At 45.2% G+C, this 121,421-nt stretch overlaps 3 protein-coding genes, 2 long non-coding RNA genes and 1 other non-coding gene across 26 annotated transcripts; 3 read left to right on the top strand and 3 right to left on the bottom strand.

The window, feature by feature from the left end:
• Positions 1 to 4,117: 4,117 nt before the first annotated feature.
• Positions 4,118 to 8,052, top strand: LOC118946497 (DNA-directed RNA polymerases I, II, and III subunit RPABC4). The gene is made up of 4 exons (XM_036971562.2): positions 4,118 to 5,284; positions 5,655 to 5,723; positions 6,678 to 6,770; positions 7,942 to 8,052. Exons 2-4 carry the CDS (start codon positions 5,663 to 5,665, stop codon positions 7,962 to 7,964), a joined length of 177 nt encoding a protein of 58 aa, XP_036827457.1. The 5' UTR covers positions 4,118 to 5,284; positions 5,655 to 5,662; the 3' UTR covers positions 7,965 to 8,052.
• Positions 8,053 to 15,944: 7,892 nt separating this feature from the next.
• Positions 15,945 to 20,600, top strand: LOC149970174 (uncharacterized). The gene is made up of 2 exons (XR_016493755.1): positions 15,945 to 18,385; positions 18,436 to 20,600. It is a non-coding gene; the product is annotated as an uncharacterized LOC149970174 (long non-coding RNA).
• Positions 17,713 to 74,394, bottom strand: rnf19a (ring finger protein 19A, RBR E3 ubiquitin protein ligase). 17 transcript variants are annotated; one of them, XR_016493752.1, is made up of 12 exons: positions 73,791 to 74,394; positions 48,454 to 49,260; positions 41,742 to 41,950; positions 41,465 to 41,609; positions 38,636 to 38,798; positions 33,626 to 33,740; positions 33,270 to 33,431; positions 25,000 to 25,213; positions 23,211 to 23,351; positions 21,336 to 23,010; positions 21,187 to 21,288; positions 17,713 to 21,127 (listed from the first exon to the last, which is right to left on the bottom strand). XR_016493752.1 is itself a non-coding variant. In XM_036971765.2 (10 exons), exons 2-10 carry the CDS (start codon positions 49,044 to 49,046, stop codon positions 22,245 to 22,247), a joined length of 2,508 nt encoding a protein of 835 aa, XP_036827660.2. In that variant the 5' UTR covers positions 49,047 to 49,260; positions 73,791 to 74,394; the 3' UTR covers positions 17,713 to 22,244. The 17 variants fall into 17 exon arrangements, 1 of the variants encoding a protein (XP_036827660.2); XR_016493753.1 differs by having other exon boundaries at positions 21,385 to 23,010; XR_016493750.1 differs by having other exon boundaries at positions 17,713 to 21,335; positions 21,385 to 21,486; positions 21,536 to 23,010.
• On the top strand, positions 38,695 to 44,023 carry LOC149970173 (uncharacterized). The gene is made up of 3 exons (XR_016493754.1): positions 38,695 to 38,783; positions 42,555 to 42,683; positions 43,826 to 44,023. It is a non-coding gene; the product is annotated as an uncharacterized LOC149970173 (long non-coding RNA).
• Positions 74,395 to 92,543: 18,149 nt separating the features above from the next.
• Positions 92,544 to 107,668, bottom strand: pabpc1b (poly A binding protein, cytoplasmic 1 b). Of its 5 annotated transcripts, none has more exons than XR_005041329.2 (15): positions 106,737 to 107,668; positions 105,598 to 105,791; positions 105,339 to 105,454; positions 104,529 to 104,677; positions 101,419 to 101,513; positions 101,176 to 101,313; positions 100,798 to 100,893; positions 96,191 to 96,463; positions 95,914 to 96,004; positions 95,694 to 95,804; positions 95,388 to 95,530; positions 95,040 to 95,124; positions 93,373 to 93,503; positions 93,015 to 93,182; positions 92,544 to 92,901 (listed from the first exon to the last, which is right to left on the bottom strand). XR_005041329.2 is itself a non-coding variant. In XM_036971329.2 (15 exons), exons 1-14 carry the CDS (start codon positions 106,927 to 106,929, stop codon positions 93,090 to 93,092), a joined length of 1,908 nt encoding a protein of 635 aa, XP_036827224.1. In that variant the 5' UTR covers positions 106,930 to 107,668; the 3' UTR covers positions 92,544 to 92,901; positions 93,084 to 93,089. The 5 variants fall into 5 exon arrangements, 4 of the variants coding, with proteins under 4 accessions (XP_036827224.1, XP_036827226.1, XP_090084634.1 ...); XM_036971329.2 differs by having other exon boundaries at positions 93,084 to 93,182; XM_036971331.2 differs by having other exon boundaries at positions 93,084 to 93,182; positions 106,772 to 107,419.
• Positions 101,001 to 101,133, bottom strand: LOC118946552 (small nucleolar RNA SNORA5). The gene has a single exon (XR_005041423.1). It is a non-coding gene; the product is annotated as a small nucleolar RNA SNORA5 (small nucleolar RNA).
• Positions 107,669 to 121,421: the final 13,753 nt, after the last annotated feature.

Here is a 121,421-nt window from a genome sequence, read left to right as displayed (position 1 = left end):
AGAGATACTATTTTCTCTATGTTTGTTAGGTCAGGGTGTGACTCGGGTGGGAAGTCTATGCTTTCTATTTCGTTGTTTTGGCCGGGTATGATTCTCAATCAGGGACAGCTGTCTATCGTTGTCTCTGATTGGGAATCATACTTAGGCAGTCCTTTTTCCCCTCTTTTATTTGTGGGATCTTATTTTTGTATTGGTTGTTATTTTTCCCTGCAGAACGTCACGTTCGTATTTGTTTTGTTTTTGTCGGTGTTCATTAATAAATAAATAGAATGAAGACGCTGCGCTTTGGTCCACTTCTTCCCATGACGATCGTGACAGTCACACCCTCTTTTAGTGAGCCTCAGGTTCACATTCCAGAGCAAGCATAAATTGTCTTTAAACATAACCTTAACTCCTACCCTAACCTTATTAGTAGTATTTATTGGGATCCCCAATTAGCCGCTGCCAAACAGGAAACAAAACACAACAAATATAATATATAATAACATAGCACTACATAATACTACATAACACTACATTATCTCCTGCCTCTGTCTCACACTTCAGAAACAGGAGATGACTCCTGCCCTATGAGCCATTCCAGCTCACACAAGCCAAGGCTCGTTCCGGCCAACCACCTACATTACAAAATATATCAAAATGGCCTTGTCTCTTCACAGTCCCTGTTGTGCCGTAGGGTGTTCTTTTATTTTTTTAACTGGTAGAATTGCTAGCTTGAGTTACCTGGGATGGCAGAGAATTACGTGTAGTCAAAGCTCTATTTAATACTGTGCATTTCCCAGCCTCTGTTCTGGACCTGGGGACTGTGAAGAGACCACTGGTTGCATGTCTTGTGTTGTACCGATGAGAGTCTGAACTGCGTGCCAACTGCTTGAACAGACAGTTCAGTACCTTCAACACATCAATACCTCATCAATACCTCAATAGTGATGCAGTCAGTCTCTCCTCAACTTTGAGCCAGGAGACACTGACATGCATGTTACTGACATTCACCCTCTGTGTACATCTAAGTTCAATACGTGCTGCTCTGTTCTGGACCAACTGCAATTCACCTATGTCCTTCTTCACTTTACATGACCACACAGCTGGGCAGTAGTCCAGGTGCAACAAAACTAGGGCCTGTATAGGACCTGTCTGGTCAACTGAGATGTCAAGAAGGCAGAGCAACGCCTTATCACGGACAGACCTCTTCCCATTTTAGCAACCATTGAGTCTATATGTTTTGGCCATGACAGCTTGCTATCTACGGTAACACCCAGCAGTTTAGTCTCCTCAGCTTGCTATCTTGGGTAACACCCAGCAGTTTAGTCTCCTCAGCTTGCTATCTACGGTAACACCCAGCAGTTTAGTCTCCTCAGCTTGCTATCTACGGTAACACCCAGCAGTTTAGTCTCCTCAGCTTGCTATCTACGGCAACACCCAGCAGTTTAGTCTCCTCAGCTTGCTATCTTGGGTAACACCCAGCAGTTTAGTCTCCTCAGCTTGCTATCTACGGTAACACCCAGCAGTTTAGTCTCCTCAGCTTGCTATCTTGGGTAACACCCAGCAGTTTAGTCTCCTCAGCTTGCTCAATTCCCACATTATTCAATAATATATCTAGATGAGGTTTAGGGTTGAGCAGTGATTTGTCATTAAAAAAAACTATGCTTTCAGTTTAAAAATATATATTTAGCACCACCAGCCTATTGCTAGTTACCCATTCTAAAACTGACTGGAGCTCTGTGTTAAGCCTATTGCTAGGTACCCATTCTAAAACTGACTGGAGCTCTGTGTTAAGCCTATTGCTAGTTACCCATTCTATAACTGACTGGAGCTCTGTGTTAACAGTATCATTTATTTATTTGACTGTTATAGCCAACGTATATACTGTCAAGTCATCAGGGTACACAGACACACAGGCTTTATTCAAGGTCAGTGGAAGGTCATTGGTAAAAACAGAAAACAATCATGGCACTAGCCAGCTGCCCTGCAGTACACCACACTCAATTGAATTTGCATTAGAGAGGCTTCCATTAAAGAAAAAACCTCTGTGTTCTCTTAGATAGGTAACTCTCAATCAGCAATAGGTTATGATCAATGATACCGAAAGCTGCACTGAAGTCTAACAAAACCGGCTCCCACTATCCTACTATCAATTTATTTCAGCCAATCATCAGTCATTTGTGTCAGTGCTAAGCATGTTGAGTGCCCTTCCCTATAAGCGTGCTTAAAGCCTGTTGTTTATTTGTTTTCTGTAAAATAACTTTGAATTTGGTAAAAAAAAAAATTAGCTCCAAAAGTTTGCGATGCACCAGCAACAGGCTGATTGGTCGGCTCTTTGAACCATTAAAGGCTGCTCTGCTATTCTTGGATAGCTGAATGACCTTTGACTCCCTCCATGTCTGAGGGCACACACCGTCTTCTAGCCTTAAATTGAAGATGTGGCAAACAGGAGTCATAATGTATTCCTCTACCAACCTCAGTAATTGACCATCCACGTTGCCGGTACTAGGTGGGTTGTCCTTATTTATAGACAGCAACAATGGTTTCACCTCTTCCACACCCACTTTGTGGAACTCAAAACTACAGTGCGTGTCTAGAATGATTTGGTCCGATATGCATAAATATAAAGGCTCAGCATTTGTTGTTTGTATGTCATACAAGTTTGCTAATCTCGTCAACAAAAAAGTTATTAAAGTGATTGGAAATATTTTGTTTTGTTTTGTTATTTTGTTATTAAAATAATAATAATTTAACTAGGCAAGTCAGTTAAGAACAAATTCTTATTTACATTGACGGCCAATATCCTGGGCCAATTGTGCCCCACGCTATGTGACTCCCAATCACAGCCGGATGTGATGCAGCCTGGATTCGAACCACAGTGACTTCTCTTGCATTGAAATGCAGTGTCTTAGACCACTGCACCACTCGGGCACCCCGTGTTATAAACAAGCCATCTGCCTCAATGCAGTGTCTTAGACCACTGCACCACTAGGGCACCCCGTGTTATAAACAAGACATCTGCCTCAATGCAGTGTCTTAGACCACTGCACCACTCGGGCACCTCGTGTTATAAACAAGCCATCTGCCTCAATGCAGTGTCTTAGACCACTGCACCACTAGGGCACCCCGTGTTATAAACAAGCCATCTGCCTCAATGAAGTGTCTTAGACCACTGCACCACTAGGGCACCCCGTGTTATAAACAAGCCATCTGCCTCAATGCAGTGTCTTAGACCACTGCACCACTCGGGCACCCCGTGTTATAAACAAGCCATCTGCCTCAATGCAGTGTCTTAGACCACTGCACCACTAGGGCACCCCGTGTTATAAACAAGCCATCTGCCTCAATGCAGTGTCTTAGACCACTGCACCACTCGGGCACCTCGTGTTATAAACAAGCCATCTGCCTCAATGAAGTGTCTTAGACCACTGCACCACTAGGGCACCCCGTGTTATAAACAAGCCATCTGCCTAAATGCAGTGTCTTAGACCACTGCACCACTAGGGCACCCCGTGTTATAAACAAGCCATCTGCCTCAATGAAGGAAAGAGACGAGTTTGCTTTTTATTATCGTTCTTTATATTTATCTTTGTTCCACAGTATAGTTTCTTCTTTTTTTTGTTTAGTTACGTGATTTCTCAATTGACTGCATGTTTGCCAGTCTGCTGTGTTGTCAGACTCATTTACTATTCTCTTAGCCTCATCCTTCTCAACCATACGGTTTTTCCATTCATCATCTATCCATGGGGATTTGGCCGTTCTAACAGTAGGTTTCTTGAATGCTTCAAGTGTGGAGTCAGGTTGTTCTTCGTTACATACATCAGACCAACGATTTTTTCCCCCCACATCTTTGACATAGGAATCATTGCAAAACCTTTTGTATGATGGCTTATACACAATTTTAGGTCCAGGCTTTGGAACTTTGGCTTTTCTAGATATGGCTATTATATACCTTAACCATAACCATAAACCTTACCTAACCCTTGCCTTAATTAACCATTTTCAATTTCAACTTCAGTGGAGTAGGGACGTCCCAAGGATTCCAGATAGCATCGACCCACAATGGACCAATTACAATGGAGGAGTAGGTAACCAATCACGGATCACAGTAGGATGGTGATAGAGAATCTGAACGCTGTGGCTAGCGAACAATCAGACTCGGTGTGGTGGCGGTTCGGCACGGCTGTGCTGTGATTGGTCAGAGATGGGGATGGAGAAGAAAGTGAAGCGAGTATGGAGCAGGAAAGAGAAAACGAAAGCGGGAGAGAAATTGAGTTTGGGATTTGAAGGGGAGCGAGAGGTCTATGGAGGTCAGAAAGGAAGTTTGAGGAGAGCAACAGTTTCCAACGCTAGCGGCAGTTCGGCGGTAGAGAGGGCCGAGGAAGGGCAAGGACGTGAGGAGGAGCATAAAGGGATTCTTGCCTATGTACATATTCTCATTCACCCCTTTAGATGTGTGTATTAAGTAGTTGTTGGTGAATTGTTTGATTACTTGGTAGATATTACTGCACGGTCGGAACTAGAAGCACAAACATTTTGCATTAACATCTGCTAACCATGTGTATGTGACCAATACATGTTGATTTGATTTAATTGGATGTTTAGGGAGGAAGAGGGAGTTGGGGGCGATGAGTCCGATAAGATTGACGGCTGTGGGAGGTGCTCATAGTGTGGGTGTGAGGAAATGAAGCAGGCAGTGGAGGTGGGGATACAGGGAATTCGTTTAAAGAGTATATTGAGTAGAACGTCATTAAATTATATATATTTTTAAACGCAACGGGGCTGGCCTACACTCCAGTGGGTGGCAATACATTTTTTTTAAATTTAACTAAGCAAGTCAGTTAAGAACACATTCTTATTTACAATGGCGGCCTAGGAACAGTGGTTTAACTGCCTCGTTCAGGGGCAGAATGACAGATGTTTACCTTGTCAGCTCTGGGGATTCGACAACACCAACCTTTAGGTTACTGTCCCAATTCTCCAACCACCTGCCGCCCCGTTATAATGCACCAAAACGTTGGTTAAACCCTAACCTAAGAAGAAGAATCACGTCCTTGATCAAGCAAAAGGGTTCGATCTTTTGGTGTCTAGGGCTCTATTTGACCTTCTCAGAGGAACAGGAATAATTAAATAATTGAATGTCGGTAGGCCGTGACTGGCTTAACACTTCAGTCCAGTAGGTGGCGATGATAAAGGTCGGTCCGCCAACCCAAACCCAGAGAAGAAGAATCACGTTGTTTCGACGCACGCTGGCATAAGAGAAACAAATACACATCTTTAGCAACTTTTTTTTTTTTAACCGGTGGGTTATCTATTTCATACTGAATTGGGTTTAAACATGCTATAATATTTCCCAGTTATTTTAAAGTGGTTATCTGTGGGTAGTTGTTCTGTTTGCTGCTCTTAGCTAACTTTAGCTAGGTAGTTTACGCTAGCCAGGAAACCATTCACATGTAGTTAGCAGCTAGCTAAGGCTAAATCACAGATGACAGGATTTAGATATCGTAATATTTGGCTAAATTGCTGAGATAATTATGCTTTTAGGTCACTTAGCAAACCAGTTATGTTAGATAGTCATAACATCATTTATAAGCCATGCAGTTTCGGGTGTTGCACATCAATTGGTTACACTGTCTCAAACGGTACTGAAAATGTTATCTGATTTTCTCCAGATTCAAGCATGGACACTCAAAAAGACGTGCAACCCCCCAAGCAACAGCCTATGATCTACATATGTGGGGGTAATGTCTTCTGTTCGGGAAGCTGTAATATTGTACATGGCACAGTGTGTTTGAGGTGCTATTTTACCATTGTTTCTAAAATCCATGCTTTGTCTTTGTACTGTAACTAAGACTGTTAGTGACTTTTAATAACATGCCCTTCAGTACCCTTGTTTTGTTCACCCATATCTACATATGTAGTTACATGATTGATGTACTACTGCAGCGCCTGCCTTACATGCTGACTAGACTGGGCACGTGTGTGTGCTTCCTTAGCGCCATCACAAACATGTTGATTTTGTCCATCCAAACCAGATGCGACCAGGACGTGCAGGTTGAAATATCAAAACAATCTCTTAACCAACTATTTTAATTTGGGGACAGGTCGATACACAATAAATATTCATGGCCATTTAGCTAGCTTGCTGTTGCTAGGTCATTTGTCCTGGGAAATAAACATTGGGTTGTTATTTTACCTGAAATGCACAAGGTCCTCTACTCCGACAAGTAATCCACAGATAAAAGGGTAAACAGAGTTTGTTTCTAAGCATTTTGTCCTCCAGGTTTCTAATTCTTTTTTCTTTGGACTTTAAATGGCGGTTGGCACCCAACTTTAAGGTGCATTACTACCAACTGGACTGTAGTGTGGACCTCATTTCAGCTTCCAATCACCCACGTAGGTATATGCTCCTAAAAACCAATGAGGAGATGTGAGAGGCGGGACTTGCAGCACATCAAGCCTAAAAAAAATAAAGAAAACAGTTCTATTTTATCGCCTGGCTACGCAAACGCTCGTCGATGCGCGCGAGCAGTTTGGATGAAGTGATTGAATAACGTGTCAATTTATTTTGCAACGCTCGCGGTGTGGTCAGCATGTTACAGAATGTTTGATGTACTACTGCAGCTCCTGCCTTACAGAATGATTACCAGTATGTCTGTGATGTAGTAGCTGCTGAAATGTTTTTCTCCTAACAGAATGCCACACTGAAAATGAAATTAAGGCCCGTGATCCAATCAGATGCAGAGAGTGTGGATACAGAATCATGTACAAGAAGAGAACAAAGAGATGTATCCTTTGAAATATATGAAGGTTTTAAATAGGTGCTGAAACCTCTAGGAATGAATCCAGGGTTTTATGGATCAAAAGGTGGGGGGGTTTGGCAATGGGCACGGTCGGCGCGGCTGAATTTTAGAGAATCTGAAGACCCTTATCTTTTGTTTGGTTGCATTTTTTAAAGCCAATTTCTTGCCATTCAAATTTCAATGGAGCCGAGATACATTTTTGCAGTTGTGAAGTTAACTTCCTGCTATTCTACACATTTTGCCAAGAAGCTGAGAGAAAATATTGCAGTTTTAAAGAGAATTTCCTGCAATTCTATGCAGTTTGCCATGGCTAATGCTGTGCTTTAGCTCAAACTTATCAAAATCAATACTTTTAAATGAATTAACAATTCTCCTGACTGTCTAGATTTGATTGATTGTTAGTTCTCAAAGATTATATTACAAAAAATATATAGGCCCCCCACCCTCATACAATCCTGCAGGTGGAGGTTCTGGGCTGGCGTGGTTACACATGGTCTGCTTTTGTGAGGCCTGTTGGACGTACTGCCGAATTCTCTAAAACGATGTTGGAGTAGAGAATCGAACATTACATTCTCTGGCGAAAGCTCTGGTTGACATTCCTGCAGTTAGCATGCCAATTGCACACTCAAAGCTAGAGACATCTGTGGCAGTGTGTTGTGAAAACAGTGCATTTTAAAGTGTTCTTTCATTGTCGCCAGCACAAGGTGCACGTGTGTAATGATCACACTGCTTAATCAGCTTCTTGATATGCCACACCTGTTAGGTGGATGGATTATCTTGGCAAAGGAGAAATGCTCACTACCAGAGATGTAAACACATTTTTGCACAAATGTCTGGGATTTTCTTCAGTTTATGATACATGGGACCAACACTTTACATGTTTTATATTTTTGTTCAGTGTGTATAAATACTTTTCTTACAGTTTGGACTTGGGCGGCCGAAGAAACGCTTAGGCGGCCAGCCCAATGGTTTCTTTGGCAGACAAATCCCTGGAATCATTAGTGTACATTATAGAAAAATGCCCTGAAATAGACTAGCGTCCTGTCTAGGGGCTCAAGCTGCCTCACGCAACATAAACAGGATGTAGGCTCCTGCTCCTATGAGCCGTTCCGATTCGAACACAAGCCAAAACTGCATTCCTTGACTCTGACTCCAGTGGTTGTGTTTGACGCTCGGTGAAGTTGACGACGACAACATTGGCTAGGCACATTTTTATTATGTTCGTTTTTAGGGTGTCACAGTGTAAATAAATTTGATTTACAAGTCACCAACTCTTTATTCTTTCTAAGAAATTCCACCTTTGACAGGCTTGGGAAGCTGTGGGATGAGAGGGCCAAGCCTATGGGTTCGTAGCTTCAACCCCACAGCACACACACACACCAACTGATTAATGGACTGCTGAATACATATTTTTCTCTTGCTTTGTTTGCTCTTTTCAGTATTATGTCTACCTCTGATAAGCTACCCAGGAAAGGGCTGAAAACAGCCCATATTAATATATGCAGCCTTAGAAATAAGGTTAATCAAATCAATAACTTGCTAACATCAGATAACATTCATATTAGTCATTTCTGAGACTCACTTAGATAATTCATTTGATGATACAGGAGCACTGGAGCTCAATTTCTAGTCCCATAGCAAAGGGTCTAAATACTTATGTAAATAAGGTATTTCTGTGTTATTTTTAATACATTTGCAAAAATGTCTAATCCCGTTTTCACTTTGTCATTATGGGGTATTGTGTATAGATTGAAGGAAAAGTATTTAATCATTTTTAGAATAAGGCTGTAACGTAAAAATGTGGCAAGTGAAGGGGTCTGAATACTTTCCGAATGCACTGTATGTCATAGCTTTAATATGAACCAAGAGGAAAGTGTTTGTCCTCAGGCCTGGAATGAAAGCCAAAGTAATTCTGCTACCCAAGAATGGTAAAGCAGCCTTCACTGGTTCTAACAGATGACCTATCAGCTCTTTGCAAACTTTTTGACCAAATACAACAGACTTTCAGAAGGCTTATAGAGAAGGGCACTCCACGTGTACTGCACTGACACTGACTAGTTGACAGAAATGGATAAAAAATATTCTAGGAGCTGTTAGATTTCAGTGCAGCCTTTGATATTATTGACCATAACCTGTTTTCAGAGGAATATATCTAATAGAACTGAGGATTTGTGTTACTGGAAGCTTCTCTGTCAAACATGAAGGGTGTGGTGTACCACAGGGCAGCTCTCTAGGCCCTCTACTCTTTTCTATTTTTACCAATGACCTGCCACTGGCATTAAACTAAGTAGGTGTGTCCATGTATGCTGATAATTCAACCATATACCCATCAGCAACCACAGCTAATGAAGTCACTGAAACCCTTAGAGTTGCAGTCTGTTTTGGAATGGGTGGCCAGTAATAAACTGGTCTTGGAACATTTCTAAAACTAAGAACATTGTATTTGGTACAGATCCTTCCTTAAGTTCTAGATCTCAGCTGAATCTGGAAATGAATGGTGTTGCTGTTGAACAAGTTGAGCAGACCAAATTACTTGGTGCTACCTTAGATTGTAAACTGTCATGGTCAAAACACACAGATTCAATGCTTGGACAGATGGGGAGAGGTCTGTCTGTAATAAAGAGCCTCTGCTTTTTTGACACCACACTCCAAAAAGCAAGTCCTGCAGACTCTAGTTTTATCTTGTGTAGGGCTGGGCGATATGGCCTTAATATATTTTTTTCAAACGATATCGAAACGTCCTCTGTCAACTGCGTTGATTTTCAGCAAACTTAACAAAAGATTCAACAACTGAACAAGTTTCACAGACATGTGACTAACAGAAATTGAATAAGTTGTCCCTGAACAAAGGGGGAAGGGTCAAAACTAACAGTATCTCCTCCTCATAGACTGCACCAGATTTGCCAGTTCTTGCTTTGAGATGTTACCCCACTCTTCCACCAAGGCACCTGCAAGTTCCCAGACATTTCTGGGGGGGAATGGCTCTAGTCCTCACCCTCCGATCCAACAGGTCCCAGACGTGCTCAATGGGATTGCGATCCGGGCTCTTCGCTGGCTATGGCAGAACACTAACATTGCTGTCTGGTGTCTTGCGAGGACCTACCTTACAACAGGCCTACAAGCCCTCAGTCCAGCCTCTCTCAGCCTATTGCGGACAGTCTGAACACTGATGGAGGGATTGTGCATTCCTTGTGTAACTCAGGCAGTTGTTGACATCCTGTACCTGTCCCGCAGGCGTGATGTTCGAATGTACCGATCCTGTGCAGGTGTTGTTACGTGAGGACTGTCCGTCCTGTCTCCCTGTAGCGCTGTCTTAGGCGTCTCACAGTACGGACATCGCAATTTATTGCCCTGGCCACATCTGTGGTCCTGATGCACCCCCCCTATTTATTTCTGCAGTGAGGAGTCACCCCCTTTAGAGAATCATTTGTAACTTATCAGCAGGGTCCAAACTTCTTCCATTTCAGAATGATGGAGGCCACTGTGTTCTTGAGGACCTTCAATGCTGCAGACATTTTTGGTACCCTTCCCCAGATCTGAGCCTGAGCTCCCTTCAACCTCATGGCTTGGTTTTTGCTCTGACATGCACTTTCAAACAATGTCAAATCAATTGAATATACCACAGGTGGACTCCTAGTTGTAGAAACATCTCAAGGATGATCAATGGGAACAGGAGGCACCTGAGTCTCATAGCAAAGGGTCTGAATAATTATGTAAATAAAGTATTACATTTAAAAAAAAACATTTCTAAAAACCTGTTTTCTCTGTCATTATGGGGTATTGTGTAGATTGAGGAGGACAATTCTTTATCTAATCCATTTTAGAATAAGGCTGTAACATAACAAAAGGTGGAATAGGTGAATGGGTCTGAATTCTTTCCGACTGCACTGTATCTACAGTTTAAAATATTACACTTCACAACACTTGGTGTTCCCTCAGACCACGACTATCACACATCTACAATACAGTACCCGTGTCTGTGTATGAGTCTGTGCCCGTGTGTCTCTTCACAGTCCCCCGCTGTTCCATAAGGTAATTAAAAAATCTGACTCTCCTGCATCAGTTACTTGATGTGGAATAGAGTTCCATAAACAGTTGGAGTCTGAAGTTTACATACTTAGGTTGGAGTCATTAAAACTCGTTTTTCAACCACTCCACAAATTTCTTGTTAACAAACTATAGTTTTGGCAAGTCGGTTAGGACATCTACTTTGTGCGTGACAAGTAATTTTTCCAACAATTGTTTACAGACAGATTATTTCACTTATAATTCACTGTATCACAATTCCAGTGGGTCAGAAGTTTACATACACTAAGTTGACTGTGCCTTTAAACAGCTTGGACAATTCCAGAAAATTATGTTGTGGCTTTAGAAGCTTCTGATAGGCTAATTGACATCATTTGAGTCAATTGGAGGTGTACCTGTGGATGTATTTCAAGGACTACCTTCAAACTCAGTGCCTCTTTGCTTGACATCATGGGAAAATCTAAAGAAATCAGCCAAGGGCTCAGAAAAAAAATGGTAGACCTCCACAAGTCTGGTTCATCCTTGGGAGCAATTTCAAAATGCCTGAAGGTACCACGTTCATGTGTACAAACAATAGTACGCAAATATAAACACCATGAGACATGGGGACAAAGATCATACTTTTTGGAGAAATGTCCTCTGGTCTGATGAAACAAAATTAGAACTGTTTGGCCATAATGACCATCATTATGTTTGGAGGATAAAGGGGATGCTTGCAAGCCGAATAACACCATCCCAACCGTGAAGCACTGGGGTGGCAGCAGCATGTTGTGGGGGTGCTTTACTGCAGGAGGGACTGGTGCACTTCACAAAATAGATGGAATCATGTGGCAGGACAATAGATATAAATATATTGAAGCAACATCTCAAGACATCAGTCAGGAAGTTAAATCCCAAGCATACTTCCAAAGTTGTGGCAAAATGGCTTAAGGACAACAAAGTCAAGGTATTGGAAAAATCACTTGTGGAAAGCTACCCAAAATGTTTGCCCCAAGTTAAACAATTTAAAGGCAATGCTACCAACTACTAATTGAGTGTATGTAAAATTCTGACACACTGGGACTGTGATGAAATAAATAAAAGCTGAAATAAATCACTCTACTATTATTCTGACAACTCACATTCTTAAAATAAAGTGGTGATCCTAACTGACCTAAGACAGGGAATTTTTACTAGAATTAAATGTCAGGAATTGTGAAAAACTGAGTTGAAATGTATTTCTCCCAAGGGGTTTGTAAACTTCTGACTTCAACTATATGTAATAACACGGGTCCTGTTTCAGTAATAATATCAGACCTTCTTGTTTTCTTGTTGCGTGTCCGATAATCTACCATTTATATAGGAGTGGTTAAAACGGTCCTCTGAGTATATCAAAACAAGTTGTGTAAACATCCGCTGGTATGCCATCCAGCCCTGCAGTTTTCCTTAAAGGCCCCAATTGCATCAAGAAGTTCCTCCTCTGTAATTTGGCCTTCACATGAGTCTTTCTGTACAGATATTAATTTTAAATTATTATTAGGAAAAAAATCCAGATAATTAGTTTCAGTTAGTGGAGATGGAGGAGACTGAAACGAAAACATATTCTTAAAGTACTTTACTTCCTCTTTCAAAATATAATTTGGTTGATTCATGCATGACTCCATTTGTAGCATTTCTATATTGAAGATCAAAACATAATTTGATGCATTTTTCCCCATATCCCATCCAGTTTGCTTTATTTGATAATATATTACACTGGATTTTTCTTGAATTAAGTTCCTCCATGTCTTTTTCCTCTCTTATTCTGTGCTACCAGCCTTAACACACTGCACAATTTATAGTCCAATATTTACAGGATGGGGGATCCTTCTGATATTATAATTAAGTTAAAATGTTTATTCTATTAAACTGAGCCATTTACTTTTTATGTTCTTCTTCTTATATTTTCTTATTGTAATTGAAGGAACCTGCTAGTAAGCATCTCGTTGGACAATGTATTTTCCCGATACGCATGGTATACTGAACAACTAATACAACTTCTAACTATTTTTACCAGGGAGATCAGATTGGCAACTCAAGTGCATTGTGTTGTGTGATTATTTACCTAGGCAAGTCCGTTAAGAACTAATTCTTATTTTCAATGACGTCCTAGGAACAGTGGGTTAACTGCCTTGTTCAGGGGTAGTACCTATAGCCTCTGTTTTTCTAATGACTGCCTTGCCTGGTTCACCAACTACTTTGCAGACAGAGTTCAGTGTGTCAAATTGGAGGGCATGTTGTTCGGTCCTCTGGCAGTCTATGGGGGTACCACAGGGTTCAATTCGCAGGCCAACTCTTTTCTCTGTATATATATATCAATGATGTTGCTGTTGCTGCGGGCGATTCCCTGATCCACCTCTACGCAGACGACACCATTCTGTATACTTCTGGCCCTTCCTTGGACACTGTGCTATCTAACGTCCAAACGAGCTTCAATGCCATACAACACTCCTTCCGTGGCCTCCAACTGCTCTTAAAATGCTAGTAAAACCAAATGCATGCTTTTCAACCGTTCGCTGCCTGCACCCCCACGCCCGACTAGCATCACCACCCTGGATGGTTCCGACCTAGAATATGTGGACATCTATAAGTACCTAGGTGTCTGGCTAGATTGTAAACTCTCCTTCCAGACTCATATCAAACATCTCCAATCCAAAATCAAATCTAGAGTCGGCTTTCTATTTCGCAACAAAGCCTCCTTCACTCACGCCGCCAAATTTACCCTAGTAAAACTGACTATCCTACCGATCCTCGACTTCGGCGATGTCATCTACAAAATAGCTTCCAATACTCTACTCAGCAAACTGGATGCAGTTTATCACAGTGCCATCCGTTTTGTTACTAAAGCACCTTATACCACACACCACTGCGACCTGTATGCTCTAGTCGGCTGGCCCTCGCTACATGTTTGCCGCCAGACCCACTGGCTCCAGGTCATCTACAAGTCTATGCTAGGTAAAGCTCCGCCTTATCTCAGTTCACTGGTCACGATGGCAACACCCACCCGTAGCACGCGCTCCAGCAGGTGTATCTCACTGGTCATCCCTAAAGCCAAAACCTCATTTGGCTGCCTTTCCTTCCAGTTCTCTGCTGCCTGCGACTGGAACGAATTGCAAAAATCGCTGAAGTTGGAGACTTTTATCTCCCTCACCAACTTCAAACATCAGCTATCTGAGCAGCTAACCGAGCGCTGCAGCTGTACATAGTCTATCGGTAAATAGCCCACCCTTTTACCTACCTTTTACCTACCTCATCCCCATACTGTTTTTATTTATTTACTTTTCTGCTCTTTTGCACACCAATATCTCTACCTGTACATGACCATCTGATCATTTATCACTCCAGTGTTAATCTGCTAAATTGTAATTATTCGCCTACCTCCTCATGCCTTTTGCACACAATGTATATAGATTATTTTTTTTCTACTGTGTTATTGACTTGTTTATTGTTAATTGTTTACTCCATGTGTAACTCTGTGTTGTCTGTTCACACTGCTATGCTTTATCTTGGCCAGGTCGCAGTTACAATTAAAACATTTTTACCTTTATTTAACTAGGCAAGTCAGTTAAGAACAAATTCTTATTTTCAATGACGGCATAGGAACAGTGGGTTAACTGCCTGTTCAGGGGCAGAACGACAGATTTGTACCTTGTCAGCTCCGGTTAATAGTCCAACACTAACCACTAGGCTACCCTGCCGCCCCTGGTTGCAAATGAGAACTTGTTCTCAACTAGCCTACCTGGTGAAGTAAAGGTGAAATAAATAAATGAAAAATCCCAACTGGTTGCATCACCGCCTGGTATGGCAACTGCTCGGCATCTCACCGTAAGGTGCTACAGAGGGTATTGCGAATAGCCCAGTACATCACTGGGGACAAGCTTCCTGCCATCCAGGACCTATATAATAGGCGGTGTCAGAGGAAAGCCCATAAAATTGTCAGAGACTCCAGTCACCCAAGTTATAGACTGTTTTCTCTGCTACCGCACAGCAAGTGGTACCGGAGCGCCAAGTCTAGGACCAAAAGGCTCCTTAACAGCTTCTACCCCCAAAGCCATAAGACTGCTGAACAATTGATCAAATGGCCACCCGGACTATTTACATTGACACACATCTCCCCTTTTGTTTGTACACTGCTGCTACTCCCTGTTTATTATCTATACATAGTCACTTCACCCTTTACCTTAACTAACCTGTACCCCCTGCACACCGACTCTGTACCGGTACCCCCTGTATATAGCCTCCACACTGACTCTGTACCGGTACCCCCTGTATATAGCCTCCACATTGACTCTGTACCAGTACCCCCTGTATATAGCCTCCACATTGACTCTGTACCAGTACCCCCTGTATATAGCCTCCACATTGACTCTGTACCAGTACCCCCTGTATATAGCCTCCACATTGACTCTGTACCAGTACCCCCTGTATATAACCTCCACATTGACTCTGTACCAGTACCCCCTGTATATAGCCTCCACATTGACTCTGTACCAGTACCCCCTGTATATAGCCTCCACAATGACTCTGTACCGTAACACCCTGTATATAGCCTCCACATTGACTCTGTACCGGTACCCCCTGTATATAGCCTCCACATTGACTCTGTACCAGTACCCCCTGTATATAGCCTCCACAATGACTCTGTACCGTAACACCCTGTATATAGCCTCCACATTGACTCTGTACCGTAACACCCTGTATATAGCCTCCACATTGACTCTGTACCAGTACCCCCTGTATATAGCCTCCACATTGACTCTGTACCGGTACCCCCTGTATATAGCCTCCACATTGACTCTGTACCAGTACCCCCTGTATATAGCCTCCACATTGACTCTGTACCAGTACCCCCTGTATATAGCCTCCACATTGACTCTGTACCGGTACCCCCTGTATATAGCCTCCACATTGACTCTGTACCAGTACCCCCTGTATATAGCCTCCACATTGACTCTGTAGCAGTACCCCCTGTATATAGCCTCCACATTGACTCTGTACCGGTACCCCCTGTATATATCCTCCACACTGACTCTGTACCGGTACCCCCTGTATATAGTCTCCACATTGACTCTGTACCGGTACCCCCTGTATATAGTCTCCACATTGACTCTGTACCAGTACCCCCTGTATATAACCTCGTTATTGTTATTCTTAGTGTTACTTTATTTTAGTCTACTTGGTAAATATTTTCTTCTTCTTGAACTGCACTGTTGGTTAAGGGCTTGTAAGTCAGCATTTCACGGTGAAGTCTACACTGTTGGTTAATGGCTTGTAAGTCAGCATTTCACGGTGAAGTCTACACTGTTTGTTAAGGGCTTGTAAGTCAACATTTCACGGTGAAGTCTACACTGTTGGTTAAGGGCTTGTAAGTCAGCATTTCACGGTGAAGTCTACACTGTTGGTTAAGGGCTTGTTAGTCAGCATTTCACGGTGAAGTCTACACTGTTGGTTAAGGGCTTGTAAGTCAGCATTTCACGGTGAAGTCTACACTGTTGGTTAAGGGCTTGTAAGTCAGCATTTCACGGTGAAGTCTACACTGTTGGTTAAGGGCTTGTAAGTCAGCATTTCACGGTGAAGTCTACACTGTTGGTTAAGGGCTTGTAAGTCAGCATTTCACGGTGAAGTCTACACTGTTGGTTAAGGGCTTGTAAGTCAGCATTTCACGGTGAAGTCTACACTGTTGGTTAAGGGCTTGTAAGTCAGCATTTCACGGTGAAGTCTACACTGTTGGTTAAGGGCTTGTAAGTCAGCATTTCACGGTAAGGTTGTATTCGCCGCATGTGACAAATAAAGTTTGATGTGATGTCATCCCTCTACCAGATTGATCCCAACCAACCAGTCAGAGATGAGAAGTCTACTCCACCTCAGGTTTGATGCCACAGAAGACTGTATAGGAAGGAGGCTTATGAAGACCTGGGAAGGCTGTTCAGGCCTCACAGAGTTGACATGAACTATGCTGGATGTTGGGCTCTGGCCGGTTCTGACGCCATCTGACTCCAAAGAGCATCAAAAGCATTGTGTGGACAACGGCGGAGCGTTCAGTAACACAGGGCAGGCAGCTGCTTCCTTCATTTCCATTCTGGAGACTCTAGATGCAATGCAGCTTCTTACACTTACATTTGACTCATCCAGAGCGACTTGGTTAGTTAATTCTGTACCTTGGCGTGCTCAGACTCCATGCAGCAACACACTGTAGAGAAAGGAGGTGGTCCATAGGGCTTTAATCAAATGTAGTGCACTATGTAAGAGATAGGGTGTGATTTGGGATGCATTCCCAAAATCTCAGAAGCTGCGAGTGACTAGATTTCTTGCCAAATTATTTGATTTGTTTCCACTAAACTGCAGAGAGGCTCTAGAAACACAATGTGGGAGATATGTGGTGTGCCTTATTGAGATTCAAGTTCAACCATATATTGGGGAATTGTGAACTGAACCTCAGAGAAATAACATCCTTGTGTGTATATATAACATACACTGCAGAGTATTTTACATGAGGACCTGTATTGAGTCATGTGAACCATTACTGGGCACTGTTGCCTACTTATTTTTATCACAACTCGGCACAAAACTCCAAACTGGTCACACTTGTAACGCAGCCAGTCTTTCATTCAAAATCTGTCATTGTGCATTCATTTTGGGTTGTAAACATCTCCCCACAGAACCATTAATGTGAAATGTAATGAACATGGGTTTAAATCACCAAAACATAATATATTTTCACTGTATTCGGTTTAACTATCAGTTAAACCAATAGCAAACAACGCAAGAGACGTGTTTCAAATCACCCTTAGAAGTCACGAGTTATGTTGCTGTAGATTACCCAGCTAAACTGACAGGAAACCTATGATTTCCATAAAATGTGTAATCAATGAAGACAGATAGATTTTTCAGATATAATTGTAACATAAGTGTACAGTTTTTTATTTAATTAGGCAAGTCAGTTATGAACAAATTCTTATTTACAATGACAGCCCACCCTGGCCAAACCCTAACCTGGACAACGCTGGGCCAATTCTGCACCACCCTATGGGACTCCCAATCACGGGCGGTTGTGATACAGCCTGGAATTGAACCAGGGTCTGTAGTGACGCCTCTAGCACTGAGATGCAGTGCCTTAGACCGCTGAACCAGGGTCTGTAGTGACGCCTCTAGCACTGAGATGCAGTGACCGCTGAACCAGGGTCTGTAGTGACGCCTCTAGCACTGAGATGCAGTGACCGCTGAACCAGGGTCTGTAGTGACGCCTCCAGCACTGAGATGCAGTGTCTTAGACCGCTGAACCAGGGTCTGAAGTGATGCCTCTAGCACTAGAAATAGCATAAACTCCTCTCTACATGAGGCCTGGCACTAGTCTTCAAAGTATCATACAGAATCATATTATCAATCCAGACTGATAGTTGCACAGCACCACAACAGTAGATAAATGAACAGTTTAGGGTCAACCTTTAGTTTAGAGAATTTAACTCTGGACTGACAATCAGGAACTGGTTTAGACCTGGGACGCCAGGTGGGTGATTCCCCTCTAGTCAGGGCCTGATTTAGACCTGGGACACCAGGTGGGTGGTTCCCCTCTAAATCAGGGACTGATTTAGACCTGGGACACCAGATGGGTGCAATTAATTATCAGATAGAACAGGAAACCAGCAGGCTACAGACCTCGTAGGGTAAGAGTTGAATATCCCTGGTTTAGAGCACACATCCATGCACTCTGAGAATCACAGGTACATGAACATAGCCTCAACCCTAACGCTTTCCGTGTTCAAAGATGAATCCTTTCGTTTGAACATGTACTAACACGGCAGAAAATACCCCCCCCCCCCCCCCGAAGACGTCTCATTCTTGATGAAACCATAGCCTGACGTTGAACCACTTGACTGTACCCAAGACTGTTGTCACAGTGTTGACTGTACCCAAGACTGTTGTCACAGTGTTGACTGTACCCAAGACTGTTGTCACAGTGTTGACTGTACCCAAGACAAGACCTTTGTTACAGTGAAGAAGTGGAAGGGAACTGTACAGCTGAAGCGTTTCCCCCCCAAATCCTTCAAATAAACACTAAGCTATAGGTGAATGTTACTCATTAAATCAGATCATGGACCGCTTGGCAGAAGGTTGGTCTTAAATGCTACACTATATAGGGAATAGGGCTCCATTGGACACCGACTCGGGCTGCTCTGCAGAGCAACACTACACCCCTCATCAGGGGTCCTCAGGAGTGAGGGTTCAACCACAGTAGCCTGTTCTGTCTTTGGTAGGCTAGGTGGTTACCAGATTGGTGTGTCCATTAGCATCTCTGGACTTGTTAAACACAATGATGATGGGATGGTTAGCATCTCTTGACTTGCTAAACACAATGATGACGGGATGGTTAGCATCTTGACTTGCTAAACACAATGATGATGGGATGGTTAGCATCTCTCGACTTGTTAAACACAATGTCGGGATGATTAGCATCTTGACTTGCTAAACACAATGACGGGATGGTTAGCATCTCTTGACTTGCTAAACACAATGACGGGATGGTTAGCATCTCTTGACTTGCTAAACACAATAACGGGATGGTTAGCATCTCTTGACTTGCTAAACACAATGATGACGGGATGGTTAGCATCTTGACTTGCTAAACACAATGATGATGGGATGGTTAGCATCTCTCGACTTGTTAAACACAATGACGGGATGATTAGCATCTTGACTTGCTAAACACAATGACGGGATGGTTAGCATCTTGACTTGCTAAACACAATGACGGGATGGTTAGCATCTCTTGACTTGCTAAACACAATAACGGGATGGTTAGCATCTCTTGACTTGCTAAACACAATGACGGGATGGTTAGATAGAATCTGTAGCGATAACAACACTTAGACATTCTGCTTTTCTCTACATTTCTTTGGTTGAGTCCCAGATGGCACCCTATTCTCTATATAGTGACCAGGGCCCATAGTAGTGCACTACACAGGGAATGGGACACAGTCCTGTATCTATTGAAGAGACAGGATGAGGTGCAAACAGACAGAAGCAGCTTTTTCAAAAAGGCAACATAGGTAGAAAAATCCTCATTTGCATGGTTCCAATGGAGAGGTGTTTGAAACGACCTGAATGCATCACCGTTAGCCTGGCTTGTCCCCTCCAACTGGTGATAATGGCCTACGAGTTGAAGACAGCACAGATCATGAACTCAGGCTTAAATCACCATAGCCTTTTAATTAGAAGTGATGTAGATCTATAACAGAATGAAAAGAGAGTCAACCTCTTATCGCTCCCTTTATACCAAACAACCGCTGTTGTCCTCCTACTGATGATGGGCCAGCTCAACTCTGAGGCCTGATTCTTTCTGGAATATTTACTTATATTCTAAATCCAATCCTGACAGTTAAAAGCTGTGTTGTTTAAGAAGACAAAGGGTTAAATTAGTTGACTCTTCCTTCCCTCTGCTCACCCCAACCCCCCCTGGCCTCCCCTAACACAGGATCTGACCCCACAGGGCTCAACATGGAAAATACTAAAACTACAGAACAATATTCATCAACATCTTAAAAGTAATATTCATTTTTTTTTTATAGAATCATGGAAAAAATAAAAATGACTTATTGACTGGTCCCTCTGAGGTCAGTTTGATCTTTTCTTTGACCGGTTCATATTAGAACTGAAGCTTGACAATCCTTTACGCTGCGGTGTGATGCGGCTGACTGACTGGCTGGCTGACTGGCTGGCTGACTGACTGACTGACTGACTGGCTGGCTGGCTGGCTGGCTGACTGGCTGACTGTTCACCACAGACATAGAAGTCTGTGTCTCAAATGGAACCGTACTCATCTAGTAACGCAATACATGGTGAATATGATGCCACCTGAGATGGGGTTCGTTTTGAGTCGGATCCATAGGAGCTTCCTGGATGGACAGTCGTGTGGCCTTCTGGAGAATCTGTCCCCCATGTGAAGGCTAGTATAGAACACTGCTACATCATCACCCCACTGATACACCGGCCATACACCTCGTCCTCTGTCCTCGTACATTTAACTGGAACTTTCCATGGGCCTTGGTCCATCTAAATGTTACCACCGACCAAAAACACTCCGGACATGAGATTTAATCAAGACTTCCCATCCAGACTGCCAACGTCTCTTCTATATGAATAAAACCCTTAAACCAGTAGGAGAGCTTTCTCCCTCCCTATACCTTATTCCTCCACCTGTATCACTACCCAGTCTACCTTATTCCTCCACCTGTATCACCACCCAGTCTACCTTATTCCTCCACCTGTATCACTACCCAGTCTACCTTGTTCCAGTCTACCTTATTCCTCCACATGTAAGACTACCTTATTCCTCCACCTGTATCACTACCCAGTCTACCTTATTCCTCCACCTGTATCACCACCCAGTCTACCTTATTCCTCCACCTGTATCACCACCCAGTCTACCTTATTCCTCCACCTGTATCACCACCCAGTCTACCTTGTTCCAGTCTCTTATTCCTCCACCTGTATCACCACCCAGACTACCTTATCCCTCCACCTGTATCACCACCCAGTCTACCTTGTTCCAGTCTACCTTATTCCTCCACCTGTATCACCACCCAGTCTACCTTATTCCTCCACCTGTATCACCACCCAGTCTACCTTATTCCTCCACCTGTATCACTACCCAGTCTACCTTGTCCCAGTCTACCTTATTCCTCCACCTGTATCACTACCCAGTCTACCTTATTCCTCCACCTGTATCACCACCCAGTCTACCTTATTCCTCCACCTGTATCACCACCCAGTCTACCTTATTCCTCCACCTGCATCACCACCCAGTCTACCTTATTCCTCCACCTGTATCACCACCCAGTCTACCTTATTCCTCCACATGTATCACCACCCAGTCTACCTTATTCCTCCACCTGTATCACCACCCAGTCTACCTTATTCCTCCACCTGCATCACCACCCAGTCTACCTTATTCCTCCACCTGTATCACCACCCAGTCTACCTTATTCCTCCACATGTATCACCACCCAGTCTACCTTATTCCTCCACCTGTATCACCACCCAGTCTACATTATTCCTCCACCTGTATCACCACCCAGTCTACCTTATTCCTCCACATGTATCACCACCCAGTCTACCTTATTCCTCCACCTGTATCACCACCCAGTCTACATTATTCCTCCACCTGTATCACCACCCAGTCTACCTTATTCCTCCACATGTATCACCACCCAGTCTACCTTATCCCTCCACATGTATCACCACCCAGTCTACCCTCAACCATCACATGATTTTATCTTCCATATTAGCAGACATGGATAAAACACCTTTCCTCCTCTGCTGTCCTGTCTTTCTCTCTACTCTTCCGTAAAACGAGCTTGCCCACTCAGTAAACAGCCAGCCAGTCAGTCAGTCAACCAGCCAGTCAGCCAGGAGAGTTTATATCTCAGTCTGAATGCAGCCACTCCTCACAGGGCTGGAAGGCTGCTGGGATACGACACCTCCGTCCAACATGTTGTTATTGGTCTCCTTCAGGACCTCCTCCACCGCGAGGGAGTCCAGCTCCTCCTGCGTCGTCCTCATCAGCCCTAAGCTCTCCTCGGCGATGTAGAGGAGCATACCTCCTCCTACCCCTCCTTCTGTGTAGACGGGGGCCGCGGAGGAAGGTGAGGAGGAGGAGGATGCAGCGGGACAGTTCTCCAGATGGTCGTTCTCCACCTCCGGCAGGGGGGTGACGGTGACCAGGTCTGTTCCCAGGGAGGTGAGGGGGCACTGGGGGTGGAGGTCAATGCAGCAGGGGGTGAGAGGAGGAGGTCTGGAGGTCTCCGGATCAGAGCAGCTGAACTCTGATAAGTGGCTGCAGTGGGAGTCTGCTACGGAGGGCAGGGAGCCGCTGAGGGAGTCGAACTCTGAGGAGTTAGTGCTGCGCTGCTCTAGGAGCTGAGCATCCATGTCCTCACGGGTCTCCTGGATCTTAGTTCCTCCGCTGGTCTTCTTAGTCCTCAGCTTGCCCTTGCTCTTCTTGCCCCCCGAGGAAGAGGGGTCCTTCACCCATTTGGAGGAGCGAGACTCATGGGGGCAGCCGGAGGGACACACTCCAACCCCTCTTCCCTCGCCGCTGGCGTCGTCCAGGCTGCTGCTGTTGCTATGGTGATGTAGTTTCTTCTCATGCTTCCCCTCCATGTCCACCTCCAGATTACCCTCTCTGTAACCATGACAACAAGACATGTTAACACCACCTCCAGACGGTTCTATGTAACCATGACAACAAGACATGCTAACAGGTTGGTGATTGGTGATCATATAGGGACAGTTGTATTTGGTGACTGTGCAAAATCATCTAGTGGTGAAGACGACAACAATGTCAACTACCAGAACTGAACCAGTGCTACCGAGGGTGCTGACCTGTCCAGAGGCATGTAGTTGAGAATGGATCCAGCCATTGCTTTGGTGCTAGTGTTGTCACTGATGGTCCCCAAACTGACATTGGCCGACTCCCCACTCAGACTACCCTGCTCCTTCTGAACGTCAGCCTGGACCTCCAACCTGGGTAGAGAAGGAGATAAACAGAGATAGTGTTGTGAGGAGGAAGGACAGAGATAGTGTTGTGAGGAGGAAGGACAGAGATAGTGTTGTGAGGAGGAAGGACAGAGATAGTGTTGTGAGGAGGAAGGACAGATAGATGGCACAACATTTGAATACGCATTACATTTATTTTACAAATAAAGATATGCAACACCAGCGCTCCTGTGTGAAAAAGTATTTGTCCCCTTACTCTCACTAACTGGTTGTGCCTCCTTTAGCTGCACTGACTCCAACCAAACACTTCCTGTAGTGTTGATCAGTCTCTCACATCATTGGAGGAATTATGGCCCACTCTTCCATGCAGAACTGCTGTAATTCAGCAACATGTTGGTTTTCGAGCATGAACTGCTCGTTTCAGGTCCTGCCACAACATCTCAAATCGGGTTTACATTTAAAAAAATCCAAGATGGCGCGGCAGTAGGACGTGTGTGTTTGTCTGTCTTATCCCGTGTAAATAGCCAGTCTTTCGCGTATATATCTTAATCTCACTTTCTATCTACGAACTAATTATACTTTCCTCACTCAATGTGGTACGGATCTGCTATTTTCATTCCTTATAACTGGAACTTCCATCAGGTGCTAGCCAGCTAACTAGAACCTAGTCTTTATTAGCCATGGCTAGCGGTCCTCTAGCCAGCTAACTAGTACCTAGTCTTTATTAGCCATGGCTAGCGGTCCTCTAGCCAGCTAACTAGCACCTAGTCTTTATTAGCCATGGCTAGCGGTCCTCTAGCCAGCTAACTAGCACCTAGTCTTTATTAGCCATGGCTAGCGGTCCTCTAGCCAGCTAACTAGCACCTAGTCTTTATTAGCCATGGCTAGCAGTCCTCTAGCCAGCTAACTAGCACCTAGTCTTTATTAGCCATGGCTAGCGGTCCTCTAGCCAGCTAACTAGCACCTAGTCTTTATTAGCCATGGCTAGCGGTCCTCTAGCCAGCTAACTAGCTAATAGTCTTTGTTAGCCATGGCTAGCGGTCCTCTAGCCAGCTAACTAGCTAATAGTCTTTGTTAGCCACGGCAAGCAGTCCTCTCCTTTTTACCCCGTCCTCAGCCAGCCTAAGCTTGGAAAACACCAGCCAGTCTGCACAGTGCGATATCAACCCAGAGCATATCAGACTGCTTCTCTCTACCACATCACCGGATTCCTGCCGCTCTGGATCATTATACCGGATCGCAGCTAGCTAGCTGCAAACGAGTGGCTACTGTTCACTAACGCTTCTGTCCCGAAGCAAGCACCAGTTAGCCTTGAGCGAGCCTCGAGCTAGGCCCATATACCAACTAATTTTTAGGGCTACAATACCTCCTTTGCCAATTGGCCTGGACCCTTTATTGTCGGCACGGAGCCCCGCCGATCCATCACGACTGGACTGCCGACATGATCGCCCGATGTGGTCTCAACAGGCTATTCTCTAACAATGTCGCCGAAGAACCATCTACTAGCCCCAGCCTGTTAGCTTTTCTGAACGCTGTGTCCCCTGCTTGCCTAGCGTAGTAATGACTACCGAACGGCACCCTGACTCACCTAGCGTAGTAATGACTACCAAACGGCACCCTGACTCACCTAGCGTAGTAATGACTACCGAACGGCTTCTCCACTCTAGTACCCTACCTGTTATAACAGTTGACCATGGCGCTGCCAGACAGAGATCCGGTGATGCTGGCCCCAGCCAGAGCCATGGTGGAGGCATTCTCACTCAGGTTGTCCCTCATGGCGCCCATCCGGTCCATGTGGCTCCCGCTGGCACTCAGACTGCCTGTCATGCCCCCCACACTGCCCTCTCCGATGCTGGGGTTGTGTCTAGTCTCTGCCACCGATGTGGCGTCTGAGGAGAATAATATAATACATGTCACTTCAGATGCCACAGAATACAGGGCCGTGTTCAGCAGGACACAACATTGTGGATAATGTTCAGATGGACGTTTGTTCTCAGTAACATATTCCTCTGACATGTAATAAGAGATTACGTCTGCTCTATTCATTATCAAAGATAGATTTTTCACCATCACCTGATCAGGTGATGAGGTGGTGGAGGAGGAAATGAGTGGTGATGAGGTGGTGATGAGGTAGTGGAGGAGATGAGTGGTGATGAGGTGGTGGATGAGATGAGTGGTGATGGTGGTGATGAGGTGGTGGATGAGATGAGTGGTGATGAGGTGGTGGATGAGATGAGTGGAGATGGTGGTGATGGAGGTGAGTGGTGGATGAGATGAGTGGAGATGGTGGTGATGGAGGTGAGTGGTGGATGAGATGAGTGGAGATGATGGTGAGTGTTGGAGGAGATGAGTGGTGGGTGGTGGTGGAGAAGATGAGTGGTAATGAGGTGGTGGAGGAGATGAGTGGTGGTGGAGAAGATGAGTGGTGAGTGGTGGTGGAGAAGATGAGTGGTGAGTGGTGGTGGAGAAGGTGAGAGGTGAGTGGCGATGGAGGTGAGTGGCGATGGAGGTGAGTGGCGATGGAGGTGAGTGGTGGTGAAGGTGGGTGGTGGAGGAGATAAGTGGTGGAGAAGGTGAGAGGTGGTGGAGGTGATGAGGTGGTGGTGGTGGGCTATACTCAGCCTTGTCTCAGGATGGTAAGTTGGTGGTTGAAGATATCCCTCTAGTGGTGTGGGGGCTGTGCTTTGGCAAAGTGGGTGGGGTTATATCCTTCCTGTTTGGCCCTGTCCGGGGGTGTCCTCGGATGGGGCCACAGTGTCTCCTGACCCCTCCTGTCTCAGCCTCCAGTATTTATGCTGCAGAAGTTTGTGTCTCGGGGGGCTAGGGTCAGTTTGTTATATCTCGAGTACTTCTCCTGTCTTATTCGGTGTCCTGTGTGAATTTAAGTATGCTCTCTCTAATTCTCTTTCTTTCTCTCTCTCGGAGGACATGAGCCCTAGGACCATGCCCCAGGACTACCTGACAGGATGACTCCTTGCTGTCCCCAGTCCACCTGGCCGTGCTGCTGCTCCAGTTTCAACTGTTCTGCCTTATTATTATTTGACCATGCTGGTCATTTATGAACATTTGAACATCTTGGCCATGTTCTGTTATAATCTCCACCCGGCACAGCCAGAAGAGGACTGGCCACCCCACACAGATGGGTTCCTCTCTAGGTTTCTTCCTAGGTTTTGGCCTTTCTAGGGAGTTTTTCCTAGCCACCGTGCTTCTACACCTGCATTGCTTGCTGTTTGGGATTTTAGGCTGGGTTTCTGTACAGCACTTTGAGATATCAGCTGATGTACGAAGGACTATATAAACACATTTCATTTGATTTTGGAGGAGATAAGTGGTGGAGAAGGTGAGAGGTGAGTGGTGGTGGTGGAGGGGAGTGGTGGTGGAGGTGAGTGGCGATGGAGATGAGGTGGTGGTGGAGGAGATGAGTGGTGATGAGGCGAGTGGTTGGTGGTGGAGGCGAGTGGTGGAGGCGAGTGGTGGAGGCGAGTGGTGAGGCGAGGGGTGGTGGTGGTGGAGGCGAGGGGTGGTGGTGGTGGAGGCGAGGGGTGGTGGTGGTGGAGGCGAGGGGTGGTGGTGGTGGAGGCGAGGGGTGGTGGTGGTGGAGGCGAGGGGTGGTGGTGGTGGAGGCGAGGGGTGGTGGTGGTGGAGGCGAGGGGTGGTGGTGGTGGAGGCGAGGGGTGGTGGTGGTGGAGGCGAGGGGTGGTGGTGGTGGAGGCGAGGGGTGGTGGTGGTGGTGGAGGCGAGGGGTGGTGGTGGAGGCGAGGGGTGGTGGTGGAGGCGAGGGGTGGTGGTGGAGGCGAGGGGTGGTGGTGGAGGCGAGGGGTGGTGGTGGAGGCGAGGGGTGGTGGTGGAGGCGAGGGGTGGTGGTGGAGGCGAGGGGTGGTGGTGGAGGCGAGGGGTGGTGGTGGAGGCGAGGGGTGGTGGCGGAGGCGAGGGGTGGTGGCGGAGGCGAGGGGTGGTGGCGGAGGCGAGGGGTGGTGGCGGAGGCGAGGGGTGGTGGCGGAGGCGAGTGGTGGTGGCGGAGGCGAGTGGTGGTGGCGAGTGGTGGTGGCGAGTGGTGGAGGCGAGTGGTGGAGGCGAGTGGTGGAGGCGAGTGGTGGTGGTGGAGGCGAGTGGTGGTGGTGGAGGCGAGTGGTGGTGGTGGAGGCGAGTGGTGGAGGTGGAGGCGAGTGGTGGAGGTGGAGGCGAGTGGAAACAAATGGAGACGGGTGGTGAGGGTGGAGGTGAGTGGTGGTGTTGGAGGTGAGTGGTGGTGGTGGAGGCGAGTGGAAACAAATGGAGACGGGTGGTGGTGGTGGCGATGATGAGTGGCGGTGGTGAAGGTGGATGGTGGTGGGTGAGTGGAGGTGGATGGTGGTGGGTGAGTGGTGGTGGGTGATGGTGGTGAGTGGTGGTGGGTGATGGTGGTGAGTGGTGGTGGGTGTGAGTGGTGATGAGTGGCGGGGGAGGTGAGTGGCGGGGGAGGTGAGTGGCGGTGGAGGTGAGTGGTGGTGAGTGGAGGTGAGTGGTGGTGGGTGGAGGTGAGTGGTGGTGGAGGTGAGTGGTGGTGGGTGGAGGTGAGTGGTGGTGGGTGGAGGTGAGTGGTGGTGGGTGGAGGTGAGTGGTGGTGGGTGGAGGTGAGTGGTGGTGGGTGGAGGTGAGTGGTGGTGGGTGGAGGTGAGTGGTGGTGGAGGTGAGTGGTGGTGGAGGTGAGTGGTGGTGGAGGTGAGTGGTGGTGGAGGTGAGTGGTGGTGGTGGTGGTGGTGAGTGGTGGTGGTGAGTGGTGGTGGTGAGTGGTGGTGGTGAGTGGTGGTGGTGAGTGGTGGTGGTGAGTGGTGGTGGAGGTGAGTGGTGGTGGAGGTGAGTGGTGGTGGAGGTGAGTGGTGGTGGAGGTGAGTGGTGGTGGTGGCGAGTGGTGGAGGCGAGTGGTGGTGGTGGAGGCGAGTGGTGGTGGTGGAGGCGAGTGGTGGTGGTGGAGGCGAGTGGTGGAGGTGGAGGCGAGTGGAAACAAATGGAGACGGGTGGTGAGGGTGGAGGTGAGTGGTGGTGTTGGAGGTGAGTGGTGGTGGTGGAGGCGAGTGGAAACAAATGGAGACGGGTGGTGGTGGTGGCGATGATGAGTGGCGGTGGTGAAGGTGGATGGTGGTGGGTGAGTGGAGGTGGATGGTGGTGGGTGAGTGGTGGTGGGTGATGGTGGTGAGTGGTGGTGGGTGATGGTGGTGAGTGGTGGTGGGTGTGAGTGGTGATGAGTGGCGGGGGAGGTGAGTGGCGGGGGAGGTGAGTGGCGGGGGAGGTGAGTGGCGGGGGAGGTGAGTGGCGGGGGAGGTGAGTGGCGGGGGAGGTGAGTGGCGGTGGAGGTGAGTGGCGGTGGAGGTGAGTGGTGGTGAGTGGTGGTGGGTGGAGATGAGTGGTGGTGGAGGTGAGTGGTGGTGGGTGGAGGTGAGTGGTGGTGGACTTGAGTGGTGGTGGGTGGAGGTGAGTGGTGGTGGAGGTGAGTGGTGGTGGAGGTGAGTGGTGGTGGAGGTGAGTGGTGGTGGAGGTGAGTGGTGGTGGTGGTGAGTGGTGGTGGTGAGTGGTGGTGGTGGTGGTGAGTGGTGGTGGAGGTGAGTGGTGGTGGAGGTGAGTGGTGGTGGAGGTGAGTGGTGGTGGAGGTGAGTGGTGGTGGAGATGAGTGGTGGTGGAGGTGAGTGGCGATGGAGATGAGGTGGTGGTGGAGGAGATGAGTGGTGATGAGGCGAGTGGTGGTTGGTGGTGGAGGCGAGTGGTGGTTGGTGGTGGAGGCGAGTGGTGGTTGGTGGTGGAGGCGAGTGGTGGTTGGTGGTGGAGGCGAGTGGTGGTTGGTGTTGGAGGCGAGTGGTGGTTGGTGGTGGAGGCGAGTGGTGGTTGGTGGTGGAGGCGAGTGGTGGCGGCGAGTGGTGGTGAGTGGTGGAGGCGAGTGGTGGTGAGTGGTGGAGGCGAGTGGTGGTGAGTGGTGGAGGCGAGTGGTGGTGAGTGGTGGAGGCGAGTGGTGGTGGTGAGTGGTGGAGGCGAGTGATGGAGGCGAGTGATGGAGGCGAGTGATGGAGGCGAGTGATGGAGGCGAGGGGTGGAGGCGAGGGGTGGAGGCGAGGGGTGGAGGCGAGGGGTGGTGGTGGAGGCGAGGGGTGGTGGTGGTGGAGGGGTGGTGGTGGTGGTGGAGGCGAGGGGTGGTGGTGGTGGTGGAGGCGAGGGGTGGTGGTGGTGGTGGAGGCGAGGGGTGGTGGTGGTGGTGGAGGCGAGGGGTGGTGGTGGTGGAGGCGAGGGGTGGTGGTGGTGGAGGCGAGGGGTGGTGGTGGTGGAGGCGAGGGGTGGTGGTGGTGGTGGAGGCGAGGGGTGGTGGTGGTGGAGGCGAGGGGTGGTGGTGGTGGAGGCGAGGGGTGGTGGTGGTGGTGGAGGCGAGGGGTGGTGGTGGTGGTGGAGGCGAGGGGTGGTGGTGGAGGCGAGGGGTGGTGGAGGCGAGTGGTGGTGGCGAGTGGTGGTGGCGAGTGGTGGTGGCGAGTGGTGGTGGCGAGTGGTGGTGGCGAGTGGTGGAGGTGGAGGCGAGTGGTGGAGGCGAGTGGTGGTGGTGGTGGTGGTGGTGAGTGGAAACAAATGGAGACGGGTGGTGAGGGTGGAGGTGAGTGGTGGTGGTGGAGGCGAGTGGAAACAAATGGAGACGGGTGGTGGTGGTGGCGATGATGAGTGGCGGTGGTGAAGGTGGATGGTGGTGGGTGAGTGGAGGTGGATGGTGGTGGGTGAGTGGTGGTGGGTGATAGTGGTGAGTGGTGGTGGGTGATGGTGGTGAGTGGTGGTGGGTGTGAGTGGCGGTGGAGGTGAGTGGCGGGGGAGGTGAGTGGCGGGGGAGGTGAGTGGCGGGGGAGGTGAGTGGCGGGGGAGGTGAGTGGCGGGGGAGGTGAGTGGCGGTGGAGGTGAGTGGCGGTGGAGGTGAGTGGCGGTGAGTGGTGGTGGGTGGAGATGAGTGGTGGTGGAGGTGAGTGGTGGTGGGTGGAGGTGAGTGGTGGTGGGTGGAGGTGAGTGGTGGTGGGTGGAGGTGAGTGGTGGTGGGTGGAGGTGAGTGGTGGTGGGTGGAGGTGAGTGGTGGTGGGTGGAGGTGAGTGGTGGTGGAGGTGAGTGGTGGTGGAGGTGAGTGGTTGTGGAGGTGAGTGGTGGTGGAGGTGAGTGGTGGTGGTGGTGGTGAGTGGTGGTGGGTGGAGATGAGTGGTGGTGGAGGTGAGTGGTGATGGAGGTGAGTGGTGGTGGAGGTGAGTGGTGGTGGAGGTGAGTGGTGGTGGAGGTGAGTGGTGGTGGAGGTGAGTGGTGGTGGAGGTGAGTGGTGGTTGAGGTGAGTGGTGGTTGAGGTGAGTGGTGGTTGAGGTGAGTGGTGGTGGAGGTGAGTGGTGGTGGAGGTGAGTGGTGGTGGAGGTGAGTGGTGGTGGAGGTGAGTGGTGGTGGAGGTGAGTGGTGGTGGAGGTGAGTGGTGGTGGAGGTGAGTGGTGGTGGAGGTGAGTGGTGGTGGGTGGTGAGTGGTGGTGGAGGTGGGTGGTGGAGGTGAGTGGTGGTGGAGGTGAGTGGTGGAGGTGAGTGGTGGTGGAGGTGAGTGGTGGTGGAGGTGAGTGGTGGTGGGTGGTGAGTGGTGGTGGGTGGTGAGTGGTGGTGGAGGTGAGTGGTGGTGGGAGGTGAGTGGTGGTGGAGGTGAGTGGTGGTGGAGGTGAGTGGTGATGGTGGTGAGTGGTGGTGGGTGTGAGTGGCGGTGGAGGTGAGTGGCGGGGGAGGTGAGTGGCGGGGGAGGTGAGTGGCGGGGGAGGTGAGTGGCGGGGGAGGTGAGTGGCGGGGGAGGTGAGTGGCGGTGGAGGTGAGTGGCGGTGGAGGTGAGTGGCGGTGAGTGGTGGTGGGTGGAGATGAGTGGTGGTGGAGGTGAGTGGTGGTGGGTGGAGGTGAGTGGTGGTGGGTGGAGGTGAGTGGTGGTGGGTGGAGGTGAGTGGTGGTGGGTGGAGGTGAGTGGTGGTGGGTGGAGGTGAGTGGTGGTGGAGGTGAGTGGTGGTGGAGGTGAGTGGTGGTGGAGGTGAGTGGTGGTGGAGGTGAGTGGTGGTGGTGGTGGTGAGTGGTGGTGGGTGGAGATGAGTGGTGGTGGAGGTGAGTGGTGATGGAGGTGAGTGGTGGTGGAGGTGAGTGGTGGTGGAGGTGAGTGGTGGTGGAGGTGAGTGGTGGTGGAGGTGAGTGGTGGTGGAGGTGAGTGGTGGTTGAGGTGAGTGGTGGTTGAGGTGAGTGGTGGTGGAGGTGAGTGGTGGTGGAGGTGAGTGGTGGTGGAGGTGAGTGGTGGTGGAGGTGAGTGGTGGTGGAGGTGAGTGGTGGTGGAGGTGAGTGGTGGTGGAGGTGAGTGGTGGTGGAGGTGAGTGGTGGTGGGTGGTGAGTGGTGGTGGAGGTGGGTGGTGGAGGTGAGTGGTGGTGGAGGTGAGTGGTGGAGGTGAGTGGTGGTGGAGGTGAGTGGTGGTGGAGGTGAGTGGTGGTGGGTGGTGAGTGGTGGTGGGTGGTGAGTGGTGGTGGAGGTGAGTGGTGGTGGGAGGTGAGTGGTGGTGGAGGTGAGTGGTGGTGGAGGTGAGTGGTGGTGGAGGTGAGTGGTGGTGGAGGTGAGTGGTGGTGGAGGTGAGTGGTGGTGGAGGTGAGTGGTGGTGAAGGTGAGTGGTGGTGGAGATGAGTGGTGGTGGAGGTGAGTGGTGGTGAAGGTGAGTGGTGGTGGAGGTGAGTGGTGGTGGAGGTGAGTGGTGGTGGAGGTGAGTGGTGGTGGAGGTGAGTGGTGGTGAAGGTGAGTGGTGGTGGAGATGAGTGGTGGTGGAGGTGAGTGGTGGTGGAGGTGAGTGGTGGTGGGTGGTGAGTGGTGGTGGAGGTGAGTGGTGGTGAGTGGTGGTGGAGGTGAGTGGTGGTGGAGGTGAGTGGTGGTGGAGGTGAGTGGTGGTGGAGGTGAGTGGTGGTGGGTGGTGAGTGGTGGTGGAGGTGAGTGGTGGTGGAGGTGAGTGGTGGTGGAGGTGAGTGGTGGTGGGTGGTGAGTGGTGGTGGGTGGTGAGTGGTGGTGGGTGGTGAGTGGTGGTGGAGGTGAGTGGTGGTGGAGGTGAGTGGTGGTGGGAGGTGAGTGGTGGTGGAGGTGAGTGGTGGTGGAGGTGAGTGGCGGTGGAGGTGAGTGGCGGTGAGTGGTGGTGGGTGGAGATGAGTGGTGGTGGAGGTGAGTGGTGGTGGAGGTGAGTGGTGGTGGGTGGAGGTGAGTGGTGGTGGGTGGAGGTGAGTGGTGGTGGAGTTGAGTGGTGGTGGTGGAGGTGAGTGGTGGTGAAGGTGAGTGGTGGTGAAGGTGAGTGGTGGTGAAGGTGAGTGGTGGTGAAGGTGAGTGGTGGTGGAGATGAGTGGTGGTGGAGGTGAGTGGTGGTGGAGGTGAGTGGTGGTGGAGGTGAGTGGTGGTGGGTGGTGAGTGGTGGTGGGTGGTGAGTGGTGGTGGAGGTCAGTGGTGGTGGAGGTGAGTGGTGGTGAGTGGTGGTGGAGGTGAGTGGTGGTGGAGGTGAGTGGTGGTGGGTGGTGAGTGGTGGTGGGTGGTGAGTGGTGGTGGAGGTGAGTGGTGGTGGAGGTGAGTGGTGAGTGGTGGTGAGTGGTGGTGGAGGTGAGTGGTGGTGGGTGGTGAGTGGTGGTGGAGGTGAGTGGTGGTGAGTGGTGGTGGAGATGAGTGGTGGTGGTGGTGAGTGGTGGTGGAGATGAGTGGTGGTGGTGGTGAGTGGTGGTGGTGGTGGTGGAGATGAGTGGTGGTGGTGGTGAGTGGTGGTGGAGATGAGTGGTGGTGGTGGTGAGTGGTGGTGGTGGAGATGAGTGGTGGTGGTGGTGAGTGGTGGTGGAGGTGAGTGGTGGTGGTGGTGGTGGTGGTGGAGGTGAGTGGTGGTGGTGGTGAGTGGTGGTGAGTGGTGGTGGAGGTGAGTGGTGATTATGATAACTCACCAGTTGCAGCCGCTGCACTTCCGACGTTCATCTCATTCTCGTCATCAAAATCGATGCGGACCCCTTTCCCGTTACCGGCGGAGACGCCACACCCACCGCTGCGACACAGAGAGATGGGCACCACCCCGTAGACGTATGCCAGCATGATGGGCACGCCGATACCTGGAGACAATCAGAAAACACAGAAGCTCCTGCTAATGGTGGATCTGAATGACATACTAAAGAAGAGTATCATACAACGTTCCCCTGGGAGTGACAGAGGATATTGAAGATGGCTTGTCTTGTATAGAGACCAGTTAACATTTTAACTAAACTAACCTCTAGATATGATAAGAGCACTAGGGAGAGGGACTTACCAACAGTAACTGCTGCCACCACGGGGGAGACAATGACAGATAAGGTCACGCCACCCGCTATCACCAAGTTCCTCTTATGTTTGGAGATGTCCTTCCCTTCATAGCGATTGTGAATCTGAGAGGAGATGGAGGAGGAAGACAAGAGGAGTTGGAGGAAGAGAGGAAGAAGAGAAAGTGGAGAGGTAGGAAGAAGAGGGATGAAGGAGGAGGAGAGGGATGAAGAGGAAGGAGATGGATGACGAGACAAGAGGAGGAGAGGGGGGAGGTGGTGAGGGTAAAGGAGGAGAGGAAAGAGAGGATATGTCAGTAACAGGGACGTCACAGACTTTAACACAGGGGGATTACGGACTGCAGCAGCCCCCAAACCCATCCAAACCAAACTAAAAGCCTCATTAAGGATGACCCTGATCTTAATGAACAACTAAGCTCCTACTTCCAACTAGAGCTCAGCTAAAGTTAGACAGTGGATCATTATTTTTGTAATCATATGTTGCCAACATGTTTGTTATAGGGTTCCGTTAACTGGTAAATGCTGTTTTTGACAATAAATACAATGGTTGCCAGCCAAATAGCAGTGGATGATATTCTTCATAGGATAAATCCTCAAGCTGCAGGTGTGTGTGCTTCTATTTTTACTCATGCAGAAGAGGTTAGGTGAGGTCCTCATAAAAGGACTTCAGCTAAGTGTACCCCTACTGGGTAAGATTGTGCTGATTATCCGTTTGCAGTGTGCCTCCCGAGGGGATTCTTCACCAAAACAGAGTAAAGACTGCCTCCAGATCACTCCTGGAGGACAATGTAGCGAGGCTGATGAGCATCAAGCTGCTCCAAGGAGTTTCCCGTTTTGACTTCCCGGACAACTTTGAGCAGACAAAGTTCCACCGTAAGTAAACGCAAGTAAATTAGAGGCAAATTGTGTTGGTCAGGCGCGTCCTAGCAGTTATGCTGCCTCCCTTGATAAGATCAACATGTGCCAGGTTTTTATTTTACCTTTATTTAACTAGGCAAGTCAGTTAAGAACAAATTCTTATTTTCAATGACGGCATAGGAACAGTGGGTTAACTGCCTTGTTCAGGGGCAGAACCACAGATTTGTACCTTGTCAGCTCGGGGATTTGAACTTGCAACCTTTCAGTTACTAGCCCAACGCTCTAACCACTAGGTAGGATGGAGTGGATTGATAGATTAGCGTAAGTAATGTGTATCGTGCATTTCAGTTGAGCTTGGAAACGAAATATCGTTGCCAACTATTCACATCGGAGTTACAATGTTATCAATCACTAGGCAGCTGTCAATGGGATTTATATGTTTAAATGAACGATTAGAATATTCCACCCTGAAACCATATGATTGTATGAAATTGATTAGAATCATGAGATTATTCTAATGATGTGTGTGGTTTTAGTCAGTAGAATTATATAGCCGTGAGTGTAGTTTTTAGTCAGAATTAGGGTATAACAATATATCTATTGTAGTATCTTAAAAACAGACCGTCTGAGAAAGATTCGGTGCCGACCTTGGCTGGGGGCCACAGAGTACTTCCCAGGGTCTCCCTATCTTGAGGAAGGACGGGGAGTGATTCTCACTTGACTCCCCTAATCTTTGTCGGCTGGGTAGCAGGACAGTGTGTGCGTAGGATACCTAATGTTTGTGTGTGAAAGTATGCGCGTAAGAAGCCAGTATAAAATGAATGGTTTTGTACAACAGACCAGCGCTCTCATGAATGAACCTTTTTGACTATTTAGCTGGGCCTCGGTCTGTTTCACTCGACCAGGATCTTACCAATTCTAGGTTACAGACTGAGCAGTATAATTAAATTGGGTTATGAACCTTGAGAACATAATTCTCATAACAGCAGCCCACTGTCTTACAGTAGGAAAATGTTGTTAATCACTAGGCAGCCCACTGCCTTACAGTAGGAAACAGTTAATCAATAGGCAGCCCACTGTCTTACAGTAGGAAACAGTTAATCACTAGGCAGCCCACTGTCTTACAGTAGGAAACAGTTGTTAATCACTCATCTCTAAGAGACAGAACACAGTCTCCTTCCTGAGCGGTATGACGGCTGTGTGGTCCCATGGTGTTTATACTTGCATACTATTGTTTGTACAGATGAATGTGGTACCTTCAGGCATTTGGAAATTGCTCCCAAGGATGAACCAGACTTGTGGAGGTCTACAATTATTTTCTAAGGTTTTGGCTGATTTCTTTTGATTTTCCCATGATGTCAAGCAAAGAGGAACTGACTTTGAAGTTAGGCCTTGAAATACATCCACAGGTACACCTCCAATTGACTCAAATTATGTCAATTAGCCTATCAGAAGCTTCTAAAGCCATGACATAATTTCCTGGAATTTTCCAAGCTGTTTAAAGGCACAGTCAACTTAGTGTATGTAAACTTCTTACCCACTGGAATTGTGATACAGTGAATTATAGGTGAAATAATCTGTCTGTAAATAATTGTTAGAAAAATGACGTGTGTCATGCACAAAGTAGATCTCCTAACCGACTTGCCAAAACTATAGTTTGTTAACAAGAAATGTGGTTGAAAAGTGGTTGAAAAACAAGTTTTAATGACTCCAACCTAAGTGTATGTCAACTTCCGACTTCAACTGTGTATCACATGACACGGCAGTTCAAATTAATTTAGCTAAACCTAACCCTTTTCCTTGCCTGCTACGAAAACTCAAATCTGACGTTAATTTGACAAAAGCGGGATCCCTGCTAGCCATGACCGTCCGGCCCTGGCGTTCATTTACAGTTTAATTTATTAGGCTTCATTTAACATGTTCATGCCTAGGCTAAATTAAATGACAGGCCTAGATTGAATTTGAAAACAGCTGTTTTGTTATTTATTTCTTAAAATGTTCATACAGATGGTTTATAGGACAGGTCGTTCACAAGTTATATTATACAAATATATTTCTAGGTCGTGTTTTATTACAGTGTAGGTGACTTGTTCTTCTAAGCTGAATGTTTTCCCTTTAAGTGATAATCGTTTATGATAGATATAGCAGGGATGAAGATGCAATGGGCAATGTTATGCTTTTCAATAAGACCCAATATTCTATTATTTTAAGATGATTTACAATAACCCTAAATGCGATTGAGAACCGTGGCTGGATGCTCTAATGTTTTACCCATCCAATGCATATGGATGTCTGGTCAATTTCTCAAATGTCCGGTCAATTAAAAATCTTGCCGGTCACGTTGTCCAGCACCAACCCTGGTTGGATCCCATACACTGGTTCGGTTTCAAACCCCCCCGTAGTGCTCTGCAGGTGCATCCTACACCATGTCGGCCATTACTCCCACCATAGACAGTCTGCCGTATGACACTACTCAACGTCATAGATTCTAGACTGAGTCTCAGAACCCTGGTGTAGAATACTTTATCTAATCAATGGTTCTAATCTCATCTCCTAAAATGGCAAAAAAAAGACTTAGGCTGAGCAGACAGTAGAACCATCAGGAGACTGATGTAGTTGGACAGTCACATGACCTTCCCAGAACTGGGAATGGATGGTGTATCAATACACCCAGTCAATATAAAGATACAGGCGTCCTTCCTAACTCAGTTGCCGGAGAGGAAGGAAACCCATTGGGGATTTCACCATGAGGCCAATGGTGACTTTAAAACAGAGTTTAATGGCAGTGATAGGAGAAATCTGAAGATGGATTAACAACAGTTACGCCCCAATATTAACCTAAATGACAGAGTGAAAAGGAAGCCTGTACAGAATAAAAATATTCCAAAATATGAATCCTGTTTGCAACAAGGCACTAAAGTCACACTGCAAAAAAATGTGGCAAAGCAATAAACTTTTTGTCCTGAATACAAAGTGTTCTGTTTGGGACACATCCAACACTGAAGGTGCATAGTCACTGAGAACCACACTCCATATTTCAAGCATAGTGGTGCCTGCATCATGTGGAACTACGTTGTAGTTTTGGCTGAATGTGGTGGCCAGGTGGAACTACGTTGTAGCTTTGGCTGAATGTGGTGGCCAGGTGGAACTACGCTGTAGCTTTGGTTGAATGTGGTGGCCAGGTGGAACTACGTTGTAGCTTTGGCTGAATGTGGTGGCCAGGTGGAATTACGTTGTAGCTTTGGCTGAATGTGGTGGCCAGGTGGAACTACGTTGTAGCTATGGCTTTATTTGTACTGGTCAAGCCACAACTGAGCGAGACTCAACCTCTGACACTAGCGCCTCTATTTCAGTTTCATAAAATAAATAATTAATAAAACGGCGTTGTATATTCCCAACATAATTTAAAGGGATGATTTTGACCATATGCTTACATTTGGGGCATTTCGAAATGCAAATAGCAAAGGCTGTGCATGAGCACTGAGGCTGAGAACAAATGGTATTTCAATGGTTCTCTGCTACCGGTGTGCGTATGGCTCTCATAGGACACTTTTTTCTATGCGTACGACCATTCTAAAATCTTTCGTAAGTAGCATTACTCAATATTGATAAATGAGGCCCCAGATCTACAATGCTCTGAGACTTACCCAGAAAAACTCCTCATTAAATCGCTACCGAAGGTCATTTTAACATTATTGACTCAGGCGTGTGAATACTTACGTAAATGAGATATTTCTGCATTTCATTTTCAATAAAATTAGCAAAAATGTCTAAAAACATGTTTTCACTTTCTCATTATGGGGTATTGTGTTATAGATGGGTGAGACATCTCTTTAATCCAGGCTGAAACAACAAAATGTGGAAAAAGTTAGGGGGTGTGAACACTTTCTGAAGGTACTGTATATAATAAATGTATAAGTCCAATAATGTACATCGCAATTAAGGATTCTCTTTAAAGCAGCAGTAGCATTGGCAGCAACAGCTGTATGAAATACCTCCCTGTTTCCCTCTGTTTTCAATGTGCTACTAGTACAATCAGATTCCTTTAACTGTTTGTAGCCGTGCATGTCAGTGGCTTTTGAGGGTCATCTATACACATTCCTAAAAAAAAAGGTTCTAACTATTCCTGTGTCCAAACTCACCTTCCTCCCCACGTAGACAGGGATGCCTATGATCATGGCGGGGATGGCGATGCCAGCGATCAGAGCGATGCCCACCGGTGCGCCCACCAGCGTGCCCAGCTGCCACAGAATCTTCTTCTTCCTGCTCCATGGCTTCTTACCCCAAAAGGTACATCCTGACGGGCTGGGGGGTGAGAGAGAGGACATTACAACACCATCCTGACGGGCTGGGGGGGAGAGAGAGAGGACATTACAACACCATCCTGACGGGCTGGGGGGACAGAGAGAGGACATTACAACACCATCCTGACGGGCTGGGGGGAGAGAGAGAGGACATTACAACACCATCCTGACGGGCTGGGGGGACAGAGAGGACATTACAACACCATCCTGACGGGCTGGGGGACAGAGAGAGGACATTACAACACCATCCTGACGGGCTGGGGGGAGAGAGAGGACATTACAACACCATCCTGACGGGCTGGGGGGAGAGAGAGAGAACATTACAACACCATCCTGACGGGCTGGGGGGTGAGAGAGAGGACATTACAACACCATCCTGACGGGCTGGGGGGAGAGAGAGAGAACATTACAACACCATCCTGACGGGCTGGGGGGTGAGAGAGGACATTACAACACCATCCTGACGGGCTGGGGGGTGAGAGAGAGGACATTACAACACCATCCTGATGGACTGGGGGGAGAGAGAGAGAACATTACAACACCATCCTGATGGGCTGGGGGGTGAGAGAGGACATTACAACACCATCCTGACGGGCTGGGGGGAGAGAGAGAGGACATTACAACACCATCCTGACGGGCTGGGGGGTGAGAGAGAGGACATTACAACACCATCCTGATGGACTGGGGGGAGAGAGAGAGAGAACATTACAACACCATCCTGATGGGCTGGGGGGTGAGAGAGGACATTACAACACCATCCTGACGGGCTGGGGGGAGAGAGAGAGGACATTACAACACCATCCTGACGGGCTGGGGGGACAGAGAGGACATTACAACACCATCCTGATGGACTGGGGGGAGAGAGAGAGGACATTACAACACCATCCTGACGGGCTGGGGGGAGAGAGAGAGAGGACATTACAACACCATCCTGACGGGCTGGGGGGAGAGAGAGAGGACATTACAACACCATCCTGACGGGCTGGGAGGGGGGGGGGGGGGGGACATTACAACACCATCCTGACGGGCTGGGGAGAGGACATTACAACACCATCCTGACGGGCTGGGGGAGAGAGAGAGAGGACATTACAACACCATCCTGACGGGCTGGGGGGGGGGGGGGGGGGACATTACAACACCGTCCTGATGGGCTGGGGGAGAGAGAGAGGACATTACAACACCATCCTGATGAGCTGGGGGAGAGAGAGAGAGAGGACATTACAACACCATCCTGACGGGCTGGGGGGAGAGAGAGAGGACATTACAACACCATCCTGACGGGCTGGGGGGTGAGAGAGGACATTACAACACCATCCTGACGGGCTGGGGGGAGAGAGAGGACATTACAACACCATCCTGACGGGCTGGGGGGAGAGAGAGAGGACATTACAACACCATCCTGACGGGCTGGGGAGAGGACATTACAACACCATCCTGATGGGCTGGGGGGAGAGAGAGAGGACATTACAACACCATTCTGACGGGCTGGGTGGTGAGAGAGAGGACATTACAACACCATCCTGACGGGCTGGGGGGAGAGAGAGAGGACATTACAACACCATCCTGACGGGCTGGGGGGAGAGAGAGAGGACATTACAACACCATCCTGACGGGCTGGGTGGTGAGAGAGAGAGGACATTACAACACCATCCTGACGGGCTGGGGGGAGAGAGAGAGGACATTACAACACCATCCTGACGGGCTGGGGGGAGAGAGAGAGGACATTACAACACCATCCTGATGGGCTGGGGGGAGAGAGAGAGGACATTACAACACCATCCTGATGGGCTGGGGGGAGAGAAAGAGGACATTACAACACCATCCTGATGGGCTGGGGGGGAGAGAGAGAGGACATTACAACACCATCCTGATGGGCTGGGGGGAGATTTGTTACTTTACTTTCACTGTCAGAGCAGGTTAGAAAAGCAATGTGTGCAAACCAATCATATCCCTTCCCTCAATGAAAAAAGCAGTGTGCAAACCAATCATATCCTTTCCCTCAATGAAAAAAGCGATGTGTTATAGACATTTACATTAAAGAGCAGCTGTCTTTAAAAATCAACAAATCTCTTTGAAAACAGCAAATGTGGCATCAATATGAGTCAGAAAGTTATTCTAGGGTAAAAATGTACTACAAAGTGTAAATAGGATCCTTTGTCATAAAGTCTGTCTTGTCTAAATGGAGTTTGGAACATCCGTGCGTCACACAATATGTAAATGAATGTTGGGTCCATTTGCCCACTAACATGGGGAGAGCAGCTGCAGTGTTTGTTCTCGATCCAATAGACAGACCCACCCATCTTTGTTTCTGGAAGCCAACAGGTTGAGAAATACTGCATCAAACACCTTAGTTAGATGTCAAGCTGCTCAACTAAAACATCCGACAAAAATTTTCAACATTTATTACAGATGTCTGGAGTTATCTTGGACTCATTCTGGTAAAAAATGAGCAACAGAAAAGCATAGGTACCAATCAGCGTGTTTAGTGGTTCTAACAATGGCCATTTATCAAACGCTCTGATCCAAAGTGACTTAATTGAATGTAATGCCTATGAGGTAGGTAAAACAACCACATATCACAGGCATTACAAATAAAACCCAATCCGTACAGGCAAGACAAGTGTGAGAGTTAGTTGAAGACATGGTTGTTGTTTGTCAGCCCCTCACCTCAGGTAGTGCAGGTCAGAGATCTCCTTCATGCAGAGCCAGCAGAACTCACAGCCGCACACGGCACAGGTCATGTGGTTACAGCTGCCGTCGTTCATCTTGATGATGTAAGCAGCGCAGCGTGGACACGGCTTGATGTCATCAGCTGGTGACGGTGAGAGAGAAGGAACGGACAGATCAGATTCATCCTCTGTGTGAACTGATATGAGCCGTGAGGACGTATGAGCCGTGAGGACGTATGAGCTGTGAAGCGGTATGAGCTGTGTGTGTGTGTTACCTGCAGCACCACTCTCCTGGCTGTAGTTGAGAGATGAGGAACGGAAGGTGCGTAGCCTCAGGCTCTGGGCTCTCTGCTGTCGGGCAGCGTCACACGTCTGGTTGGGGTGCCACAGCTGTTTACAGTGGTAACAGAACTCTGTGCCACACCCCTCACGTCCACACGTGATCTTAGGACAGCTGGCACAGCCAAAGGCAATGACTGCATACCTGGGGAAAGGAGAACAAAAACAAAAATGGTAGCCATTAGTCCCAGAGGTTTCGGTTAGAATCAGTACTGCAGAAGGACACCAGGGGCGATGGGGGGGGCTTTATTTGGCTCATCGCACTCTAGCGACTCCTTGTGGCGGGCAGGGCTGACCTCGGTCGTCAGGTAAACGGTGTTTCCTCCGACACATTGGTGAGGCTGGCTTGGGGTTAAGCAAGAGGGTGTTAATAAGCGCAGTTTAGCTGGTCATGTTACAGAAGACGCATGACTCGACCTTCGCCTCCTAAGCCCGTTGGGGAATTGCAGCAATGCGACAAGATTGAAATTGGGGAGAAAAGGGGGGGGTAAAAAATATGTTGATCTGGCGAGGAGAAACACACAGGTTTACCCATTTACATCAAATTGAAGTTACCCTATTTACAGCCTCTTAACCCCATCGGTCCCGAGACCCCAGCAAAAATAATCGCTTCATTTATGTGAGTATCAAGTAGAGGTCGACCGATTAATCGTAATGGCCGATTAATTAGGGCCGATTTTTTTACACCTCTATTTTATCTTTAGGCAAGTCAGTTAACACATTCTTATTTATTTTCAATCACGGCCTAGGAATGAGGAAGAACGACAGATTTTTACCTTGTCAGTTCGGGGGATCCAATCTTGCAACCCTACAGTCAACTAGTCGAACGCTCTAATCACCTGCCTCACGAGGAGGCTGCCTGAATGCAGTAAGCCAAGGTAAGTTGCTAGCTAGCATTAAACTTATCTTATAAAACCAAATCAACGACTGTCATTGCTCCAATATGTACTTAACCATAAACATCAATGACTCTCTTAAAATCAATACAAGTATATATTTTTAAACCTGCATATTTAGCTAAAATAAATCCAGGTTGGCAGGCAATATTAACCAGGTGAAATTGTGTCACTTCTCTTGCGTTCATTGCACGTAGAGTCAGGGTATATGCAAAAGTTGGGGCCGCCTGGCTCTTTACGAACTAATTTGCCAGAATTTTACGTAATTATGACATAACATTGAAGGTTGTGCAATGTAACAGGAATATTTAGACTCATGGATGCCACCCGATAAAATACGGAACGGAATAAACATTTTGTTTTCGAGGTGATAGTTTCCGGATTTAGCCCAAGGCTCGTATTTGATATAGCAGTCTGACTGAGGGGTGGTAGGCAGCAGCAGGCTCGTAATAGTCAAAAGGTATATGGTTTAGAGAGAAATAGTTGACACGTTATAATTCCTGTAATAACTTGCAGCTGAACTTGAAAGGGGTTCCTTCGTTATTTTACCATTCATGTCTTCCATAGAGAATGTCTTGATCTACTTCAAATAAGGTATGGGTTTCGTGCAGGTTAGGGTGCAGGTTAGGGTGCAGGTTAGGGTGCAGGTTTAAACCACCTCTGTGTTTTGATACCCGTGTAAATATCACTAGGATAAGGTAACGTTTATTAAGGTAACATATATTAAGGTAACGTTTGTCAAAATATTTTCATAAATCCACTCTACAAAAAAAATGATCTTCGCTTATATTTAGCCAATATTGATCAATCAATATTGATTGATGGATATCTACACAGTTATTAAATTGGCAAGGTGGTGTAAGCCTACACGAAACACAGACCTTATTTTAAGTGAATCTAAAAAATATCGTATGGAATAAATGAATGAAGGAAGCGCTTTTCAGATTTTGCTAGAAGGTGTCATGGGAATTATGACTCGCACTTTGGTCGTCAATTCTTACCATGTCCATTATTAAAATAGGATTTCTTGCATATAGAAATGACAGTTTTTGTTTTCAACATTCATCACAGGTAACTTGAACAGTACCATTGTCACTTCAGAGCTGTGTGTGTGTGTTCTACAGATGGCAGAGAAAAGCAGAGCACCAGTGTGGGACTATTACATGGAATTGGCACCAGGGAAAGCAAGGTGTCTTATTTGTGATAAAGATGTAAGCAACGGCTAAATCAAAAAATACCACCAACCTGTGGAATCACCTTAAGAACACCCATCCAAAAGCCCATATGTATTATATTAAGTTAAAATAAAATTGTTCATTCAATATTGTTGCAATTGTCATTATTACAAAAATGAGTATAAAAATGTCTGCATTTTAAAAATCGGCCGATTAATCGGTATCAGCTTTTTTTTGTCCTCCAATAATCGGTATCGGCGTTGAAAAATCATAAAATCGGTCGACCTCCAGTATCAAGTGTTTTACCATTTCCTTTACAGGACAACCAGGAAAAGTAGAACTGTGTTGGAATATTGCTGGGGACTAAAATAGCCAAATCCACTAATTTCAAGATGTGTCCACATACTTTTGTGTAACGTTATATCTATATCGTCTTTCTACCTCAAAATCAATGTAACGTGGTTAACCTTAAATCTAAATCATCTTTTACATTTGAATAAAATTCAAACAGAGAACCCGGAGATCATGGGAAAAGACTGCACTTGACCATTTCACTTGAATCATTCCCATGGTGAATCACTAAATCATTCCCATGGTGAATCACTAAATCATTCCCATGGTGAATCACTAAATCATTTCCATGGTGAATCACTAAATCATTCCCATGGTGAATCACTAGCTACACTATGAAACTACACGATATTGCAGAGACTTTTTTAATGTTATTTAACTAAGCAAGACAGTTAAGAACACATTCTTATTTACAATGACAGCCTACCTATTACCAGCCGCAATTGATATGGTGAAAACAAATGTGTGTGGAGGCAGAGGGACAGAAACTCACACCAATACCTTTGTCAGAAAACACATAGAATGTATGCTATTGCTAGCAATCAAGAGAAAACGGACGGAACGACTCAAACTCCCCAGCTTATACTCTCCAAATGGACGTTAGCTGTGAGGGCCCAGATGACCATGCATTGACTTTTGTTGGCTAAACAGGTCACCGGATGCTATTCATGAGGACATATTGTTCTGTCTCACGATTCGGGAGCAGGAAACGGCACAGGGGATGATTAGGCCTCTGCACTAGTTATGAATGTGTTTCTTTCTGCTATATGGACACGTTGGATGATACACCGAGAACAACTGGCAGCAAAAGAGCTGAGCACAGAACTCTGATATACTGCAGCAGGGAATTTCCCGTTCACAAAACTATGGAGATATGGGATCTCCAAAGTTTGTGGTCATACGCAGATCCTTAAAAACATAGGTGCTGCTGGGATAATAAAGACAACTAGTATAGAACAATAGGAGAGATATGGGATCAGAGCATGACCATGTTCTATATCACCCCGAGGCTTGGTGGTTATCCAGGGGAGTGGTGGAAACATGGGTCAGCATCGTTGTGGAGCGCTTTCGACACCTTGTAGAGTCCATCCCAGACGATTTGAGGCTGTTCTGAGGGCAAAAGGGGGTTCAACTCAATATTAGGAACTTGTTCCTAATGTTTTGTACACTCAGTGTAAATCTGTCATTCTCATTGAAAGCCAGTCTAAGAAGTGGAGAATCTGTTCTATCAATGAGAATGACATTTCCACTTCTTAGACTGGCTATTTGTTATAGATCTGTCATTCTCATTGATAGAACAGATTCTCCGCTTGCTGGCTGATGTTGACTCTACAAGGTGTCCAAAGCGCTCCACAGCGATGCTGGCTCATGTTGACTCTACAAGGTGTCCAAAGCGCTCCACAGCGATGCTGGCTCATGTTGACTCTACAAGGTGTCCAAAGCGCTCCACAGCGATGCTGGCTCATGTTGACTCTACAAGGTGTCCAAAGCGCTCCACGGCGATGCTGGCTCATGTTGACTCTACAAGGTGTCCAAAGCGCTCCACGGCGATGCTGGCTCATGTTGACTCTACAAGGTGTCCAAAGCGCTCCACAGCGATGCTGGCTCATGTTGACTCTACAAGGTGTCCAAAGCGCTCCACAGCGATGCTGGCTCATGTTGACTCCAACGTTTCCCACAGCTCTGTTAAGTAGACTGGATGTCCTTTGGGTGGTGGACCATTCTTGATACACAGAGGAAACCTAAGCGTAAAAAATCCAGCAGCATTGACACACAGGTGCACCTACTACCATAACCCATTCAAAAGGCACTTAAATCTTTTGCCTTGCCCATTCACCCACTGAATGACACACATATGCAATCCAAGTCTACATTCTCTCTAGGCTTACAAATCCTTTAACTTGTCTCCTCACCTTCATCAACACTGATTTGAGTGGATTTAACAAGTGACATCAATAAGGGATCATAGCCGTCACCTGGTCATGTCATGGAAAGACTCCCATTTCTAGGTGAATTTGGTCAGGTTGTCTGAAAAGGTACATATTACAGCTGTAAGACATTGTCTTGAATCTAGGTTGTGCCTTCAGATTCTCTCAATGACTTCTCAAACTCCCAACACCGGCCTGGTCTGTTTCACAGGCATTCTGGGAAGTCTGGCGATGTTGTTTAAAAACTCAGTGATAACATGGGAGTAGCATGTGACAGGATAGGGCTGGGCAGGCAGGACACTAATATTATCCAGTGTTGCACTTCTGAAATACAAAAATACATTTTACCACTGGAGTTTAATATCACACAAACTCATCAGAAACACAACCTATTTTTAAAAACTTTCACCTGTTGATCTGGTTACTCGGTACACCTGGCCTAACGTTGAGACAATGACTTATCAATGACCCAAGCCCAGCTCAGTTAATCCCTACCATTGTGTCGCTGAGTCATCATAATGCTTCAGTAAAATGTACATTATACCAGTGGCATTGGTAGACACAATGTAAGTAACCTAATTTATGTCCCTCTAACTGCCCTGAATGCCTCTGCTGATCCTACAGCTATTGTATACAGTAATCATGTGCATATGAACCAGATTTATACTGTTAGCACTGAGGCGGTGTGCCCTAGTAGGAAGTCCACTGTGTGCAGCTCACTCTGCACTAACATAAATAACATGAGAATGTCTACTTCTGCTATGAAAACAAGCAAGCATCCCAGAAAAGTTGTTAAAACATGTACCTTAAATATTGACTGGCTTTCATCAAGCTGCCCACTCAAGAAAAACCTTCAAACTGTAACCAGTGGCTGCAACCTGGTTCAGGTTGTCAGTCAACCTACCAGGGTAGTTACAAACAGCACAGGAAGGAAATCATCATGTATTGATCACATCTTTACTAATACTGCAGAAATATGATTGAAAGCAGTATCCAGATCCATCAGAAGTAGTGATCACAATATAGTATAGCAATATCTATGAAAACCAAAGTTCCAAAGGCTGGGCCTAATACAGTGTATAAGAGGTCAGGCTGGGCCTAATATAGTGTATAAGAGGTCATACAATAAGTTTTGTAGTGATTCATATGTTGATGAAAGAATATCTGTTGGTCCGTGGTGTAATGAGTATCTAGACGTAACAACTTCACACAGTTATGAAATTGCTTATCCCAGTTACTAATAAAACATGCACCCAAGAAGAAACTACACTATGAAACAAAGATATGTGACAACGAAATATAGTAAAAAGCTTTGGAGCACCTTCAATTAAATTTTGGGAAAAAAGGCAAACTCAGTTCCATCATTCATTGAATCAGATGGCTCATTCATCACAAAAACGATGGATATTTCTACTTTAAATAAGTTTTCATTAGAAAACTTAGACATGGCATGCCAGCAACAAACGCTGACACTACACATTCAAGTACATCTGACCAAATTATGAAAGAATTGTAATTTTCAATTCCATAAAGTGAGTGTGGAAGAGGTGAAAAACATTATTGTTCTTTATTAACAATGACAAGCCACCGGGGTCTGACAACTTGGATGGAAAATTACTGAGGATAATAGTGGACGATATTGCCACTATTTGCCATATCTTCAATTTCATCCTATTAGAAAGTGTGTGCCCTCAGAACTGGAGGGAAGCTAAAGTCATTCCACTACCTAAGAATAGTAAAGCCCCCTTTACTGGCTCAAATAGACAACCAATCAGCCTGTTACCAACCCTTAGTAAACTTCTGGAAAAAATGGTTTGATCAGATACAATGCTATTTTACAGTAATTAAAATTGACAACAGACTTTCAGCACGCTTATAGGGAAGGACATTCAATGTGGATAAAGAGTTACCTGTCTAACAGAACACAGAGGGTGTTCTTTAATGGAAGCCTCTCCAACATAATCCAGGTAGAATCAGGAATTCCCCAGGGCAGCTGTCTAGGCCCCTTACTTTTTTCAATCTTTACTAAAGACATGCCACTGGCTTTGAGTAAATTGTCTATGTATGCAGCATGGCTGGCCCATAGATGTACACAGAGAGCTAACAATAATATACATGTCAATCTCTCCCGGCTCAAAAGTAAAGGAGAGATTGACTTCATCATATATAACCGTTTTAATTTTGCCGGACCCCAGGAAGAGTAGCTGCTGCCGCCTTGGCATAATAAATAGAAATACAAATGAACCGTAATGACTGATAATGAACTCTGCCTATTGCCGTGAGGTGTGTGTCTCTTACCCGCAGTCGGGGGCGGGGCACCAGCGGCAGTCAGGGTCGGCCACCAGCCATCGTCTCAACATGAACTCCTCGTACTTCTCCATGAGGGGCTGGTCTCCCAGGATGATGCGGATGTCGTGGGGGTTGAACCGCTCAGAGCACTCTGGACAGCTGATGTTGACGCGCGACTCACTGATCTCTATTCGTAAGTACTGGCGCAGGCAATCCGCACAGGAGCGGTGGTGGCAGGTCATGATGTCAGGGAAACGGTCTCTGCCGTGGCGGAGGAGACAGAGAGGACACTCCAGGAACTCAGAGGAGGAAGAGGCCACAACAGGGGCGGAGAGCGTTGAGGTCTTGTCTCCATGACATATCTCTGAATGGATGCTCTCCACACTGGCGATCCCGTCCACACCGCCACCCTGTAAGTCCTGTGATTTCCTCTTGGGGTCTCGATCCCCACGGTGGCGCCGGCTGAACAGCGAGCGCAGGGAGAGGCGTCTCTTCTTTGGGGCCTTCCTGACGGAGGGCAGGCTGATGGAGGAGGCTGCTGAGTGGAGGTCCCTCTCAGACCCAGAACCCCCCCGATCCCCCCTCAGCTGCTGCAGGCTCATCTCCCCACCAGAGGAGGCTCCTCCTCCACCAGGCAGGGGGGCATCCACAGGGAGGGAGGGGGATGGTGAGAGGGGCTGGGGGGACAGGGTGTTAAGGAGCAGGCGCAGGCTGGTAAGACATGGTGGTGGTCTCTGGTGGCGGCCTGGGCCTGCTCTCCAGGTCTGGTCTCGTATGGCCCACAGGGCTGGATCTGTTCTGGACACCACACACTACCTGGAGGGAGAGAAGGAGTGGGTCAGTGACTGAACACAGAAACAGGGTCAGAGACAGACGTTTCGGTCAAGGGAAGTGTTCTCACTGTTTCAGTTAGAGAAGACATTTCCTCATTTAGTACAGAAAACATGTGCAACACTGGAAATATTCCTCAACAGTTTACTAATATCAATAGATACTATCTAATGTGTGGTCAGAGAAGTGTTCTGGGACATAGGCTAGTTAATGTCATGAAACATCTAAGTGGGTGCTGAAAAAGATATACAGTAAGAAGTATTGGAGCACTGAAACAAGATAATTATACTACTTCCTGGTGAAACATGACACGTGTGTTGGGTTCAACAAAGAGCAAGTCAAAGGTGCAGTACCAGTAATCACATCAAGACACAGAACTACAGAACACACCGTATGAGATACAGAACACACCATATGAGATACAGAACTACGGAACACACCGTGTGAGATACGGGACACTCCATGGGAGATACGGGACACTCCATGGGAGATACGGGACACTCCATGGGAGATACGGGACACTCCATGGGAGATACGGGACACTCCATGGGAGATACGGGACACTCCATGGGAGATACGGGACACTCCATTGGAGATACGGGACACTCCATTGGAGATACGGGACACTCCATTGGAGATACGGGACACTCCATTGGAGATACGGGACACTCCATTGGAGATACGGGACACTCCATTGGAGATACGGGACACTCCATTGGAGATACGGGACACTCCATTGGAGATACGGGACACTCCATTGGAGATACGGGACACTCCATTGGAGATACGGGACACTCCATTGGAGATACGGGACACTCCATTGGAGATACGGGACACTCTATTGGAGATACGGGACACTCCATTGGAGATACGGGACACTCCATTGGAGATACGGGACACTCCATGGGAGATACGGGACACTCCATTGGAGATACGGGACACTCCATTGGAGATACGGAACACTCCATTGGAGATACAGAACACTCCATTGGAGATACGGGACACTCCATTGGAGATACAGAACTACAGAACACACCATTTGAGATGAAGAACTACAGATGTAATGTTAGTGTTCTAAATGAGAATTGTTTTTCATAGTAACTGATGATCAGTCAGTAGCGACACCCCCGTAAGCACAGACATTTACATCGGCGTCATGGAATGCCCCCCCTCCCCTCTACTCCAATACAAAACAAACTTCCGACCAGAAAGCATGAAGCGGTAGCTACATATTGAAATGGTTGGAATTTAAATCTCTACAAACCAAGGAGACGGACATCACGAATGGTTAGAAAAAGGGAGACCAATAGATTACTACAAAAGGAGCAAATCCTAGATGCCCCTTACCCGCCTGCAGCTGAAAATGTGCGTAAGTCTAGGACGAGGATACCAACAACCACTGAAGCATCTATTTTAACAGATCAACAGACACAGCCCACTGAGAAAACTACAACCACAAAAGACTTCTGGGGAACGCAACGAGACTAACGAACTATCATCCAGTAGGCGGACATGCAATCACAGAGGGACAACAAAGGCATACGCTCACAAATACATAAAATGCTATTTATTTTTGAATGAGCGGCTGTTCATTTTCAAAGTATTAGCATTTCCATGAGTGTAGTTATCAACTATATTACAGCGGGTCCACTGAGTTTCCTGCTCGAGCTGTCCCCACCCCTTTCCTTTGTCTACCAAGCCATCATATCGGTTTTGTCCAGGGACTTATTATTTGTATCATGTTAGTAACCAATGTATGACCTACTGTGTGTGTGTGTAATTCTGTGATTGATTAGTTGGTAAATAAATAATTAAGCCAATTTGTATATCGCTGATTCATGATCTATGCTAGGGTTGGTGACGTTCAGAATGAGACTGATTAGGTAATAATGCATTAATAGAAGACTAATCGATAAGATATGAACATCTGAGTTAAATTCAGGAAATTGCAACTCCATAAACAACATTTTCCCGTGGTGCCCCGACTACCTAGTTAATTACTATTCCATGATTCGTTTAATTACGGAACCATTACACAGAATTGATTTGATAAAATAACAGTCTTCACATTTAATGACAGCAAACACTATGACAATACTGAGGTCCTCCGGCCCACAGATAAGAAACAGAACATGGACTCTGTACTAGCACACTCATTGTGTATTATTACTGTATTATTTAGCCTTCTCGCTACATTGTTTGGAAAGGCCTGCAGGTAAGCATTTCACTGCTAGTCTACACCTGTTTACCAAGCATGTGATAAAATGTAACTTGATACTAAACTAGTACAGCTGTACAATGTAGACAAGTTCTCTCCTGATTAGGAGAGTTTTCTGCTGGCAGGCTTCAGTTTCAGGCATGAACAACACTGCAGAGAGGAGAGCCCCGTGTCTGATAAATGACTGCAGATGTTTGCCCGAGGAGTGCTACATTATGTTAAGGGGAGAGTTCACCCCAGGCCACCCCGGGGCCGTAATGGCTCCAGGCCACAATTAATTAAAAATGAAAAGTTTAAATGTCTTGAGTCAATAAGTATTCAACCCCTTTGTTAAGGCAAACCTAAATAAGTTCAGGAGTAAAACATTTCTTAACAAGTCACATAAATTGCAGGGACTTTGTGAGAGCTGGATGACCTCAACACTGTACCCCACACATACAATTATCTGTAAGGCCCCTCTGTTGAGCAGTGAATTTCAAACACAGCTTAAACCACAACAACCAGGGAGGTTTTACAATGTCTCACAAAGGGCACCTATTGGTAGATGGGTACAAATTAAAAACAGACTTGAATATCCCTTTGAGCATGGTGAAGTTACTAATTACACTTTGGATGGTGTATCAATACACCCAGTCACTACAAAGATACAGGCATCCTTCCTAACTCAGTTGCCGGAGAGGAAGGAAACTTCTCAGGGATTTCACCATGAGGCCAATGGTGACTTTAAAACAGTTACAGAGTTTAATGGCTGTGATAGGAGAAAACTGAGGATGGATCAACAACATTGTAGTTACCCCACAATACTAACCTAAATGACACAGTGAAAAGAAGGACACCTTTACAGAATAAAAATATTCCAAAACATGCTTCTTGTTTGCAACAAGGCACTAAAGTCATACTGCAAAAAATGTTGCAAAGCAATTAACTTTTTGTCATGAATACAAAGTGTTATGTTTGGGACAAATCAAATAAGTCACTGAGTACCACTCCATATTTTCAAGCATAGTTATGGGTATGCTTGTGATCATTAAGGACTGAGGCATTTCAGGATAAAAAATTAAATGGAGATAAGCACAGGCAAAATCATAGAAAAAAAACTGGTTGTCTTTTTTCCAACCAGACACTGGGAGATGAATTCACCTTTCAGCAGGACAATAACCTATGACACAGGCCAAATCTACAATGGAGTTGCTAACCAAGAACACAGTGCTGTATACATGCTGATTATAGACTTTTCTACTATATTATTGATTGTTTGTTTATTCCATGTGTGTTGTATGTTTCGAACTGCTTTGCTTTATCTTGGCCAGGTCGCAGTTGTAAATGAGAACTTGTTCTCAACTAGCCTACCTGGTTAAATAAAGGTGAAATAAAAAAATAAACTGAATATTCCTGAGTGGCCGAGTTCGTTTAAAAATCTATGTCAAGACCTGAAAATGGTTGTATAGCAATGATCAACAACCAACCTGACAGAGCTTGAAGAACTTAGAGAATAATAATATTGTACAATCCAGGTGTTGTCTTCACATCCCCTCAAAACAAATTGGAGGAGAAGGTCAGAGAGGAGAGACCTCTGGCTTTCTAATCCAATAGGTTTTGAAAAGGAGACGATAGAGAGAAAGCACCTACGCAATTGATATCTTCCGAACACACCTTCACGACACACACTTCGTCAAAGGATTCACACACTGGCCTAAGGGTGTCAGCAGAGGAACAAATATCCAAATTGCCAGGCTGAGAACTGGGAAGTGTACAACCCCATCAGCCATACAGACAAACTCACCACAACCTACAAGTGGAAACTACACCGGAAAATAAATAAATGTATATATGTATATTTAAATCAAAGATATTCAAAGTTACAGTTCAGAAAATCACTACATTGAATAATTAATTGGGCCCTAATCTATGAACTTCACATGACAGGGAATACAGATATGCATCTGTTGGATCCAGACACTTTTGAAGTGTATGTGGACACCACTTCAAATTAGTGGGTTAGGCTATTTCAGCCACACCCGTTGCTGACAGGGGTATAAAAATTGAGCATAACACTTGGTATTACGCATGGTTGACTGGAGTGGTGTAAAGATCGCCGACCATTGGACTCTGGAGCAGTGGAAAGGCTTTCTCTGGAGTGATGAATCACGCTTTACCATCTGGCAGTCTGACATACAAATCTAGTTTTGGTGGATCCCAGGACAACACTACCTGCCCCAATGCATAGAGTCAACTGTAAAGTTTGGTGGAGGAGGAATAATGGTCTGGGCTGTTTTTCATGCGTAGGGCCATGCCCCTTAGTTCCACTGAAGGGAAATCTTAATGCTACAGCATACAAAGACATTCTAGACAATTCTGTGCATCCAACTTTGTGGTAACAGCTTGGGGAAGGCCCTTTCCTGTTTCAGCATGACCAAGCACCTGTGCACAAAGCGAGGTCCACACAGAAATGGTTTGTCGAGATCGGTGTGGAAGAACTTGACAGGTCTGCAAAGAGCCCTGAGCTCAACCCCATCGAACACCTTAGGGATAAATTGTAACGTCGACTGCGAGCCAGGCCTAATCGCCCAACATCAGTACCCAATCTCACCAACGCTCGTGGCTAACGCTCTAGTGGAAAGCCTCCCCAGAAGAGTAGAGGTTGCTATCCTCTTAGAACTATCCATCCCGGATCCGGGAGAATTGTCATCAACTACACTAATTAGCATAGCGCAATGGTCAAAAAATATTACTAGAAAATATTCATATTCATGAAATCACAAGTGAAATATAGTGAAACACAGCTTAGCCTTTTGTTAATCACCCTGTCATCTCAGATTTTGAAATTATGCTTTACAGCCAAAGCAAGACAAGCGTTTGTGTAAGTTTATCGATAGCCTAGCATAGGTCACTACGCCGCCGAATTATGTCCATAATATCGACAGAAACATGGCAAACGTTTTTTATAATCAATTCTCAAGGTGTTTTTCAAATACCTATTCGATAATATATCAACTTGGGCAATTGGCTTTTCAGTAGGAGCGAGAGGAAAAATGACTACCTCTGTCTTTTACGCAAGAATCACTCAGAGCCCTCAGCTGGCCACTGACTCAATGTAGTCGTTTACGCTCATCCTTCAAAATAAAGGCCTGAAACTATGTCTAGTGACTGTAGACACATTAGGGAAGCCACAGAAAAAGGAATCTGGTTGATATCCCTTTCAAATGGGCAATAGGGATGCATAGGAATACAGGGGGTTCAAAATAAAAGTCACTTCCTGATTGGATTTTTCTCAGGATTTCGCCTGCAATATCAGTTCTGTTATACTCACAGACAATATTTTTACAGTTTTGGGAACTGTAGTGTTTTCTATCCTAAGCTGTCAATTATATGCATATTCTAGCATGTGGTCCTGAGAAACAGGCGGTTTACTTTGGGAACGTTATTTTTCCAAACTTAAAAATAGTGCCCCCCTAGTTTCAAGAGGTTAAAGCAGAAAAGTGGGGTCCAAGTCCATATTAATGCCCACGTCAGTAAGGGGAAAACACTGCATTAGGAAACCTTCAATCGTCAGTCAACACAAACACCTTCTCTCAAACACAAAGCTCCCAATTTAAAACCAAGCCCGAGACAGACCAGACCAGACAGACCAGACAGACGTGATTTTGATCTAGTCTTCCATTAGTCCTATTGGAATCCTAACTTTGAAACACGAGTAGTAGACCCTTTGCCTTTGTTCCTGTGCCAATAATATTGGCCTAGACCTACTGGCCGTCCCCAGGTGGTGAGGATAGGCAACACATCTGCCACACTGACCCTCAACACGGGGGACCCTCAGGGGTGCAAGCTTAGTCTCCTCCTGTACTGTGGTAGGCATGATCACAGACAACAAGACAGCCTATAGGGAGGAGGTCAGAGACCTGGCCGTGTTGTGCCAGGACAACAACCTCTCCCTCAATGTGATCAAGACAAAGGAGATGATTGTGGACTACAGGAAAAAGAGGACTGAGCATGCGAGAATGGGACCCCTGAGAATGGGGTCTCATTGACTGGGCTGCATTGGAGCAGGTTGGGTACAAACTAACATGGTCCAAACACACCATGACAGTTGTGAAGCGGGCACGACAAAACCTATTCCCCCTCAGGAGCCTGAAAAGATTTGTCATGGGTCCTCAGATCCTCAAAAGATTAAACAGCTGCACCATCAAGAGCATGATTGCATCACTGCTTAGTATGACAACTGCTCGGCCTCCGACCGCAAGGCACTACAGAGGGTAGTGCGTATGGCCCAGTACATCACTGGGGCCAAGCTTCCTGACATCCAGGACCTCTATACCAGGTGGTGTCAGAGGAAGGCACTAAAAATTGTCAGACTCCAGCCACCCTAGTCATGGACTGTTCTCCCTGCTTCTGCACTGCAAGCGGTACCAGAGCGCCAAGTCTAGGTCCAAGAGGCTTCTAAACAGCTTCTACCCCCAAGCCATAAGACTCCTGAACATCTAATCTAATGGCTACCCTGACTATTTGCATTGCCCCTGTCGTGGAAATGTCCTGTATTTACCAAATCATGAGAGCAAACCACACACAAGTCAGAGTTATCATAAAGTCCATCTTTAATTATATGAGCTCATGCACAACCCTGTGACTCTCAGATCAATTCAGTGTCTATAAATGAATTCTCTGAGAGTCCTTACACATTGCAACTGAGATCCTTTATAGCAAAGACACACATAGCCAGACAGCATTTGCCATAAATTATCGTTCAGCTTTGTCTCCTAAACTATGTTATTTTCTCTCAGAACCATAAAACAAAACCTATCAACAGACATATATCAAATACCCCCTCCTTGACAAGATCACATAGACACAGTGACTGGCACACAGACATTGTGGAGCCAAGATAATTGATTTAAAAGATATGTTTACATATGAAGACAAGCTTGACCCCTCCCCTCTCTGCGGCCCAAATAACTGACAGAGAACAGATAACTGCAAATGGCCACCACTATAGTACAACAAGATACATTCTGATGAGAAGTAACTCGTAAGCATATCATGAAAATAAAACATCTTATCTATGTTACCCAACTAATTCTGATTATCCCCCCGTCATCTATGCATAGTTACTTTAATAACTCTACCTACATGTACATACTACCTCAACTAACCGGTGCCGCCGCATATTGACTCTGTACCGGCACCCCCATGTATATAGTCTCACTATTGTTATTTCACTGCTCCTCTTTAATTACTTGTTACTTTGATCTCTTATTCTTATCTGTATTTTTTGAAACTGCACTGTTGGTTAGGGGCTCATAAGTAAGCATTTCACTGTAAGGTCTATACCGGTTGTATTTGGCGCATGTGACTAATAAAATGTGATTTGATTACTCCCGGATCACCCAAGACTACGAGGCAGCGCATGACTCCAACACCATCTTCAAGTTTGCAGACGACATGACAGTGGTAGGCCTGATCACTGACGACGAGACAGCTTATCGGGAGGTCAGAGACCTGGCAGTGTGGTGCCAGGACAACAACCTCTCCCTCAACGTCAGCATGACAAAGGAGCTGATCATGGATTACAGGAAAAGGAGGGCTTAGCACACTTTAGCTTGAAATGAAACCACTCAAAATTAGAAATGTGTAATACCTGGAAATAAGTATAGCGTTAGCTAACTACAATCTTATCCGCATATATCATGCATGGCTGCCATGTCACGGTTGCCCTGAATTTGAAGATGGAATCCTGAGACAGGTGCTTTCTCCATCTCTGTAGCTATCATACTCTAATTCCACTGATTTCAAAACTTGATCCTGCAGAAAGTTGAGCAACACCACATTTAAAAAAAGCAGCATTCAACAGGATTAACACAGACTGACTGCTAATATGGCAGACCAATCCTAACTCCTCTCCCCTAACAATTTTATTCATATTTACAGATGACATACAAGTTTGTTATTAAGGCACATGAAAGTTCACATGTTCCAGAAGTAATTTCTGCCCAAAAACAAATTTAGAAAGAAAATAATAATAATTTAAAGCATGTTTAAATGGCTCTCCTGTGAAGTCATGACATGCCTAGTTTCCTGAAACGGGTCACATATTTGAAATCTGATATGGCTACTTGTGTCTGAAAATGAATGATATCAGGCGATGTATTTTTGCAGTCATTCATGGACAGTTTTGAATAAGTCATACAAATAAGCATAGGATATTAAGTGCTCCAGGAATCAAATTTCATTTTATATTTTAGCCTTGTGCACGTTAGGCAGAGATGAAAGGGGGACTCAACTGAAACGCACCATAGTGTCTAAGATGATGCCAAGGATCTTCAACTAGTAGGCACAAACCACCTGAATATTGATATTCATTAAATGTTTTTGAAGGTTGGGTGACTGAGAAACTAATTACTAGAACAAGAACATTTTCAAACACCCAGAACTTCAGGGGAGGACAATCCTCCTGGAGTGCAAGCAGGATGTTCTTACCTTGAAAGCTGCCTATGGACAAGGAGGCCGCAATCTGTGATTTGGTTAGCCACTGCCACAACCATCAACATTACAATTTTACTTTAAATTTTGCTCGCTAAAAATCTCAAAGTATCAAAGTGGTCGAATTGAGTGTGCATTTAATGTTCAAAGTGGTCGAATTGAGTGTGCATTCAATGTTCAAAGTGGTCGAATTGAGTGTGCATTCAATGTTCAAAGTGGTCGAATTGAGTGTGCATTCAATGTTCAAAGTGGTCGAATTGAGTGTGCATTCAATGTTCAAAGTGGTCGAATTGAGTGTGCATTTAATGTTCAAAGTGGTCGAATTGAGTGTGCATTCAATGTTCAAAGTGGTCGAATTGAGTGTGCATTCAATGTTCAAAGTGGTCGAATTGAGTGTGCATTCAATGTTCAAAGTGGTCGAATTGAGTGTTAATGTTCAAATCTGAATTCACCGGACCGGTGTTTTCTATCAGTTTATTTTCCACCCTGGTCACGGGCCTTGTAAAAATAGGTAGAAATGCAGGAAATTAGCTTTAAAACAGCAACATTTTCCATCTAGAGCTTGTGCCAGGCGGCAAGGAAATTCACATAGCAAATCAGAAGCCAGCTCTAAAAAGAGTCTTGGTGGATCCAAACGTCTTCCATTGAAGAATGATGGAGGTCGCTGTGTTCTTGGGGACCTTCAATGCTGCATACATGTGTTGGTACCCTTCCCCAGATCTGTGCCTCGACACAATCCTGTCTCGGAGCTCTAAGGACAATTCCTTTGACCTCATGGCTTGGTTTTTGCTCTGACATGCACTGTCAACTGTGTGACTTTATATAAACAGGTGTGTGCCTTTCCAAATCATGTCCAATCAATTGAATTTACCCCAGGTGGACTCCAATCAAGTTGTAGCAACAGGATGCACCTGAGCTCAATTTCCAGTCTCATAGCAAAGGGCCTGACTAGTTATGTAAATATGGTATTTTATTTTCTAAACATTTTCTACCATCTTCTAAAACGTGTTTTCACTTCATTATGGGGTATTGTATGTAGGTTAAGATTTTTTTAAATCACTTTTAGAGTAAGGCTGTAATGTAACAAAGTGGAAAAAGTCATGGGGTCTGAATACTTTCCGAAGACAAACGTTATAAAGATGCACTATGCAGAAATAGCTCCACCATTTCCTGGTTGCTAAAATTCTAATAGTTTGTGACAAAACGAGCTAGTGTAGAGTAGAGGTCGACCGATTATGATTTTTCGATAACGATACCGACTATTGAAGGACCAAAAAAAGCAGATCGCCGATTTTTAAAATGTATTTGTAATAATGACCATTACAACAATACTGAATTAACACTTATTTTAACTTAATATAATACATCAAATCAATTTAGCCTCAATTAAATAATGAAACATTTTCAATTTGGTTAAAATAATGCAAAAACAAAGTGTTGGAGAAGAAAATAAAAGTGCAATATGTGCCGTGTAAGAAAGCTAACGTTTAAGGGTCTTGCTCAGAACATCAGAACATATGAAAGCTGGTCGTTCCTTTTAACACGAGTCTTCAATATTCCCAGGTAAGACGTTTTAGGTTGTAGTTATTGTAGGAATTATAGGACTCTCTCTGTATACGATTTGTATTTCATATACCTTTGACTATTGGATGTTCTTATAGGCACTTTAGTATTGCCAGCGTAACAGTATAGCTTCAGTCCCTCTCCTCGCCCCTGCCTGGGCTCGAACCAGGAACACATCGACAACAGCCACCCTCGAAGCATCGTTACCCATCACTCCACAAAAGCCGCGACTATTGCAGAGCAAGGGGAACAACTACTCCAAGTCTTAGAGCGAGTGACGTTTGAAACGCTATTAGCACGCACCCCGCTAACTAGCTAGTCATTTCACATCACCAGCCTAATCTCGGAAGTTGATAGACTTGAAGTGATAAATAGTGCAATGCTTGAAGCATTGCAAAGAGCTGCTGTCAAAATGCAGGAAAGTGCTGTTTGAATGAATGCTTACAAGCCTGCTGCTGCCGACCACCGCTCAGTCAGACTGCTCTATCAAATCATAGACTTAATTATAACATAATAACACAGAAATACGAGCCTTAGGTCATTAATATGGTAGAATCCAGAAACTATCATTTCGAAAACAAAACGTTTATTCTTTCAGGGATATACGGAACCATTCCACATTTTATCTAACAGATGGCCTAAGTCTAACCCTAAGTCTAAATATTGCTGTTACATTATACAACCTTCAATGTTATGTCATAATTACGTAAAATTCTGGCAAATTAGTTCGTAAAGAGCCAGGCGGCCCAAACTGTTGCATATACCCTGACTCTACGTGCAATGAACGCAAGAGAAGTGACACAATTTCACCTGGTTAATATTGCCTGGTAACCTGGATTTCTTATAGCTAAATATGCAGGTTTAAAAAGATATACTTCTGTGTATTGATTTTAAGAAAGGCATATGTTTACGGTTAAGTACAAGTTGGAGCAACGTGCCTTCTTTTCCCTCTGTAATGAATACGCTATTGTCCGGTTGGAATATTATTTAAGATTTATTATAAAAAGACCATAAAGATTGATTGTAAACATCGTTTGACATGTTTCTACAAACTGTAATGGAACTCTTTTGACTTTTCGTCTGGATTTTGCACTCAATATTGTGCCTTTGGAATAGTGAACTAAACACGCAAACAAAACGGAGGTATTTGGACGTGATCGAAATTACCATTTCTTGTGGGAGTCCTGGGAGTGCATTCCGACGAAGATCAGCAAAGGTAAGTGAAGATTTATAATGCTATTTATGACTATTATGACTTTTGTTGACTCCACAACTTGGCGGGTACCTGTATTGCTTGCTTTTGTGGCTGAACGCTGTTCTCAGATTATTTAATATTGTGCTTTTGCCGTAAAGCTTTTTTGAAATCTGACACAGTGGTTGCATTAAGAACAAGTTGATCTTTAATTCTATGTAAAACATGTATCTTTCAACATGATGAGTATTTCTGTTATTTGATGTGGCTCTCTGCAAATTCTCCGGATGTTTGAGGCATTTCTGAACATGGCGCCAATGTAAACTGAGGTTTTTGGATATAAATACGAACTTGATCAAACAAAACATACATGTATTGTGTAACATTGAGTCCTGGGAGTGTCATCTGATGAAGATCGTCAAAGGTTAGGATTAATATTAGCTATATTTCTGCTTTTTGTGACACCTCTCTTTGGTTGGAAAATGGGTGAATGCTTTCCGTGACTAGTTGCTGACCTAACAATAATATGTTCTGCTTTCGCCGAAAAGCCTTTTTGAAATCGGACACTGTTGTTGGATTTTTTTAATTTTTTAATTTATTTTAACTTTATTTAACTAGGCAAGTTGGGAACAAATTCTTATTTTCAATGACGGCCTAGGAACAGTGGGTTAACTGCCTGTTCAGGGGCAGAACGACAGATTTGCAACTTGTCAGCTTGGGGATTTGAACTTGCAACCTTTCAGTTACTAGTCCAACGCTCTAACCACTAGGATACCCTGCTGATTAACGAGAAGTGTATCTTTAAAATGGTGTAAAATACTTTTATGGTTGAGGAATTTTAATTATGACATTTGTTGTTTTGAATTTGGCGCCCTGCAATTTCACTGGCTGGTGGCGAGGTGGGACGCTACCGCCCCGAACGATCCCAGAGTGGTTAACTGACTTGCCTAGTTACATAAAAGGTCAAATAATAATAATATATCTTTTTTTTAAATGGGTGAGGTGGGATATAGGCTATTGTAGGTCTGAGTGATACAAAAATACACAAACTTAGAAAAAAAGCTACTGCTGAATTAATTTTGCTATAAAAAGATGTTAATGCTTGACTTCTAACTATTTGTAAATATGAGTGAAATGCTACCGCCAACGTGGCTGGTGAAATAAACATTTTACCCACAAATTCCTAAATCTACCCGCATGTGGCAGGTGTTAATTTAATGCGCTGAATCAGTTGGTGTAGCCTTGTGAGGCCAGCTGAGTATAAATCAAAATTATTTGCAAATAATTGTATTTTACTGGACTGATGGTAGGCTACTTGCATCTGATGGTCATGTTGCTTTCAAGACAACTGGGAAAAATCACGACATCAGTGATGTTCTGGTCGGAAAGTCGGGTCTATAGAAATATGCCAGAGCTTGACTGAGTTGGATGACCATTAAGATTTCCCAGTTGGAGCTCATTTCCCCCCTAAATTGCCAGGTGTCTTGAACGCACTGAAGTCGGAGTATTCCGAGTTCCCGGTTTTTGAACACGGCATCAGTCTCAGTGGAGGGAGGGAGAGAAAAGCAGAGGGTCAGTCTCTTGCGGTTCTCTCCTCCTCCTGTGAGACTGACCAGATGGGACATCGTCTTCTCCCCGATGGTGACACTGGAGTGTCACCGCATCCGCTTCATGCAAAAACTGATGTTCCTGTGACCAGAGGAAATACTCCTGCATATTCAAATAGACGAGCGGCTAATAATACTAAAAACGCAGGGCTATTGATACACTGTCTACGCATTCACAGGGCTGCCAACTTCTGATGAAATTCACATAGAAGGGCCTTGGTCAGGGAGGTGAACAAGAACCAGATGGTCACTCGACAGAGCGAGAGTTCCTCTGTGGAGATGGGAGAACCTTCCAGAAGGACAACCATCTCTGCAACACTCCACCAATCAGGTCTTTATGGTACAGTAGCCAGACAGAAGCCACTCCTCACTAAAAGGCACATGACAGTCCACTTGGAGTTTGCCAAAAGCCACCTAAAGACTCTCAGACCATGAGAAACAAGATTCTCTGGTCTGATGAAACCAAGACTGAACTCTTTGGCCTGAATGCAGTGTCAGGTCTGGAGGAAACCTGGCAACATCCCTACGGTGAAGCATGGTGGTGGCAGCATCACGTCTGGAGGAAACCGGGCACCATCCCTACGGTGAAGCATGGCGTTGGCGGCATCATGCTTTGGGGGTGTTTTTCAGCTGCAGGGACTGGGAGACTAGTCAGGATCGAGGGAAAGATGAAGCAAAGTACAGAGATCCTTGATGAAACCTGCTCCAGAGTGCTCAGAACCTCAGATGGGTGAAGGTTCACCTTCCAACAGGACAACGACCCTAAGCACACAGCCAACGCAAAGCAGAAGTGGCTTCGAGACAAGCCTCAATGTCCTTGAGTGGCTCAGCCAGAGCCCAGACTTGAACTCGATCGAACATCTATGGAGACCTAAAATAGCTGTGCAGCAACGCTTCCCATTCAACCTGAGAGCTTGAGAGGATCTGCAGAGAAGAATGGGAGAAACTCTACAAATACAGATGTGCCAAGTTTTTAGCATCACAACCAAGAAGACTCAAGACTGTAAATGGCTGCCAAAGGTGCATCAACAAAGTACTGAGTAAAGGGTCTGACTACTTCTGTAAATACAATCAATTTTTTTTATAAATTAGCAAAAACATGTGAACCTTTTTTGCTTTGTCATTATGGGGTATTGTGTGTATATTGAAGAGGGAAAAAAATATTTAATAAATTTTAGAATAAGGCTGTACCGTAACAAAATGTGGAAAAACTGAAGGGGTCTGAATACTTTCCAAATGTATTGTATATGTAGGCTTATGTAATGTATAGAACTGACATGATCCCCTACTCTACATTTCTGAGAAAATCAATTCTATAAAGTAGGCCTAGCTACATTTATTTTTTCCCCTTCTTTTTTTTACCCCTTTTTCTCCCCAATTTCGTAGTGTCCAATTGTTGTAGTAGCTACTATCTTGTCTCATCGCTACAACTCCCGTACGGGCTCGGTAGAGACGAAGGTTGAAAGTCATGTGTCCTCCGATACACAACCCAACGAGCCGCACTGCTTTTTAACACAGCGCGCATCCAACCCGGAAGCCAGCCGCACCAATGTGTCGGAGGAAACACCGTGCACCTGGCAACATTGGTTAGCGCGCACTGCGCCCGGCCCGCCACAGGAGTCGCTGGTGTGCGATGAGACAAGGACATCCCTACCGACCAAGCCCTCCCTAACCCGGACGACGCTAGGCCAATTGTGCGTCGCCCAACGGACCTCCCGGTCGCGGCCGGTTACGACAGAGCCTGGGCGCGAACCGCCTAGCTACATTTCATTCAGTAATGTTACACCCTCCTGAACAGGCCCCAGGTCAGGGCCTGGCCATTGGTCGGAGGTAGCGTCCCAGGGCCATTGGTCGGGGGTAGCGTCCCAGGGCCATTGGTCGGGGGTAGCGTCCCAGGGCCATTGGTAAGGGTAGAGGAAACATGGCACCCTCTCTACGGTGAAGCATGGTGGTGGCAGCATCATGCCGTGGGGATGTTTTTCAGCGGCAGGGCCTGGCCTAGTCTGGATCGAGGGAAAGACAAACGGAGGAAAGTACAGAGATCCTTGATGAAAAGTGCTCTGGAGCTCTCAGGACCTCAGACTGGGGTGAAGGTTCACCTTCCAACAAGACAACAACCCTAAGCACACAGCCACTCCTGCGTTGTCTTGGCTATCGGACAAGTCGCTGAATGTCCTTGAGGCCCAGCCAGAGCCCGGACTTGAACCCGAACGAACAATATGGAGAGACCTGAGAATAGCTGTGCAGCGGTGCTCCCCATCCAACCTGACAGAGCTTGAGAGGATCTGTAGAGAAGAATGGGAGAAACTCCCCAAATACAGGTGTGCCAAGCTTGTAGCATCATACCCAGGAAGATTACTTATGTAAAGGTGATACATTTTTTTATTCATAATAAATTAGCAAATATTTCTAAAAACCTGTTTTTGCTTTGTCATTATGGGGTATTGGGTGTAGATTTAAGAGAAAAAAATGATTTAATAAATGTTAGAATAAAGCTGTAACGTAACAAAGCAAAAAAAAGTCAATCAAATCAAATGTATTTATATAGCTCTTTGTACATCAGCTGATATCTCAAAGTGCTGTACAGAAACCCAGACTAAAACCCCAAACAGCAAGCAAGCAATGCAGGTGTAGAAGCACGGTGGCTAGGAAAAACTCCCTAGAAAGGCCAAAACCTAGGAAGAGACCTAGAGAGGAACCAGGCTATGGAGGGGTGGCCAGTCCTCTTCTGGCTGTGCCAGGTGGAGATTATAACAGAACATGGCCAATATGTTCAAATGTTCATAAATGACCAGCATGGTCGAATAATAATAATCACAGTAGTTGTCGAGGGTGCAGCAAGTCAGCACCTCAGGAGTAATTGTCAGTTGACTTTTCATAGCCGATCATTAAGAGTATCTCTACCACTCCTGCTGTCTCTAGAGTTGAAAACAGCAGGTCTGGGACAGGTAGCACGTCCGGGTCTGAATACTTCCTGATGGCCCCCCCCCACAGGGAGCGCCCCCCAGTTTGGAACCACTGATTTAAAGCGCAATAATGTGTTCCTCTCAAGTACATTGCCATGATTGTTAGCTATGTAGCTGCTCTGGGGCTAGGCGATATGGCCTAAAACTCAGTGGTCTTCCTTTAAAAGTTGTGTCATACTGCAGCACAGCTTGCGGGCTGCCGCAGAATTCTATTGTTGCCATTAATGGTAGTTAGTGCTAGTTTGCCCACCAGAGGGCATCTTTGAGAAGCTAAATTACTGAAATGATATAGGCCTAAAGCTCCAAGACGCAAACGGAGCCTTGAATTGAACAGACTATATGGGATTGATTTTAGAAATGTAGCTTCATTCATTTGAACATTATGGTTTTTCTCTTCCAAGAGAAACAAAAATGTGAGTATAGTGCAGAATAATCCTTACATTTCCACATAAACATCTGATTGATTTATAAAGACCAGTCCCCATGCTGTGTCATTCAGTGACATTTATTCCCATAGTAATTCCTTATGGATCCATCCAGATGTTAGACAACATTTGTTGGGCTATTCAAAAGAGATGGGAGAAGTGACATGCCTCGCAAACATCCATTGATACTGTACATTTAAAGTCCCTAAAGTTGGCAAAGGAGTCCATTGTCCTGTTGATAGCCCATCAAGGACATGTTGTTTGCAGAATTCAAACACTTGTGAATGCCTCCAGCTGTACATAACTACTGTAAATAAAAACACAGCATCTACAGTGGTACAAGTATATTATTGAATTAGACTTTTTTATTTTTTTACATTTTAAAATATATAATGTTTATTATGCTACTGCCTACAGTACATAGTAAACATGGTAAAGTACTTCATTCCTTACATAAGGGAGAGCAGGCCATGTCCAGACTTTCTCAGTGACCTCAAGTACTCATTAACTCTGTCTTTAACACTTTTTCAGGTTGCATCAGTCACTAGTGAGACTCATGTATACTGTGATCGCTCATCTTTGTTGTTGTGAGTTGTAAGGGAAGGGGCTTGGGAGAAAGAGGTGAAGCGAGAGGTTTCACTCTCACCAAAAACGGTCTAAAATAAGCCCAATGCATTTCTATGCGCTTATTTTGAACCCAAGCTTGTCGCCTGCCTTCCCTCCTTCCTTCGGGACAAGACTCCCACTGTTAGGGGGGAGACATGAGCATCTCATTGTATTCAGATCTCTGGTGTAATTGGGAAGGTGCACATAAGGAGTGAAGGAGACGAAACCAAAAAGACATGAGAACAAGTAGACAAACGCTCATAATAAAACCTTGATTGTTGCGATTCAGACATTTGGAATTTCACACAACAGCATTAATTCGATATATCACATCGGCTCTACTGATAATCTCAATATGTCCTCCCTGGGATGATAATCTACTGTTGGCGTCGGGGAATGCCAACCCCCCCCAGACAAACGCCTTTGTTCACCGTTCCACGGGAGCGGGCAATACTCAGCATATCATACGGTCCTAAATAATGGCCAAGTCTACTTCTCTCCCTGCTCGACTGAATCGCTTGGTAGTAACAAACAAGTCCTCCAACACCTATCAAAACTGCTAAACTACCCTCCTGTTCCCTGGGCCTGACACCGCCGAGCCAGCCTCGACCCCGGGCCTGACACCGCCGAGCCAGCCTCGACCCCGGGCCTGACACCGCCGAGCCAGCCTCGACCCCGGGCCTGACACCGCCGAGCCAGCCTCGACCCCGGGCCTGACACCGCCGAGCCAGCCTCGACCCCGGGCCTGACACCGCCGAGCCAGCCTCGACCCCGGGCCTGACACCGCCGAGCCAGCCTCGACCCCGGGCCTGACACCGCCGAGCCAGCCTCGACCCCGGGCCTGACACCGCCGAGCCAGCCTCGACCCCGGGCCTGACACCGCCGAGCCAGCCTCGACCCCGGGCCTGACACCGCCGAGCCAGCCTCGACCCCGGGCCTGACACCGCCGAGCCAGCCTCGACCCCGGGCCTGACACCGCCGAGCCAGCCTCGACCCCGGGCCTGACACCGCCGAGCCAGCCTCGACCCCGGGCCTGACACCGCCGAGCCAGCCTCGACCCCGGGCCTGACACCGCCGAGCCAGCCTCGACCCCGGGCCTGACACCGCCGAGCCAGCCTCGACCCCGGGCCTGACACCGCCGAGCCAGCCTCGACCCCGGGCCTGACACCGCCGAGCCAGCCTCGACCCCGGGCCTGACACCGCCGAGCCAGCCTCGACCCCGGGCCTGACACCGCCGAGCCAGCCTCGACCCCGGGCCTGACACCGCCGAGCCAGCCTCGACCCCGGGCCTGACACCGCCGAGCCAGCCTCGACCCCGGGCCTGACACCGCCGAGTCAGCCTCGACCCCGGGCCTGACACCGCCGAGTCAGCCTCGACCCCGGGCCTGACACCGCCGAGTCAGCCTCGACCCCGGGCCTGACACCGCCGAGTCAGCCTCGACCCTGGGCCTGACACCCCCGAGCCAGCCTCGACCCTGGGCCTGACACCCCCGAGCCAGCCTCAACCCTGGGCCTGACACCCCCGAGCCAGTCTCAATCCTGGGCCTGACACCCCCGAGCCAGCCTCAACCCTGGGCTCCTGATACCCAAAGGAATGAAAAGCAGTGAATGGCCCCATCGTCAAATCATCACCACCGCCACAGTGGGTGACTGCTATGGTCCCATGATTTCTCTCGAGTTTACAAGCTCCAAGATTAACTTTGACTACCCAAAAATATCCAAGTCACTATACGTGATCCCAGACTGTGCTTTTGGCATGCAAGCTGTTTTAATTAGTTCCCAGCATCCAGTGCAAGAGAGAGGTAAATTCACTACCAAACTGCCTCCAATAAAAACAACCCAACAGTCAGAACATGTTACGTTTTTTTCAAACTGTCAATCACACTCGAGTAATCTGAGACCCACGAGCTAAGCCCAAGGGACTACTAAGGGGGGGGGGGGGGGGGTTCTTGAACATTTGCTGTGTCATTCCAAAAAGTGATCAAATTCAACATCTTCTCACAGACTCCAACCTTGACTTCCACTGCCTTTCAGAGACATGGCTCCATAAAAACTCTACATCTGCTGCTCTGTGCCTGGCTACAATGTTTTCAGGAGAGACCAGATGGAAGGAAGAGGGGGTCTGCACGGCTACAATGTTTTCAGGAGAGACCGGATGGAAGGAAGGGTGGGACTGCCCGGCTACAATGTTTTCAGGAGAGACCGGATGGAAGGAAGAGAGGGTCTGCCCGGCTACAATGTTTTCAGGAGAGACCGGATGGAAGGAAGAGGGGGTCTGCCTGGCTACAATGTTTTCAGGAGAGACCGGATGGAAGGAAGAGGGGGTCTGCCCGGCTACAATGTTTTCAGGAGAGACCGGATGGAAGGAAGGGTGGGACTGCCCGGCTACAATGTTTTCACGAGAGACCGGATGGAAGGAAGAGGGGGTCTGCCCGGCTACAATGTTTTCAGGAGAGACCGGATGGAAGGAAGAGGGGGTCTGCCCGGCTACAATGTTTTCAGGAGAGACAGGATGGAAGGAAGAGGGGGTCTGCCCGGCTACAATGTTTTCAGGAGAGACCGGATTGAAGGAAGAGTGGGTTTGATTATTTACATTAAAGAACATATCCGATGTAAACAAATTGAGCGGCCGTGATAATGAACTAGAATGTATTGGCCTAAAGAATCCACTGTCTTCTCAAATGCCTAATAGCTTTCAGGAATGTACAGACCCCTTTACACCAAAACACTGTTTTTGACCAGTTTAATTAAGGGAATGTCATTTCAGGACATTGTTCATCTTAAATGGGAGATTTTAACATGAATTATGAAGACGTCTTGTAGGAAAATCCTAAAATGGATCATAAATATCTTTGACTTCACAGCTCATAAAAAGGCCAACCAGGGTGACTTGTCTTACGGACAGAACCCCTGCACTGGTTTCTCGGGCACAGCACCAGTGAATGACACTCAACAGGTTCATCACCATAAGGGAGGTTTCTGAGTCAGAGGTGAACAAGATGATTAGCTCTCTAATGAACTAAAGCCAAAGATGTTTGGACTGGACTATACCTTAGGGAGGGGTCCAAGGGTCCAAAGGTCAACCATAAGAACACCCATCTTTAAAATATTCTACACGCAATGCAGTTTGGCTTCAGAACAAACCACTCCACAGAAATGGCCAACTACTTTCTTCTGGAAAACGTGAAGTACAAGATGGAGCAATGTTACAAGGGTCTCAGTGACTCATGTTTCCATCTCAATGTAAGAAGTAAAAAACAGTCTGTATGTTCTTCACAAAGAGGACAACCGATGCTACTGAACCAGATGTCTGAGTCAGGGGAGAAGAACAGTCTGTATGTTCTTCACAAAGAGGACAACCGATGCTACTGAACCAGATGTCTATGAGTCAGGGGAGAAGAACAGTCTGTATGTTCTTCACAAAGAGGACAACCGATGCTACTGAACCAGATGTCTGAGTCAGGGGAGAAGAACAGTCTGTATGTTCTTCACAAAGAGGACAACCGATGCTACTGAACCAGATGTCTGAGTCAGGGGAGAAGAACAGTCTGTATGTTCTTCACAAAGAGGACAACCGATGCTACTGAACCAGATGTCTGAGTCAGGGGAGAAGAACAGTCTGTATGTTCTTCACAAAGAGGACAACCGATGCTACTGAACCAGATGTCTATGAGTCAGGGGAGAAGAACAGTCTGTATGTTCTTCACAAAGAGGACAACCGATGCTACTGAACCAGATGTCTGAGTCAGGGGAGAAAAACAGTCTGTATGTTCTTCACAAAGAGGACAACCGATGCTACTGAACCAGATGTCTGAGTCAGGGGAGAAGAACAGTCTGTATGTTCTACACAAAGAGGACAACCGATGCTACTGAACCAGATGTCTGAGTCAGGGGAGAAGAACAGTCTGTATGTTCTTCACAAAGAGGACAACCGATGCTACTGAACCAGATGTCTGAGTCAGGGGAGAAGAACAGTCTGTATGTTCTTCACAAAGAGGACAACCGATGCTACTGAACCAGATGTCTGAGTCAGGGGAGAAGAACAGTCTGTATGTTCTTCACAAAGAGGACAACCGATGCTACTGAACCAGATGTCTGAGTCAGGGGAGAAGAACAGTCTGTATGTTCTTCACAAAGAGGACAACCGATGCTACTGAACCAGATGTCTATGAGTCAGGGGAGAAGAACAGTCTGTATGTTCTTCACAAAGAGGACAACCGATGCTACTGAACCAGATGTCTGAGTCAGGGGAGAAGAACAGTCTGTATGTTCTTCATAAAGAGGACAACCGATGCTACTGAACCAGATGTCTATGAGTCAGGGGAGAAGAACAGTCTGTATGTTCTTCACAAAGAGGACAACCGATGCTACTGAACCAGATGTCTATGAGTCAGGGGAGAAGAACAGTCTGTATGTTCTTCACAAAGAGGACAACCGATGCTACTGAACCAGATGTCGAAACCCTAGACCGACTCCAATCATCATACCGCCCCAACAGATCCACAGATGATGCAATCTCTACTGCACTTCACACTGCCCTTTCCCACCTGGACAAAAGGAACACCTGTGTGAGAATGCTGTTAATTTACTACAGCTCAGCGTTCAACACCATAGTGCCCTCAAAGCTTATCACTAAACTAAGGACTCTGGGACTAAACACCTCCTACAGCAACTGGATCCTGGACTTTCTGGTGGGCCGTCCACAGGTGGTAAGAGTAGGTAACAATACATATGCCATGCTGATCCTCAACACAGGGCCCCTCAGGGGTGTGTGCTCAGTCCCCTCCAGTACTCCCTGTTCACTCATGACTGCATGGCCAGGCACAACTCCAACACCATCATTAAATTTGCCAACGACACAACAGCGGTAGGCCTGATCATCGACAACGACGAGACAGCCTATAGGGAGGAGGTCAGAGACCTGGCCGGGTGCTGCCAGGACAACAACCTCTCCCTCAACGTGATCAAGACAAAGGAGCTGATCGTGGACTACAGGAAAAGGAGGACCGAGCACGCCCACATTCTCATTGACAGGGCATTTAGTGGAGCAGGTTGAAAGCTTCAAGTTCCTTGGTGTCCACATCACCAACAAGCCATCCAAACACACCAAGACAGTCATGAAGAAGGCATGACAAAGCCTATTCCCCCTCGGGAGACTGAAAAGATTTGGCATGTGTCCTTGGACCCTCAATAAGTTCTACAGCTGCACCATCGATCTGGTATGGCAACTGCTCGGCCTCCGACCGCAAGGCACTACAGGGTAGTGTGAGCGGCCCAGTACATCACTGGGGCAAAGCTTCCTGACATCCAGTACCTCTATACCAGGCAGTGTCAGAGGAAAGCCCTACAAATTGTCAAGGACTACAGCCACTCTAGTCAGACTTCACGCAGCTACCACATGGCAAGCGGAACCGGAGCGCAAAGTCTAGGTCCAAGAGGCTTCTTAACAGATTCTACCCTCAAGCCATAAGACTCCTGAACAGCTAATAAAATGGTTATTTGCACCCCCCCCCTGTCCCTCTTTTACACTACCGCTACTCTGTTTATTATCTATGCAGTCACTTTAACTCTACCCAGATGTACATATTACCTAAATGACCTTGTCTATCCTGCGCCTCCACACATTGACTCTGACCCCCTGTATAAAGCCACGCTACTGTTATTTTACCGCTGATGTTTAATCATGTTTTAAAAAACAACAACTTTTTCTTAAAACTGCTTTGTTGGTTACGGGCATGAGGTCCTAAGCATTTCACTGTAAGGTCTACTACACCTGTTGTATTCAGCATTTTACTGTAAGGTCTACTACACCTGTTGTATTTAGCATTTCACTGTAAGGTCTACTACACCTGTTGTATTCAGCATTTCACTGTAAGGTCTACTACACCTGTTGTATTCAGCATTTCACTGTGAGGTCGACACCAGCTGTATTCAGCATTTCACTGTAAGGTCTACTACACCTGTTGTATTCAGAATTTCACAGTAAGGTCTACAACTGCTGTATTTGGCGCATGTGACAAATAAGATTTGATTTTACTAGTTGGGCGGAAGCTTGCTGTACCAACATTAAAACCCATTCAGTGCATCTACAAACAGGCTCTCAAAGTGCTTGATAGAAAGCCCAATAGACACTTAAATCCTCAGAAAGCATGAGCTCCTATATTGGGAGGCAGGAAGCCTGGCAGGTAGGAGCACTGAACCAGTAACCGAAAGGTTGCTGGATCGAATCCCTTAGCTGACTAGGTAAAAAATCTGTCGTTCTGGCCCTGAGCAAGGCAGTATACCTACTGTTCCCCGGGCGCCGAAGATGAATACATTGTTGTACAACTGACTAGGTATCCCCCTTTCCAGATCCTAAATGGCCTGGCTACCCTCCACTTAATATTTTAAAATCAAACAGAAATCCCAAACCCACTGCGGCAGATCCACAAGGTCTGCCATGAGAAGTGACTGTATAAGTTCCCTTAAGGAAAAGCACCTTTAGTAAATCCACTTTCTCTGTGAGAGCTTCCCATGTCTGGAATACACTGCCATCAGACACACATAACTGCACCACATATCACACTTTCACAAAAAACAAAGACATGGCTAAAGGCCAATCTGATTTGTGAACATAATCCCTAGCTGTGTACTTCCGCTTTCCATGTTGTCTGTTGATTGTTTAGTGTGTAAACGGTTATTGTTTTAATAGCCTGCTGAGGGACTGCAGTTGAAAATGACCCGGCTCGCTAGAACTTTTACTGTAAAGTTGATTAATGTGCACTGTCCCTGTAAACATAAACGCAATAAAGTAAATCAAATTGCTAGCTAGCTAGTAGTTACAATAACACAAATAAGCCAAACATGAACATTAGCTCGCAAATAGAAAGCTAGCTAGTTAGCTAAAAATGGTAATTGATCAGAACTCCGGGTAAAATTAAAATATGTTGGGTAGTTAGCTAGTCAGATGCCAACACCATTGTCTAGTTTGCTAGTAAACTGGCTGAAATGTATTTTGTACAATTTGCTCGCTAGCTAACGTCAACTAAATGGCTTTCTGTATAACGTTACAATTTATAAAGTAGTCAAAAGGACAGTCGCAACATATTTGTAAGCCAATATAATGAGCCTATTCGCTATCTAATTTTAAACTATTTCAAACATTTGGAGAGGGGGGGGGGGGTGTTTTCATGTTAGCTAGTTAGTCATCCAGATGGCTAACGATAGCTAGCGGGCTACAGCCAACACTTCGGGGAAGTCGAAACTCATCGGGGCGGTTTTTACCAAAGAAATGTTCCTGTTATGAAAACAGAAGCTTAGCGAAGTTATCTAGGCAGGAGGATCGAGTTTAGTAACATATTACAGAACAAAACGAATAACTAAATGAATAGGTTATATTGAAAGCGTATTGTCTTTCCTAAGCTAACTAGTTAGCTTGCAGGCCGTCGTTGCATTGATTTAGGAAGCTACTTCATTCCGACTTACCGTTTCAAAAACAAAGATCCACCTCACGGTTTGTCCCGTAAAGGGGGGGGAAATGGAACTACAACGATTCACCGATGTCACTTCGGTATAAAAATGGATTGATCACAAAATGGCATTTGTGTTCTTCGTTGTAACGGGTTACTTCTCCGTTCCAGACTTCTGCCCTTCCCATTGGAAACACCGACCGACCGGTTCCTTGTGGATGGGATTCAAACGATCACTACGGAATCTCGCGAGGACACGTACACAGTTGTTCAAGTCTTTGGACAGGCCCTTGTGGTACAGGCAAAAGTTGCAATGTGGTCACGGACCAGGCTGCCCCATCAAGAAAACATTAAGTGAAACCTTTTCAGGAAACATTACAGTTCAATGTGTCTCCTAAAGAAGGAAACACTACACGGCTCAATGCCTCCTAAAGCAGGACGCACTACATAGTTCAATATTTCTCCTAAAGCAGGAAACATTGCAGTGAGATATGCCTCCTAAAGCAGGACACACTACAAGGTTCAATATTTCTCCTAAAGCAGGAAACATTACAGTTCAATATGCCTCCAAAAGCAGGAAACACTACACGGTTCAATATGCCACCTAAAGCTGTGCTCCCAAGTGGCCCAGCAGTCTAAGGCACTGCATTTCAGTGTTAGAGGTGTCACTGCAGACCCTGGTTCAATTCCAGGCTGTATCACATTGGGTGGCACACAATTGGCCCAGAGTCGTCCAGGTTAGGGTGTGGCCGGGGTAGGCTGTCATTGTTAATATGAATTTGTTCTGAACTGACTTGCCTAGTTAAATAAAGCAATGTGTCATGACTGGCCTGCTTGGGCCAAGTTACCGTGGACCACAAACCTACAGAGAGATCTCTCACACCAGAGGGGAAGAGATGGAGATGGGGGGTTTTATGACACCTCACGCCCATTTTAAATCTAAGGCAGCAGACAATATTCCTTTGTCCTCTCACTATGGAGAACGGGGCTCAGAACATTAACATGCAATAAATGGACTTTGGGACAAAATCACATTTCTTTATAAAGCCCTTCTTACATCAGCTGAAATCTCAAAGTGCTGTACAGAAACGCAGCCTAAAACCCCAAACAGCAAGCAATGCAGGTGTAGAAGCACGGTGCCTAGGAAAAACTCCCTAGAAAGGCCAGAACCTAGGAAGAAACCTAGAGAGGAACCAGGCTATGAGGGTTGGCCAGTCCTCTTCTGGCTGTGCTGGGTGGAGATTATAACAGAACATGTTCAAATGTTCATAAATGACCAGCATGGTCAAATAATAATAATCACAGTGGTTGTCGAGGGTGCAACAGGTCAGCACCTCAGGAGTAAATGTCAGTTGGCTTTTCATAGCCGATCATTAAGAGTATCTCTACCGCTCCGGCTGTCTCTAGACAGTTGAAAACAGCAGGTCTGGGACAGATAGCACGTCCGGTGAACAGGTCAGGGTTCCATTGCCGCAGGCAGAACAGTTGAAACTGGAGCAGCAGCACGGCCAGGTGGATTGGGGACAGCAAGGAGTCATCATGCCAGGTAGTCCTGAGGCATGGTCCTAGGGCTCAGGTCCTCTGAGAGAGAGAACAAAAGAGAGAATTAGAGAGAGCATACTTAAATTCACACAGGACACCGGATAAGACAGGAGAAATACTCCAGATATAACAGACTGACCCTAGCCTCCCGACACAAACTATTGCAGCTTAAATACTGGAGGCTGAGACAGGAGGGGTCAGGAGACACTGTGGCCCCATCCAATGATATCCCCGGACAGGGCCAAACAGGCAGGATATAACCCCACCCATTTTGCTAAAGCACAGCCCCCACACCACTAGAGGGATATCTTCAACCACCGACTTACCATCCTGAGACAAGGCCGAGTATAGCCTACAATAGGATTCATCAGCCACAATGGTGGTAATGACGATATAGGAAAATTAATGTTGTTTTTGTTATGTTATTACAAGTTAAAGGACAACGTTATAATGAAAACATTGTAATTTTAAGAATTTTCCTAGTACAGTATATGCTTGATGTTTGCATATTGTACGTTGTCCAGATCAAAGAGAATGTTTCTGTAAAGATGAAATGTGAAGGTAGTTGTCTAAATCGAATCTGAGTCAAATCCAGACCTTGCCTCGTGACTAGGGACGCCCAGACGATCTTGCCATAAAAGCGGAAACGCCTATTTATGACCCGAGGGTATAAAACTTGCAGACTAAGTGTAACAGGGTTATATTGGTGATTCCCCTTGCCACTTTATTGTTAAGCCAATGGGTTTTTGGTTTGAGTTTGTCTTGCCTTCACCTACTCAACATGGCATCTTATTGGCTGGTTTGCGTAGCTTGCTTACGAGGGGGGATGTTCCAGTTAGAATCGTCCCAGTGAACAAGCACCAAACCAGCGGTAAGTTGTTGGTTGCAAAGCACTGTACATCAAGTGATTTTTATACTCTCAAGTGATGATTTAAATGTACAATTTATATCAAATTGTTTGTAAATGTTATTCGAACATCACACATAAGATGCAGCGGTTTTTGGAGAATATTTGTTGTAAAGAATTCCCGCCAGTACTAGCTAGCAACTTACTGTGTCTGGTGGGGGGGTTCATATATTTTGTACAGTGTGTGAGTGCAGAGTTGGATGGTGAGACGTGCATTGCATGACGTGCAACTTTGTGCCGTTCCTAACAGGTACATTGTTAAATATATTATATTGTATATTGTAATTGTATTATTTTGGTAACTACCCCAGTGAACAAGCACCAAACCAGCGTGTGTGAGTGCAGAGTTGGATGGTGAGACGTGCATTGCATGACGTGCAACTTTGTGCCGTTCCTAACAGAATAAAGCTACATGACTGGTGCTACATGTTGGAGTTCCGTGTCGATGACTGATTGTACACAACGCAAGACGAGTACTGTTAAAATAAGTGACCTGAGCTTCAGCCAAGGTCTGAGTAGTCAACAACCCCAAAACACAACACGAGGTTGAAGACAAAGGAACCTTTTATCTATCCATGCTACGGATGAGTAGTTGCGTTTAAGAGGGACCACCCGGTCACCACTCTCCATCGAATCGTGTGTCTACACTGCTTTTATTCCTACGCTGTGAGCCCTGAGCTACAGGGTTGGCTGTTCTCAAAAGACCCCATTCAGAACAAGGGCGAGGAAATAGACCACTAAGACAAAGGACACTGACATTGTGAGGACAACCAGAGAGTTACACCCTGTAACCAGAGAAGTGTGTCATCAGAGAAGCTGAAACTCGTCCACGAAGAGACACCCCGTCTGAGACTTTCGACACGTAATTACATTATTATATTCTGACCCATAAGAGACGGCAGTCCGGTTCAAGGTTAGGGTTAAACTAGGCCTAGTTTCCAAATGTGCTTTCTCTCTTTTAAATCCCCATCTTGTGTAACACGTGTCATATTGTGTTGGCCCACTAGGGAGCTGTTTCGTTGTACTAAGCTCTAATCAATAGCCTAGACTGTGTGTTTGTATCTTATATTATCATTTTAGCTTGTTAGTAAATAAATCATCAACTCAATTGGTGTTGTACGGACTTATTTGTTGAGACTTGGGTTTGTGCAGATTCCCAGATTATGCAAAGTTCAGAATGAGACTGTAGAGGAAATTGATTGATTAGCAACAGTTGCAAAATCGATATTCTGATATTCTTTGAGTTAATTTGGGAAATAGAAACTCAATAAAACCAAACTTTACCATGGTGCCCCAGGTTAATGAGTTAATAATTACCTCATTCATTTAATCACTTTGTTTTAACCGTTAATCACTCGATGAGCAGCAGTCGTCACATTAATCAATACAACGTCACGACAAGTGTCTCTGTGTGTGACGTCAAGATGTCACTAAGCTTCCAATGAATTGTAGGAATGACTCACCTTTTAAAATGATTGACTGTAGTTCTGTGATGACTAAACTGAACAGATGTTTTGGTTGCTTGAAGGAGGGAGGAATTCACCCCATTCCTTCATCAGTGGAAGCCTGGAATGTCAGCTGGGGCCACCAGGAGGAAAAGAAGATTTGGAAATTCTAAAGTACATCAGTTGTGATTGAATGGATGGGGATTCGGTCACAACTCGGTCAATAACCTATAGTGGAGACCTCATAGGCGGCGCTCTCTCTCCTTCTCCCACTTGGAACACATGATGAGGTCCAATGAGGACTGATTCCGCCACAGTTTGAGCACTGATTGGTCCATGGGTGCATCAATTTTTTTTTTTACAGTGCCTTCAGATGGTATTCACACCCCCTGACTTTTTCCCCCTAAAAAAGTTGTGTTACAGCCTGAATTTAAAATGGATTAAATTGAGATTGTTTTGTCGCTAGTCTACACACAATACCCCATAATGTCAAAGTGGAATTATGGTTTTGGAATCTTATACAAAGTAATTTAAAATGAGACGTTGAAATTTCTTGAGTCATTAAGTATTCACCACTTTGATATAGCAAGTTCAGGAGTAAAAATGTAATTAACAAGTCACATAATAAGTTGCATGTACTCACTCTGTGTGCAATAATAGTGTTTAACTTGATTTTTGAATGACCTCATCTCTGTACCCCACACATACAATTATCTGTAAGCTCCCTCAGTCAAGCAGTGAATTTCAAACACAGATTAAACCACAAAGACCAGGGAGGTTTTACAATGCCTCTCAAAGGGCACCTATTGGTAGATGGGTACACAAATAAATAGACATTGAATATCCCCTTGAGCATGGTGAAGTTATTAATTACAAAGATACAGGCGTCCTCCTAACTCAGTTGCCGGAGAGGAAGGAAACCGCTCAGGGATTTCACCATAAGGCCAACGGTGACTTTAAAACAGTTACAGAGTCTAATAGCTGTGATAGGAGAAAACTGAGGATGGATCAACAACATTGTAGTTACTCCACAATACTAACCTAAATGACAGAGTGAAAATAAGGAAACCTGTACAGAATAAAAATATTCCAAAACATGCATCATGTTTGCAACAAGGCACTAAAGTCATACTGCAAAAAATGTGGCAAAGAAATGAACTTTTTGTCCTGAATGCAAAGTGTTATGTTTGGGACAAATCCAATACAACACATTACTGAGTACCCTTCTGTCACGTCTACTCCCGCTCCGGCGTTCAACATCACTGGTTTACTAACCACCGGTCCTGGCAGCCTATCATTACTCACACCCCATCATTAGGCACACCTGGACTTTATCATTACCCTGATTACACCCCATTTATTTAGCCCTCATTTGTCATCAGTCCTTAGGTGTTATTGCTCGTGTCTCATGTTCAGTATGCGGCCCATGTTTGTTATTTTGTATCTGTTCAGTATTAAAGTCCCCTTCTGTCCCTGCTTTCTGACTCCCGGAGTACATGTTACACACTCTCCATATTTTCAAGCATACTGGTGGCTGCATCATGTTATGGGTATGCTTGTAATTTTTAAGGACTGGGGAGTTTATTAGGATAAAAATAAACAGAATAGAGCTAAGCACAGGCTTATTCATAGAGAGGGTCACCTTACTTCTTGTCCTTAGGAAACTATGCAATGTTTTTTTTTAAATGTATTATTTCTTACATTGTTAGCCCAGAAAATCTTAAGTGTTATTACATACAGCCGGGAAGAACTATTAGATATCAGAGCGACGTTAGCTTACCAACATTACGACCAGGAATACGACTTTCCCGAAACTGATCCTCTGTTCACATCACCACCCAGGGCATTTGATCTGAATCCAAAGGCCGACCCAGAGTCGGTACAGCCACCTGGATTCTTTATGCGTCGCGCCTACAGGAATAAACATCTCTCCGGGAAGAAGAAGGACGGGGGTGTATGTTTCATGATTAACAACTCATGGTGTAATCGTAACAACATATAGGAACTCAAGTCCTTTTGTTCACCTGACCTAGAATTCCTCACAATCAAATGCTGACCATATTATCTCCGAAGAGAATTTGCATCAGTTATTCTCACAGCTGCGTACACCACCCCCCCTCAAGCAGATACCACAACGGCCCTCAATTAACTTCACTGGACTCTATGCAAACTAGAGACCATATATCCTGAGGCTGCATTTATTGTAGCTGGGGATTTTAACAAAGCAAATTTGAGAACAAGGCTACCTAAATTCTATCAGCATATTGATTGCAGCTCTCATGTGGGTAATACACTGGATCACTGCTTCTCTAACTTCCGAGATGCATACAAGGCCCTCCCTTCGGCAAATCTGACCACGACTCCATGTTGCTCCTCCCTTCCTATAGGCAGAAACACAAACAGGATGTACCCGTGACAAGAACCATTCACGCTGGTCTGAGTAATCGCAATCCACGCTTCATCAATGTTGTTGTTCGACGCTATGCGGAACGTGATCAAAGCAATCTTGAAGCGTGGAATCCGATTGGTCGGACCAGCGTTGAACAGACCTGAGCACGGGTGCTTCCTGTTTTAGTTTCAGTTTATAGGCTAGGAGCAACAAAATGGAGTCGTGGTCAGCTTTTCCGAAAGGAGGGCAGGGGAGGGCCTTATATGCGTCGCGGAAGTTAGAATAACAATGATCCAGGGTTTTGCCAGCCCGGGTTGCGCAATCGATATCTGGTAGAATTTAGGTAGCCTTGTTCTAAAATTAGCTTTGTTAAAATCCCCAGCTACAATAAATGCACCCTCAGGATATGTGGTTTCCAGTTTACATAGAGTCAAATGAAGTTCATTCAGGGCCGTCGATGTGTCTGCTTGGTTAGGGAATATACACGACTGTGATTATGATCGAAGAGAATTCTCTAGGTAGATAATGCGGTCTGCATTTGATTGTGAGGAATTCTAAGTCAGGTGAACAAAAGGACATGAGTTCCTGTATGTTGTTATGATCACACCACGTCTGGTTAATCATAAGGCATACACTCCCGCCATTCTTATTTCCAGAGAGATGTTTGTTTCTGTCAGCGCGATGCGTGAAGAAACCAGGTGGCTGTACCGACTCCAAATAGCGTGTCTCGAGTGATCCATGTTTCCGTGAAACAAAGAACGTTACAATCTCTGATGTCTCTCTGGAAGGCAACCCTTGCTCGGATTTTGAATACCTTGTTGTCAAGAGACTGGACATTGGCGAGTAGTATGCTCGGGAGCAGTGCGCGATGTGCCCGTCCAGAAGACCGCTCCGTCTGCCCCTTCTGCTGCTCCGTTGTTTTGTGCCGCTGGCTGGGATCCAATCCATTATCCTGGGTGGTGGGCCAAACAGAGGATCCACTTCGGGAAGGTTGTTTTCCTGGTCGTAATGTTGGTGAGTTGACGTTGCTCTTATATTCAATAGTTCCTCCCGGCTGTATGTAATAAAACCTAAGATTTCCTGGGGTAACAATGTAAGAAATAACAAAATACTGCATAGTTTCCTAGGAACGCGAAGCGAGACAGCCATCTCTGTCTGCGCTGGATATCGATTTATACGCTGATCCGGTGAGTGAGTTTATAAGGAAGTGCATTGGAGATGTTGTAACCACTGTCACTATTAAAACCTACCCTAAACAGAAACCGTGGATAGATGGCGGAATTCGCGCAAAACGAAAAGCACGAACCGTGTTTAACCAAGGTAAGGTGACTTGGAATATGGTGGAATACAAAAAGTGTAGTTATTCCCTCCGCAAGGCAATCAAACAAGAGAAATGTCGGTATAGGGACAAAGTGGAGTCGCAATTCAACGGCTCAGACACACAACGTATGTGGCAGGGTCTATAGACAATCATGGACAACAAAAAGAAAACCAGCCCCGTCACGGACACCGACGTCTTGCTTCCAGACAAAATAAACACCTTCTTTGCCCACTTTGAGGATAATACAGAGCTACCAACGTGGCCCGCTAACAAGGACTGCGGCCCCCCCCTCTCCTTCTCTGTGGCTGACATGAGTAATACATTTAAACATGTTAACCCTCGCAAGCTGCCGGACCAGACATCATTCCTAGCCATGTCCTCAGATCATGCACAGACCAGCTGGCTGGTGTGTTTGGGGACAAATTCAATCTCTCCCTATCCCATGCTGTCCCCACATGCTTCAAGATGGCCACAATTGTTCCTGTACCCAAGAAGGCAAAGGTAACTGAACTAAATGACTAGTAGCACTCACTTCTGTCATCATGAAGTGCTTTGAGAGACAAGTCAAGGATCATATCACCTCCACCTTACCTGCCACCCAAGACCCACCTCAATTTGAATACCGCCCCAATAGGTACAGATGCACACTACACACTGCCCTATCCCATCTGGACAAGAGGAATACCTATGTAAGAATGCTGTTCATTGACTACAGCTCAGCATTCAACACTATAGTACCCTCCAAGCTCATCAGTAAGCTTGAAGCCCTGGGTTTGAACCCCATCCTGTGCGATTGGGTCCTGGACTTCCTGATGGGCCGCCCCCAGCTGGTGAAGGTAGGAAACAACATCTCCACTTGGCTGATCCTCAACAGTGGGGCCCCACAAGGGTGTGTGCTCAGCCACCTCCTGTACTCCCTGATCATCCATGACTGCGTGTCCATGCACGCCTCCAACTCAATCATCAAGTTTGCATACGACACAACAGTAGTTGTCCTGATTACCAACAACAAGACAGCCTACAGGGAGGAGGTGAGGAACCCAGGAAAACAACCTCTCACTCAACGTCAACAAAAGGAGATGATCGTGGAAAAAGCAGAGGGAGCACCCCCCTATCCACATCGACGGGACTGCAGTGGAGAAGGTGGAAAGATTTAAATTCCTGGGTGTACACATCACAGACAAACTGAATTGGTCCACCCACATAAACATGTGGTGAAGACGCAACAGCGCCTCTTCAACCTCAAGAGGTTGAAGACATTTGGCTTAGCACCTAAAACCCTGACAAAGTTTTACAGATGCACAATTGAGAGCATCCTGTAGGGCTGTATCACTGCCTAGTACGGCAACTGCACCGCGCACAACCACAAGGCTCTCCAGAGGGTAGTGAGGTCTGCACAATACATCACCGGGGGCATCACCGGGGCCCTCCAGGACACCTACAGCACCCGATGTCACAGGAAGGTCAACAAGATAATCAAGGACAACAACCACCCGAGCCACTACCTCTTCACCCCGCTACCATCCACTCACCCCTGATCCTCACTAATCATGGAACTGTTTGACAACGGTCCAGTCGTGAACAAGTTTAACCTGCTACATGTGGTCTGAGTCCCATAATGATTCACAATAAACGATGATAGACGACATGTCACAAATTATTGCGTTAGCCGAATGTGATCCACTAATGCTAGCTACCCTCAGGAACAACTACACTGACATGACAGAGGAAATAAAGGTAAACGGAATGGCACGATGCAAAACCTAAGCTACAAATGGAAGAAAACAAACACTAAAGTGACAGTTATAAATGTATGTGGGTATTACTGACGGTGGCTCCCGATGGTGGGTAATATTTAACATGATACAAATTGAAAAGAAAACGGAGAAAAAATTGGGAGTAGGCTAAATTTGAGACATTCTAAAGTGCATATATCAATTACAGTGGCCTATAGCTTGGGTGTCCACAGTTTCGTCCACTCCAATTACGAGGGCACACAATTACAATTTTTAATAATGGCACAGCTATTTATAGCCTATTTCACAGTGGAAAAGGGGCTGCAATACATGTTATGTTTTTATTTAACTAGGCAAGTCAGTTAAGAACAAATTCTTATTTACAATGACGGCCTACCAAAAGGCAAAAGGCCTCCTGCGGAGATGGGGGCTAAAAATATAGGACAAAACACACGACAAGACAGACACCACAACACTACAAAAAGAGAGACCTAAGACAACAACATAGCATGGCAGCAACACAACATGACAACATGGTAGCAACACAACATGGTAGCAGCACAACATGGTAGCAGCACTACAAGGCACAGACAACAGCACAAAGGTAGATAGGGTGTATTGTGAAATTTATTATGTTCTAACGAGTTTAGTTGTAAAATGGTTAGAAATAGCCAATGGGATTTGAAATGCAGGGGTTGAGTTATTTGAATTAACAAATGATAATAGGGTTTCCGTTCTTGCATTGAAGTGATTGGATTACGAGATGCAAGGTAGGGAAAATATCAATAATGTTTTGGAGAGTTGGGCTGAAGAGGCTGTAGAGAGCAGTCGAGTGTTGGGCTGAAAAGGCTGTGGAGAGCAGTAGACTGTTGGGCTGAAGAGGCTGAAGAGAGCAGTAGACTGTTGGGCTGAAGAGGCTGTAGAGAGCAGTCGACTGTTGGGCTGAAGAGGCTGTAGACTGTTGGGCTGAAGAGGCTGTAGACTGTTGGGCTGAAGAGGCTGTAGAGAGCAGTCGAGTGTTGGGCTGAAGACACTGTAGAGAGCAGTCGAGTGTTGGGCTGAAGAGGCTGTAGAGAGCAGTTGACTGTTGGGCTGAAGACTCTGTAGAGAGCAGTCGAGTGTTGGGCTGAAGAGTCTGTAGAGAGCAGTAGACTGTTGGGCTGAAGACACTGTAGAGAGCAGTAGACTGTTGGGCTGAAGACACTGTAGAGAGCAGTAGACTGTTGGGCTGAAGAGGTTGTAGAGAGCAGTAGACTGTTGGGCTGAAGAGGCTGTAGAGAGCAGTAGACTGTTGGGCTGAAGAGGCTGTAGAGAGCAGTAGACTGTTGGGCTGAAGACGCTGTAGAGAGCAGTAGACTGTTGGGCTGAAGACGCTGTAGAGAGCAGTAGACTGTTGGGCTGAAGAGGCTGTAGAGAGCAGTAGACTGTTGGGATGAAGACGCTGTAGAGAGCAGTAGACTGTTGGGCTGAAGAGGCTGTAGAGAGCAGTAGACTGTTGGGCTGAAGAGGCTGTAGAGAGCAGTAGACTGTTGGGCTGAAGAGGCTGTAGAGAGCAGTAGACTGTTGGGCTGAAGAGGCTGTAGAGAGCAGTAGACTGAAATATGTTAAGGAGAACATTAAATAAATCTGTTCTGTTTATTATCAGTACGCTTTGGAGTCTTCAGTAAAAGAACCCAGCATCTTAGGATGTAACAGTAGAAACAACAATACATCACCCGAAGCATCCACAGCTGTCAGTAAGATCTGCATGGAGGAATGGGCCAAAATACCAGCAACAGTGTGTGAAAACCTTGTGAAGACTTGCAGAAAACATTTGACCTCTGTCATTGCCAACAAAGGGTATATAACAAAGTATTGAGATAAACTTTTGTTACTGACCAAATACTTATTTTCCACCATAATTTGCAAATAAATTCATTAAAAATCCTATAATGTGATTTTCTGGATTTTCTCCCCTCATTTTGTCTGTCATAGTTGAAGTGTACCTATGATGAAAATTACAGGCCTCTCATCTTTTAAGTGGGAGAACTTGCACAATTGGTGGCTGACTAAATACTTTTTTGCCCCACTGTATACAGGGGGTACCGGTACTGAGTCAATGTGTGGAGGTACATGTTAGTTGAGGTAATTTGTACATGTAGGTAGGGATGAAGTGCCTATGCATAGATAATTAACAGCGAGAGTAGCATCAGCGTAAGAAAAAGGGAGGAGGGGGTCAATGCAAATATCCCAGGTAGCCATCTGATTAGATGTTCAGGAGTCTTATGGCTTGGGGGTAGAAGCTGTTAAGAAGAAGCCTTTTGGACCTAGACATGGCGCTGTGGTACCGCTTGCCGTGCGGTTGCAGAGAAAACAGTCTATGACTAGGGTGGCTGGAGTCTTTGGCCAATTTAGGGCCTTCCTCTGACACTGCCTGATATAGAGGTCCTGGATGGCAGGAAGCTTGGCCCCAGTGATGTACTGGGCTGTACGCACTACCCTCTGTAGTGCCTTACAGTCGGAGGCCGAGAAGTTGTCATACCAGGCAGTGATGCAACCAGTCAGGATGCTCTTGATGGTGCAGCTGTAGAATCTTTTGATGATCTGAGGACTCATGCCAAATCTTTTCAGTCTCCTGAGGGGGAATAGGTTTTGTCGTGCCCTCTTCACGACTGTCTTGGTGTGCTTGGACCATGTTAGTTTGTTGTTGATGTGGACACCAAGGAACTTGAAGCTCTCAACCTGCTCCATTGCAGCCCCGTCGATGAGAATGTGGGCGTGCTCAGTTCTCTTTTTCCTGCAGTAGATCATCTTCTTTGTCTTGATCACGGTGAGGGAGAGGTTGTTGTCTCTGCCCTCCTCCCATAGGCTGTCGCATTCTTGTTGGTGATCAGGCCTACCACCGTTGTGTTGTCTGCAAACTTAATGATGTTGGAGTCATGCTTGGCCACGCAGTCATGGGTGAACAGGGAGAACAGGAGGGGACTAAGCACGTACCCGAGGGGCTCCCGTGTTGAGGATCAGCTTGGCAGACGTGTTGTTGCCTACTCTTACCCCCTGGGGGTGGCCCGTCAGGATGTCCAGGATCCAGTTGCAGAGGGAGGTGTTTAGTCCCAGGGTCCTTAGCTTAGTGATGAGCGTTGAGGGCACTATGGTGTTGAACGCTGAGCTGTAGTCAATGAAAAGCATTCTCACGAAGGTGTTCCTTTTGTCCAGGTGGGAAAGGGCAGTGCAAGAGAACAAAGCATATCTGTCGACACACATTCATTAATGTGGTGTTTGTAGACCCACCTCCACCCCACCTTCATTTATTAGATCTCCACCCCCAACGAATAGCAGGTGAATAGCAAAGGTGTTTCTAACATGTATTGAGTCAGGGGGTTGAAAACTTGTCTAATCAAGATATATTCCTGTTTCATTTATTTACAAATGTTACAACTGTCCTCCCACTTTGACAGAGTATTTGTGTAGATTGAATTGTCATTTTTTGTCAACAATCCATTTGAATCCCACTTTGTAACAACAAAATGTGGAAAGGTGTGAACACTTTCTGGAAACACTGGAGAGCACTGCCTTTGACCAGAAGGAAGTTCACTATAATGGAAATAGGTTGTAATTTGGGAGAATCTCAATTGAATACTTCTCGCGTCCTTTCTTCCTCGCCTCCTTCTCAAAACCAATTGGAGGAGGTCAGAGGGGAAGGATCTTTGGCTTTCTCATCCAATGGGTTTTGAGAAGGATAGGCGAGAGAACGCGAGGAGTATACATTTGAGATTCTCCGCATGTATCGAGTTCCACACAGGCGGTGGATTAACTATCCTGGATTGACCTGGAATTCACAAGGGACTTTTTTTAACCAAGATCTATTTTTAAGCCAATACATTTACAAGATGTCAGACTGGCCCTAGCCTTGGCAGGACCAGTTTTGCCTCAAATATTTTGGCCCTCATGTGGAAAGCACTAAAAGCTCCATTTCTGCTCGCTGTTGAGTACAATCTGGACTGGACTGGTCTGTGTTGTTTAACTAACTTATCGTTATGGTTCAAAACAAATTGACCTATTCTAATTTTTGCTATAAAGAAATATCGACTAACCTTGACTCTTGATTTGTTGTTTTGAAGTAGTCCATGACAGGCATGCAATGGACAACACTATAATGCGTGTCAGCTCTCTACTTTATCAAAGCACACAGGAAATGTTTATTTTATTATGACATAAGACCACTCACATGATGACATTCCTGCCAAAGGCACAGTAGGCCACTACAGTAATGCAGTATGTTCTAAATCCTAACTATTATATTATTATAGCATCCTCATCTACTTCTGATTCTATTTCATTAATCAAACCTCAGAAGCATGACTTCAGTGTGTATGTTATGCTGAGTGTATCTTCTCAGTAAACATGTCCACACGGGCACCACGTAGGCTGCCAACATTGGGCCGATGTGCCTTTGTACATCAGGCCCCATGGTCAGCCCTCACTTCTCCTGATATAGTCCACTCTTTTGGATCAGCTGCCTGTTACATTATATTTTTTGATACAAAGTTGTTACTATCATATATCCACGTTGGACTGGCTTGGGCTAAGCCGCGTTGGACTGGCTTGGGCTAAGCCGTGTTGGACTGGCGTGGGCTTGGTGTGGGACAGTGGCATCATTAGGCCAGCCCTGAACGTTTTGATGGTCAAATATTAGTTTCCATAACCACACATCACTTGAGCTATGCAGTATTTAAAAAAAATGTACAATACAATATAGCGTGCTCGTCACGACTTCCATTGGGTCCTCTCCTTGTTCGGGCGTCTCCTTGTTCGGCCATCATCGATCCACTTAATTTTCCATGTGTTTTGTCTTGTTTTTCCTCACACCTGGTTTCAATTCCCTCAATCACTTGTGTATTTAACCCTCTGTTACCCCCCTGTCTTGGTGTGGGATTCTGTAAGGGGTGTGTAACCAGTGGCAGGGAAGTCAGACGCAGGAGAGCAGAACATGGTAATAGCCGGAGCAGTTTAATAGCAAAACCAACAGCATAAAAATATCAAAATATTGGGTACAAAAACCCATCACGTACAATAAACAATCCCACACAAAGACATGGGGGGAGACGGGGGTTAAATACACAAGTGATTGAGGGGATTGAAACCAGGTGTGAAGAAAAACGAGACAACACATGGAAAATGAAAAGTGGATCGATGATGGCTAGAAGACCGGCGACGCCGACCACCGCCCGAACAAGGAGAGGACCCTACTTCGGCGGAAGTCGTGACAGTGCTGCAAGAAGCCCCTGGCGGGACCGGTGCCTGCTGTGATTTGTCGTAATTTCACACCGCACGGGACCGCTCACGTCCCTTGACCCCTTCCCACCGTTTAGACGTCAATGTCCTCACTCAACAAAACGTCTGTGACTCCGTCTGCAGTATAGCACAGAGCAAATAAACACATTTCTTACGCAACTTCTTACGAAAGAAAGGCAACAAAAAAAATGCATGCTGGTTGAGGCAGCAGTGAATTCGGTGGAGGGCAGAACTACTTTATCTAGCCTGCCTCAACATAACGCAAATAAACTAGCGTTAGCGATCAGCATCCTTAAGCTATTGGGTGTCAGAGTTATTTAACAATATATTTAGTGAATTGGCAAGCTAAGGATGTTGATATTAGGTCAAGTGTTTACTTCTAGCGAGTGTATTTGATGGGATTCGTTTCTACTGGCTGGCTGGCACCAAAAGAGAGAAGTTTTTCTGACAGGGACACAGTGCCCCCCTGTGGACTGAACTTTACTACAACATATTTAACCCTGTTTCAAATTACCAGTGTTGAGGTGGGAGAACTGACAACATTCAATTCATTATAGAGGTCATAACCTAATCCATTCTGCAGGTCAATATGTTTGGATCATGTCTGTTATTTCCATATAGGAAATATTAAAACTATTTGTAAAAATAAAAAAAACTGCCCATTATTAAATTGATTAAATTATTTAATTGAGCTTTTATTTGTATTACTCTTTTTATTAATTTATCTACTTCATGTGTATATGACAAACCAAATTCAACTTAGAAGGGACAGGGCAGCCAGAAAGACCGGGGAAAAGGGTCAGCTTTGTACTTAGATTGGAAGTGAACAAAACTTTGAAAAATCGAAGGTAAAAAAAATCATAAGTAAATCATTTTTTTCCCTACTGTGTTACTGACTTGTTTATTGTTTACTCCATGTGTAACTCTGTGTTGTCTGTTCACACTGCTATGCTTTATCTTGGCCAAGTCGCAGTTGCAAATGAGAACTTGTTCTCAACTAGCCTACCTGGTTAAATAAAGGTGAAAAAAAATAAAAAATCCTCAAATGTTATGTAATGTAAAAATCTCACAGCTGGTAGAACTGATGAAATGAATCATTACATTCTACAGGTAATTTTTATTGGGCTCATGTCTCTTTATATTCATATAGACGACTCGGGGCTATGTAGCTTCTCATCTGTTATATTTGGAGTTGTGCTGCTCTGTTATGTGGACACTTGAATTTCTCTTTACAGTTGAGTTGCCCCGTTTGTGTCGGTATACAGTAACTTTAAAGAACAACTGCCCCTAAAAATCAACTTTCATTTAGAAAATGGACCATGTGGCATCGATATGAACCAGAAACATCTATTCTACTGTCAAAATTGCCTACAAAGTGTAAATAGGATCATTTTGGTAATAAAGTCAGTCTCGTTCAAAACGTGTGACCTTGACTGCATCATAACGTAAATGAAGGTTGGGTTTGTTTCAATTCTGCCCACACGATCACAGCTGGCAGGACAGTATTCATCAATTATGCCCACATGACCACAGCTGGCAGGACAGTATTCATAAATTCTGCCCACAGCTGGCAGGACAGTATTCATCAATTCTGCCCACATGGTCACAGCTGGCAGCACAGTATTCATCAATTCTGCCCACATGGTCACAGCTGGCAGGACAGTATTCATCAATTCTGCCCACATGGTCACAGCTGGCAGGACAGTATTCATCAATTCTGCCCACATGATCACAGCTGGCAGGACAGTATTCATCAATTCTACCCACATGATCACAGCTGGCAGGACAGTATTCATCAATTCTGCCCACATGGTCACAGCTGGCAGGACAGTATTCATCAATTCTGCCCTCATGGTCACAGCTGGCAGGACAGTATTCATAAATTCTGCCCACAGGACCACAGCTGGCAGGACAGTATTCATCAATTCAGAGTGCAGCTGCATATGACCTGATAATTTACTACAGGCATTACTTGGGTTGACTTTGGATATCCCTATGGCGTGATTTAGGGACCATCTGTAAATTACACAATGTATATGGGACAATATGTTAAAAATCCAATAGCTCCAAATTACAATGACTTAAAAACCTCAAACCAACCAAAATTAATACACAGATATCAAAAGCATTAGAACTAAAAGGTGTGCAACATGAAAATATTGTCACATTTACATTGTGTAATTTATTGACAGTCCCTAACTAGCCCCTGAGCTAGGGTTCAAAGTCAGGTCACAAACCAGCCAGGCTCAAGCTAAATGGCGAAATAAATTTGACCAACTCTTCCCACCTGCAAATACAGGAGACACCCACATCAAACCACACCGATATCAACTCGTGTTTGAATGTAGTCATGGCTACGAGCATTTCAAAATCAGGAAGTGTAGTTGCCCTTTAAAACTAACTAATGACATATTGCAGCTCTACTTTGCTACATTTCAGATTAGACAGGAGCCCTATTTCGCACAGGACTAGTTGGTTATGGAATTATTACTCCAGAATGTCTGTTATTCCAGAGGACGATTAGCACAGGATACACAGGAAAGAGAGACCTAAGACAACAACATGGCAGCAAAACAACATGGTAGCAGCTCAGGTTAAACATTGTTGGGCCCAGACAACAGCACAAAGGTCAAGAAGGTAGAGACAACAATACATCACGCAAAGCAGCCACAACTGTCAGTAAGAGTGTCTATGTCTTTGAATTAAGAGAGTGAGATAAAACTGTCCAGTTTGAGTGTTTGTTGCAGCTAGGGGTCGCGGCCCCAAAATATGAGCGCCCTTAGATCATGGGGAACGGCTGCACTTGACCATTGCACTTGAAACGTTGAATCATTGAATGACTAGGCATGATACACTATGAAACCACACACTATTGCAGAGACTTTGATATTACCGGCTGCAATTGATATGGTGAAAACAATGTGTGTGGAGGCAGAGGGACAAACTCACACCAATACCTTTGTCAGAAAACACAAAGCAATCAAGAGAAAACGGACGGAACGACTCAAACTCCCCAGATTATACTCTCCAAATGGACATTAGCTGTGAGGGCCCAGATGACCATGCATTGACTATTGTTGGCTAAACAGGTCACCGGATGCTATTCATGAGGACATATTGTTCTGTCTCACGATTCGGGAGCAGGAAACGGCACAGGGGATGATTAGGCCTCTGCACTAGTTCTGAATGTGTTTCTTTCTGCCATATGGACACGTTGGATGATACACCGAGAACAACTGGCAGCAAAAGAACTGAGCACAGAACTAGGAGACATACTGCAGCAGGTAACTTCCACTGTGCCCAAGCATGTTCACTAAACTACACAGCCAAAATAATGTGGACACCTGCACGAACATCTAATTCCAAAATCATGGACTTGGGCACTGATGTTGGGCGATAAGGCCTGGCTCGCAGTCGGCGTTCCAATTCATCCCAAAGGTGTTCAATGGGGGTTGAGGTCAGGGATCTGTGCGGTGATCTTAGGCTTGTGTGCGGCTGCTCAGCCATGGAAATCATGACGCTCCCGATGAACAGTTAGTTATTGTGCTGACGTTGCGTCCAGAGGCAGTTTGGAACTCTGTAGTGAGTGTTGCAATCGAGGACAGAAGTTTTTACGAGCTTCAGCACTCTGCAGTCCCGTTCTATGAGCTTGTGTGGCCTACCACTTCACGGCTGAGCTGTTGCTCTCCTAGACATTTCCACTTCACAATAACAGCACTTATAGTTGACCCGGGGAAGATCTAGCAGGGCATAAATTTGACAAACTGACTTGTTGGAAAGGTGGCGTCCTATGACGGTGCCACATTGAAAGTCACTGAGCTCTTCAGTAAGGCCATTCTACTGGCAATGTTTGTCTATGGAAATTGTATGGCTGTGTGCTCAAATTTATACACCCGTCAGCAACAGGTATGGCTGAAATAGCCAAATCCACTAATTTGAAGGGGTCTCCACATTTTTTTTTTTATTACAGTGCAAGTTCCCGTTCTCATGCTCTTATATGTTGTGGGGAACAGATGAACATTGTTCCCTTAATAAAATGCACTATTTACTGTATTTACACATTGGTAAATACCCATTACATTGCTGGAAGATTACACACGGAGTGTGTGACTTTATTTAGATTGTTTATAACTTCAACCAATATGACAACATCCAATCCTTTAAGAAGTTTAATTCAAGCAAACAAAGGTAAAGGTACATTTCACAACGCTGGTTATTCAACATCCTGGCCACGTACACCCCAAACATTGATACATCTAAAAGGAATAAAACACCAGAAGGGAACACTTTCTGGAAGCCCTCATTCCATCATATGGAATTCTCTTCTAAAACACTTTAAATGTTTATTTTGAAACTTTTTCTAAAGCCAGTGTGCTCTTCTCTAGGCCTGGCTGAAAGAAGACTTGCCTTTTTAGAACAGGTTCTCTTTTTGCATTGTTTTGGTGTTAACTTTTTCCAAAGTTTCATCAGAATTATCATTTTTTAAAAGATGAAGTTCCAAGGTTCCCCATCCCTGTGAAGACAGAAAAAGCATTCAGTCATGATCGTAGGTATACAACAAGTATCTGAGCATCAGATGACCAATGTATAATGCTGAGTGTAATGCTAGACCTGAAACAGGCCTACCTGGGCTCAGACACCCGGCCTACCTGGGCTCAGACACCCGGCCTACCTGGGCTCAGACACCCGGCCTACCTGGGCTCAGACACTCGGACCACCAGCAGAGTTGGGGACAGTCTTCTGGACTAATTCCTTGGCCTGGTGGGCCTGCAGCACAGCCACAGCCTCATCCACCTACCAGCAACATCAACCAGGTTAATAACAGCATCACCTATTACCACAGCTACAAACTCATCTGTACACTACAACATTTAAAATCCGTCAGAGGGTTACACAGTTTCCTCAAATGCTCTGACTACTTGGGCTCGCCTGGCTTCAAGGAATTTCTCCTGATGACACATTCTGGTCAGGGAGCAGAACTGACCTTAGAGCGGAGAGACTCGGGAGACTCCAGCATGTGAAGCAGTTCAGAGTTGTCTATCTCTAGCAGCATGCCAGTGATCTTCCCAGCCAGGCTGGGGTGCATGTTCTGGATGCACGGGAACAAGCGCTCACCTGGGGACAAACAGGGTTTTAGTGTCCTGGCTCAGAAACAGGAGGGAAGATTGACAGTGTGGTGGGTTGAATGGATGTTAAGCCCAATTTTATGCAATTTTATAACGCAGTTTGCTTGATCTGAACGGCTTTAAAATGTCTGCATGTCAAATCTTAGTGAAAGACTTGCGACGAGACGGATTCCGTTAGCCAATAAGAGAACAGTGCGCTGACATTCTGTGTTTTCTGCAGTAATAGCAGTGGTGTAAAGTTGTTAAGTAAAAATACTTGTAAGTACTGAAGTAGTTGAGGTATCTGTACTTTACTATTTATATTTTTGACAACTTTTAACTTTCTTTATGAATGTAGTAAAGTATGTACTTTTTACTCCATACTTTTTCCATGACACTCAAAAGTACATTTTGAATGCTTAGCAGGACAGGAAAATGGTCTAATTCACACACCTAAGAGAACATCCCTGGTCATCCCTACTGCTTCTGATCTGGAGGACTCACTAAACAGAGAACATCCCTGGTCATCCCTACTGCCTCTGATCTGACAGACTCACTAAACAGAGAACATCTGTCCCCCAGTAGGGATCCCTGGTCATCTCTACTGCCTCTGATCTGACAGACTCACTAAACAGAGAACATCCCTGGTCATCCCTACTGCCTCTGATCTGGAGGACTCACTAAACAGAGAACATCCCTGGTCATCCCTACTGCCTCTGATCTAGCGGACTCACTAAACAGAGAACATGCCTGGTCATCCCTACTGCCTCTGATCTGACAGACTCACTAAACAGAGAACATCTGTCCCCCAGTAGGGATCCCTGGTCATCTCTACTGCCTCTGATCTAGCGGACTCACTAAACAGATATTTCGTTTCTAAATGACGTCTGAGTGTTGGAGCGTGCCCTGGCAATGTATAAAAAAACTAAATGGTGCCGTCTGGTTTGCTTAATATAAGGAATTTTAAATGATTTATACTTTTACTTTTGATAAAGTATATTTGAGCAATTACATTTCCTTTAGATAATTTTACTGAAGTCAGATTTTCCTGGGTGACTCACTTTTACTTGAGTCATTTTCTATTAAGGTATCTTTACTTTTATACTCAAGTATGACAATTGGGTACTTTTTCTACCACTGAGTAATAGCTAGCCTAGCTTGCTGATATTTCTCTGGAAAGTCACAAAGCGTACCCTGTTTCTGGTGCATGTAGGGGTGGCAGGTAGCCTAGTGGTTAGAGCGTTGGGACAGTAACCGAAAGGTTGCTGGATCGAATCCCTGACCTAACAAGGTAAAAATGGTTCTGCCCCTGAACAAGGCAGTTAGCCCACTGTTCCCCGGTAGGCCGTCATTGTAAATAAAACTTTGTTCCTAATTGGACTTGCCTAGTTAAATAAACATGTCATGAAAGTCGTTTGCTACAACACCATGCTACATAAAGTGACAACTATGTTTCAGCACGTCATTGTTGAGGCCCCATGACCGTGGAAACAGTGGTGTTGATATGAATGCTTGGTGTTCAGTCTGGGGTTGAGTTTACTCTCACCCAACATCTGCTTCTGTTCCTGAGGTGGTGCAGCGGCCAGCATGGAGGCAGTCAGAGGGTCCTGGCCCTGCACATGGACAGCAGGCTACACAGACACAGGGTTAGAGAGAACACACCAAGGTAATATTGACACGGTAGATCATATTTTTGTGGTCCCCTGTAAAGCCACGCGGTCCCTTAACGGAGTTGGTAGAGCATGGTGCTTGTAGTGGGTTCGAATCCCGGGACCACCCATAAACAAAATGTATGCACATATGTAAGTAACTTTGGATAAAAATATCTGATAAATGGCACATTATTTTCTAATACTGCCTTCAGTTGACATTTGATAGGAGAGAGGAGGCATACCTGCTGCATAGTGACTTGGGGCTGTGAGTTAACGTGGTTCTGTGGGTTGCGGACTCCGGTGGCGTACTTATACTGAGGCACGCCACGCACCGGGGCTCCACCCACTGGGGCCGAAGGGGCGCGGGGCCCCATGGTCTGGGGGCCTGCAGAGGGGCAAGAAGAGATCATTTTGACGTTATTTCAAATGTAACGTCATAAAGCACCTAAATCCAATATAAATCCTGCATTAGCATGTACATAATGCAGAAGCACTACTACATATTACAAAGACAGGGGCACAAATGAGTATCTCTCCAGGTTACTCACCCACGCTTCGCGTGGACATCATGCGAGGCACCTGGTTGGTTGGCCTCATAGGGCTGAAGCTGGGCTGTCTGGGTGTGGAAGGACGTATGGAGCCTGGCATGTTCTGGAAGTCTGAAGTCCCAACAATGTCATTTAGGAATACTTTTAACACTAAACTATGATTGCAGAAGTCAGTGGTCATATCGTAAAGTAGTAGAGGTTATGAGGACGTACTACTCACGTTGAGGTCTCACACCCTGGGTGGCCCAGCGAGGGCTGGGTCTCAGCTGGGCTATCTGGTTGGCAGGGTAGTAAGCAGCTCTGTTATGAGCCTATAGGGATGGAGAACACAGTGCAGGTATTATCTACATACAACAGCATCCAGTCTGACACACTTCCACTTTGTCCATGGACTGAACTGTGATCCTGTGAACACCATGAATATCAATGGCTAGATCGATTGATTGACATAAATGTGATTGTTTGATTGACATGAACTGAATTGACCAAGTGGTGACCTGTGGGATGGCAGCCATGAAGTACCCAGAAGGAGGGGCAGGCTGGTAGGGGTTGAGGACTGGGTTGGGTACGGGCCGGACGGTGGCCATCCTCTGCATGTACTGGTTGGTGAGGTGAGCCTGACGCTCCTCTTTCCTCTGAGCCAGCGCCACGTACAGCGGCTTGGTGGCCACGATGCGCCCGTTCATCTCCGTCACGGCCTTGGTGGCCTCCTCCGGGGAGGAGAAGCACACAAAGCCGAAGCCCTTGCTGCGACCACCCTCCATCATCACCTAATGGAGGAGAGGGGGGAGGAAACGGTTCTTAGCACACAGCTGAACAGAACAAAGCAGTTCTCTTTAACATGTGTCAACAGCCAATAGGCTGGTTCTGTTTAACACGCCAACAGCCAGGAGGTTGGTTCTCTTCAACATGCCAACAGCCAGGAGGTTGGTTCTCTTCAACACGCCAACAGCCAATAGGCTGGTTCTCTAACACGCCAACAGCCAATAGGCTGGTTCTCTTTAACACGTCAACAGCCAGGAGGTTGGTTCTCTTCAACACGCCAACAGCCAATAGGCTGGTTCTCTTTAACGCGCCAACAGCCAATAGGCTGGTTCTCTTTAACACGTCAACAGCCAGGAGGTTGGTTCTCTTTAACACGTCAACCAGCTAACTAGCTACAAGCTATTTAGTCATTGTTAGCCACTGCTAGCGGCTTTTACCTTTTACCTTCTGCACAGCCAGCCAGTTTTTTAACCTGGATAATATTCGCCAGTCCAGCTTCCCTGCCCCATCCACCGCTGCCCCCTGGACACTGATCACTTGGCTACATAGCTGATGCATGCTGGACTGTCCATTAATCACGGTACTCCATTCTGCTTGTTTATGTTTTATCTGTCGGCCCCAGCCGCACTCAGGCTCTGTGTGTAGTTAATCCGACCCTCCCTGCCTAGTCAACGCCATTTTACCTGCTGTTGTTGTGCTAGCTGATTAGCGGTTGATGTCTCACCTACTGTTTTAGCTAGCTCTCCCAATTCAACACCTGTGATTACTGTATGTCTCTCTCAAATGTCAATATGCCTTGTATAATGTTGTTCAGGTTAGTTATTGTTTTAGTTCACAATGGAGCCCCTAGTTCCACTCTTCATACCCCTGATACCGCCTTTGTCCCACCTTCCACACATGCGGTGACCTCACCCATTACAACCAGCATGTCCAGTGATACAACCTCTCTCATCATCACCCAGTGCCTGGGCTTACCTCCGCTGTACCCGCACCCCACCATACCCGTCTGCGCATTATGTCCTGAATATATTCTACCATGCCCAGAAATCTGCTCCTTTTATTCTCTGTCCCCAACGCTCTAGGCGACCAGTTTTGATAGCCTTTAGCCGCACCCTCATTCTACTCCTCCTCTGTTCCGCGGGTGATGTGGAGGTAAACCCAGGCCCTGCATGTCCCCAGGCACCCTCATTTGTTGACTTCTGTGATCGAAAAAGCCTTGGTTTCATGCATATCAACATCAGAAGCCTCCTCCCTAAGTTTGTTTTACTCACCCTGGCCCGGGTATCCTGGAAGGACATTGACCTCATCCCGTCAGTTAAGGATGCCTGGTCATTTTTTTAAAGTAACTTCTTAACCATTTTAGATAAGTATGCTCTGTTCAAAAAATGCAGAACTAAGAACAGATATAGCCCTTGGTTCACTCCAGACCTGACTGCCCTCGACCAGCACAAAAACATCCTGTGGCGGACTGCAATAGCATCGAATAGTCCCCGCGATATGCAACTGTTCAGGGAAGTCAGGAACCAATACACGCAGTCAGTCAGGAAAGCTAAGGCCAGCTTCTTCAGACAGAAGTTTGCATCCTGTAGCTCCAACTCCAAAAAGTTATGGGACACTGAAGTCCATGGAGAAAAAGAGCACCACCTCCCAGCTGCCCACTGCACTGAGGCTAGGTAACACGGTCACCACCGATAAATCCATGATTATCGAAAACTTCAACAAGCATTTCTCAACGGCTGGCCATGCCTTCCACCTGGCTACTCCAACCTCGGCCAACAGCTCCGCCCCCCCCGCAGCTACTCGCTCAAGCCTCTCCAGGTTCTCCTTTACCCAAATCCAGATAGCAGATGTTCTGAAAGAGCTGCAAAACCTGGACCCGTACAAATCAGCTGGGCTTGACAATCTGGACCCTCTATTTCTGAAACTATCCGCCGCCATTGTCGCAACCCCTATTACCAGCCTGTTCAACCCCTCTTTCATATCGTCTGAGATCCCCAAGGATTGGAAAGCTGCCGCAGTCATCCCCCTCTTCAAAGGGGGAGACACCCTGGACCCAAACTGTCACAGACCTATATCCATCCTGCCCTGCCTATCTAAGGTCTTCGAAAGCCAAGTCAACAAACAGGTCACTGACCATCTCGAATCCCACCGTACCTTCGCTGCTGTGCAATCTGGTTTCCGAGCCGGTCACGGGTGCACCTCAGCCACGCTCAAGGTACTAAACGATATCATACCCGCCATCGATAAAAGACAGTACTGTGCAGCCATCTTCATCGACCTCGCCAAGGCTTTCGACTCTGTCAATCACCATATTCTCATCGGCAGACTCAGTAGCCCCGGTTTTTCAGATGACTGCCTTGCCTGGTTCACCAATTACTTTGCAGACAGAGTTCAGTGTGTCAAATCGGAGGGCATGCTGTCCGGTCCTCTGGCAGTCTATGGGGGTGCCACAGGGTTCAATCCTCGGGCCGACTCTTTTCTCTGTATATATCAATGATATTGCTCTTGCTGCGGGCGATTCCCTGATCCACCTCTACGCAGACGACACCATTCTATATACTTCCGGCCCGTCCTTGGACACTGTGCTATCTAACCTCCAAACGAGCTTCAATGCCATACAACACTCCTTCCGTGGCCTCCAACTGCTCTTAAACGCTAGTAAAACCAAATGCATGCTTTTCAACCGTTCGCTGCCTGCACCCGCACGCCTGACCAGCATCACCACCCTGGATGGTTCCGACCTTGAATATGTGGACATCTATAAGTACCTAGGTGTCTGGCTAGACTGCAAACTCTCCTTCCAGACTCATATCAAACATCTCCAATCGAAAATCAAATCAAGAGTCGGCTTTCTATTCCGCAACAAAGCCTCCTTCACTCACACCGCCAAACTTACCCTAGTAAAATTGACTATCCTACCGATCCTCGACTTCGGCGATGTCATCTACAAAATTGCTTCCAACACTCTACTCAGCAAACTGGATGCAGTTTATCACAGTGCCATCCGTTTTGTCACTAAAGCACCTTTATACCACCCACCACTGCGACTTCTATGCTCTAGTCGGCTGGCCCTCGCTACATATTCGTCGCCAGACATCCAGCTCCAGGTCATCTACAAGTCCATGCTAGGTAAAGCTCCGCCTTATCTCAGTTCACTGGTCACGATGGCAGCACCCATCCGTAGCACGCGCTCCAGCAGGTGTATCTCACTGATCATCCCTAAAGCCAACACCTAATTTGGCCGCCTTTCGTTCCAGTTCTCTGCTGCCTGTGACTGGAACGAATTGCAAAAATCGCTGAAGTTGGAGACTTTTATCTCCCTCACCAACTTCAAACATCTGCTATCTGAGCAGCTAACCGAGCGCTGCAGCTGTACATAGTCTTATCAGTTAACAGCCCACCCATTTTTACCTACCTCATCCCCATACTGTTTTTATTTATTTACTTTTCTGCTCTTTTGCACACCAACCTGTACATGACCATCTGATCATTTATCACTCCAGTGTTAATCTGCAAAATTTTAATTATTTGCCTACCTCCTCATGCCTTTTGCACACAATGTATATAGACTCCCCTTTTTTTCTGTGTTACTGACTTGTTTATTGTTTACTCCATGTGTAACTCTGTGTTGTCTGTTCACACTGCTATGCTTTATCTTGGCCAGGTCGCAGTTGCAAATGAGAACTTGTTCTCAACTAGCCTACCTGGTTAAATAAAGGTGAAATAAAAAATAAAAAAATAGGCTGGTTTTCTTTAACACGTCAACAGCCAATAGGCTGGTTCTCTTTAAAACGTCAACAGCCAGGAGGTTGGTTCTCTTTAACACGCCAACAGCCAGGAGGTTGGTTCTCTTCAACACGCCAACAGCCAATAGGCTGGTTCTCTTCAACACGCCAACAGCCAATAGGCTGGTTCTCTTCAACACGCCAACAGCCAATAGGCTGGTTCTCTTCAACACGCCAACAGCCAATAGGCTGGTTCTCTTCAACACGCCAACAGCCAATAGGCTGGTTCTCTTCAACACGCCAATAGGCTGGTTCTCTTTAACACGTCAACAGCTAATAGGCTGGTTCTCTTTAACACGCCAACAGCCAATAGGCTGGTTCTCTAACACGCCAACAGCCAGGAGGTTGGTTCTCTTTAACACGCCAACAGCCAGGAGGTTGGTTCTCTTTAACATGCCAACAGCCAATAGGTTGGTTCTCTTTAACACGCCAACAGCCAATAGGTTGGTTCTCTTTAACACGCCAACAGCCAGGAGGTTGGTTCTCTTTAACACGTCAACAGCCAGGAGGTTGGTTCTCTTTAACACACCAACAGCCAGGAGGTTGGTCCTTACCTTGGCACTGGTGATGGTGCCGAATGGGGAGAATTCTTTACGCAAGCGCTCGTCATCAATTCCATCGTCAAGATTCTTCACGTAGAGATTGACACCCTGGAGAAGACATGTAGAACATACTTTTACAAAACAATACTATTCAACATTCCTTTTGATTCTGACCTTGCATTGATAGACCAGATATTAACCGTCGATGAACTGGTAATTGTCTGTAGAACACATTTATCCCCAGCAATCATGCCAGAGGGATGTGGGGCTCATGAATTACGCACTGTGGCAGCCATTTTGGCCAGTACAGTCCATTGTAGAGAAAACATGGAATTTGACAATGCTGCAACAAAAACTGCACAACATCACAAAGTGCTGATTCACTGTGACCTGGTAGCGCGTCATGCGATCCTGTTTCATCTGTTCAAACTTGCGTTTCAGCTCCGTCTGACGCTCCACCTTCTTCTGGGCGCGGCCCACGTAGATGAGCTTTCCATTCAGCTCCTTCCCATTCATCTCATCAACAGCCTGGAACAGACATCCTCTTTTACAATATGGCCATCAGCCTTCCCATCCTTGATTGAGACCCTCCGTATGAAACGCCACCAACCATTTCAAACACATTAAGCTCACCTTTTGGGCGTCCTCGTGCCTCTCGAAGCTCACAAAGCCAAAGCCTCTGGATTTGCCACTGTCATCAGTCATGACGCGGATACTCATGGCACTGCCTAGATGATAGAGGAGACAGTTCAGATACTCATGGCACTGCCTACATGTTACAGGAGCCAGTTCAGATACTCATGGCACTGCCTAGATGTTACAAGAGACATTTCAGATACTCATGGCACTGCCTAGATAGAGAAGCCAGTTCAGATACTCATGGCACTGCCTAGATGTTAGAGGAGACAGTTCAGATACTCATGGCACTGCCTAGATGTTAGATGAGACCGTTCAGATACTCATGGCACTGCCTAGATGTTACAGGAGACAGTTCAGATACTCATGGCACTGCCTAGATGATAGAGGAGCCAGTTCAGATACTCATGGCACTGCCTAGATGATAGAGGAGCCAGTTCAGATACTCATGGCACTGCCTAGATGATAGAGGAGCCAGTTCAGATACTCATGGCACTGCCTAGATGTTAGAGGAGACAGTTCAGATACTCATGGCACTGCATAGATGTTAGATGAGACAGTTCAGATACTCATGGCACTGCCTACATGTTACAGGAGCCAGTTCAGATACTCATGGCACTGCCTAGATGTTAGAGGAGACAGTTCAGATACTCATGGCACTGCCTAGATGTTAGATGAGACAGTTCAGATACTCATGGCACTGCCTAGATGTTAGAGGAGCCAGTTCAGATACTCATGGCACTGCCTAGATGATAGAGGAGCCAGTTCAGATACTCATGGCACTGCCTAGATGTTACAGCAGACAGTTCAGATACTCATGGCACTGCCTAGATGTTAGATGAGACAGTTCAGATACTCATGGCACTGCCTAGATGATAGAGGAGCCAGTTCAGATACTCATGGCACTGCCTAGATGATAGAGGAGCCAGTTCAGATACTCATGGCACTGCCTACATGTTACAGGAGCCAGTTCAGATACTCATGGCACTGCCTAGATGTTAGAGGAGACAGTTCAGATACTCATGGCACTGCCTAGATGTTAGAGGAGACAGTTCAGATACTCATGGCACTGCCTAGATGTTAGATGAGACAGTTCAGATACTCATGGCACTGCCTAGATGTTACAGCAGACAGTTCAGATACTCATGGCACTGCCTAGATGTTAGATGAGACAGTTCAGATACTCATGGCACTGCCTAGATGATAGAGGAGCCAGTTCAGATACTCATGGCACTGCCTAGATGTTACAGGAGACAGTTCAGATACTCATGGCACTGCCTAGATGTTACAGGAGCCAGTTCAGATACTCATGGCACTGCCTAGATGTTACAGGAGACAGTTCAGATACTCATGGCACTGCCTAGATGTTAGAGACTAGAGGTCGACAGATTATGATTTTTCAACGCCGATACTGATTATTGGAGGACCAAAAAAGCCGATACCGATTGATCGGCCAATTTTAAAAAATGTATTTATTTGTAACAATGACAATTACAACAATAATGAAGTAACACTTATTTTAACTTAATATAAATTAGCCTCAAATAAAAAATTAAACATGTTCAATTTGGTTTAAATAATGCAAAAACAAAGTGTTGAGAAGAAAGTAATGTGTGCCATGTAAAAATGTGTGCCATGTAAAAAAGCTAACGTTTCAGTTCCTTGATCAGAACATGAGAACATATGAAAGTTGTTGGTTCCTTTTAACATGAGTCTTCAATATTCCAAGGTAATAGGTTTTAGGTTGTAGTTAATATAGTATTTATAGGACTATTTCTCTCTATACCATTTGTATTTCATATACCTTTGACTATTGGATGTTTTTATAGGCACTATAGTATAGCTTCAGTCCCTCTCCTCGCCCCTACCTGGGCTCGAACCAGGAACACATCGACAACAGCCACACTCGAAGCATCGTTACCCATCGCTCCACAAAAGCCACAGCCCTTGCAGCGCAAGGGGAATAACTACTCCAAATATAAAAGCGAGTGATGTTTGAAACAGTATTAGCGCACACCCAGCTAACTAGCTAGCCATTTCACATTGGTTACACCAGCCATTAGGCTGATAGGCTTGAAGTCATAAACAGCGCTGCGCTTGCGAAGAGCTGCTGGCAAAACGCACGAAAGTGATGTTTGAATGAATGATTACGGGCCTGGTGCTGCTCAGTCAGACTGCTCTATCAAATCAGACTTAATTATAACATTATAACACACAGAAATACGAGCCTTTGGTCATTAATATGATCGAATCCGGAAACTATCATTTCGAAAACAAAACGTTTATTATTTCAGTGAAATACGGAACCGTTCGGTATTTTATCTAACGGGTTTGCATCCCTAAGTCTAAATATTCTTGTTACATTGCACAACCTTCAATGTTACGTCATAATTACGTAAAATTCTGGCAAATTAGTTTGCAATGAGCCAGGCGGCCCAAACTGTTGCATATACCCTGACTCTGCGTGCAATGAACGCAAGAGAAATGACCATTTCACCTGGTTAATATTGCCTGCTAAACTGGATTAGTAGTTATAACTAACTAGTGATTATGATTGATTGTTTTTTTATAAGATAAGTTTAATGCTAGCTAGCAATTTACCTTGGCTTCTACTGCGTTCGCTTAACAGGCAGGCTACTCGTGGAGTGCAATGGTTAGAGCGTTGGACTAGTTAACTGTGCGGTTGCAAGATTGGAACCCCTAGGCTGACAAGGTGAAAATGTGTCATTCTGCCCCTGAACAAGGCAGTTAACCCACAGTTTCTAGGCCGTCATTGAAAATAAGAATGTGTTCTTAACTGACTTGCCTAGTTAAATAAAAGGTATAATTTTCTTTTTTTAAATAAATGGAAATCGGCGCCCAAAAATACACATTTCCGATTGTTATGAAAACTTGAAATCGGCCCTAATTAAATCGGCCATTCCGATTAATCGGTCGACCTCTAGAGGAAACAGTTCAAATGCTCATGGCACTGCCTAGATGTTACAGGAGACAGTTCAGATACTCCTGGCACTGCCTAGATGTTAGAGACACGACCCAGTAACCAGCTCGTGGCCTACAGCTATGTGACTTGGTTTCTGAGTGTGGGTGGAAAGTAATAACCATACCATACTCGGCATACTTGCTGAAGATCTCCCTCAGTTTCTCATCATCCATATCTTCACCAAAGTTCTTGATGTAAACGTTGGTGAACTCTTTGGCCCGGGCACCAAGCTCAGCCTCACGTTCTTTGCGAGATTTGAATCGTCCCACAAACCTGCGATAGAAAAACTAGTTGGAGCTGGCAGACAAAACCCTCACCAAAATGTCCAGACCTGCTCCCCGTAGCCTACTACACAAGGCTTTCCCAAACTCTGTCCTAACCCCCCCCCCCCACCTACTTCCCAAACACTGTCCTACCACCCCTCCCCCCTTTCCCAAACTCTGTCAAATCAAATTGATTTATAAGCCCTTCTTACATCAGCTGATATCTCAAAGTGCTGTACAGAAACCCAGCCTAAACCCACAAACAGCAAGCAATGCAGGCGTAGAAACACGTTTACAACCAAGTCACATAGCTGTAGGCTACGAGCTGGTTACTGAGTCGTGTCCTATCCCCCCACCCCCCCACCCGGGTGCACGTTTCATTTTTTGCCCTAGCACTACACAGATGATTCAAATAACCATCTCATCATCAGGCAAAAAACAAAACGTGCACCAAACAGGGGCCCCAGGACCGAGTGTGGGAAACCCTGTACGACACAACCTCGTTACCAGAATGTACACTTCCAGGTAGAACTGTGGCATTGCAGCAAGAAACCAAGTTCACAGTCAGAGACGCAAGTTGTAAAAAACAAACAACCACACTATTATTAAAACAATTGTATTAGTACCATTAAAGAGCCACGACAGAAGAAACCTTTACTGATCACACTTACACTTTCCTGTCATTGAGCAGCATGCCGTTCATTTTCTCAATGGCTCTTTCAGCCGCCTCCTGGGTCTCAAAATGCACAAAGCCATACCCCTTTGAGCCATTCTCATCACAAACCACCTTGGAGAAAGGAGGGTTGGCACGAGTTTTAGATATGCAATACAATTAAGGTCAACTTGAGGATAAAAACTATCCCATCATGCAACACATTTCTAACCAATACAACACCCTCCTTGGGGCTGAAAGGTTGTGTGAGTTATTACCTTGCAGGACAGGATGTTGCCGAAGGCAGAAAAGGTGTCGTAGAGGGCCTTGTTGTCAATAGATTTGTCTAGGTTCTTGATGAAGATGTTGCCCACCCCGCTCTTCCTCAGGGATGGGTCACGCTGAGACCACATGATGCGGACAGGACGACCCTTGATCACGTCAAAGTTCATGGTGTCTAGAGCCCTCTCAGCTGAGAAGAGGAATTATATTAACACATTATGCCTCCTGTGATAGCCCCCACTCCAGTGATAAGCCCCCCCACTCCAGTGATAGCTACATTTCGACCCCATACTAGATTTACTTCCCTATTTCTTCAAATAACTGGTTTAGATCTGACCAAATGAACTGGCTGTAGTATAAACCATATCCCTGGATGGATTTAATATCTGACCAAATGAACTGGCTGTAGTATAAACCATATCCCTGGATGGATTTAATATCTGACCAAATGAACTGGCTGTAGTATAAACCATATCCCTGGATGGATTTAATATCTGACCAAATTAACTGAAAATGACCTTAAAATCCATCCAGGGATATGGTTTATACTATAGCCAGTTCATTTGGTCAGATATTAAATCCATCCAGGGATATGGTTTATACTACAGCCAGTTCATTTGGTCAGATATTAAATCCATCCAGGGATATGGTTTATACTACAGCCAGTTCATTTGGTCAGATATTAAATCCATCCAGGGATATGGTTTATACTATAGCCAGTTCATTTGGTCAGATATTAAATCCATCCAGGGATATGGTTTATAATATATACTACAGCCAGTTCATTTGGTCAGATATTAAATCCATCCAGGAATATGGTTTAAACACGATGCCCCACCCAAAACAAACAGGACAATCCAACTATTGTCCTGTCTCTAGAATGGCAGCTAATCATCTCGATTATGATTCAATGACTAGTGATAAATGTACGTGGAATCAGAGTGTAGAACAGTCATACAGACAGCTGTGTGTAGGTAGCGAGTTGTTTGTGACTAGACTAGCCAAGCCAGCGATGCCCGTGTACAATGTCTGTCTCACTGTCACATGGAGGAGAAACAGACTAGCCGTGTCATCTTTCCTGGCTTTGACAACCTTTAAAATAGATACAATATTTACATGACAGTTCGCTACATACCATCAGCTGGCTGTTGGAAGTTGACATAGGCGTACCCGAGGGAACGACGGGTGATCATATCCCTGCAGACCCGGATGGAAAGGATGGCCCCGGCGGGGCTGAATTTTTCGTATAGCAGAGCTTCGGTCACATCTTGATGAAGATCACCGACATACAGGGATGCCATGGGGTAAGTAGGAGCACCGGGGTTCATTTTCGTAACGAAATCCGACAAAAAAAATGTTACCTTTCAGACGAAATTGTTCGTAATTTAAAAAGGGTCTGGTTACGCTAACTCGAGGGTTGAATCTAAACCAGCTGGCTAGCAAAGTTTAACAAGCTTGACAAGTTCTAATGAAGTTTCAATTTAGAAGATAAATATTTGAAACGTTTAAAATACGACCAGTACGTTACGTATATGTTGTTTAAAATGTCTATATAATTGACAAAATAGAGCTTGAAATCAACATGTCCTTGCTTGCTTTTCCCGTTGCAGATGGTAACAGTAACCAGAGAAACGCAGCGTAACATTCTCGTCGTTCCACTTCAGTTCGAATATCAACTCCTGCTTCAACGAGTTGGTTAAAAAATATATATGTTAAGGTTTAAAAAATATATATATTTTTTAGATATATATTTTTTCTAGGAATAAGTGGCGAGGAAGCGCTGGCGTTCACACAGCACTATCAACTGGGGTTTAGAGGAGGGAAATATGAAATATGGTCTTACTTATACCCTTACATACGTCACATGTGGTTAAGAAAAACGTCGAGGTGTTTCTGTACTGCCGCGTCTCAACAACTATGATGCTGATTGGTTGAAAAACTTTAGACTCTCATGATCAACAAATAAAATGTGAAAGCATGAATCATGGTTGATCAAAACATATATATATTTTTTAAACTAGGCAAGTCAGTTCAGAAACAAACTGCTACAGACATATCTATCCTACCCTGCCTGATCACCGACCATTTAGAATCCAACCGCACCTTCTCCGCTATACAATCTGGTTTCAGAGCTGGTCATGGGTGCACCTCAGCCACTCTCAAGGTCCTAAACGATATCTTAACCGCCATCGGTAAGAAACAATACTGAGCAGCCGTATTCATTGACCTGGCCAAGGCTTTCGACTCTGTCAATCACCACATCCTCATTGGCAGACTCAACAGCCTTGGTTTCTCAAATTATTGCCTCGTCTGGTTCACCAACTACTTCTCCGACAGAGTTCAGTGTGTCAAATCTGAGGGCCTGTTGTCCGGGCCTCTGGCAGTCTCTATGGGTGTGCCAGAGGGTTCAATTCTTGGGCCGACTCTCTTCTCTGTATACATCAATGATGTCGCTCTTGCTGCTGGTGAGTCTCTGATCCACCTCTACGCAGACAACACCATTCTGTATACTTCTGGCCCTTCTTTGGACACTGTGTTAACAACCCTCCAGACGAGCTTCAATGCCATACAACTCTCCTTCTCCGTGGCCTCCAACTGCTCTTAAATACAAGTAAAACTAAATGCATGCTCTTCAACCGATCTCTGCCTGCACCTGCCCGCCCGTCCAGCATCACTACTCTGGACGGTTCTGACTTGGAAAATGTGGACAACTACAAATACCTAGGTGTCTGGTTAGACTGTTAACTCTCCTTCCAGACTCACATAAAACATCTCCAATCCAAAGTTAAATCTAGAATTGGCTTCCTATTTCGCAACAAAGCATCCTTCACCCATGCTGCCAAACATACCCTCGTAAAATTGACCATCTTACCGATCCTCGACTTCGGCGATGTCATTTACCCTACTCAACAAACTGGATACAGTCTATCACAGTGCCATCCGTTATGTCACCAATGCCCCATATACTACCCACCACTGCGACCTGTACACTCTCGTTGGCTGGCCCTTGCTTCATACTCGTCGCCAAACCCACTGGCTCCAGGTCATCTACAAGACCCTGCTAGGTAAAGTCCCGCCTTATCTCTGCTCACTGGTCACCATAGCAGCACCTACCCGTAGCACGCGTTCCAGCAGGTATATCTCACTTGTCACCCCCGAAGCCAATTCCTCCTTTGGCCGCCTCTCCTTCCAGTTCTCTGCTGCCATTGACTAGAACAAACTACAAAAATCTCTGAAACTGGAAACACTTTTCTCCCTCACTAGCTTTAAGCACCAGCTGTCAGAGCAGCTCACAGATCACTGCACATGTACATAGTTAATCTTATAAATAGCCAAAACAACTACCCTTTCCCCTACTGTATTTATTTATTTATTTTGCTCCTTTGCACCTATTATTTTTATTTCTACTTTTCACATTCTTCAAATCTACCATCCCAGTGTTTTAATTGCTATATTGTATTTACTTTGCCACCATGACCTATTTGTTGCCTTTACCTCCCTTATCTCACCTCATTTGCTCACATTGTATATAGACTTATTTTTCTACTGTATTATTGACTTTTGTTTGTTTTACTCCATGTGTGTTGTTATACGTGTCGAACTGCTTTGCTTTATCTTGGCCAGGTTGCATTTGTAAATGAGAACTTGTTCACCTGGTTAAATAAAGGTGAAAAAAAATAAAGAACACATTCTTATTTACCATGACCACCTTGTTCAGTGGCAGAACCAAGACTTTTACCTTGTCAGCTCGGGGATTCGAGCCAGCAACCTTTCGGCCCAATACTCTAACCACTAGGCTACCTGCTGCCGTGTGTGCATGGTTGTCCTTGTATCTATTAGAATCCTCTCACTAGAGCCCTATCTTGATTTGATTGGGTGGCAGATAGACAATATACAGTGCCTTGCGAAAGTATTCGTCCCCCTTGAACTTCTGCGACCTTTTGCCACATTTCAGGCTTCAAACATAAAGATATAAAACTGTATTTTTTTGAGAAGAATCAACAACAAGTGGGACACAATCATGAAGTGGAACGACATTTATTGGATATTTCAAACTTTTTTAACCAATCAAAAACTGAGCGTGCAAAATTATTCAGCCCCTTTACTTTCAGTGCAGCAAACTCTCTCCAGAAGTTCAGTGAGGATCTCTGAATGATCCAATGTTGACCTAAATTACTAATGATGATAAATACAATCCACCTGTGTGTAATCAAGTCTCCGTATAAATGCACCTGCACTGTGATAGTCTCAGAGGTCCGTTAAAAGCGCAGAGAGCATCATGAAGAACAAGGAACACACCAGGCAGGTCCGAGATACTGTTGTGAAGAAGTTTAAAGCCGGATTTGGATACAAAAAGATTTCCCAAGCTTTAAACATCCCAAGGAGCACTGTGCAAGCGATAATATTGAAATTTAAGGAGTATCAGACCACTGCAAATCTACCAAGACCTGGCCGTCCCTCTAAACTTTCAGCTCATACAAGGAGAAGACTGATCAGAGATGCAGCCAAGAGGCCCATGATCACTCTGGATGAACTGCAGAGATCTACAGCTGAGGTGGGAGACCCTGTCCATAGGACAACAATCAGTCGTATATTGCACAAATCTGGCATTTATGGAAGTGTGGCAAGAAGAAAGCCATTTCTTAAAGATATCCATAAAAAGTGTCGTTTAAAGTTTGCCACAAGCCACCTGGGAGACACACCAAACATGTGGAAGAAGGTGCTCTGGTCAGATGAAACCAAAATTGAACTTTTTGGCAACAATGCAAAACGTTATGTTTGGCGTAAAAGCAACACAGCTCATCACTCTGAACACACCATCCCCACTGTCAAACATGGTGGTGGCAGCATCATGGTTTGGGCCTGCTTTTCTTCAGCAGGGACAGGGAAGATGGTTAAAATTGATGGGAAGATGGATGGAGCCAAATACAGGACCATTCTGGAAGAACCTGATGGAGTCTGCAAAAGACCTGAGACTGGGACGGAGATTTGTCTTCCAACAAGACAATGATCCTAAACATAAAGCAAAATCTACAATGGAATGGTTCAAAAATAAACATATCCAGGTGTTAGAATGGCCAAGTCAAAGTCCAGACCTGAATCCAATCGAGAATCTGTGGAACGAACTGAAAACTGCTGTTCACAAATGCTCTCCATCCAACCTCACTGAGCTCGAGCTGTTTTGCAAGAAGGAATGGGAAAAAATGTCAGTCTCTCGATGTGCAAAACTGATAGAGACATATCCCAAGCGACTTACAGCTGTAATCGCAGCAAAAGGTGGCGCTACAAAGTATTAACTTAAGGGGGCTGAATCATTTTGCACGCCCAATTTTTCAGTTTTTGATTTGTTAAAAAAGTTTGAAATATCCAATAAATGTCGTTCCACTTCATGATTGTGTCCCACTCGTTGTTGATTCTTCACAAAAAAATACCGTTTTATATCTTTATGTTTGAAGCCTGAAATGTGGCAAAAGGTCGCAAAGTTCAAGGGGGGCGAATACTTTCCCAAGGCACTGTACCTCCATGCTCTACGATAAATAATGTACTGCAGGCGTTCATATAATAATGCAGACGGGTTAATCATCTAATTAGATAAGTATCTAAGCAGTGTTGACATTAGTATCTTCTACTTATCTGGTTTCTAATTCAATATTTTGTCAAGGTCAATTTATTTGTCCAATATAACCCAGTAGGGTATCATGGCATTACTAAAGAAGAGAATAAATTGTATTATAATTATAATATATTTGATTAGTTTATTATTATTTAATAGAATTAATATCATTCCCCAGATTAGAATAGCCTTCTATGGCTTTCCAACCTATCCTGTATGACACAAGCAGTTGGTCGGATTTATTCACTGACTGATTAACAGTCTATCAAAACTAAACCAACTGGTCAATTGTAAATTAGATTCCAGTAACATACTACGAAACACCTCATAATGCCCCTTAAATGAAAACCACTACTGTATAGTAATGTTTGGTATGACTGGGTCAATGTTATATCCAAACTGTATCAGCAGAGGGCGGTATTGTCATTGTAAAATAGATGGGCTTCCAGTCATAGCCTGCAGGCTGAATTAACGTTCTGCAACAGTATATAAGTGTCTATGTTATTTTATACCACTGATGTGGCTTTAGATAATGCAGAGTGATGACTGGTTGGTATTAGGAGAAATTCCTTTGACTACTGTACATGAATCACAATCGGCCGTGATCGGGAGTCCAATAGGGCGGCGCACAATTGGCCCATCTTTGTCCGGGTTAAGGGAGTGTTTGGCCGTCATTGTAAAATAAAAATTTGTTCTTAACTGACTTGCCTAGTTAAATAAAGGTTAAGTAAAAAAAATGAAATATAGTATGACCAGACTGTCTGTGAATGAAATTACCTATTTTAAATGTGGCTTTATCCCAGTGGAGAGGAGAAGTGATTTCATTCAGTCACAATGAAGCTCGGAAATGACCACTACAGAATATCCATTCTTGAAGAAGAGGTTATATGGTTATATACAGGGAGTACCAGGTAATAACATGGCTATATACAGGGAGGTAATAACATGGCTATATATAGGGAGGTAATAACATGGTTATATACAGGGAGTACCAGGTAATAACATGGTTATACACAGGGAGTACCAGGTAATAACATGGCTATATACAGGGAGTACCAGGTAATAACATGACTATATACAGGTAGGTAATAACATGGCTATATACAGGGAGGTAATAACATGGTTATATACAGGGAGTACCAGGTAATAATATGACTATATACAGGGAGTACCAGGTAATAACATGGTTATATACAGGGAGTACCAGGTAATAACATGGCTATGTACAGGGAGTACCAGATAATAACATGGCTACATACAGGGAGTACCAGGTAATAACATGGTTATATACAGGGAGTACCAGGTAATAACATGACTATATACAGGGAATTAATAACATGGCTATATATAGGGAGGTAATAACATGGTTATATACAGGGAGTACCAGGTAATAACATGGTTATATACAGGGAGTACCAGGTAATAACATGGCTATATACAGGGAGTACCAGGTAATAACATGGCTATATACAGGGAGTACCAGGTAATAACATGGCTATATACAGGGAGTACCAGGTAATAACATGGCTATATATAGGGAGGTAATAACATGGTTATATACAGGGAGTACCAGGTAATAACATGGTTATACACAGGGAGTACCAGGTAATAACATGGCTATATACAGGGAGTACCAGGTAATAACATGACTATATACAGGTAGGTAATAACATGGCTATATACAGGGAGGTAATAACATGGTTATATACAGGGAGTACCAGGTAATAATATGACTATATACAGGGAGTACCAGGTAACAACATGGTTATATACAGGGAGTACCAGGTAATAACATGGCTATGTACAGGGAGTACCAGATAATAACATGGCTACATACAGGGAGTACCAGGTAATAACATGGTTATATACAGGGAGTACCAGGTAATAACATGACTATATACAGGGAATTAATAACATGGCTATATATAGGGAGGTAATAACATGGTTATATACAGGGAGTACCAGGTAATAACATGGTTATATACAGGGAGTACCAGGTAATAACATGGCTATATACAGGGAGTACCAGGTAATAACATGGCTATATACAGGGAGTACCAGGTAATAACATGGCTATATACAGGGAGTACCAGGTAATAACATGGCTATATACAGGGAGTACCAGGTAATAACATGGCTATATACATGGCGTACCAGATAATAACATGGTTATATACAGGGAGTACCAGGTAATAACATGACTATATACAGGGAGGTAATAACATGGCTATATACAGGGAGGTAATAACATGGTTATATATAGGGAGTACCAGGTAATAACATGGTTATATACAGGGAGTACCAGGTAATAACATGGCTATATACAGGGAGTACCAGTACCGGGTATAACATGGCTATATACAGAGAGTACCAGGTAATGACATGGCTATATACAGGGAGGTAATAACATGGCTATATACAGGGAGGTAATAACATGGCTATATACAGGGAGGTAATAACATGGCTATATACATGGAGGTAATAACATGGCTATATACATGGAGGTAATAGCATGACTATATACAGGGATTACTAGGTAATACCAAACTGGAAGTCTTCCGACTAGCTTGGAAAGACAGTACTGTGCAGTACCGAAGAGCCCTTACTGCTGCTCGATCATCCTATTTTTCTAACTTAATTGAGGAAAATAAGAACAATCCGAAATTCCTTTTTGATACTGTCGCAAAGCTAACTAAAAAGCAGCATTCCCCAAGAGAGGATGACTTTCACTTTAGCAGTGATAAATTCATGAACTTCTTTGAGGAAAAGATTATGATTATTAGAAAGCAAATTACGGACTCTTCCTTAAATCTGCGTATTCCTTCAAAGCTCAGTTGTCCTGAGTCTGCACAACTCTGCCAGGACCTAGGATCAAGAGAGACACTCAAGTGTTTTAGTACTATATCTCTTGACACAATGATGAAAATAATCATGGCCTCTAAACCTTCAAGCTGCATACTGGACCCTATTCCAACTAAACTACTGAAAGAGCTGCTTCCTGTGCTTGGCCCTACTATGTTGAACATAATAAACGGCTCTCTATCCACCGGATGTGTACCAAACTCACTAAAAGTGGCAGTAATAAAGCCTCTCTTGAAAAAGCCAAACCTTGACCCAGAAAATATAAAAAACTATCGGCCTATATCGAATCTTCCATTCCTCTCAAAAATTTTAGAAAAGGCTGTTGCGCAACAACTCACTGCCTTCCTGAAGACAAACAATGTATACGAAATGCTTCAGTCTGGTTTTAGACCCCATCATAGCACTGAGACGGCACTTGTGAAGGTGGTAAATGACATTTTAATGGCATCGGACCGAGGCTCTGCATCTGTCCTCGTGCTCCTAGACCTTAGTGCTGCTTTTGATACCATCGATCACCACATTCTTTTGGAGAGATTGGAAACCCAAATTGGTCTACACGGACAAGTTCTGGCCTGGTTTAGATCTTATCTGTCGGAAAGATATCAGTTTGTCTCTGTGAATGGTCTGTCCTCTGACAAATCAACTGTAAATTTCGGTGTTCCTCAAGGTTCCGTTTTAGGACCACTATTGTTTTCACTATATATTTTACCTCTTGGGGATGTTATTCGAAAACATAATGTTAACTTTCACTGCTATGCAGATGACACACAGCTGTACATTTCAATTAAACATGGTGAAGCCCCAAAATTGCCCTTGCTAGAAGAATGTGTTTCAGACATAAGGAAGTGGATGGCTGCAAACTTTCTACTTTTAAACTCGGACAAAACAGAGATGCTTGTTCTAGGTCCCAAGAAACAAAGAGATCTTCTGTTGAATCTGACAATTAATCTTAATGGTTGTACAGTCGTCTCAAATAAAACTGTGAAGGACCTCGGCGTTACTCTGGACCCTGATCTCTCTTTTGAAGAACATATCAAGACCATTTCAAGGACAGCTTTTTTCCATCTACGTAACATTGCAAAAATCAGGAACTTTCTGTCCAAAAATGATGCAGAAAAATTAATCCATGCTTTTGTCACTTCCAGGTTAGACTACTGCAATGCTCTACTTTCCGGCTACCCGGATAAAGCACTAAATAAACTTCAGTTAGTGCTAAATACGGCTGCTAGAATCCTGACTAGAACCAAAAAATTTGATCATATTACTCCAGTGCTAGCCTCTCTACACTGGCTTCCTGTCAAAGCAAGGGCTGATTTCAAGGTTTTACTGCTAACCTACAAAGCATTACATGGGCTTGCTCCTATCTATCTCTCTGATTTGGTCCTGCCGTACATACCTACACGTACGCTACGGTCACAAGACGCAGGCCTCCTAATTGTCCCTAGAATTTTTAAGCAAACAGCTGGAGGCAGGGCTTTCTCCTATAGAGCTCCATTTTTATGGAACGGTCTGCCTACCCATGTCAGAGACGCAAACTCGGTCTCAACCTTTAAGTCTCTACTGAAGACTCATCTCTTCAGTGGGTCATATGATTGAGTGTAGTCTGGCCCAGGAGTGGGAGGGTGAACGGAAAGGCTCTGGAGCAACGAACCACCCTTGCTGTCTCTGCCTGGCCGGTTCCCCTCTTTCCACTGGGATTCTCTGCCTCTAACCCTATTACAGGGGCTGAGTCACTGGCTTTACTGGGGCTCTCTCATGCCGTCCCTGGAGGAGGTGCGTCACCTGAGTGGGTTGAGTCACTGATGTGGTCATCCTGTCTGGGTTGGCGCCCCCCCCCCCCCCCCCCTTAAGTTGTGCCGTGGCGGAGGTCTTTGTGGGCTATACTCAGCCTTGTCTCAGGATGGTAAGTTGGTGGTTGAAGATATCCCTCTAGTGGTGTGGGGGCTGTGCTTTGGCAAAGTGGGTGGGGTTATATCCTTCCTGTTTGGCCCTGTCCGGGGGTGTCCTCGGAGTGGGCCACAGTGTCTCCTGACCCCTCCTGTCTCAGCCTCCAGTATTTATGCTGCAGTAGTTTATGTGTCGGGGGGCTAGGGTCAGTTTGTTATATCTGGAGTACTTCTCCTGTCCTATTCGGTGTCCTGTGTGAATCTAAGTGTGCGTTCTCTAATTCTCTCCTTCTCTCTTTCTCTCTCTCGGAGGACCTGAGCCCTAGGACCATGCCCCAGGACTACCTGACATGATGACTCCTTGCTGTCCCCAGTCCACCTGGCTGTGCTGCTGCTCCAGTTTCAACTGTTCTGCCTTATTATTATTCGACCATGCTGATCATTTATGAACATTTGAACATCTTGGCCATGTTCTGTTATAATCTCCACCCGGCACAGCCAGAAGAGGACTGGCCATCCCACATATGCTCTCTCTAATTCTCTCTTTCTTTCTCTCTCTCGGAGGACCTGAGCCCTAGGACCATGCCCCAGGAATACCTGACATGATAACTCCTTGCTGTCCCCAGTCCACCTGACTGTGCTGCTGCTCCAGTTTCAACTATTCTGCCTTATTATTATTCGACCATGCTGGTCATTTATGAACATTTGAACATCTTGACCATGTTTTGTTATAATCTCCACCCGGCACAGCCAGAAGAGGACTGGCCACCCCACATAGCCTGGTTCCTCTCTAGGTTTCTTCCTAGGTTTTGGCCTTTCTAGGGAGTTTTTCCTAGCCACCGTGCTTCTTCACCTGCATTGCTTGCTGTTTGGGGTTTTAGGCTGGGTTTCTGTACAGCACTTTGAGATATCAGCTGATGTACGAAGGGCTATATAAAATAAATTTGATTGATTGATTGATTAATAACATGGCTGTATACAGAGAGTTGCGGGTAATAACATGGCTACATACAGGGAGTACCGGGTAATAACATGGCTATATACAGGGAGTACCAGGTAATAACATGGCTATATACAGGAAGTACCAGGTAAAAACATGGTAATATACAGGAAGTACCAGGTAATAACATTGCTATATACAGGGAGTATCAGGTAATAACATGGTTATATACAGGGAGTACCAGGTAATAACATGGTTATATACAGGGAGTACCAGGTAATAACATGGCTATATACAGGGAGTACCAGGTAATAACATGGCTATATACAGGGAGTACCAGGTAATAACATGGCTATATACAGGGAGTACCAGGTAATAACATGGCTATATACAGGAAGGTAATAACATGGCTATATACAGGGAGGTAATAACATGGCTATGTACAGGGAGGTAAGAACTTTACTATATACAGGGATTACTACGTAATAACATGGCTATATACAGGGAGGTAATAACATGGCTATGTACAGGGAGGTAATAACATTACTATATACAGGGATTACTACGTAATAACATGGCTGTATACAGGGAGTACCAGGTAATAACATGGCTATATACAGAGAGTACCAGGTAATAACATTGCTATATACAGGGAGTACCAGATAATAACATGGCTACATACAGGGAGGTAATAACATGGCTATATACAGGGAGGTAATGACATGGTTATATATAGGAAGTACCAGGTAATAACATGGTTATATACAGGGAGTACCAGGTAATAACATGGCTATATACAGGGAGGTAATAACATGGCTATATATACAGGGAGGTAATAACATGGCTATGTACAGGGAGGTAATAACTTTACTATATACAGGGATTACTACGTAATAACATGGCTGTATACAGGGAGTAGCGGGTAATAACATGGCTATATACAGAGAGTACCAGGTAATAACATGGCTATATACAGAGAGTACCAGGTAATAACATGGCTATATACAGGAAGTACCAGGTAATAACATGACTATATACAGGGAGGTAATAACGTGGTTATATACAAGGAGGTAATAACATATAACATATAACATATATACAGGGAGTACCAGGTAATAACATGGTTATATACAGGGAGTACCAGGTAATAACATGGCTATAGGGAGTACCAGTACCGGGTATAAACATGGTTATATATAGGGAGTACCAGGTAATAACATGGCTATATACAGGGAGGTAATAACATGGTTATATACAGGGAGGTAATAACATATAACATATAACATATATACAGGGAGTACCAGGTAATAACATGGCTATTTACAGGGAGTACCAGTACCAGGTATAAACATGGCTATATACAGAGAGTACCAGGTAATAACATGGCTATATACAGGGAGGTAATGACATGGCTATATACAGGGAGGTAATAACATGGCTATATACAGGGAGGTAATAACATGGCTATATACAGGGAGGTAATAACATGGCTATATACAGGGAGGTAATAACATGGTTATATACAGGGAGTACCAGGTAATAATATGACTATATACAGGGAGTACCAGGTAATAACATGGCTATATACAGGGAGTACCAGATAATAACATGGCTATATACAGGGAGTACCAGGTAATAACATGGCTATATACAGAGAGTACCAGGTAATAACATGGCTATATACAGGGAGTACCAGATAATAACATGGCTATATACAGGGAGTACCAGGTAATAACATGGTCATATACAGGGAGTACCAGGTAATAACATTACTATATACAGGGATTACTAGGTAATAACATGGATATATACAGGGAGTACCAGGTAATAATATGACTATATACAGGGAGTACCAGGTAATAACATGGCTATATACAGGGAGTACCAGATAATAACATGGCTATATACAGGGAGTACCAGGTAATAACATGGCTATATACAGAGAGTACCAGGTAATAACATGGCTATATACAGGGAGTACCAGATAATAACATGGCTATATACAGGGAGTACCAGGTAATAACATGGTCATATACAGGGAGTACCAGGTAATAACATTACTATATACAGGGATTACTAGGTAATAACATGGATATATACAGGGAGTACCAGGTAATAACATGGTCATATACAGGGAGTACCAGGTAATAACATTACTATATACAGGAAGTACCAGGTAATAACATGGCTATATACAGGAAGTACCAGGTAATAACATGGCTATATACAGGAAGTACCAGGTAATAACATGGTTACATACAGGGAGTACCAGGTAATAACATGACTATATACAGGGAGGTAATAACATGGCTATATACAGGGAGGTAATAACGTGGTTATATACAGGGAGGTGATAACATGGTTATATACAGGGAGTACCAGGTAATAACATGGTTATATACAGGGAGTACCAGGTAATAACATGGCTATATACAGGGAGTACCAGTACCGGGTATAAACATGGCTATATACAGAGAGTACCAGGTAATAACATGGCCATATACAGGGAGGACCAGGTAATGACATGGCCATATACAGGGAGGTAATAACATGGCTATATACAGGGAGGTAATAACATGGCTATATACAGGGAGGTAATAACATGGCTATATACAGGGAGGTAATAACATGGCTATATACAGGGAGGTAATTACATGACTATATACAGGGATTATTAGGTAATAACATGGCTGTATACAGAAAGTACCAGGTAATAACATGGTTATATACAGGGAGTACCAGGTAATAACATGACTATATACAGGGAGGTAATAACATGGATATATACCGGGAGGTAATAACGTGGTTATTTACAGGGAGGTAATAACATGGTTATATACAGGGAGTACCAGGTAATAACATGGTTATATACTGGGAGTACCAGGTAATAACATGATTATATACAGGGAGTACCAGGTAATAACATGGTTATTTACAGGTAGTACCAGGTAATAACATGGCTATATACAGGGAGGTAATAACATGGCTATATACAGGGAGGTAATAACATGGCTATATACAGGGAGGTAATAACATGGCTATATACAGGGAGGTAATAACATGGCTATATACAGGGAGGTAATTACATGACTATATACAGGGATTATTAGGTAATAACATGGCTGTATACAGGAAGTACCAGGTAATAACATGGTTATATACAGGGAGTACCAGGTAATAACATGATTATATACAGGGAGTACCAGGTAATAACATGGTTATTTACAGGTAGTACCAGGTAATAACATGGCTATATACAGGGAGTCCCAGGTAATAACATGGCTATATACAGGGAGTGCCAGATAATAACTTGGCTATACACAGGGAGTACCAGGTAATAACATGACTATATACAGGGAGTACCAGGTCTGTCAAAATAAAATAGAGACAGTATATCTAGATGGTCTGTCATAAGATACTAGAGGTAGTAGATCTACCTGGTCTGTCATACTATAATAGAGACAGTAGATCTAGCTGGTCTATCATAATACAATAGAGACAATAGATCTAGCTGGTCTGTCATAATATAATAGAGACAGTAGATCTAGCTGGTCTGTCATAATGTAATAGAGACAGTAGATCTAGCTGGTCTGTCATAATATAATAGAGACAGTAGATCTAGCTGGTCTATCATAATACAATAGAGACAGTAGATCTAGCTGGTCTGTCATAATATAATAGAGACAGTAGATCTAGCTGGTCTGTCATTGTATAATAGAGACAGTATATCTAGCTGGTCTGTGTCACGCCCTGGTCTTAGTATTTTGTGTTTTCTTTATTATTTTGGTCAGGCCAGGGTGTGACATGGGTTTATTTATGTGGTGTGTTTTGTCTTGGGGTTTTCGTAGGTATTGGGATTGTGGCTTAGTGGGGTGTTCTAGCATAGTCTTTGGCTGTCTGGAGTGGTTCTCAATCAGAGGCAGGTGTTTATCGTTGTCTCTGATTGGGAACCATATTTAGGCAGCCATATTCTTTGAGTGTTTGGTGGGTGATTGTTCCTGTCTCTGTGTTTGTTTTGCACCAGTATAGGCTGTTAGGTTTTCGTGTTACGTTTATTGTTTTTGTATTGTTCGTTTTTCATCATTATTAAAGATGTATGAATATTACCACGCTGCGTTTGATCCGCCTCTCCTTCACCGAAAGAAAACCGTAACAGTCTGTCATATTATAATAAAGACAGTAGCTCCAGCTGGTCTGTAATAATATAATAGAGACAGTAGATCTAGCTGGTCTGTCATAATATAATAGAGACAGTAGATCTAGCTGGTCTGTCATAATATAATATACACAGTATATCTAGCTGGTCTGTCATAATATAATAGAGACAGTCGATCTAGGTGGTCTGTCATAATATAATAGAGACACAGAGACAGTAGATCTAGCTGGTCTATCATCATTTAATAGAGACAGTAGATCTACCTGGTCTGTCATAATATAATAGAGACAGTCGATCTAGCTGTTCTGTCATAATATAATAGAGATACAGAGACAGTAGATCTAGCTGGTCTGTCATATTAT

This window comes from Oncorhynchus mykiss, chromosome 30, assembly GCF_057628025.1.
Source record: "Oncorhynchus mykiss isolate SJ-2025 chromosome 30, ASM5762802v1, whole genome shotgun sequence".
Classification (NCBI taxonomy): Eukaryota; Metazoa; Chordata; class Actinopteri; order Salmoniformes; family Salmonidae; genus Oncorhynchus; species Oncorhynchus mykiss.
This window is presented reverse-complemented; position numbering and strand designations above follow the sequence as displayed.

Bases quoted from the DNA above. Each gene is read 5' to 3' on its own strand.
- rnf19a (XM_036971765.2), bottom strand. From the start codon at position 49,046: ATGAGCCTGCAGCAGCTGAGGGGGGATCGGGGGGGTTCTGGGTCTGAG. The intron at 41,951-48,453 runs GTAAGAGACACA...TCCTTTCCCCAG, and splicing joins TGCCCCGCCCCCGACTGCGG to GTATGCAGTCATTGCCTTTG. The intron at 41,610-41,741 runs GTAACACACACA...CACCGTCACCAG, and splicing joins CCAGGAGAGTGGTGCTGCAG to CTGATGACATCAAGCCGTGT.
- LOC118946497 (XM_036971562.2), top strand. From the start codon at position 5,663: ATGGACACTCAAAAAGACGTGCAACCCCCCAAGCAACAGCCTATGATC. The intron at 5,724-6,677 runs GTAATGTCTTCT...TTCTCCTAACAG, and splicing joins TATGATCTACATATGTGGGG to AATGCCACACTGAAAATGAA. The intron at 6,771-7,941 runs GTATCCTTTGAA...CTCTGACTCCAG, and splicing joins CAAGAAGAGAACAAAGAGAT to TGGTTGTGTTTGACGCTCGG.
- pabpc1b (XM_036971329.2), bottom strand. From the start codon at position 106,929: ATGAACCCCGGTGCTCCTACTTACCCCATGGCATCCCTGTATGTCGGT. The intron at 101,514-104,528 runs GTATGGTTATTA...TCTATCATCTAG, and splicing joins CAGCAAGTATGCCGAGTATG to GCAGTGCCATGAGTATCCGC. The intron at 95,531-95,693 runs GTGAGTAACCTG...GCCCCTCTGCAG, and splicing joins GATGTCCACGCGAAGCGTGG to GCCCCCAGACCATGGGGCCC.